Source organism: Leptosomus discolor, chromosome 9, assembly GCF_034619465.1.
Source record: "Leptosomus discolor isolate bLepDis1 chromosome 9, bLepDis1.hap2, whole genome shotgun sequence".
Classification (NCBI taxonomy): domain Eukaryota; kingdom Metazoa; phylum Chordata; class Aves; order Leptosomiformes; family Leptosomidae; genus Leptosomus; species Leptosomus discolor.
In genome coordinates this window covers 12,880,367-13,002,262 of record NC_141399.1, presented here as the reverse complement: position 1 = coordinate 13,002,262, position 121,896 = coordinate 12,880,367, and the positions used below count along the sequence as shown (strand labels likewise).

The 121,896-nt window shown below is 54.2% G+C and overlaps 1 protein-coding gene across 2 annotated transcripts; it reads left to right on the top strand.

Annotated features, from left to right (window-relative positions):
* The first annotated feature begins 441 nt into the window (after positions 1 to 441).
* Positions 442 to 105,481, top strand: PLXNA1 (plexin A1). 2 transcript variants are annotated; one of them, XM_086470401.1, is made up of 31 exons: positions 442 to 1,644; positions 8,043 to 8,225; positions 38,240 to 38,380; positions 40,517 to 40,617; positions 41,080 to 41,203; positions 43,296 to 43,449; positions 44,086 to 44,185; positions 53,110 to 53,224; positions 59,315 to 59,515; positions 68,826 to 68,922; positions 69,296 to 69,486; positions 72,923 to 73,074; positions 73,436 to 73,556; positions 73,895 to 74,031; positions 74,587 to 74,754; positions 75,648 to 75,741; positions 76,222 to 76,461; positions 76,645 to 76,788; positions 77,521 to 77,755; positions 79,119 to 79,261; positions 82,465 to 82,721; positions 87,012 to 87,078; positions 92,036 to 92,182; positions 93,022 to 93,181; positions 93,752 to 93,855; positions 94,298 to 94,394; positions 95,086 to 95,276; positions 96,151 to 96,320; positions 98,055 to 98,267; positions 101,745 to 101,895; positions 105,386 to 105,481. In XM_086470401.1, exons 1-31 carry the CDS (start codon positions 442 to 444, stop codon positions 105,479 to 105,481), a joined length of 5,697 nt encoding a protein of 1,898 aa, XP_086326527.1. The 2 variants fall into 2 exon arrangements, with proteins under 2 accessions (XP_086326527.1, XP_086326526.1); XM_086470400.1 differs by having other exon boundaries at positions 94,298 to 94,475.
* The last annotated feature ends 16,415 nt before the right edge of the window (positions 105,482 to 121,896 follow it).

The following is a 121,896-nucleotide window of genomic DNA, read 5'->3' as shown; positions in this document are numbered from 1 at the left end:
GGGCTGGTGGTTGAGGCTGGGATGGTGAGACAAAGTGCACGGCAGCTCCTTGGTTAGGACATGCTGTGCGCAGCGGTGTGCGACCAGGCGGCGTTGTCCTTGGCATCTTGCAGGATCCCTTGGTCCCTGCACCAGGGATGCGTCTTCCGCTGGGGCAGGAGTTGGTGGTGGACGTTTTGTTAGGCTGCCTGCTAGGAAAGTGTGAAGCAGCCGAGTCTCTGCTGGGTGGGGTGGAACGGGCTTGACACCACAAAGGAAAGCCTCCTAACCCTGCTCTTCTTGTCTTTCTCTCTCTAGGGCTGACTGGACTGCCTGTGCCCATGATGCCCTGAATGCCGAGCAAAGTGGAAGCAGAGGAGACTGTGTCCCGTTAGCTCCTCCTCCCTCCCTCATCCCTTTAGTTTGGGTTTGTTTCTATTTATTTTGTGGCTGGGTTTGGGCATGGCCTTGGCTGGATGTGAGGCTGCTGCAATGTGTCTCCTTTGGCTCAAGTACCACTTGTCCATCAACATTTGGACCTTGCTGCTCTTGGGGAGCACCTGGCTACCGCTGGCGGAAGGCAGCCCCAAGTCTCCCTTTAGGACTTTCCCGGTTTCAGACTGGAGCTTGACGCACTTGGTGGTCCATAACAAAACCGGGGAGGTCTATGTGGGGGCTGTCAATCGGATCTACAAGCTCTCCAATAACCTCACGCTCCTGCGGACCCACGTGACAGGGCCTGTGGAGGACAATGAGAAGTGTTACCCTCCGCCCAGCGTTCAGTCCTGCCCGCACGGGCTGGTCACCACCAACAATGTGAACAAACTGCTGCTGGTGGACTACTCGGGGAACCGGCTGATTGCCTGTGGCAGTGCCTCCCAGGGTATTTGCCAGTTCCTGCGGCTGGATGACCTCTTCAAGTTGGGTGAGCCCCACCACCGCAAGGAGCACTACCTCTCCAGCGTCAACGAGTCGGGCACCATGTCTGGGGTCATCATCGAGGTGCTGAATGGACAGAACAAGCTCTTCATTGGGACGCCCATTGATGGGAAGTCGGAGTACTTCCCCACCCTCTCCAGCCGCAAGCTGATGGCCAATGAGGAGAACGCGGAGATGTTTGGCTTTGTCTACCAGGACGAGTTTGTCTCCTCCCAGCTCAAGATCCCCTCGGATACGCTCTCCAAGTTCCCCACCTTTGACATCTACTACATCTATAGCTTCAGCAGTGAGCAGTTTGTTTACTACCTGACCCTGCAGCTGGACACCCAGCTCACCTCACCCGACTCCACTGGTGAGCAGTTTTTCACCTCCAAGATTGTCCGCCTCTGTGTGGACGACCCCAAGTTCTACTCCTATGTGGAGTTCCCCATCGGCTGTGTGCAGGACGGCATCGAGTACCGCCTGATCCAGGATGCCTACCTGACCAAGCCTGGCAAGGCTTTGGCCAAGTACCTTGGCATCTCGGAGCAGGAGGATATCCTCTTCACCATCTTCTCCCAGGGCCAGAAAAACAGAGTTAAGCCTCCCAAGGAGTCTGTGCTCTGCCTCTTCACGTTGAAGAAGATCAAGGATAAGATCAAGGAGCGTATCCAGTCGTGCTACAGAGGGGAAGGGAAACTCTCATTGCCCTGGCTCTTGAATAAGGAGCTGGGCTGCATCAACTCGGTAAGTTCTTGCTTGTCTCTACCCAAGCCAAGCTTCTGGCTCCTAGTGGTGCTCTCTGGCCAGACCCTTCCTGGTGACCTGACCTGAGTTGTGTTTTCTGGGTGGGAGGACTGGGACTGTTAGGGCTGGGTACTCGGCTTGCTCGGTAGCGTTCCTCACAGAGATCATGGCTTCATCGTGGGGTAGCTATCTGGGTTTGGGTTGTATTGGTGCCCATGGAGAGCTGCAAGCAAGGGTCCCCGTGCCAATGCAGGCACCTGCTTCTGATGCCCCTGCCCTGTGGATTTGGGGAGTTTCAGTGAGTTGGGCTGGGAAGGCAGGATGCTCAGTCCTCAGGGCATCTGCTACAGCTCTGCTGAGGAGTCCCTGGCAGATGGCATCTGTGAATTAGTGAGTGTCGTGTCACCTGTGGCTTGGCGGTGGCTGAGCAGAAGATGTTTGGGGCAGTAGGATGTGGGGAATGGGGAGCACAGACCTGATGGGGGGAGGTGGGGAGGTTGGTGGTCCCAGTAGAAGTTGGTCAGGTGCCCAGCGTGGAGGGATCACGTCCTCTTGTTGGGGTGCTGGAGAGGAGGACAGAGGGCATAAGGCTCTGTCAACAGGGTGGGTTTTGAGCGTGGCCAGTGCAAACTGTCGTCCAGAGGTGCAGGAGGCGAGTGCTGGCATCCCAGAGCAGTCAGTGATGCCCAATGAGGGGAGCGCTCCCCTCTGTCCCCAGAGATGTATCCTGCCTGGTGCTCACGTGGGTGTGTCTGTCCCCTGCTTGTGGTTCAGCTGCTCTGTGTGGAGCCTATGAGTGGTGGGGAGTCGGGGACCTCCCTGCTTGGCTCTCTGGATTTGTTTTGCTGCAGAACTATTATAATTGCTGGATTTTTTTCCAGGCAACGTTATAAACCACGAGCGGTCGCTGGGAGGCTGTGGCTCTGGGTGATGGGGAGGTCTTACAGTGGGCATAACCAAGCTGGGCTGGGTGGTCCCCAGGCAGGATCAGATACCTGGCAGAGAGTGGTTTTGATGTGCCAGTGTGTGCATTTGGGAGGATCTTGTGGGGGTCCCAACACCACTGCTATCGCCCACCTCAGCCCAGCCCTGCTTGCTGGTGCTTGGCACCCATCGCCAAGCCCCCAGCCCTGCCTGAGCAGGGTTTTGGGTGCCTGGCAGTGCAGGCAGGTGGATAGGGGGTCCCTGTGGAGCAGCCCTGCCTTCCCTCCTGCCATCTTCCCCACAGCTCTGGAGGAGACAGCTAACAGCTGCCTGACAAAGTAAAGGGTTTGCTGTCAAGAGCGCTGGGCTCACAAATCAGATTTTGGCTTTGAACTAATTCAATTTTGCTGGAAAATGATGAAATCGTTACACTGCTGCCTGTTGGGTTGTGCAGCTGCTGGCTCCAGGAGAGGAGATGCTCGCTGCTTGCTCCTGCACTCCTGGCTCGCCTCTCCCGGCACTGCACAGCAGCACCATGCCCCCCGGGTTTGGGGAGAGGGATCTGCCCCCCTGCACTTTAGGGGCAGTTTCGTGCTAGGAGGGTCCTGGGATTGCTACCTCATGGCCAGCGGGCATGAGTAGGTGGATCTCAAGGTGCTCTTTGGGTCCTGCAGACGTGGCTTTTGTGGGGTGGAAGGACGTGTGCCACGATGGGGTGGCTCCTGCTTTTGAATGGGTTGGGTTGGGGGGTGCCACCCTCCCCCAGGGGAGCCAGGTGGTGTTTTCTGTCCCTGTCCTGCTCCAGCTGCTGAGCAGAGCTGGGAAAGGCACGACTGGATTGTGAGTCAAGCCCTCAGCCCCTTGCTGTGCTGTGCTCAAGCCAAACCGGACCCTGTGGAGCATGTAACCTCTTTCTGGCAGGAATTTCTGTGCCCCTAATAAAATGCAGCCACCTCTGGGGTGGGTCGTGGCAGTGATGGATCTCTTGGTGGTGGGGGCTGGCCAGAAAATAAAGGGCACGGTTTTTTTATTTTTAAGGAGGCAGAATGTAATTTCTCAGGTCTGTAGTTGCTTAGGATTTACACTCCATCTCTATGCAAAATATCCCTGGAGCTCCCTTGCTGTGCTCTGTCACGGCAGCAAGGGGCTGAGGCTGGTCCATGCTGAAGGAGGCTTTCCGGGCACCCCACTCCCAGACCTGGAGCAGTGCAGAGCCGAGGGGTGCTCATCCCCCAGCACTGCAGGGCAGCTTCGATTCTCTGGAGCCGGTGCTGGAGCCAGGAGGAGAGGCCGCCAAGCTTGGCAGCCAGCTCAGGAGATGTTAGTGGTTCCTCCCTATGCTGGAGAACGAAGTGAGTTTCTGTCTCCTGTTTCTCTCCCCTTCTGGGATCTAACCATCCAGCAGTGGGAGGGGGAGCGGAGCTGGCTTGGGAGTGAGACCCCTCATGTTGGTGCACTCGGAGCCGAGCACAGACTCGCGCACACAGCAAAGGCGCCTTGTGGGACCATCCGGTCCATTTCCCTGTGCCATCCCCACTGCCTAAATTGCTCCTGAGCCCGTCCGGAGGTTTGCTGCTTGTGATGTTTCACTGAAGCGGGGCTCGGTGCATAGCCTGGCTCTTTGCTGCCCTTGTGTTGTGCAGGGACTGGAGGTCTGCATGCCCACAGCCAGATGTGCTCAGCGCATCTGCCCCGCACGCCCGTACCTGAAACGGGGTGATGAGGGTGTGAAACGGGGGGACGAGGGCATTGCTGGGAAAGGGCAGTGGGTTGGAGCTGGAGAGGAGGTGTTGCAGTAGGGAGCAATTCGAGATTCATGGAGTCCTTGACCCCTGGGCTGGCAGCGTGGGCAGAGCCAGTGCCCAGAGCCGGCAGGACGTGGGCAGCCGCTTTCCCTGGCCTGACCTAGGGAGAAAATGAGTTTTGAGTCCTTGGTGGGGCTTGCTGCCCAGCCTGCTGGCAGAAGGCAATGGCTGGTGACAAACTGGCCCAGGATAAGCCAAATCCTTCCTGGGGGGCAGCCAGAGAAATGCAGGTGTTTAACGAACCATACCACACTGGGATTATTCCTGGGCAGCGATTAGCGTGCAAAAAGCCTGGCATCCCAGCCTGTCATTTGGTGCCTGCCTCCTGCAGCCTCCTCCCTGGCTCTTTGTGTCCCCCACATCCTCCATCGCAGCCCCTGGCAGTGCACAGGCGGATGGGGTGAGCCTGTAATGGTGTTAACTGGTGAATTACTGGCTAATTAATAATGCTGAGTGGCACGAGCCTCGCCTCTGCTGTCTGCTCCCTCATTGCTTTTGTAAGTGGGCTTGAAGGGAGGCAATGAGACAAGGCACGTCAAGGAGAGCCTGCTCCTGCTCGCTCGGTGCTGTGGGCCTGCTTTCCCCGCTCCTGCAGGCTGCTTCACCCAGGAAATCAGAGTTTTCTGCCCCTATTTTGGAGAGGCGGGTTAGTGCTGGGAGAGAGGAGAAGGCTGCTGCACTGCGGAGGTGGGGGTCTGGGGTGTCTGGTGGCCAGAGGCAGCCAAGAGGGATGCTGAAGAAAAGCATTGAAATAAAAAGAAAAGAAAAGAAAATTTAAAAAAAACCCCAACAAAACCAAACAATAAAAACCCACAAAAAAAAAAACCCAAACAGCCCCCTCCTTGCACTCGACGCCTCCTGCAGATTCCAGCGTCTGCAAGCTGAAACGCTGCAAGGTCACTGGCCCTCGCGTGCCACGGTGCGTGTCGGTCCCTGCTGGCACTGGCCAGGGGACAGCTGTCCCTCTGTCCTTCCGTCCCTCCATCCCTCTGCCTCGCCTTTCCCTGCAGCCCGCCAGGGATGTCGGTTGGGGCCATAACCCCCATACTGCTGCCCTTGGGCCGACCTCGCCGTGCTGCCTGCCTGCCTGCGCTTCCCTAACGAGGCAGTTTGCTGTTAATGAGCTAATTGTCGGCATAATTATTTATCGAGGTGGTGTCGGCATCGGCGGCGGGCGCTCCTCGCGGTCCTGGAGCGCAGCTGTATTTGTCATTTCCCAGAGAGTTTGTTGAGACAAAGCAGAGAGGAGTAAACACCGTAAACATCTCTCCTCTTGCATATTCAGCAGACGAGGGGTTGGGGAAGCTGCAGATTGAGTGCGGAGAGAGCAGAAGCTGCCCCCAGGGGCTGCCCGGGCTTGAATACCTTCATGGCATTGCCCTTAACCCCTCTGCTACTGCTGGCAGCTGGCTGGAAGGTGCTGAGATGCTTTACTGGGGCAGAGGGGCTGTTGGCGCCAGAGGGTGTTTTTTCCCAGCAAAGTGCCTGAAGGATCCTGGCTATCCAGACTGGAGCTGGGTGCTGGCTGGAGCATTGCTCCCTTCTCTCTCTGTGGCTGGGAAGAGAATTTTCTGTCATCTGCTGTTTTAAAATGTCTAGGGTGGTGATGCAGACTCCTCTTAGTGCATGTGCCAGCTGATGGATAGGAGAGGGGCACTTGCAAGACTCGGATTCAGAGGATGGGTGGAGAGGTCCTAATTCCTCTTCACCCCTTTTCCTGTGGTTGTAGAGGCACGTGGTGCCTCGCATTCCTGTTTTGGGGATCCTCCCATCTGTCATGCCTGGCTGTAGGAGTTCCCCCAGTTCAGGGAAGGATGAACAAAGGTCAGGCAGGGAAGGGAAGTGATCTTTGCCTGTGTACTAAGTCAGACACCCAGCAAAACCAGAAGTTAGAGTAACCGAGGAGGCAGCCCAGCATCCCCAGACTGCGCGGGGAGGCCAAATGTGACTGGCTGGCATCATTCCTGGTCCTCCCTCGATGGAAGGTTGGCACGGCACTGAATCCCTACTGCAGCCAGGAGCTGGACCGCTGGCCTTGGGGCCTGTGTGATGGCATGGTGAGGAGGGCGACCAGCCTCGCCGTGGCTGCGGGAGGCTGAAGACGTTGTGGCTGCGAGTGCATTGTGCCAGGGCATAGAAGAGTGCCATGTTTTCCCTCCTCCCCATGGGTGACTGTGGGTTGCTGGTGGGACCCGGTCCGGGCTGACCCTCACTTCCCAGTCAGCGGTGAGTGGGAATCACAGAGCTGTGCACTGCCCTTGTGTACGTGGAACTTGGGAGCTCGACATTTTCCCATATGCTCTGTGCACACGCTGTATGGATTTAAAACCCCTTGGGGACTGGCATGCATTTGGAGGCTGCTGCTTGCCAAAAAACCTCTCTCCCCTTTAAATTCGAAGTTACATAAGGAACCTTGTGAAGCAGAAAAATCCCATGGCTGGAGCAGGCTGTCTCCCCATCGGCTGTGCCTGCCTTGCCACCCTCACCTCCTGCACCCAGGCTTGCTCCCACCCTTGGGGATCTGGCTGGAGCCCCTTGCTGCCTGGGGCAGGACGGGGGATGCTGAGGGTGGATTTTGCCGGTGCTGTGTGACTGCATGAGGCCATTGCCTCACATGGGACCTCTGGCAGGCCCATGTGCCCCCCAGGCTAGATACTGGTGGCCAGGGTCTGTTGTTCTGCTCAGCGGGTCAGGGCAAGGTGGTGAGGATGCTCAATGGAGGGGGAGAGTACTACAGAGCTGGTCCTGGTCCTGCATCCCAGCTTTCAGAGGGGACATCCTTCTGGCTTTGCCTTGCCTGTCGGCATGGCTGTCCTTGCTAGAGGTCCCATCTGTCACTGTCCCGAGGGTGGAGAGGGGTTGGTGCAGCCCAGCCTCTGCCTCTCCCCAGGCAGAGCTTGCAAAAGCTTCTCCCAGACCCGCAGGCGAATGCTGAACCGAGAAGGCAGCTGGCTGAGCCAGGCGCCTTGTCTGGGTCAAGGTGGCATGAAAAAAATGTGGGGATTTCCCGAAGACGTTCCTGTGGGAGGAGGAACAGGGCTGGCAGGTGGGTAGTGTGTTTGCTGCAGGCTCTGCTGTGTGAAGTAAGGCTCTTTCAGGAGCCCTGTCCCATTTGTCTTGGCATGATCTTGGCTGGGAAGTGTTTTGTCCCTGGGTGAAGGCTGATGCACAGGATTCAGCCTCTCCTGCCTTGCTGCCAAGCTGTTTTCTTTTTTGAAGCTAGCGCCGGAGTGAGGAGGAGAAGGGGGTGTGTGTATGCTGAGAGCTTTTACTGGCATCCCACGTGTCTGAGGTGGCAGCAGTGGGGATGGAGGGAGAGCAGGGATGCTGCGTTGGCTCCTGCTGAGTTTGTAAGTGCTGCTTTGTAAGACGCAGAGGACTGAGAGCCTTGGTCCTGGTCTGCAAAGCTTGTTCAGATGCAGAGGGGGGCTGCATGCCTTGGATGTGTCCCAAGTGCCTTACATTAGCATGTAGGGAATTTTAGGGCAGCTCATCCTTTTGCTCGGCTGGTGAGGTGGGATGTCCGGGACAGGAGGGGCAAGGGATGGGGCTGCTGAAGCTGCCATAGCTGACGGGGTGGGGGTGGGAGATGGCTGATGGCCGCCTGGGAGGTCTAGCATGTCGAGGCATTGGCACAAAGCTCACCTCTCCTCTGTTTTCTTCCGACAGCCGCTGCAGATCGATGACAATTTCTGTGGCCAGGATTTTAACCAGCCGCTGGGTGGGACTGTTACCATCGAGGGGACCCCGCTCTTTGTGGATAAGGAGGATGGGATGACCTCGGTGGCTGCCTATGACTACAGAGGACAAACCGTTGTCTTTGCAGGCACGCGGAGCGGGAAGATCAAAAAGGTAGGAAAGCCCTCAGTGATGCTGATAGGGAGGGATGACTGTGTGCCTTGCTGGCCCTTTGGGGGTACGAGTAGGGCTGTGCCTCTGTCATAGCATGACTCAATATATTGGGAGTAACTTGCAAACAGACAGTGGGGGGCAATTTCCCCTTGCTCCTCTCTGCCAACCAAATTTAGAAAAGCTCTGCCTTTTGCAAGGGTAATCAGAGAAGTCGAGTCCTGGCTGCTGGTGGAGCTGAGCCCATCCTGTTGTGCCTCAGGGCAGGTGAGTTTGCCTTGTAGCTGTCACAGGGTGAGCTCTGTCTGTCCAGGTCCATATGGCTTTGCTATTGACCTGGACAGGGTGAGTGGAGGTGGGTGCTGATGACTCCAGCCTGCCGTGGGGGAGGACGTGTCTCTTCCCATACTCCACCATGGTACAAAAGGCTGCTTGTTGGTGGCAATTAGCAAATAGCTCCGTGTGTGCCTTTCTCTGCCTGCATCTCCACAGGGCACGGATTTCCTGTTATCATAACATCGTGCCTATAATTACAGCTGTACATGCCCTGTATAAACACAGCTTGTATTAACTGCAGCCTTAGCCAGGGAAAGGCAGCGTGAGGGTCTTGGTATGGTCTCTGCCAGGGGCAGGAAGACCAGGGCTTGGCCAGAGTGTCCGGCCCGTTGCTCTGTGGCTTGTGAGGTGCTCCACACCCTGTCCTGGGCACAGCACTCTGCATTTTCACTGCTTTTCCTGGTCTCTGCTGGTCAGGGTGCCCTAGAGGAGGCAGGGTGGCTTCCCTGGCAGGAATCGGGATCAGGGTGCTGTTGCGAGTGGTAGTCCTCATATGTCCTGGTAGCCCTGCCTGTGTTCCCCCTGGACCCCTGACCTGCCTGTGGCCCTGCCTATTAGCAGCGCGTTAGGGACAGGGGGCAGATGGGCAGCATGTGTTGGGTGGAGGGCAGGATGCTGGTGGTCCTCTCTAGCCCCACATCCTCTGGCTTTCTGTGGTCCTCGGGGGGACATGGCGGCGCCAGGGCTGAGCAGGGCTGCGGGGAGCTGACGGAGGCAGCTCATCCTCCCTTCCGGATCGATGAGGAATCCGGAGGGACTGGTGTCGCGTTGCTGGCAGCTTCTCTTGCCACTGGGCTCCAGATGGGAGGTTTTAAATGGGGGGAGGAAGGAGCGTGTGAGAGGAGGGTTCACAAAGCCACAGGGACTGTTACACCTCTAGTTCCTTATTTATCTAGAGGGACTGGCAGTTGCTTTTTACACTGCAGATCTGTTTTTTCTTCTCACTCCTTTTTAGTTTTTCTCTGGTCTTTGCACCTTCAGAGCCACTTGCAAGCGGCTATCTAGGGTGGGTGCCTGGCCGGGGTGTGGGCTGCATGCTACAAAGTCATGGCTGAGGCCCAGACTTGGAGTCCAGGTGTGGTTCGAGCATCCTCCTGTGCTTCAGGGCTTTTCCCAGCTTCCTTTTTGCTGGTTTCTAAACTTGGTGCCCCAAAGAGCTGATCTGGCTCTCTGGCCCCTCCAGGGTATGAGGACATGGAGCAGGAGCTCCATGGGGAACAAAGAGGTGGGTGTCAGTCCTGTCTCAGCACTGGGATGCTGGGCAGGTTTTGTAGGCTCGTCCTGCCTGGAGCCTCCAAAACCTCTGGGGTCACAGAGGTCTCCTGATGGCAATGTGGGAGCACTTTACAGGCTCCGAGCCCTACACCACCAGGTCTCCCCCTTGTCCCCTGCTGTGACCTTGGGGTGGGCAGCCCAGCCTTTCTGCAGCAGGGGCTGCGTGGTTGGCCTGGCAAAGCGCTGCCTCAGCAGCTACCTGATCCTGCTGCCTGGCTGCTGGCGGGGCTAGGCGGGGAGGGAGGGGTGGGCTCCCCCCTGCCTAGGGAGTGCGACAGGGGGGCTGCTGACTTGTCCCTGAGTGGTGCCGGCATGTCCCCAACCAGGGGATGGGATGCCTGGCAGGGGTACAGCAGAGTGTGGTCAAGGTGGCTCCCCCAGGCAGAGGGTGCAGAACGGGTGCATCCCTCAGCAGCAGTTGCAATCCCTCTGCTTTTAAGCCATTGGCATTTCCCACTGTCCCCTTGGCAAGCAGCTGCATTAGGTTTGGTGCAGCCTGGCGGCTTCTCTGCCCTCCGGCTGATCCCCTCTGCCCTTGCTGGCATCTCCTTTGGGGAGGGAGGGCTGTGCTGACAGCTGGGTGCTCCCATCCCCAGGAGCCCTGTAATGGATGCTTCTCTGCTGAGGGGGCACCAATCTCACCATCTGGGCCGGGGTAAGGTCAGGGCAGAGTCATTGCTGCGTCTGGATTTTCCTTGGATGGCAGCTCCCATGCCCAGCATTTGTCCAGGCTGTTGCGTGCAGACAGAGCCTCCCTTTGTCCCCCCCCAAAAAAGCCACGCGAGCCTCTGGCTGCCCTGCAGCCTCTCGCTGGCCCGGCCGCCAACAGTTGCTGCCGCGAGGCTGGGGTGCTGGGCAGCACCTGCTGCCGCCACAGCTGCAGGGGCACCCTAATTTCGGGGGGTGTGGTCTGTGTGTGTGGAAGGATATTGCAAGCAATGTCAGATTTGCAAAACCGGCTGTGGGCTGCGATGGGGAGGCACCGGGGTGCGGGGGATGAAGATACAGGACCCCTGGGGTGCTGAGCGCATTGCAGCAGCGAAGCCCGTGGCAAGCCCACTCTCAGCTTCTCCCTGCAGGGTTACCAGGCAGGCAGTTATCTTTGGCTGGCCCCGAGTTATGCAGAGAGGCCAGGCTTGCAAAGCCCTCGGCCCTGTGTGCTCGCTGGCCTCTGTGCCAGCAGTCATGGGATTGGGGCACTGGGGGAGCTCCTGCCGCTGCCCGGGTGAGCAATGCAGGGATGACTTCTCGTGCTGCTGGGGCTGGCAGAGAGCCACTTCGTCTGCACTCCCGAGCTGGTCCGAGGGTGCTGCGGATGGGGAAGTGACATGGGGATGTGAGCCATGAGCATGCTGCAGCGGGGATGTCCAGGGGATATTTACTCAAGGGAAGAGAGGCTTGCTTCCTAATGCTTGGGTTTTTCCTGGAAACCATCTGTTCTTGCTTGACAATCTTTTCATTGGGTGGTTGTTATTTTCCTAAGTTGTCTTTCCTATTTTTCGGGTGGACAGAAAGCTGCATGTGTAATTTCAATTGGAATGTACAGTCACATGCTGGAAGGGCATATTTGACGTTGTACCCGTAGTCACCTCTTAACCTGTGTGCGCCAAGGACTCCGTTTTGGGTGTGCTTGAAATGTTGTATGGAGAGAGGGAGGAAGCATGATGCTGGGGGGGGTGTGTGCTGATGGTGCAACCTCCTCCCAGTAGCTGCACCGTGCTGGGCTGGCGGCTTGGAGCTGGGGCAGTGGGGCATCCTGGGAGGTGCAGCGCAGAGACCGGGCTGCCCTCGTTAGCTTGCCATCTGCTCCTCGTTACGCAAGCAAGGTGCTGCCTTAGGGCTCCGCTGAGCTCTGGTGTGGCCCTTGTGGGTTGACCCAGTTTTGGGTGCCGCCTGGCTATTTTTGGGGAGGTGAGCTGATCTCCTCCCTGGAAGCAGCTGCTGGCTCCCTGCCCAGTGCTGTCCCCTGGCTGCTGCAGAACAAGGAGGCTGCGAGTTGTCCCTCTTTCCACAGCCCCACAGGAGATATCCAGCATCACCTGGGATCCAGGTGCTCGAGATCCCTACGGTGGGCATGGTTGTGGGATGGTGCAGCCAGTGCAACCCAGCCAGGATGTCGTTGGACTACACATCTCTCACAGCCAGCAGAGCTCTTGTTTTTTTTGAGGATTTTCTGGCTGCCCAGTTGCTACCATAATCCCTGAAGCTCCCTGCCCTGTCCTGAAGCCAGGTGGCCTCGGGCGTGAACGCATCAGGATGTGTCTATGTTGGGAATCTGCTCCCCGCCTCGGGGCTCACACTTGCTGCAGCTTGTTTATTCTCTCCCACGGAAAGCACAGCTGAACTGGCCCCATGTCTGCCGCCTTTGGCTTCTTCACTTTAATAATAATAATAACAGTAAATAAACTCTTCACGCTAAGTGGGTCATCCTTATCCCTACCCAATGGGATGTGGTGATCCTCTCGTGTCCTGGGGAGGGTCGAGGGGTTCCCCTGCAGCCTGCTGTCCTGCCGAGGGCAGGAAGATGGGGATGTTTCAAGGGACAAGATTTGGCAGCCCATGGAGGCACCCCGTTTGAGTAGGATTCTCTTCAAGGGAACGATGCTTCGGTGCATGCATAGCCCTTGGTGTGTCTGGGCATTATGTCCCAAAAATAGGTGCTGTTGGGAGGGGGAGCTGCTGTATAGGGGCATTTCGGGAATTTCTGTGTTGCCTGCTGTCTCTCTTCTGGTCACAAAAGCCCCCATGTGTCCTCCTCTTGGATATGGTGCATGACCTGATCGTGGTCCGCGTGAGCTGGAAGGAGAAGCCGTCAGGCTCTCTGCCCGCTCTGCTGGTCCCCGTCCCCACGGGTCTTTCCGCGTTGTCCTCTGCTTAGTGCTCAGGGTAAGCGGCTCTGGCTGAAAAGGGGCCCTTTGTGTCTCGGTGCGTGAAATCCGGCTCCCGGAGTGCGCGGGAGGGCTCGGCCCCCCTCGTGACCCTGCTGCCGGCTACCCTATTTACTGCCTGTGCCTTGGCATGCTTTTTTTTTGGGGAGGGGGCCAGATTTGGGGCATGAAGCTTGCCCTGGCCCTGGCGGTGTCAGCCGGTGACCCTTGAGGACTCCCTGACCATCAACCCCGGTGCAGCCCCTGGAAATCCTCTCCTGCCTGTGTTGCTGCCTCTCCCCAGCTGGCTGCCCAGCACAAGGGCCTTTTGTTCCTCCTGCCTCTTCCCTCTGCCCTCTCCCATTCCATCCCCATCCCATCCCTTCTTCTGGGGTCCCCTTGCCCCCTCCCCAGATGCACACAGGTCCTGTGGGTGCCTGTGCTCAGCCCCGGGAGGGAGATCTGCTTCTCGGAGCATGCGTCTGTGCCTCTCCCCAATCAATGGCAATAATTTTATTGGCATGACAAGGTAGCCGACGGTTGCCAAAGTGAATCCATCAAATACCTCTCAGCGGCTCCCTACCCCCTCGAGAGCTCTCGCTGGAGTCGTTAAGCTGTTTTAATCAAGGTGGAGGCTGGAGAGCTGGCGTGTTAAGTGGATGGGGTGGTGGGGAGGGGGCGGCAGAGCCTTCCCAGTCCCCCTGCTCGTGGCAGGGAGCGCTCGGCATCGCCCCATTCCTGCTCAGCAGGAAGGGGCCCTGCTTGCCTGCGTCGGGCTTTGTTGAGCCGCTCGGCTCTGAACAGGATGTCTCATTGTTGGAGGAAACAATTAGAAATTCATCGTGAACCGTTGGCCTCTGGGACAGGCCAGGGCAGCGGGCCGGGGCTGCAGGCAGCTGCCAGCTCCGTCCTCGAGTGACTCCTGTAGGGGGATGCTGTGGGGTTTGTGCTCCTGCCTCTTGTGGGGTGGATGGGGATGAACGTTTCCATGCTCTTGGCTCTCGAGGGATGCTCCAGCATGCTCACACAGCCTTGGGGAAGGAGAGGAGGTGTTGGGGGCTCCCTCCCCCCAAACCCCACTTCCTCTACCCGCTGTGTCCCCAGGCTTTCTGACTTACAAGCCATAACCCTTTTTTTTTTCGCCCCATCTGCTCTGCTCTCCGCACAAAGCCGGCAGGTGAGCGAGGGCTGGGAGCCTGGCTCCCGGCCAGCTGGGGAGGCAGCAGCAGCAGCCAGCCCTGCTCCAACCTTCCCCGCCGAAAGCGCTGACGGTGCACGTCTCGCCTCTCCCTGGCTCCGGCGCCGGGCCGCAAGCAGCACACCGCCTCACCCCCATCCATCAGCCCTCTCCGGCTGCCACCGAGCCACCGACGGGTAAGGCAGCGTTGCTGCCAGGCTTGGCCATTGTTGGGGCAAGGTGACTTTTGGGGAGCAGCGTGTTGCAGAAGCTGAAGGAGGCTCAGGGGTGGAGGCAGATCCCGAAGACCCCCATGTCTTCAGAAGGGCTGCTGGGTGTGAACCTGGCTTCTGTAATCAGCCCGAAAAAGGGGTCTGAGGGCAAAATGCCTCTTGGCAGCCCCCTGAGCCGGCTCGGTGCTGCTCCGCAGGTTGTGCTCGGGAGCTGGCAGGTCTGTGCCAGCCAAACGCAGCAGCATTACCTTCGCAGCTGGTCCCTGCAGACCATCTTGTGCCCTGGCAGGGGCTGCCACCCTGGAAATAGGGAGGAAATAGGGCTGGGAAAGGAAGAAGCAAGAGCCCGTGGGTCTGTCCCTGCATGCTGTTGCTGGTCTTGCCCCTGTTGTTGCGGGGCTGTGTAAGGCAGTGCCTTAGCTCGGCGGTGCTGGGAGAGCAAGGTGCAAGAGTGATGCTTTGGGGTGGTTGGTGGGGATGCTGAGCCCCCATAAACCTCTGAGTGAGAGTCACTGGGGGCCTGTGTTAGGCAAAGGGGTGTGTGGACTTGCCCATTGCTGGGGATGTGCAGCGCTAGCATCAAACACTGGGGTTTACCTCCCGGCCGGTGGGGTTGATTTGGTTGGTGAAGCATGAAGCTGCTGAGCATTTTCTTCTGCATCTCTCTGCCACCGAACGCAAGACTGTGGCCCACCCCAGCGATCTCTATTCTGCTGGGAAGAGCAGGAGCATGACTCTTGCTTTGGACTTTGCGTCTTGCTGGGGACCTCTGCCGTGGCCCCGTGGGGGACAGGGCAGGGTGAAAAGCTGCCCCATTGAGATGGAAATGAGCTGGGAGGCCCCAGCTCTGTTGGGTTCCTCCTGTTGGAGCCTTTGTGCCTATTCACTGGCACAAACACTGACTAATTTTGGCTTTTTACGTGGGAGAATAGCCCCTGGCCTCCCACCAAAGGCAGTGGAGAAGAGGGAGGATGCAGGGAGCCCCACAGTTGGTGGGAAGGGGTGTTGCTGGTGTCCTGCTTCCCCTTTATGCAGCCCCATTAACCCAGATTTAATGGTGCCTGAGGAATTTGCCCTCAGCCTGTGGCTGCTGGAGCCCATCACAGAATCATAGAATGGTTTGGGTTGGAAGGGACCTTAAACATCACCTAGTTCCAACCCCCCTGCCATGGGCAGGGACACCTTCCACCAGACCAGGTTGCTCCAAGCCCCATCCAACCTGGCCTTGAACACTGCCGGGGAGGGGGCAGCCACAGCTTCTCTGGGCAACCTGTGCCAGTGCCTCACTGCCCTCACAGTAAAGAATTTCTTCCTAATAGCTAATCTAAATCTCCCCTCTTTCAGTTTAGAACCGTTACCCCTCATCCTATCACTACCCTCCCTGATGAAGAGTCCCTCCCCACCTTTCCTGCAGGCCCCCTTTAAGCACTGGCAGGCCGCTGTAAGGTCTCCCCGGAGCCTTCTCTTCTCCAGGCTGAACAACCCCAACTCTCTCAGCCTGTCCTCACAGAGGAGGCGCTCCAGCCCCCTGATTGTCTCCATGGCCTCCTCTGGACCCGCTTGAGCAGGTCCATGTCCTTCTCTGAGGGGCCCCAGAGCCAGACACAGCCCTGCAGGTGGGGTCTCACCAGAGCGGAGTAGAAAGGCAGACTCCCCTCCCTCGACCTGCTGGCCACGCTGCTTTTGATGCAGCCCAGGATGCGATGGGCTTTCTGGGCCGCGAGCGCACGTTGCTGGCTCATATTTAGTTTGTCACCCACCAGCACCCCCAAGTCCTTCTCCTCGGGGCTGCTCTCGATCCCCTCATCGCCCAGCCTGTGTCTGTGCTTGGGATTGCCCCGGCCCAGGTGCAGGACCTTGCGCTTGGCCTTGTTGAACTCCATGAGGTTTGCATGGGCCCACCTCTCCATCCTGTCAGGGTCCCTCTGGATGGCCTCCCTTCCCTCCAGCGCGGCGACCGCACCACACAGCTTGGTGTCGTCAGCAACCTCGCTGAGGGTGCACTCAGTGCCGCTGTCCATGTCACTGACAAAGATGTTAAACAGTACCGATCCCTGAGGAATGCCACTTGTCACTGGTCATCCCTCAAGTGTCGGTGTTTGGACTGGTGCCATTTACCATCGTTGTCTCCTGCCCTTTTGTGGGTCCTTGAGGTTCCTGTATGTCGCCTCTGACTGATTGGAGAAGTGATGTCGAAGGACTTTGCACTGAATAAACCTTCCTGAACCCTCCCCAGCTGCTTCCAAGCTGGGAAATTTCCCTATAACCCCCTTTTCTCCTTTAGCCATTGCAATTGGTTCAAGACTGGAGCAGGAGAGGAGGGCTGCAGTGAGGCACAGCGGGGGACATGATGGACAGGGGGAGTGCCATTGTTTGGGGTTTGGTGATGAATTTCCAGACCCCTGGGTGCTTTCCCTGGGTGGCAAATGCTGTACCAGAGCTGGTCCTGGCACCTCCCCACTCTTTGTATGCCCATGGACCAGCCACCGGCATGAAACCTCCCTGTGGCAGTGAGAGCAATTGTCTACATGGGAAGCAATAGTGGGAAAGTTTTATTTAATGGATGCTTAGTTCTTCTAATGCCATTTAGCAGCTGGAGAGAAGGAAGAGAGCCAGCGCTGTGTGACAAGCTGGCTCTCTGCAGACTGAGGACAGGCTGAGGTGGTGGGGAGCATCCCTACGTTGTGTCAGAGAAAGGCAGGATAATGTGATAGTGCTTTAATTTTGCCACGCTTCATGCTCTTGAGGGCAGCATTGGTCGGTCGCTCTGTACTGGGACAGATCTGGCATGGTCAGGGCGCTCAGCGCGGGGATGCAGGGGATGCAAGGAGGGATTGTGCCGGTAGAGCTGGTGCTGGGGAAGTATCTCCCTCCTGCCGTAAAAACCGTATGGGCGAAGGAAACGACACCGGGCTGAGAAAAGCCCGCGTGGTTTTTATTAGCTGCAACCCTAATGATGTATTTTGAATTGCTCTCCTGCGTGGATAAAAATTACCAGACCTTGAACAAAGAAAAAAAAAAAGTCTCTCTGACCTTGAAGCTGTTCGTTCACTCGTCTTCATTTCATTCCCCTCGGCTGGGGATGCGGGTCAGTTTTGGGTGCTATTTATAGTCTGCTTCGCTTGACGGTTTTCTTTACAAAGTGAAAGGTTGTCACCTTTGTTTCTGATACTGCAGAGAGGAGCTGCTCAAGGGAAAAGGAAGAATAAATGAGAATTTTTTCAGAGTGTTCCTGTATGCGGCAAGGCTTTGTAATCTGGAAAGATCAAAAAGCCCTGGACTGCCATGCTGAGCTCCTTGTGTGGATGTAGCTAGGGTCCGTGCTTCCCAGAGGGGTATGGGATGATGCTCTGCCATGCCAGCTGGTGGCTGCTGCGGCCGATTGGAGCCTTTATCCACTCCAAAACAGCGATGCTTTCCCTTTCTGGGCAGCTTGGCTCGTTTCTTCACGTCTCGCACAGTTGGCTTTGGTTGTTGAAAGAGCACGTTAGCTTAATTCTTCCCTTCTCCCTCCTCCATGAAGTGAGCCGTGGCTGTTTCCCGCCTTCACTGGAGCTGCCCACCCGCAGGAAGCCCCGCTGCTGAAGTGGCGTCACCTGCCTGCGCCTGCATCCCCTCCTCCAGCCCGTCCCTAACTGACAGACTCGTTGAAAAAAACAAATGTTGCTGTAATTTAATTTTCAGGCAAACAATAGTCCAGGGACAATGTTAAATTCATGAAACTGGCTTAATGCGACGACATTTAATGAAGCGATTTGCGCGCTAGCGTGGCTGTGCATGGCTCTGGGGTAGCGGGGATGCCGCTCCATCCTGCCGGGTGGTCCCTCTTTGGGGACGAGCTGGGGAAAGGTTGATGCTCTGGGGGAAAGCGGAGGTTGTCTTGCCGCTCCCCAGGCTGGGTGTGCTCTTGGGATGCAGCTTGCCCGTCCTGCTCCCCAGTACTGCTGTGGTGTGGGCTGAGAGACAGTGGGTCCAGGCTCCGTGGTTTGGCTGGAAGGGGAAGGGTTAATGAGAGTGTTTTGGGGCAGGAGGGGGCTTGCTCCCTGCAGGCTCTGCCTTCCCAGGTCCTTTCCTAGCTTTGCCTGGGGCCCTGGGAAGGTCACTTCACCAGAGGAGGGTTTGGCAGTGGGTGGGTCCAGTCAAAGGACTCCTGGTCATCCTGCTGCTGATCTCCAGCTGCTTCTGGAGGCATCTTATCCCTGCTGATCTCCAGGGGTGCCACTGGGCAAGGGCAGGCAGCAGGCAGTGTGCAGAGCTGGGACAGGAGCTGTTTCCTTCTGTTGGATCTGCATACTGGAGGGCTTCTCCTCAGGGGTGTGGAGACCCATGCAAACACTCTCCTCCCCCAGCCCCTGCTTTGGAGTGCCAGATGGAAGCCTCAAATGCTGTAGCACCCCATCTCCCATGCATGCAGTGCTGGCTTTTCCCAATTGGAAGCGATTGTCTCCAGGCCCACCCTGGGTTGCAATATCCACGGGGCTGTTAACTGAGGCTGTTCACTTTGTAGCAAGAGTTAGGAGCAGTGTGGCACTGGGAGAGCACAGGCTTGTCTTTGCGAGGTTACGGTTCGCAAAGCAGGTGAGAAGAGGCAGTTTGGAGGGTGAAGAGCCCGGCTGCTTCCTCCAGGGGCGGACTGGATTTGTGCCACCCTGCCAGCATCCCTCAGGCGCCCTGGCACCAGTAACGCGTAGGCTTCTGCTGTGTCCCAGAGGAGGTTTCCCTGCCGTTTCTTTCCCCTCGGTGATTGACAGAGCCGCGTAGATCTTAATTATGTGCTGGCATCCGTAGAACAAACCTGGTGCTGCCGTAGCTGGAGGCTTAATGCTGACAATGCTGCTCGCTGGGCCAGGCGGCTGATGAGGTAAGGGGCTTCCTTGCCTTTTTGGGGACAATTCGTTGTCCTTGCTGGATGCAGTGGACCTGTGAGGCCCCGTGGGTCGGAGCTGGGGCAGCGGTGGGTGAAGGGACAATGTTAAATGTACATGTGGATGATTTCGTTCTGGATGTTCTCTGGTGAAGCCTAGGGAGGAGGGAGCTGGAGACACATGGATGCTACCTCCTTCAGGAAGGGGCAGAAAGCAGCATCCATGTTTCTTCAGCAGGTATTTTCTCACCTGCAGAAGTCCTCCCCAGCCCTCTTGTATCTTCCCACTCCTCCGAGCAGCAACCCCTACCGAAACCTGGGCTCCACCAAACTTGTATCACTGGTGATGCTTTTCCCACCCAGGGCTTAAAGCTAAATTTTCATGGAAGGATGCAGCAAAATCCTTATGAGAATGGATTTTGGGCTCAGCAAGGGTACTCACCAGCAAGCGTGAGGTCTGTAGAGCAGTTTGCAGTCCTGGAAGCTGTGAAGGCAGCAGGTCTGCTGGTCTTGGAGGCTGGGTCAGCACCTGGCTGTTCCCTGGCTCCCCTGGCTTTTTGCTTTCCATTGATGGCAGTCAAAAGTTAACTAGTAGCTGTTTAGCAAAATGCAATGGAAAAAAATCACAGGGGAAAAATATGATGCAGTTTTTGATGTGCGCGTGTGTGTGTGTATATCTATATAGAGAGAGAGTATGTATTTTTCTTTAAAAGCTTCCAAAAATAGGTCTGTGTCTTGGCTGGGGTGACTATGTTTGTAATTAGCTATGGACAGTGGGTATCTTAGCAAGGCTGGTATGTATGCAGCCACACAGAAGGGCTCAGCGTCCCTGACGAGGAGGTCAGGATGTGGGGCCTTAGGGACGGCAGGCATGGCTGGGAGGTGCAGGCAGTGGGCTCCCACGGTGTGCTCTGTACTGGCAGCTCTTGCGGCAGAGGGAGGGGAGCAGCCTCTGCCCCCCTGGATCAGGATGCTGGATGGGGTTGGGATCACTGCTGTTGCGCTTGGCTTTCTGGGGGGCGTGTGTGTGTGATGCATGTGATAGTCTTTGTGAGAAATGAGGAGAATCCCTTAAAAAGACCCCAAAACTGCACCTCTCCTGCTTGGCCTGTGCCAGCTGATTCCCACCCTGCGCAAGGGATGGGAACTTCCCAAATTGAATTCTCCATTTATTTCCCCAGGGTTTCTCTGTGTTACTCTCCCTCTCTTTCTGGTAAGTTTATGAGCCTCGAGGGATCTGTTTTTACACTCAACATTTAAAATTAAAGATGTGTTTCTCTTCTAGCAGGTGAGATAAACACTCCCTGTCTCAGCTGGGGGTTTCTTTCCTTCCTCTCCTTCCCCCACCAAATCTGCCGGTGGGAAAGTGTGAGCCCACGGCTGGAGCAAATAACCTGTGAATGAGATGCCTGGGCTCTCCTCCCAGGAGGACGAGTCAGCTTCGGTGCAGGATGTGTGAGCTTTGGCTTCTTTCTCTGGTGACTTCTTGTTTTAAAAGAGGGCAAAAATTGCTACCTTCAGCATGGGGGTGGAAGAGGAGGGAAATAGAAGGGGGGAAATGTGCTTGCTTGAGCTTCAAAGTGTGGTTCATCTCTGTGACTAAGGGCACGCCCTGTGATGATGCGGTACCTCCGCTCATCTGCAGGAGGGCTTGTTAAATTGCGGTGACTCTGTTTTATGGCAGCATCAGTGTTTCTGTCTGGAGGCTGTGTGGGGGCTGGCCCAGCCTGGGGTGGCACATACCTCCCGTGGTCCCCATGGGGTGTGCTGCTCGGGGTGCCTCAAGAATGTCCCCCTGCGCCTTGTCCCCTCTTTAGCCACTGATTTCCAAGGTGGAGAGCAACTGCATCCACCTGGCATAAGGAGAGGTGGAGGGGCTTCTGCTGTGCCCCTTCATGGAGTCCAGCATCATGGCTTGCCTTCTCCTCTGCAGCCTCATCCTTCCACACCGCAGTAGGGCATGCCTTTCCGCCCGATGCCTGCTCACCTGGGCTGCTGAAACGAGACCTGGGCGTGATTTTGGAAATGGAAGCAGTTAAAGAGCATGCAACAGCTCTGGCCCTCCCTGACACCATATCCACCCAGGTGGCTGTCAGGGCCTCCCTCCTGGGATGGAAGCATCTCCACTTACCTCTGCTTGGCTTTGTTTCCCCCCGACATGTGCTCCCATACTCGTGTGAGCATCCTCACCACTGTGCTGTGAAAGCCTTGGCTATAAACCCAGCCCAAATCCCTGAGAACGTGATTTTTTTGGTGTTTCTGAGTCAGTGCTGGAGGTGGTACTGTGTACCTGCAGAGCCGGGGTATTTTTGTAAGCATCTAGTGAGCTTTGAGTCTTGCCCTCTGTGTCCCTGCCGCCGGTGGCAGCTCTCACCAGCCAAGGCTGTTGAATCAAAAGTGTTGTTCCTGACCCCCCTAACCTCCCTAATTCTGTTTATGCTCATGAGCAGAGAGAAACAGAGAGAGAGCGAGCGTTTTATTAATGGCTTGCAAGTTTCTGGTGATGTTTTTCATCAGGGAAATGATAGTTGTATAGAAGCAATTAATTGGAGGAAAAGTTTATGGTAATAAATGTCAAGAATGTTTCAAGGATGGTTTGGATGAAATACATTTTTTTTAAAAGCCTCCCAGCAAAAACAAAAACCTTGCCCTATTTTGAACCTTGCCAAAGAGAAACAACTTCAGAACTTCAATTTTCTTTTTTTTTAGTGTGTGTGTAACATTTAAGTGCGTTTTTTCCCCCCTCAGCCTGTGCTGCTTAAACAAAAGCATGTGTTTTCCTGGCGCGGCTCCCCAGAGGCAGCTCTGCTGGAGTGGAGGGCAGGGGCTGTGGAGGTGACGGCTGGACAAGTCCAGGCAAGTCCTGGTTTTTGGCAGGAGCTGGAGTCTTCCCCTTTTCTAGGGGTGGGGTGGACTATGGTCAGTTGACTTCTCCTGCCTGCGCCACCCGTTTCTTCTCCGTGCCGTCTGCGGATGGCGATGCCTGCAGCCAAAAGGAGGAGCAAGCTATGGGCATGCGTGGAGTACTTTGATATCCTGGGGCAGAAGGTGATAAAGGAAAGAATTAATGCTTCAGAGTGATGTTAGCACCTTGGCTGCCACTCCTCGCGCAGCCATCGTCTGCAGGTCAGGTCGTAGGCTGTTGGTAACCCTGCTGTGCCTCTTGCTCCCTCGAGCAAGTGAGGGCTTGGGGAGGTTGGCATGAAAAAAATGACATTTTATGAGGGAGATGATTTCCTAGGGGGGTTGTCTGTCTCCGTGCATGGTCTGAAACATCCCTGGGATGCTGAGGCTGCGTGAATCTGCCTGTGAGCTCTGCTCACCCCAGTGTGGCCAAGCCCTGCTGTGCTCTGCCTTTCCAGCCGCAGCCATACCTTCGGCCCCAGCTGTGGGGCTCAGCGCTGGTGTGTTTTTCATAAAGGCTCTTAATCACATACAGGATGTTTCTGTTTGTTCAAGCAATGAAATCACACAAACAACCCACCCCCAGTTTGGCTTTCGCAGAGCATCAGCTGCTCGACCCAAGTCCTGCGGAGAGCCGGAGCAATCCTCCCCTCGCCTCCTCCGGCTCTCGGCCCGGCAGTGCAGCGAGAGCGCGCCTTTCATGTTGCGGACATGCCCTGGAAAGCTGCCCGGCACCGGGGACGGGATTAGATTAGGGCTGGGAGCTGGGGCTGACTCATCGTTGGGGCTTGTGCTTGGCCGTGGCGGCGGCCGCATCTCGCGGGATCTTGCGCGGAGGCTCAGAGACCTTGAGCGAGGCCCAGGCATGACCAGCCCCCTATTTTGGGGGCTGGGTTGCAGGCAAGCTCTGTGCAAGCAGCGATGCCAGCTCTGACCCTCTCCGAAGAAGAGTGTGGTTGTTTTTTGGGTGGTTTGGCGGTGGGTTGCAGGTGCCGTCTTGTTCCTAGGTGCTGAGGTTGTGTGTTTTTGCATTACCTCAAGCGCCTAGCCCTGGGTGGGCATATTGCAGACCTGCCACTGCATTGTTGTCTTTTGCTTTGGGCTCCATCCTTCTGGGTATTAAGTGGAAGAAGAGCAGGAATGCGTCAGGATGGATCGAAATAAAAAAACAACCCTGACTTTTCTCGCCCCTATTGCGCGCATCGGTCCCATTGCTGCCGTTTCCATGGCAAAGCAGCGGGTCTGTAACCCAGCCCGCCCTGTGCTCCTCGCCGTTTGGAGCAGCAAAAATCCTCAGAGACGATGAGAATAATTTAACAAGCCATTAACGAGAGTGGGGGAAAACACCGGAGGAGCTGGGGCAGGGTCGGGGTGGGGGCACGGGGAAGCAGGGCTGGTTTTTGGCAGGGAGTGGGTCACGTTGGCAGCCTGCTTGCCTCGCCTTAGATGTGTTATAAAGTTTTGGAGGTTGCTTGAAAAGTGTCTGGGGAGCGATGGCGAGCCAAGCGGGCTGCGGGCCAGCTCGCAGCTAAACATGTTGTTGTGTAAAATTGCAGTCAATTAATTTAAGACCTGCCAATTTCAACTGCAGAGCGCTAGGAGGTTCTGTCAAGTTTTCAATGGGATAAAAAGGGGGAAGGGGGGATTAGTTTTCAGCACTTGGAAGGGCAAATAGTGATCCTCTGCCCAATCCTGCAAAGCACCTCCTCCCCTCTCTGCTCCTTTTGGTTGCAGTAAACTCGCCACCACTGATGTTGAAGGTCCTTCTGGTATGTGCCATCAGGGCTGGGATGGCTGAAGGATAGCAGCGAGAGCCCAGCAAGGTGCTGATGGCCATTTCAGGGCTTGGGGAGGCACTGGCTGTGGGGGAATGACCCAGTCCCCTTTGGCTCTGCAGTACTCCTACTCCATAACCCTGTGGGGAGCATCCCCTCTCCGGCATCCCAAGGTGGTCTTCCCAAACTTGTCCGATCCTGCAAGACTGGCCTGATTCTTGGCATGTTGGGCAGCATGCTGGCTGTCTGAAATAGAGGAGGAGCTGGAAAATGCTCAGGGCAAGCCCAAGAGGTGCCCCATGTCCCCTGCGTGCAGCCCTGGAGGTCAGAGCGATCATTCATCATGGGGTGCATAGGCTGCTACCTACCATGTGAGAAGACAACCTGCCTTGGAGAGCTGACACCTGGGTGGGCACGGTGCCTGAACCCCAGAAAGGCTTGTGCCCCCCTTCGGCGGTGGCAGCAGCATGGTGTGGCTCTGCACAGAGCCCCTCTCTCTGGATGTGCCCCCATGCTCGTTGTCCTCGTGTGTCACGGGAGTGTGGCACCCCCTGTAAGGAGACCCTGTCTGGAAACTCTGGCTGGTGTTTTTCTGTGTTTGCGGTGACCTTCATTAGAAACACGATTCCTGGTTTCTGGAGAGTGTGTGTTTGTATGTGCATCTGCGAGCTGGCTATTTTTTTGAGTTTTGGGTTTTTTTTCCTTGTTATTTTTTCTTGTTTTATGGCTTAATGAAACGCCTGAGAAAGTGCAGCTCTGCTGGTGAGTAAGAGTCATGAGACTGGCGGGGCAAGCTGGCTTCGGCTGTTTCCCATTGGCTACTCACAGCCTGTGGTGGGGCTGAGCTCCTTCTTGAAGCTGCTTCTGCTGGGGACTTGTGCCTCTATGGCCGTGGCTCAGATCTCCCCTGTCCTTATCCCAGCTTGCTTTTCCATCTCCGAAAACACCATAGCTTGGATTTACACATGCGTGTGCCTGCATGTGTCTGTCCTTTCTGTGGTCTCATCCCTGAACTTTCACCCTAGCATCAGCCGTCACGTCTGTATGTCCCCAGGACACCCTCTCCAGCCACTGTTGCTTTCTAACTCACCACCGAAGAGTTACAAAACCACATCCCCGTGTTTGTGCTTTTCTCTGCAAGGGCTGTGCTCTGGCTTCAGCGCTTGCGTGTGTGATGGAGCTACTGCATGGCCCTGTGGGGCTGCAGACTTGCTGCTCCTCATCGCTGAGGGGGGAAGGGATTTGAAGGTAGGTCCCCCTAGAGCCGGGCTCTGCCACGTAGGCACTGCCATCTGCGGACTTCTCCAGGATATATTAAGCGTAACTTCCTCCTGCTTTGCTGGGAGCTTGTTAATATTTCACTGGGACGTGGGGGCAGCCTGCAAAGCCCATGCTTCAAAGGAGGGCAGCTTTTAGCAGCTCTGGGGTTAGCTTTTGGTTTTCCTAGCTCTTGCTATAACTTGGTCTGTGATTTTAAAAATAGGTAAAAAACACTCAGCAGAGAAGAAAGCCTGGGCAAAGCCCACCTTGGCCATTGCCTGTGTGCCACTGCCTTGCTGAACTGGTTTGTGGCTCTAGTATCTGCTCAGCTCCACTCTTCCTGCGCTGGCATTTGGGGGGAAAAAAAAAGTCAATATAGTTAAGGGAGATGGACTAGCTGGATGCCTTGTGAGCCCACTTGGGTTTGAAATGCCTGCGAGAGACCCAGTGCAGCCTGGCTGTGTCCTACTGCTGCCAGCCCCATGCTTCGACAGGTCTTGTGAGTGGGCTGAGGTGGGTTTCCCTTCCCAGCGAGGAGCTTTTTGGGGGATTTTGGGGAATTACTTTTGCCTGATCCTGGACTCCACAAATTGGAGCAGGATTGGCCCTCCAGGAGCAATAACAGAAGAATTACTGCATTGCATGGGCGTCTTTATGTGTTTTTTAAACCGTACCTCCTAATTATAAATAATAGCTGCGATATGAGATATGATTGTGATGGATGGTGATTCTGTATTCCATGTGCATTAGCAGCTTTAACCTTGCCAGGGTAATTATGTCTCATTTCAAATTCTGATACTATTTATTTGAGGTAGGGGACTGGGAATTTAATTTCTCTTGCTTTGTCTGTTAGTATTATTATTATTTGAAAAGGATACCTTTGCAAAATTGTTTTTTAATCATTCCCTCCAGTTGGCAGCACCAGTTCATTAATATTCTTAGGGCCCATGTGGGATTGTTTTGGAGAGGTTTGTAAAGGTAGATGTTTTGGGGGTGTGTGAAGCTGAGGGCTGATGTATAGGAGAGGAGCTTCTCCTTTGAGACACCTGTGTGCATCCCACCGGCTTCGGTCTTCCCAAAGCAGCTATCTTTGGCCTTTTGCCCTAGTTGCTATTCTTGACCTTCTTGTGTCTGCCAGCCTGGGCTCTTTCCTCGCACGAGGTCTCTTGGGGGTCCAGACAGGAGCAGGGAGGGCTGATCCATCGTCCTGCCCGCCCCTCTCACCATCTTTGATGGCACGTTTAATTAAAAACCACATCAACCCGAAGATTGCACACGTGGTCCTTAATCAGTTTGAAGTCTCTGTGAGAATAAAGTAATTATACTACTCGTTTGGTTACAGTAATTAAAACTTTAATTAACATCATTTCCCACCCCTTGGCCTCCCTCTACAGATATTGAGGCATGCAATGGGTGCCTGCCAGGGTTGCATCTCGGGATAAAGCTGTTTATCCGGGGCCTGTCTGCCCATCCCCATCTACACTCTCTCCAGCATTGGGCTAGCAAGGTCTTTTGCTGGACTACTGGGTGCCAATCTGCATCTCTGGCTGGGAGGAGCTTCTTGGCCATGGTGCTGGCAAGTCATGGCAGGTGGTAGCTCTGCTTGAGGTCCCCTGGCAGTGGTGGGAGGTGGTAGGGTGTTCCTCAAAGATCTTCTGAGAACTTGGTTTTGAATGAGGCTTGTGCTCTGGTCTGGTCTTAGCAAGAGCTGAGCTTTCAGAGAGCAGCTCTGCATCCCCAAGAGTAATTTATTAAGAAGTTAGCTTGTCTCTTCATTTCCCGTTGTATGGCCCTCCAAGAGCCAAGGTGTCCTTGTTTGTCTGGGACAGAACCCCAGCCCAGCCATGCCAGGCAGGCTGTTGGCAGTTTTGGGTCAACCAGGGCAGCTGACCTGAGTGAGCTACAGGCGTAGCCCATCCCATAATGTCATGGTCATTGTAAAGGGGGAAGGTTTGCTGAGGAAGCGGAGCTCCTAGGGGGATTCCTGTTGGGGTCCCTCCTGCTCCTCCTGTGGCTTCTCCCTGCTCCCGAGGACTACTCTGTCGATTATGACAACTGGATATTCATTTGGCTCAGTATAACTCTACATGTCTCTGTTGGTATTGGTGTTATCTCATTAAATCTGTTCTCACTTCCACCCACGGGCCTGCTCTCCTTTTCCCGATCCCCCTTTCTGGCTGGTGAGGGGTTGTTGGGTCATAGAGCAGCTGTTACAGGTTAGCCCTGGGTACAGGCTAAATGCAGACATGAGGTTACAACGATTTGTGACTAAATGCTGTCACATCTTGAAAGCTCAGGGTGGGCTCCAGCCCCTCTGCACCGCAGTTTACCTCCCAGGTCGACCTGTGGTCGCCAATGGGCTCTGCATTAACCAACGGGACCCCGTGCTCCCCAACAGCCTGAAGAAGGGATTGCTGCCTGGAGAACCGGAGTGGGGAGTTCTGCATCGGTGCCAAAGGAAATCCGTGCCGTGTAAAACCTGAGCACTTAAATATCTTGAGCAGCGTCCTCAGGGAAAGCAGTCTCTATATTTAAATCTTCTCAATCTCGTCTTCGAAATTGCTCCCATCTGCAGACTGAAGAGCCTAATTTTCATCCTGGTTTTGAACAGAGAGCCCACTGCAGAGAAGTGGTTTTCATTGCTCCAGATTCTGTGTGGTGGGGAGCCGTGGCCCTGTAGCTTTCCCCTGGCTTTATGGAGACGCGGAGAAGGGTGCAGTGTAGCCAGGGATGTGGCTCTTGGGGTTGGAGAGACAGGTTTAGAGTGTGGGAACAAAGCCTTAAAATGCAAATGAAAGGTGAGAGCAGGGAATGTAGCAAACACGTCAAGAGCTCGAGGTGGAGTGAGCGAGAGGGTCTCTGTATTTGAAGCAAAATATTTGCAGGCACTCTCTGGTGCGCTCAGCCTGAAGCCAGGCTTAGCTGGCTGTTATCGCTGGGAACACTGGGCATGGAACAGTAGAAGATTTCTTCTCCAATCTTCGAGGTACTTATGTTTGGAGCAGGGACTGTTTCAGGAAGAAAGGCAGAGCCTGGAGTTTTGATTGTGGCATGTCAATAGTGGAGATGTTGATCTAAAAAAGAAGAAAAAGAAAAAGTAAAAGATAAAGTGTGATTGTAACTTTCTACCTCCTCCTGATGCCATGGGTTACATTCCCATGAAGTGCATCATGGGATGTATGATTTTGTCATTGAATTCGTAAGAGATCCTACATGTCCAGTCCTGCTGCCTGTGCTGGGTGTTAATATTTAATGTTGTCACCATGCCCTGATCATTTATTGCTTATCAGCTTCTCCTGGTCAGTCTGGTGTGATTTGTCCATGGAGATAAAACCCCAGAACAGCCCAGAGCTGTGGTAACAAGAGGCCCGATCAGTAGGAAGGGGTGAAAGTCGGTGTTAAACAGATGAAGCTGAATCCCCCCTGTGCAGTCGGTGTTGTCCTTCTCCCTGGGTGGAGGTGAACAAGCAGTGGATTTAGTTGCTATTTTATCCCCCTTGCTGCAATGTATCGCTGCAGCAAACAGTTTTCGGCTCGCATGCCGTGGAAATAACGGCTGGTGCACTTACGCGGCTGGAGCTGAATGAACGGGGAGCTGCTGAGATGGGATTGCAGAAGGCTTTAGAGTCTGATGGATGGATAAATCCAGACACCAGCCATGGTGCCCTGCACAGGCTGCCCTGCTGAAATGGGGGCTTGGCTGGTGCTGAATCTGCCTGTGGGGCTGCTGGTGTGGGTGTTGGGGTTGGAGCGGACCCGACCACGGCGGGTACCCTGAAGCAGATCCCCCCTTGGGATCTGTCTCTCCACAACCTCCACTGCATGGGCTTTTCCTGCTTCTGGCTCCTCCGTTTGCAAAACTGATGGCCCCTGCCTTGTCCTTAGGCAGCTCCTCTCTTGCTGCTGTGTTGTTTTAGGAACCAGGAAGGAAACAGCTATTTCCCTGGAGCCGAGGAGGGAGGAAGGATCCAGCTGATCTCCAGCTGTGCTGCAGCCCTGGGAGCCTGTCCTTCCTCCCCACCGCATCCCTGGCGAAGCCCTGCTGCCTCCTCCCTGCCTTTTGGAGATCTGGAAAAGGGAGCAACCCCATTGCTGCTAGCAGACAATGGGGGTTTGAGCCCCTGGCTGTAGTGATGTCCTAAGTGGCCAGGAGGGTGTTCACGTTGGGATTATCTTAGTCTAGTTGCATGGTCAGAAGTGCAGCGAGACTTGGAAAGGGGGGCTTGTGCTGCCCTGTTGAGCTAAGCAGCACTGTTAGGAGGAAAGTAATTGGTGCTTCAGAGAGCTGTGGAGGGGCTGGGGATGGTGCCTCTGTGTCTGTTCTGCTAACCAGCCAGCACGGTGGGCTGTGCATCGCAGGAGACTGGTAGCCAAAGGTCCAGGCTGGTCCCCATGGACAGAAGGATGTGATGTCCTTGGTGGAGCTGGTGCGTTTGCAGTGAAGGGGTAGCTTTTGTTCGGAACACTGATTACTAGGTCCTTCAGGTGAGAGCTTTCTTCCCAGTGACTTCTCTGGGACGTTTAGGTATTAACTCGCCCCAGGCTGGTCACATGCAGCCCAAGTCCCGTGGGAGCTGGGAGGGTGACACATTGCCACGGCTTCAGCTCGCCTGGGGCCTGCTGGGATGCTTTGGATGCCTACAGTAATTAATAAATGAAGGAAAAATTAATCCTGTATTTCTGTGATGTGGTCTGCCCTTCACTGCTGTCACCCAGGGCTTTTATCTACACTGAGGGGAACAGAGGGATGCAGTGACAAGGTCCCCATCCCATTTTGCTCTGTGCTTTTTCTTCCCTCACCTTCCATTCTGCAGGTGGAATTCCTTCCTAAAATTCCTTCCCCATCTGTTCCTGGGCTTTCCTACCTGTGCAGCTCCCTCGTCTCTTCTCATGGTTTGAGAAACAGCAGGACCCGCTTACCTGCCTGTGTTCCCCCCGCTTGAGAGGGACGTGTCTGCGGTTAGGTGCGGTGCTGGGGTCTTGCCCACATGCTTGAGAGGGCACAGCTTGGTGCAGGCACTGTGCTGCTGGAAGGGTAGTTTTGGGACACTCTATTGCTCTCGCCCCGGGGAACTGATGCCTCGACAGCCACCGTGCTATCCCCAGGGATGTCCTGGAGCTCCCATCGGTTCTCTTTAGCCATGAAGCGCCTCAGAGGTAAAGCCCTTGCATGGCATCCAGAACACATGGGGTCCGTGGCTGCGTGCACGCTCTGTGCACAGCTTGTTTTGCGTCATTGTTGCTTGGCTGAGGGTCAGCAGAGACCAAGGACTGCCACCTTACTGGGCCATGGCATTGCATGAAGGAGTCCCTGGGGTTCCTGTCCTCCGCCTGCCCTTCCTGGTGCTGCTGGCAGCTGCAAGCGCCTCCTGCCCGGTCGCTGGCAGCCCCCAGGGCAGAGGCTGCCCATCGATTTGCTTGTTGGGGGCCCCCCCCTCTGACTGTCTCAGCCCTGAGCGATGCTGATTGGGAAATAATTGCAATAATAATAGAGATATTTTGCTTCTGAGTGACTAGACAATATGAACTGGGCACTGTGCCAGGAGAGTTTTGAAGGGCAAAGCTGGGCAATCGATGGCTGGAGACTGCCGGAGCAGCCGAGGGGCTGGGACAGCCAGGACCTGGGGCTTTGGTGGGGAGGGGAGCAGGGCAAGTGCCTTTACTTGTCCCATGTCATGGTGTGTGCTTGTAATTCCTTTCCCTTATTCATTCTCTCTGTCAGTCCCCCCTGCACCCGGGTCTGACTTTGGTGAAGGTGCTGCTCCCGTGTGGTGCCCTGGCACTTGCTCCCTCTTGCCAGCAGCTTGGTTTTGGTACAGAGCGATCAAAAAGATTTTTCTGACAGTGTTTTTGTTCTGTCAAAATTGCTGGAATTGTGTGTTGGGCTGTACTTCCCTGTCCTGCGGATGGAGCAATGTGAGCAGTCCTGGTCAGGAGTAGTTTTGGGGTTGTTTGCAGATGATGGGCGCGGGGCCGGTCAGTGCTGTGCCGTGCCATGCCATGCTGCGCCACGTCGGCTGGTGCTGGTCTGGCCGGCTCTGCTGAGCCCGCTTGGCAGGGGGGCGTGCCGCTTGTGTGGGTGGCTGAACAAGAGGAAAAGATGGAAATGAGTTTGAGTGAAGGAAAAAGGCGGTTGAGGAGTTTTGAGGAAGGTGGTGCTGTGTTTCAGGGTCCTACTGGGCAGGGCCGGCCGCCTGCCTCCCCACCCCCCTCTCTCTTATCTCGTATGGCAAACCCCAGTGCCATCACGCAGTTCCCATCCCACCTCTGGAGAGAGGTGCAACGAGCGCATCTGTCCTCAGCCAGCGTGGCCGAGCTCAGGATACCGCCCGAGAACAACTCGCCGGCAATAGCGTGTGCTTCGAAAGGTTAGATGAACTGGTGTCCTATCTGTCAGTGTCAGCAAGTCGCTGGCATTTGTTGGTGTTATAAGCATTGATTTAGATTAAGTATCTCCTTGTTTTTTGCTTTATTATACTGATATAATTAAAGTCCCAGTATTCTCCAGCTCAGGGCGATGTCAGGCCCTGGATGAAACCGTTGCTTGTGTTCATCTTTATAAAGTGAGTGGGTTTTGCTGGGTGGAATTAGACAGTTCGTCTCGCCCCTTTCCCTTGGTGGGTTGGTGATGAGGCTGGAGCATCCCAGCCCCGTGTGAGGAGGGGCTGGCGAAACCTCTTACCCGCAGAAGAAGCCAGGAGGACGAAAGTGGCGGCCGCCTCTGCAGGGCCCTGGCATGCCTGGTCGGAGCAGCCGGCAGCAGGCAGCTGCCTGCCCGTCTGGAGAAGGCATGTGTCTGATCCCCACCCGGCTGGTGCATTCCTGCGCAGGCAGCTGGCGGGGCGGCCGGGGGGAGCAGAGGTAGCCGGGGTGCTGGCTGCCAGCCCGCCCTGCATAGCTGGGATGTTTCTGCGGGGCCGTCCTGTCCCCAGTCCCGGGTGTGAGCCCTTGGGAGATGCATCCCCAAAGCCCTGCCTGTGCTCCTGCCGCTGGCTGCCTGGACCCTTCTGGCTGGGTGTGTGAGATTAAAGTGTCGTGAGACACATTAGCTTTACCCTACTGATGATGTGTTGTGGCGATAGAGGACAGGGTGAGCCCTGGTAAAGCATGGCCAGGGCTCTCCTGGTGGCGATCTTCTTGCCACCTGAGCAAAACTGGAGGTGAATCCTCGTCACCCTGGATGCCAAAATTTAGTAACCTGCAATACAGTGTGGAGGGAGCAGGAGCCACTGCCCTCTTCCCCCAGATCCTCCCTGCTCTTGTTTGCTGGCACACCCTCTCCAGGAGTACCCAGCCCCTGTCCCCACCAGCTGTGCCCCCCAGCACACATGGTGCTGTAACCCCACAGCTGCTCCTGGCCCCACATTTCGCTGGGCAGCCCCTGCACCTTCCTGGGGTGGGGGGAAGAGGAGTGTGTGTTTCCCCCAGAGCAGCTGATCTGGGAACCTCATTTTAAACCCCTTGCCTTCCTTTGGAAACCAGAGAGGAGCATGCGGGCGGCAGCTGCTGGTCTCCAGGGGATAGCTGATGGGGGGAGGCATGTGGAGGGGCAGCTGGTGTCCCTGTCCCCATGCTGCCTGCTGCCTCGGGGTGAGCCCAGGCCACATGCCAGGAGGGGCTATGCAGGCTTGCACCCCAGGGGGGTCCCTGTCCCCTGCCAGCCCCTCTGGCTGGACACAGGATACTCCCTTTACGGCTGTAGGCTTGTTGGCACAGTGTTGTGTGACACTACCCAGCATCTGTACCTCTGCCCTGGAGTGGCCAGGCTGTGTGGGTCTTGTATTGCCTCTGGGAGGTAGCTCCATGGTTTGCGGGGGGGGGGGGGGTCAGCTCTGTCAGGACCTGCTCCTCACCTGGTTTTATTTGCTCTGTCCTGTGCCCTTTGCGTGAATGGTGTCAAAATCAAAGCAGAATGCTAGGGGTGTTAGCATGGCCCTGCTCCTGTGTGTGTGTGGGTACGCAACTGTTTGGATGTGGGAGCCCAGAGCTTTGGTGGTGCCTGAGCCGTGAGCACCAGTGGCATGGGGAGGGGAAGGTTTCGGTCCTGGGGCTGGGCTGTGCCTTCTGCATGTGTCAAAGCTTTTTCCTCCTCCCGACTCAAGGATGCTTTTCAGAGCTGCTCAGCGGGAAGAGGATGGGGCAGGAGAGGACCAGGACATGTGTGAGGATGGGACAGGGACTTCGATCCAGCATCCTCTCCTCACAGCCCTGTCTTGTCCCTCCCTGCTCAGTCTCTGTCCCCGATGGACATCCCTGGGGCTGGGAGACTCCCTGCTTCTGCAGCGAGTGTTGAGACAGAAGGGGGGAGGCTTTGAAATGCACTCCCGTAAATAAACCTTTCTTTTGCCTGCACGAACCCCGTGGAACTGGAAAGGGTCCCCGTGAAAAGGCTGCGGAGTGTGTTTCAGGCAGATAAGTCCCTGCCTTTGAAGTGTGGCAGGCGGGCAAAAGCGCCCTCCTCTTGTAGCTGCTGCCAGCCGCTGCGAATTAATCACAGCCCTGTACAGATAAGAGTACAAAGCCTGGCTGAGCACTTCTCCTGCCCGAAGGAGGGGTCTGCAGGGGACCGCTTGGGACTCAGGATGAGGGCTTGAGAAGCCTGGAGTAGGGGAGATGGAGGGCTGGAGTGGGAGAGACCTGTGTGGGGGACTGGCTGCGGGCTTGGGGGTGTCCCCAGTGGTGAGACTGGGTCTCTTGGGGACCCTCTGTATGTGCCCCCAAGCACATGTTTTTGGTACGATGGGAAGCTGGTGGCCCACCCAGCACCCCCCGGACCCTGGCCAGACCTCTGCTGGCACGTATTAAATCCAAAAGCAGCCTTGGCATGTCTGCAGCTGCTTTCCCTCTCCGGCTGTGCTTCCTCCATCTCCGCCTGGCATCCCTGGCCTGGCCTGAGCTGTAAAGCCCCATCCTCTGCCACTGTCCTCCTCCAGACCCTCTGCCAGTGCTGAGTGCCTGCCAGGTCACAGCTGCTGCCCTTTGTTCCTCTCATCACCCCTCTTTCCAAAAGGTGGCCCTAGGGAGATGCTCATCTCTGCCTTGTGCCCATTGCTGGTGGCCGTAAGGATGTTGAGAGGTTTTCCCCTTGGTGGTTTGGTGAGCAGCAGCTGGGCAGTGGTTATGGCAGTGGGGAGGCGCCTCCTCACCTGGACAAGCCTGGAGGGCATTTTGCCCAGGTGAACAAACATGCTGCAATGGAAGGAGCCATCTCTCCTCTGATGTTTTGACTCTGCCCTCCTGGTGCTTTTGCTTCCCCTTGCCTTTTACGTGGGTTTCAGATCCCAGCCTTGTCTTGTACAGCTCCTCAGGGCAGCAGCCCTTCTGGGGCCTGGGCCCTGCAGAAGCTTCTGGGTACTCCGCATCATGGTTTGTAAAGGAGAGCTCAGCTTTGGAGGGAACATTGGGGTCAAGGCAGCAGCAGGACTGGCTGGTGCTGTTGTCAGGCCGTGACCCTGCACCACTGCATGCTTTTTAGCAAGGTGATTTGCTCTCCTCCTCCAAAACCTGTATGTGATGGCAGGTCCATTCTCCAGCCAAGGCAAGACCATCCCTAGGAACCCTCTTTGGGCCTCCGGGGGGAGGACTTTGCCTCTACCCAGCCAGGGCATCCTGTGCGTGGTCAGTCATTACACTGGGGTGCCCGGGGGTTGAAGCATTGCATGCTGTCCTTTGCCTTGTTGTTCCTTTGCTGGGGTTCTCCATGGCTGGCCTGGGAGGTGAGGAGCCTCTTGGTAAGGTGAGACACCTTCACATCTCCTGGCCATGCGCTGCCTCCACCAGCCCAATTGGCTTCTGGGGGACGAGGTCTTAAACCCTTCCCTCTTCAGAGTGAAACGGGTCTTCTTGCTTGGATGGGGAGGGCGTGCAGGTGGGTTTCTGGCAGAGCAGCCTCTGGGCTTGCTTTGAGATGATTCACCCAAGCAGGGAGCTCGTGATTTCTTGCCTCTGGTCTCCCTCGTTTACTTAAGGAGTCGGCAGCCCAACAAGCCGACCCCTCGCTCCTACTCCTCTGCCTTGGTACGGCCCGAGGGTCCAGCCACCCCTGCCCCGGGGCTTCTGCCAGCCCCTCGCAGGAGGCAGTGCAGGAGGCAGCACTGCTGAGCTGCTGCCTTGAGCCAGCCCCGGGCAGGCAAGAGCGAGGGCAGGAATCCTGAGCGAGAAATTAGTGTGAGTAATTATTAGTATTGGGTAATTATATCAGCGTCAGGATGAGGAGAAAGGTTAATAGGTTTATTTATTTATTTATTTTTGGTAAATGTCTCTTCCCCTGGGTGGGAAGGCAGGCAGGGTGGGCAGGAAGGAGCGTGTTTCCGAGGGGGGCTGCTCTGATTAAGCTGCATCCTCTCCCCCTTCCCCTGCTCCCTGCTACCCCGCGGCTGCGGGGAGAGGGGGGGAAGTGGTCCCTCCCAGCATCTGTAAGAGATGGGAGGCACCTTGTGTGTTCCATGCGATGCCCTGCTGCGTTATGGTCCAAACAGCCCGTCCCTTTCCCACCAAGCCATGATAGGTGGGTTCCCATTGGGCTAATCCCACTGAAAAGGCCCCGATGCTGGGTTTCCGCCTCTGCCTGCATGGCAGCGGGCATTGTGGGCAGTCGGGTCCTCCTGGTGTGGGATGGTGTTGGGGTCTGCCTGCTGGTGATCTCCTCATGCTGGAGAGGAGCAGCAGGGTGGGTTTGCCTGCCATGACCTCACTCAAAAACTCCCTCTGTGCCCTGCCTTTTGGCCAACCAGAAGACAACTTGATTGCTAGGTCTTCCAAATTTTGTTTTCCTAAATCCCAAACACACCTATAGAGCGTCCTTAGTGGGAGAAGAGGTGCCAAAGAGAAGGGTTCCCACCTGTGCATGCCTGGGGTGACTCCGTGCCCCCCACCAGAGCACTCTGATATATGGCAGGCTGGGCTCCAGCCCTGTTTAACTACCGAGAGTATTTTTAGGTTCTTCCTGGAGCCTCAAATTAACTGGAAGTGCTTCACGTCTGTTGTTTTTTTTAATACATCTCTTTCTCTTTCCCAGCACTGCACAGTGCAATAATGTAATGGGGAAATTACCCCGCTAGTTAAAAATTACTGCCAGCGCGACATCCAGCCATAGATCTATTTTAGAACCAGGGTAAAACTATATTGATTCTTCTGTGCCGCAACTGCGGCCCATAAAAGGGTTGGAAAGGTGCGTTTGTCACGTTGCCATTGCAAGGCGAGGAGATGGTGACTTGCTGAGGAGGGGGGATGCTCCCTGTTACCCTGCTCTGGAGAGCTGCCTTGGACAGGGCTTTGTAGGGGAGAAGATGAGAGCCAGAAGGGGAGTGACCTGCGAGGGGATGTGGAGATGCTGGGTACCCCAAGCAAGGGGTCTGCAGGGTTGGGGGTGTGACATGGCCCTGTACCGCACGTGTCTGGAGCTTGACCTCCTCTGATATTTGGAGTAGGAGCAAATGTGATCCTGGACCTGGGCAGAAAGAACCTCCCCCCACCCCTGCAAAAGGGCAGGCAGAAGCTTTAGGATGGGCTTTCAGCATCTCTGGGTTCCCCAGCACACAGCAGTACCCAGGGTGGGGGTGATGGGGAGCAGAGTCTGTGTAGGAGTCTGGCAAAGGATGCTGAGAAGGCAGATAAGTACCAGGACCAGTCTGAGTTATGGCAAAGGCTCTTCAGTCCTGCAGTGGGACGTACAGGGGGTTTTTGGCTGTGCCATGTATTCCCAAGCGTTAACCTGGCCCTGCAAGCCTCCTTGTCGCGTCCCCTGGGGAGAGGGCGGCCCCTTTGCTCGCTGTTGTGCAGGACTCGTCACTCTCTGGTTGCTCAGGGGTCTCTTTCTTAATTAAATACATTTGTTTTGTAAAACTGCCTAAAAATAATCCGGGGCTGGTGCATGCAGGAGGCTGGCAGTGAATCAAAGGCGCCGCTCTAATTAAACGGGCCCCGGTTTGTTTGTGAGCCGCATACATTTCCATGCTAATCAGCTGCACACCGGGATCCTGCTTTCCTGGCCCCGTATCCTCCTGATTGGGAACTATGCAAATGCCAGCGGTGATTTATTGCAGGAGGGGGACGAGGTGGCCAGGGTGCTAGGGCAGCTGCTGTGGGGGGCTCAAGGGCTTGGGTATGGCTGTGTGGGGCCGAGGGAGTTGGTGCAATGATTGGGACAGGGTTTGTGGGGTGCATTTTGGGGGGTACTTCCAAGCAGTGGATTTGGCCCCATGGTATGGGGGGATCCTGAGTCCTGCTGATGGGGATGCTGGGCCAGCTCCCCTGTGTGTGCTGGCAGCAGTGTGGAGCTGATCCCAGGCAGCGTTTGCTCCATCTCACTGGGCATGCTGCTCCTCCGCCTGCCACTGCGTTTTTTGCAGAATGTGCTGCTGGTGTGGCCCCCGTCCCATCCCATGGGAGCAGACCAGACCCGCTGAGCCATTTCTGCAGCACTGTCTCCCCTGAGGCTGCTCCATGCTGGGGGATAGCCCGAATCTTCTGGGGGTATTGCAAGCAGTGGCATTAGCAGGGAGTGTCTCTTGCTCGTGGAGGTGGCAATCAGGTTACTGCAAGTAATGCAGCTGAGTTTAGCTCCTGCTTGGTGGGTGTCTCCAGCCCCGTGGTGCCTCCTGATGTGGTTATCGCCAGTACAGCCAGAAAACGGTGCACTTAGGAAGAGCTTTAACGTAATTGCGAGCTCTAAGGGGATTAAAGCCTTCGCCACGTTCCTGCTCAGGGAACAAAGGCGCTTTCTGAACCTCTGTTGACCCTCAGTTTCCTTGAGCCCCTCTTGACTTCCCCAGTCACGAGCCTGAGCATTTCCTCTGATGGATGGGGAGATGGGAGCCCTGCCTGTGTGCACTGCAGCATCCTGCCCAGCCGGGACTTGGTGCGTTGCAATGTGCAAGCTGCTTTTGGTACCACTACGGCCAGATGGGGTTTGCTGCTTTGCTGCAACCTGGGCGCTCATCTGTACCATGCTGCGAGTTGGAGGAGCTTTGGGGCTGAGCAGCAGTCGGGGAGGCAGGGCAGCACATGGAGGGGTGCAGTGTGAGAACTGTGGATGTGGCTTCCTTCCCTTGAGAGAGGTGAATGCCATCATCATAAACACGGTGCAAATGCACCAGACAAATGCAGTAAAGGGAAGAAAACATTGCAGTTTGGTCTTCTGGGAAAGGTTAGGATGTTTGGAGATCAGCTGCTACTTTGCTGTGCTGCAGTGGCCATGGCTTGGCCACGGTGGTGTGGGATGGAGGGGCAGCATCCGTAATGGGGCACATTCCCTATCCCACTCCCTGGGTGGTGGGGGCTGAGGTCCATGTGGGACTGTGCTCACTCCTGGTGTTCTCCACACAGATCCTGGTGGACTTGCCAGCTGAGAGGAAGCACCAAGCACTGCAGTACGAGAATGTTGTGGCCCACGAGGGCAGCTCCATCCTGCGAGACCTGGTGCTGAGTCCTGACCGCCAGCATATCTACGCCATGACTGAGAAACAGGTAAGGGGAGGGGATGGCAACCCCTCTGCTCTCCTGACTTGGCAGCCCCCATTGCCACCCCAGCCTGCAGTCCCATGTGTTGGGAAACCTTTCAGGCAGCTCCCTGGTGGGGTCTGCCCTTTGCTTCCTGGGGTCGGGGGTGCCCAGGGACTCCTGTCCCAGGGTATGAGGGCAGCTCCTCACTGCTTCTCTTTGCAAAAACACTGCCCTGAGGCACTGCCTCTGTGGCCCTACTGCTCCTCTCCTTGCTTGGGCCGTGCCCCAGGCATTAATTGTTAGCAGCAGCTGCTTGAAATCCCCATGGTCCCTGTGGACTGAGGGCTTCCTGACCCTTCCTTGCTCCAAGGGACTGGCCATAAACCTCTTCCATGTTCTGGCCATCCCCTCCCAAGCAGGGTTTTTGCAGGTTAGCAGAAGCTTCTTGCTCCAAACAACTTTTTCTCCTCTGGAGTGCTGCTTTTGCACCTTGGGCTAGAGAGGACATGGGGCTGGAGCACCCCTTGGTCCCTGCTGCTGCTCATGCTGAGCCAACCGGAGGTACAGACCCATCCTGGCAGCGTGATCGGGGCTCACAATACAAAGTTTTGGTTGGCTTTGTGAGCATTTGCATGATAACCTGACCAGTGGGAGAGCTTGTTGGTGTAAGTTCATCCATCCACAGGCTGCACTGGAGTGGATGAATCGGGTTCGTGCCATGATGGTGCCACTTTTTAGATCTGGTGTCAGTGAGGATGTACGCTTTGCCAGGTGGAGTGACTGTGGTGGGAGTGGGTGACTGTGCTGGGACATGGTGTGCCTGTGTCTCACAGCATCTCCACTCCTCTGCCCAGCAGAGGTGTGTGCCAGTGGGACCGTGGCAGGGCTCCAACCATAGCAGGTCTCCTGACCACCAACCTGGGGTCTTAGGAGGGGGAAGGATGCTGGAGTAGGGCTGTGGGTTTGTCTAGACAGCCCCGTGGGGACAGCAGAGCCCTTTCCCTCCTCCTCCCAGTGCCCATCTCTGCTTTCTGCTCTGCTGCAGGAAACCTGTGGCTTTCCAGGTGAGGCAGAAACTGCATTTAGGCTCCTTGGTGCAGCTGTGTTTCTGTCCCTGGTGGTGTTTCCATCCCAGGCCTGGCTCAGCTAAACCTCCCCTCTGCGGGGCCGATGTTGGAGACCTGGATGCTGGGGGGGTGTGGTTATGCTGACCTGGGCTGGGGATCTCCCCCAAGGGCCACCATGGTTGCTGGGAGCTGGCACACGCCTGTGTGGGGTTTACCTGGGGGGGTACCCACTGCCGACCCCCTTGCCACCACCTGCCTGAAGCAGTGTCAGGGACAAACAAGTGGGAACGCTACAAGTATCCTCATCAGTATGCAAACTGAAGGGTACTGGTTGGCCAGTCCTGTAGGCATCATGCTGAGCCCATGCCCCGCTGGGCTGGGAGGAGGTAGAGCACCCTGGGTTTAGCCTTCAGTAGAGAAGTTTGCAAATTTTAATTAACGAGTGAGTCCTGCCCCATGGGAGCAGTGGGGAAACTGAGGCACGAGTGCGGCAGGTGCGGGCAGTTGCTTGGTGCTGCCGGCTCCTTGCAGCAGGCGAGCAGGCAGCTCCCTGCACCCCCCCCCCCCATCCCCCCTCTTCTCCTCCCCTCTCCTTAATAAAACCCGCTCTCTTCCCTACTGCGGCTCGGTGTTATCAGAGTGCTGGTGGAAAGTAATTAAATGAACAGTTGTAACAGAGCTCGAAGGGCTCGAAGAATGAGGGGATTTTAATCAAATCTGGAGGAGCAATTAATAAAGGACTAGTAACCCTTTTGGAGCAGGGCTGCGGCAGCCGCGGGGTGCCTGGCCGGCACTGGGAGCTGGTGCGGGGCTGAGCCGTCGCAGCCCGCTCCCACAACCCTGCAGATATGCAATGGTGGGAGGAGCTTGGTTGGGGTAAAAGCCTCCCGGGGGTGGAAGTGTTGCCTGCAAATGCTGCCTTGGAGAGAAGTGGATGATGGTGGGGGCTCATCATGCTCCCCACTGCTGCCTCCTCTCTAATGCGGTGGGAGCCGCGAGCCAGGGTGAGTCCCATCTCTGTCAGGGTCGAGGCATGGACACAGTGGGGAAACACACAGCCCGTCCCCTTTCACTCCCTGCCTGTTCCCCACAGGTGACGCGGGTGCCGGTGGAGAGCTGCGAGCAGTACGAGAGCTGTGAGCTGTGCCTGGGCTCCCGGGACCCCCACTGCGGCTGGTGCGTCCTCCACAACATGTAAGTACCGCAGGCTCGGCCCCAGTGCCATGCCAGCAAACCATGGTTTGCGGACGGTGTCTGTCCCCACCACTGGTCTCCTTGAGGACATACCTCTCGGACTTCAGCCCTGAACCGTGGGGGGATGGAGTGGTCCAAGGGGCTGTCATCCCTTCCCACAGCATCCATGCTCACAAGTGCCCATGTGCGGTGCAGCCACCAGTTGGGCCCCTCTGATCCTGCCCATGGGCTTCTGGGTTCATCATCTTTGTGCCAGTAAGAAAAACTGAACATAAGACCCCCAGAAGTCCCCAGTGCTGGCACCAGGGGAAAGCAGAGCTCCTGTACAGGCCTCAGGCACCCAAGGTCCCTAGCTGCGCGTTACCTGCGTGCCGAAGGGTCTGTCTGCCATGGCGTCAGCCCAGAGCCACGCAGGACCCCAGGGGTTCTCCTCCTCACCACGGTGCTTTCATCCCCCTCCAGATGCTCGCGCAAGGACCGGTGTGAGCGGGCGGATGAGCCCCAGCGCTTCGCCTCCGACCTGCGGCAGTGTGTCCAGCTCACCGTCCAGCCGAAGAACATCTCGGTCACCATGTCGGAGGTCCCGGTAAGCCCCCCTCAGCCACCTCCTGACCCTCTGGAGGTGTTGGCTGGGGAAGCAGCGGTTAAAAATAACTAATGAGTGTGCGACAAATAGGGAGAAAGGGGAAGAAAGGTCCGAGACAAATAAAACATAGCAAAGTGCAGGGCATTGATGAGGACTGGCCTATTGATGGAGATAATAAACCAGCTGATGATTATTCAGAAAAGACATAACCAAGCAATAAATATTTCTCCATAATACAAACACCAGCATCAGAGATGCTATTCGTGGGCCAGCAATCTGTCTAGCTCAATAGCCTGTCTCTGACCCTGGCCTGCAGTGGATATATTTGGATTAGACTTCGATGCACAACTCGCTACTCTATGCAGACAGAAAGAATGATGGACTTCCCCGAAGTATTTTCCAGGCCATTAGCACTGTGAAGAGAAAATGAAACAGCGTATACTAGCAAAAAAGTTCTGAAAACTGCCGTATCTGGATATCTGACACTCAGGAGTTGTAAAAGAGTTGGCCAAGGCGTTCCGTGGCCTGCAGATATTTGTCGTAATAAGACTTTATAATAAATAAGTGAATGTTGAGAAAAGCTCTGGAAACAGAAAATAGGCTCTTTTTTTTTTTTTTTTCCCCCAAGTGTAGAAAGAACCAAATGGTCAGAGACTGCTTAGTTTGACATCAGATTTAGAAAAACTAAAGGAAAAAAAACGGTGCAGATAACAATGATAAAGATTAAAGGATGGGAATATAATTAATGCCAGTCAACATGGTTTTATGTCAAACAAACCACATTTTGTTCTTTGATGAAATTATGACTTGAATTAGAAGGGGGACTGCGGGGATGTGATGTCTTTAGGCTTCTACAAGGCATTTGACTTGGTACAACACAACATTCTGATTAAAAATTAGCATTATACAATATTGATAGAGCACGTGTTAAGTGGATTAAGAACTGGCTCTGTGACAGATCTCAAAAAGTCCTTGTCGGAGAGGAATTGTCACTGGATGAAAATGGTTTGGAAAGTGCTTCTGCAGGGGCTAATGTTCGTTGGTAACGTGGAGATAAATGTGAGGTGGCTGCAGATGGGACGTGCTAGGACTGAAGGGGTGATATGGGGTGAGATTTCCATCAGAGCAGTTGGGTTTGAGTGGGGCTGGTTTAGCAGAGAAATTGGGGTTTGATATTGCCAAGTCTAAAGTTAGACACGGAGAGAGAAGACAGGTGTTCACCCAGTGTCCTGGAAATAGGTGCCGGAGCTGAGCCCTCCCTGCGGGTCTCGATGGTCCTTGGGCGAAGCCGGGAGCTGGGCGGTGCATTCACCTCTCAGGTGGTTATCTCCCTGACCGATGGCAGGATGCTGTGCGGAGGTGTGCTGTGGTTGAGGTGGGGATGCTGTACTCAGACTGGAGTCCAGCTTTTAAAGGGAGAGGCTGAAAACCTCCTGTAAACATCATGTAAATGAGTTGAAGGCTGGAGAAAATGCCTTGCAGTGAGAGACTTCCAGAGCTCAATCTGCTTAGCTTATCAAAAAGAAGATTAAGAGGTGACTTGATTACAGAGTATAAGTGCCTTTACAAGGAGCAAATATCAGGGACTAAAGGGCTTTTTAATCTATCAAGGAAAGGCATAACAAGAACTAATGGCTGGAAGCTGTGAAAAATTCAAATTAGAAATAAGGCAAGCATTTTGTAAAGTGAGAACTGCTGACCCTGGGAATGAATTTGCAAAGGAAAAGGTGGATTCCTCCACTTCTCGGCTGTGCCGGAGTGCATGCCTTTCCGCGAAACACTCTTTAGCCCTGACGCTGTGCTTGGTCTCTGTAGAGAGGTGAGGCATAATGGCTTGTGGTATGGCGAGGGCAGAGGACAGAGGCTGTGAGTCATTCTTTTAACCCATTTAAATCGGTGCTCCTTGCTTGAGCGGGGAGGTCCATGGATGTGGCTTGCTTTAAAAGCCTGGTGCAGGTCTCCCTGCCACATGTGGGTGACAGAGGAGAGATTGCACCCTGGTCTTTTCTGTTGGCTGGAAGTATACGTAGCGGACACACAGGAGTCTTTTTCGCTAGTTCTCTGTGTTGATGCTCTTACCTCTCCTCCGCAGCTGGTCCTGCAGGCTTGGAATGTCCCAGACCTCTCAGCAGGAGTCAACTGCTCCTTTGAAGACTTCACTGAGTCAGAGAGCCGCATTGAAGATGGGAAGATCTACTGCAGCTCTCCTTCTGCCAAGGATGTCATCCCCATCACCAGGGGCCGTGGTGAGTTTATGCCCTGGGGTGGGAAGAAAGCCTGAGACAAGCCTTGTCTCACTTGTTGCCCCAAAGGCAGATGTGGAGGAGGACTGTCCTCCTGTGATAGCAATCCCAGGCCCCAAGCAAGACCTGAATTGGGTTTTCGGGGTATAGGAGGACAAGGACGTTGCTGCTCAGGGGAGACTGGTCCTTGGTCTTCTCCAAGCCATGGGCACAGCTACTTGCTGACACTGTAGTGGTGTTGACACCAGTCCTGGGCACCCTGGCCTTGTTCCTACCTATGGACCATTCCTGGGCAGATGTGCTGTAGGTGGCCATGGGCTCTAGGACATCCTGCTGACTCCAGAACTGTTAAGCTCCCCTTCAGTACCACCAGTACAACCCAAGGCACCTCCTTCATGCCAGCAGGTTGCAGCTAGCAATAGGGGCTCAGAGCTGTACATGAGTTCTGTTGGCCTGTTTGGTGGCTGAGTTGGGGTGGGTGAACACTCCCTTTTTATTGCCAGATTTGGGGGATTTTGTTAGTTAACTGGGCTGAGTGGTGATGCCCAGCTGCCTCCAGCCCATCACAAGCCTTGGGCTGAATGCTGGGCCATGCACTGTGTCATTTCTGATGCCTTTTTCTACTTGGGTCTCTCCCAGGGGACAAGCGAGTGGTGAAGCTCTACCTGAAATCTAAGGAGACAGGGAAGAAGTTTGCCTCTGTGGATTTTGTTTTCTACAACTGCAGTGTCCATCAGTCGTAAGTGGCCTGGGCTTCGCGAGAGTGATCCGGGAACAGATTGGTGGGGCAGTGTGAGACTGGGAGAGAGAGATCTCAGCTTTGTGGGTGCTGATGTTGCAGGAGGAAGGGGCAGTTGAGTATAGTGGTGTTTGCAGTGAGAAACCGCCTCCTTTTGCCCTGGCAAACTGGGACGGCGACCAGAGCACCCCCAGTTGGTTTGAGCGTGTGGGAACGTGTAGCATCAGGGCAGAACCTCACTTAAAAACAGGGTTTTGGGTTTGGCAAAGATTTGGAAGAAAAAGCAAATTAACTGCATTGCAGACTGTAGCAATCCATGTGATCGAAAATGCCAAGCATCTTGTTATTCCTGGAAACAGTTAATAGGAGTGACTTGGCGATGCAAAAGGAGAAGCCTGTGTTTTCCTGCATACCTGCTTTCCAGGCTTGCTGGAGAGAGAGCCGGAAAGTTACAGCAACATGGGATGGAACATGCTGCATGTCCTGGGGCATTTACCCAAGAATTTCCTAACTGGAAGTAATTGTGAATTTGCTTTCTTGTCAGGCTGCTGTGAAATCTACTCCATGTATGGGTTTTTAGGCAGTTTGAGATATACAATGTGATAAAATAGAGAAGGTGTGGATTACTGATGTGCTGCCTAAGCAGGGCGTCTAAAGCCTCTAACAGTGAGCTCCTGATGAGGAGCTGTGGATGGTGTGCTTGAGCAGCGGGGAGATGGCTCTGTTGTGGGAGTGCTGGAGGAGGTGCTGGGATGTGTTTGGGCAAAGAATTTGGAGCTCAAGAATGCAAGCAATTTTGTTACCCTGCTAGAAACCTCTTGTGGATGGTGGCACTCCAGCTGATCAGTAATTATAGATAAGCAAATGTGGAGTGATCTCTTTTGAATGGCTTTTTGCAAAGTGTCTAGCCTGGCCTTGGGGGGCTCTGCTGCAGGTTGCTCCTCCAAAGCCTGTTAGGATTTTCTGCTTTGATCAGGGAAAAGCAGGTGAGATGCAGGTGAGATGCAGGCGACCCGGCTGGGTACCTGCAATGAGGGGGATGCATCAGAGGAGAGTCCCTGCAAACGTTGTGCATCACAGGGATTTCTGCCCTGCCTGCTTTTTGCACAGGGAGTGGGCCTCAGCTCCTGGGGGCGCTGTGCCGGCAAGGGAGGAGAGAGTTTGCAAACTTGACTTTCTCCCTCACCTTGACTCCCGAGATGAGCTTTGTCTCCCTTCACATCGTGTGGTTTCAATAACATGAGCTCAGCTTTGGCTCGGGCTGGCTGCATGTTGTTATTTTGCAAATCAAAAAGCAGATGTGACTTTTATTTTTCTAAATGAAACAAAGAAGACTTTTAAGTACAAATGGCGTCAGATTTGGTCCAGTCGGCTCCAGCATGTTGGTCCAGCGGGAAGAGGTTGTGAGGGAATTGGCTTTTTATTTTATGTGCCTGACACAGGAGGGGGAAAAAAACCCAACCCCCCCCCCAACAAACCTACAACAAAGAGCCCTGACTGATTTATTACTACGTTGATGTTTAATTTTGGATGCATTATTTAAAAAGGCTAATTATGGATGCATTAATATTTATGGACTCCGGTTGGAGCTGATAGAACAGTCCATGTTCTAGGCTGGTGAACATTATTATTATTTTCTTTACGTCAAGAATTTTAGGGTTTGGAGGCAATTTTAACTATGTGACCTGCAGTCGAGTCATAGCCCAAGAGCTTGACAATACCTAGGATGATGCAATAGTTTTAAATACCATTTGCAGACAGACGTCTTTAATGGATCTCTTTGGAGTTAATAGCCTTTCAGATCCAGGTTTCATATTTTGTGGAGGAAAATCTATACGTCAGCTTGATAAATTCTGTATTAGGAACAATATGCTTTTCCACGAGGCTAATGTTTTTCCTGTGGAGATCTCTGATCACTCTGCATTACATTTTTGTTTTATATTTGGGAGGCTTTGCTTAGGTTGGAAGCCAGAGGCCTGCGTGTTGAATCATTTCTCAGCTGAAGATGAAACATTTAGGCGAGATTTTTCAGATGGTTGTGGAGAGATGGGAGGATTATAAGGCAACTCTCCACTGGTGTCAGTTGGGGTAGCTCCAGGGAAGCCAGTGCAGCTCCACTGTGTACACCGGGGTGAGTCTTCTTATTTTCAGCAGACATCTGGAAAGGCATCAGCAAAATGTGCCGCTAAAGCCCTTTTGCAGGCTGTGGGGCTGACCCTGCCACTGTGTGAGCATCCCAGCTCTCTTATTTCTCACTGCCTGGCGAAACTCTTATTCCCATGCATTTTCAAGGACTGCTGGAATCAGCCTGGTCCAGGGAGGGGTTGCAGACGGGAAGATACATCTAATCCCTTCTCCTGCAGGGACAGAGGGATAGATACAGAGGAGGTTGTGCTGGCTGTATGTTTGGCTTGTGGTGGTCCAGGCTGAGGGGCTGCCTTCCAGGTAGAGCTCTGTTGCTGTCTGTCCATTATTGCAGGGCTTTGTAGTGTCACTCAGTGCTATGGGACTGTCCCCATCACAGACCAGCATCACTGGCTACTTCTCCATGCAGGGCCCCTGGGAGCTTTCGTCTGGGACTTGCACCCTCTCTGGGGGTCTATTCCTTACTTCAAAATGGTCACCTGGTAAGCTTCTGAGGGTCCCAGCTTGGTGTACTGCACCCCAGCAGCCTTGGGGCTTCCATGGGGCTCAGGCAGACATTTCCAGGCAGTGGCATCTTCTGGTCCTCTTGCTTCTGAAGGCTTGTGCATCAGGCAGGGCATGTTTCTGATTGAGCTGTGAGAGATACATTGAACGGTGGAGGATGGGATGGAAAACCCTGTGGCACGGACCGGGGTGGGTTCCCTTGGGGGTTTCGCAGGGGGCACTGATCAAGCACAGGCATTTAAACACCGCTCGGTGCCTTTGATCGTGTAATGAATCAGCCCGTGTCCAGCGCGTGCGCGGGCAGATGTTGAAGTCTTCTTTGTCAGCGTTAAACTCCCTCTTCAAAGCATTCGTGGGGAAATGAGTCCCCTTTCAAGATGAAGATGTAACACCAGGCTCCCTGCCTGCCTCCAGCAGAGCCTGTGCTTGCTGGTGAGGTGGGCGAGTGGGGAATCCTCCGGGAAAGCCACTGAGCAATTCCAGGGAATATCAAGATGTATTTCTTCACACTATTTTCATGTTTGCTCTCTGGGTTTCTTCTCTGGAAACTCTGCTCGTAAATCCTTTTGCAGTTTGGCTTTTGAGAAAGCGCGGCTGCAGGGAGGGGGCTGGCAAGTGGAGGGGGACAGGGAAGAAGCTGAGAGCCTTCGGCGCTTCCTTCGTGCTATGGGTAGGTTTCGCAGCACTGCTGATTTTTCAAGCACCGGCATGCCAAATGCATCACCAGGCTCCCCACCAGCATGACCAGCCTTTGCAACATGGAAGCAAAAATCTGGGCGGTGGCACAGGGGAAGGGGGAAAATCACATATTAGAGGATTTGATGCCAAGAGGGGATCCAAGCAGCCTGGAAACCTGTGCTGGTGCATACCTGTGCTATGTCTCCTATGCAGGTCATGATGCTACCAGCCTCGTGGTTGTGCAGTGACAGTTGTGACACCTCGGTCCCGTCAGCTGAGGCTGGAGCAAGGCGCAGACATGCCAAGGGACTGTAACTCCTGGCTGGAGAGATGTGGCTGCTGTGGCCCTGTCCCACAGGGAGGGCTTTCCCTGTAAGCCTCCATTAAGTAAATGGGATTTTAAAGCATGTCCCAGGGGCTGGGAGCAGCAGGGCTGTGCCAGGAGGACAGGGCTGGGCTGCTCGGGTGGCCGAGGCACCCGTGGGCACCTGTGGAATGATGCCAGCCCTTGTGCCGCTCGGCTCCGCACCGCAGGCTTTCTGGCTGCCCGCACTGCTGAGCTGCCTGCACATGGCATGGCTGCTTCTCCGCTGGCCCAGCGCTGCTTGTTTCCAGATGCTTACAGATGCTTTCTTTTTGAAGGCATGGACAGATGGCTGCAAGCAGTTGAGTGAGTGCATCTGAGTTAGCACGGCTGAGCTGTGAGGCGGTAACAGATCCCTGTGTATTCCTAGGCTGGGGCAGGTGGAAAATCCTGTAGGATGGCCCCAGAGACCACTTGGGATAGGCTGGTTTATGTCACGTTTGTTGTGAATGAGGAGGGCTGGTGTAGCCTGGTGCTGTGTTTCAGTGAGGGGAGGCAGCTGAGGGTGTTTCAAGTGAATTGCCTTAAAAAACCAGGGTCTGATTCTGCATCCTCCAGCCAGCATGATGGTGGGTGCGCTGGACCACCTTGCAGCGGGTCTGTGTGCCCAACCCCTACCTTGTGAGTAAAGCCCTTGGCAAAACCCAGCACGGATGGAAGAGCATGGGGCTGGCATGAAAGGAGGGGCAGAAACATGGATTAAGATGGGCAGGGATGGAGGGAGGAGAGAGCTGATCTCCTACCCTGTGTCTCTCCTGGCTTAGGATCTGGGCACTGGTTGGGAAGGGCAGGGCTGCCCGTAGGTCTGTGTAGAGGCTTGGGGCACACTGGCTGTCTGTTCCCGCTGCTCTTTGGGATTTCCCCCTCTCCCTGGGGCAAAGAGATGGATATAAAGCCCAAAGCACTGCAGTTCAGCCCCTCACCCCTGACAGCTGCTGCTCCAGATGCAGGCTACACCGGAGCTGAGTATTTGCTAAGGATGCATCCTCCTGCCAAGAGGAGGTCCGAGGAGCAGTCGGGGGGCTTGCAGGCAGGCTGTGCTGTGCGTGCGCAGATGCTGTTTCCATCAACACTGTGTTTATAATTTCCCTTCTGGATGGACCTCCCCTGCTCTGCTCTCGATGCCGTTCAACTTGCCCTCATCCCTCCTCCCTGCCCTTCGCTCCATGTCCTTCCTCCAGGAATGCGCTGCTCCATGGAAATAGCCTCAGCGTGTGTTGTGTATGTGTGCACGTGCGTGTGCAGTGCTTGCACAACCTGTCCCTCTCATGTTCGCTGCTCAGGCTTAACTCACCCCTGTGGATATCTGTTTTGTTTTCTGCCTTCCCTGCTCAGCGCGCTGAAGAGCTCTGGGCTCCTTCGGGCATGTGGCACGCCTGGGGCTGGGAGCGCGGGAAGGAGGGTGAGTGTGGAGTCTGGATCCGGCACCGAAGGCTTCCCGTGCTTTCCATCAGCTGCAGTATCACTTCGGATGAGGCGTGGAGACAGCTGCGACCTTGCCGTGGCAATTGGAGGTGCCCTTTGTAGAGCTGCCCGCTTGCCCAGCGAGGAGCTGGTCCCCTGGGTCTGGGCTTGTCCCGCAGCGATGCGTGTGGCCCTGCACCCACCCTGTGGAGATGTGCCCTGCTCTGAGATGCTCCGTTGCTGTTCTGCTGCCTTCTCTGCACCACTCCTTTTCTGCAGCCATGTCAGGTGTTTCCCTAGCATGGCCTTGGCAAGTTTGGGATTGGTTATGAAAGTGGAGGGGAGCAGCACAGAGAGGTCTTGACCTAGCTGTGTAGTGAGTTGGTGGCAAGTGTGGCGGCTGTGAGGAGGCTCTGGATTTGCCCCTGTGTCACTCAGAGGTGGGCAGGGCTGCCCTGCTGCCTTGCAGGTCTGCCTCCTCTTTCTGGGGGAGGTTGCAGGCTGGCAGCGAGCCTGGACTTGTTTTGGGATGGGGCGCTTTGTACAGAGTGATCCTGAAATGCAGCTCTCAGGCTGGTGCCACTCCTCTTGCACGAGGACTTTAGGAGGCGAGGGGGGCACTGCTGCTGGGTCTGACCCCCTTCCCCCTGCTCAGCCTGGGCTTTGTCTTCACCTGGCCCCTGACAGGGCTGGGGAGGAGCAGATGGGGAGCAAGCTGTGGGTCCGTGTCTGCGCTGCACCCCCAGTGTCGGTTTTCTGCCTGGCTGAGCTTCTTGCACTCCTGGCACGCGTCGGGGAGGTGGGGGACTTCAACACATGAAGGAGAGCCTCCCTCTAATTATCAGGAGTGATGAAAGCCTCTTAGGCAAGAAGTGATGAGGGAAGAGTGCCTGACCGTGGGAAGGAGAGAGACGGCACAGATGGCATCATGCTGCTGAGCAACCTGCTCCTGCGCTGGGAACAGACAGCAGCAATGCATGGACACACCGGCGGTGTGGCCCTGGCCACACTGCCCAGCCCGGCCTGCAGCTGGGGAGCCCTGCCTCGGCTCTGGGGTGGTCAAACGGACGTGTGGAGGCCAGCAGGACCGAGACAGGCTGAAAATGGGATTTCACCGTGGTACTGGCACCCGGGCGCTGACTTGCTTGCCACTTCATAGAGTCTTTGGCCAGCCAGGGTGTGCTGACCCAGACAGGCTCTAAATGCAGCAGAGATGCTATGGAGCAAGACATGTGGTAATGAGTGCTCTTACAGCAGTGTTTGATGTCCCCATGGCAGATGGAGAACCTAGGAAGAAGGGAGAGTGTGAAAACTGTCCCTGAGGATGGGGCATTAGAAGTGGCTCGGTTAAGTTAGAAGCAGCTGGGAGGGCTGAAGTGGGAGGAGGGGAACCGTGCACCTCAGGGTGTACGTGGAGGATAACCTGAGATGCTTTAGGTCCTTTGGCAAGTGGAGACCAGGAGACTAGCTGGGGCCTGCGTAGTTAACAGGCAAAGGAGACCCTCAGGTGATGAGGGTCCTGAAATAGCCAAGATTTGCCTTTGGCTCTGAAGAAATGCAGAGCAGAGCTGCAGCTCTGGGGGCTGGGGTGCCCAGGGCAGGGCTGTGCTGGGTGCTTCAACCACCTGCGCTGAGATGCCTCGCAGGGGGGTGGAGAGGGGGCTGGGGAGTCTTTTTGGAGACCCTGAAAGACCTGGTGGCTGGAAGATCTCTCCATTGTGGAGGGCCAGTTTCACTTGTGACTGCTTCGACCATGTTCCTTTCTTACATGACCTCTCTGTGATTGCTTTACTTCCATGAGGATTAACCCCTGCTTTCCCTGCCCAGCTGCCTCCATGTCCTGGATTTGCGTGCCCACCGGTCACTGCCTGAGCCCTTTTCAGGAGGGCAGGAGCCATCCTTTCGCTTTGTTTGTGTCCCTCGCTCCCCCCACCCTCTGCACCTCCCTCCATCAAAGCAACCAGAGATAGGAGGCTATGGCTCTGCTTTTAAGTTGAATCTCTGCAGCTGAAATAAAATTGCATATATTTGCATAAGGAGCATCTCAATTAGCATATTTGTGGGTAAAGCTAAAAGGGCTGTTCATTTGGAAGTGAAAATGTGAGCGAAACATGGAAATGACTTCCAGCCCCCTTTGCAAGCAGCTTAATTAAATATTTCCTTAGTGTGTGCGCATGGATTCGGGAAGCCCTTGCTGTATATGTAATGGTGTGTGAAACCCCAGGGCGGGCAGGGAGCAGTAGCCCTGCAAAGCCCTAGGTATGCATTTGCACCCTGTGCTGCCTGCTCCTGCGGCTCCTTTGTGCCTTGTCCCCTCACCTCCAAAGTGGCAAGTCTGCTGGAGGGTGAGGGATTTGGCATGCCAAGCCCTGCCACCCGAGGATCTCCCTCTCCAGGAAGGTTTTTTTCCTGTCGCCTCACATGCTGAAACAGTGTTTTCCCTGTCTTTTCCTGGGGGTAGAGGCAGAGAGGTAGCTGTGGTTTAGGAGTGGGATCGGGCTGGGCAGGGCTGCCTGCCTCCTGCCAGAGCTGCGTTCAGGGGAAGATCCTGCCTTTGTTTAAATATAATTGCTTTGAGCCCAATCCTGTTCATGCTCGGATCAGTGAGAGCAGGTATGAGCCTTCTAGGGAGAAAAACAGTGCTGCTGCTTTTTTTTTTTAATTTTCTCTTTTTTTCTTTTTTTTTTTTCTAAAGCCAGGCTGATTGTTTTTCTTGCCTTCAACCTTATGCTTCGGCAGCTCTCCCATCTCCTCGGGAGGGCAGCTTGGGCTGCACAGGACATGCCTGGTGCAGATCTACCTGCCCCATGAAGGCTTGCTGCATTAATTCGGGACCTTGCTGCTGCCCCGGGACAGCATGGTGGGGAGGGCTCAGCCCCTTCCATCCTCACAGGGGTGAGGGCCCCGAAAGCTACCCTCCAGCCACGGGGGTCCAATGGATCCCCTGTGCTTGCAAACAGGGATGCCTTATGGTGCTGGGAGGGGGTTAGCAAGGGGACAGGCTGTTGGGCGGCTGCTTGTGTGACTGGTTGCACATTAGGGGACCCTATATGTCCCCTCCTGCATAGGGGAGAGACATCAGGTCCCTGGAGCTGGTTTCTTTGCTAAGAGGGCTTCCAGCATCCCTGTGAGCCCGAGTGCATCCCCCAGGAGAGGCAGGGAGAGGGGGACATGCATGATCCCACCGCACAAAGAGCCTGGAGAGGAGTCTGGGGAGAGAGATGGAAATGTCTCGGGCTGGAGGGAGGGGGTGGAAGCACACGCACGCGCGGTTGCGGAGGGCTGAGGATAAGGGGGGCTGAGGGAGGGGGGTCACACACAACCTATTGTGAGCGTCTGAAAGGCGCTACAGTCCCGAAATGTTAATCTGACCCAACCTTTCACCAGTTATAATTTTCCTCTCAATGAGCGTACCCTCACTAATCTGGCCCTTTTTTCCCTGTTCCCCCATGGTGCAGAGCTCTTGTTCTGCCGCCTCTTGCTAAAATTGCCTTTCAGCGAACCCAAATAAAGCTCCCCAAGTCTGTAGCTCAGCCTCTGCTTAAGTGAAGGAGGGAGTGTGGCTGCTCCCTCTGGGGCACAAACCCTGCGGTGCCGGAAGGGCTGTTTCCCCTCACCCTGACATGGGTAGAGCCCAGGGGTCCGGAGCGTGCGGGTATCTCCCCTCCCACCCTGCCAGTGCACCGCCCTCGCCCCATGCATGGGGGGTCCTTCCCACCCAGAGATACGGGATCGCCGATGGATGTTGTCTTGCTGAAGCATCCCGAGAAGTGCCCCAGTGGATCCTGCCTTGCCGTTGCTCTAATGCTGCTCACTTCTCTCTCTGCAGCTGTCTATCCTGTGTGAATGGCTCCTTCCCCTGCCACTGGTGCAAGTACCGCCACATCTGCACCCACAACGCTGCCGACTGCTCCTTCCTGGAGGGACGAGTCAAGCTCTCTGAGGTAAGGTGACGTGAGCTGGCTCCCCTCTCCTGTCCCAGTCCTGTCCTGGCCCCCTGCCCTACAGGGAAGGGTTTAGAAGAGGGCAAACCACTTTGGAAGCCTTTCCCATTGCCTTGCCTGGGGTGCTGGGGCTGCCTGGGATGCAGTGAGGGAGGAGTGGGAAGTGCCGGTAGGAAGAAGCTGTGTCGCTGCCGAGAGGCTGCCTGGGAAGCTGGGCACAGCCGAGAGTGCTTTAGGCTGAATGAAGGGAAAAACAAAGGCAGAGATGCTAAAGTATTTTCCTTTGATGTTTTTGAAGGGAGCAAGCTTGAACTGTCATTGCAAAACAACTTGTTTTCAGAAGGGGGAAGGTTGAAATCCATAAAACAAACCATTCTGCTACACCTCACGGTTTCTCCATCTCAAATGCTTGGCTAAGAAACAGGTTCTTTTGCGGGGGTTCATCCTGCGCAGCATCTGTGCCACCCACCAGGGAAACCTGTCACTGTCAGGGTGCTTGCGGGAGGTCCTGGCATCCCCAACCTGTGGTGGCATCACTGGCTGCTTGGCTTGGGTCTGGAGGTCTGGCAAGCAACCTCTGGCTTTACTGTAAATGCTGATTTGGGCTCTGGAGGGAGAGTTTTGGGAAGGAGAGTTTTTCCTCTGTTCCTGTTCTGGAAGGGGGCTTCGGTTAAACTTACCTGGGTTTCCAGTTGCTTGTGAAGGAGCCCAGCAGGAGGGGTCCTGCTGCCTGACAGTTGCTGCTGGGAGCAAAACCATAGACTGTCCTCACGAGAATGGCTCAAATGGATGTCCTGGAGAAAACATTTGCCCATGATCATCTCAGATAAAGCTTAGTCTCTAAGCTCTCGCAGAGATCGTGTCCCAGCAGCCTCCCAGGCCAGGACTGGCTCCCAGGAGGAGACTTGAACAAGAAAGGCTTGTTTCCACTTCACAGACCATGTGCGAAGGCAAGGAACCAAGATGTCCCCCAAGGTCTTTGCTGTCCTGGCTGGCACAGAGAGGAAGTCTGCCTCTGCATCTCCCCACTCGGGAGGAGCAGCGTCTCTGAGGGAAGCTCCCTCTGCTATAATTTGTGTCTTCTAAGGTTTGCCCTCATCCTCTGTGAGGACCTGTGGGCTTGTGGGTGTCCTTCTAGTTTGGGGCTGTTATCCTCCTTGTGTCCCACTGCTTCCATGTTGGGCTGGGAGCACACGTGGAGTCAGATGAATCCCTCTGCAGCTGAGATGCCCCAATTAATTTTTTCCCCTTCCTCCTCCTCTGCCTCTCTCATCACTCAAAGAGCTCTCTCACAGGAGAGAATGGGAGAGCTGGGCCTTTACTCAACTGTTGCCCAGCCACCAGTAACACCATTGCTTTTGTGCCAGGGGTGGGATGGGTGGAGAAGCTTCTTTCTATGTACTGGGTCCAAGCCCTGCATGGCTTCCCTGCTTCCTTGAGGTGGGTCAACCTTGGCTGAACATCAGGTGCCCATTGAGCCGGCTCGGTGGGCACTCTGCATCCAGCCAAGGTTGACCCACCACACCCCTGTGAAAAGCTGGAGTGCATGGTCCTGCTGTATCTCCCAGGGGAGCTGCTGTGTCTGTAGGGGAACGTTTGGGCTTTGCAGCCTGCAAAGAGAGCTGCTTGGGTGCTCCCTAGTTTGGTGCCTCCAAGGACTTAAGGAGTGGATGGACTTGCAGAAGATGTTGGTGTCCCTGCACCGAGGCCATGGTGGGCTTTCGTTGTGATGATTACTCCAAGTGTGGGGCTGAGTGGAGCTGCCTCTCAGACAAGTGCATTGGGAGAGCTGGAAAAGCCCAGCGTTCGTCATTTCTGCACGTCAACAGGAGAATGCTGGGAATGAGGCTGCACTCGTCAAACAGCCCCTCCTGCCCCTGCACTGCTGGCGAGCCTGCAGCTGCCTGGGCTGTGCCACAGCCCCTCTGCCAGCCTCTTAGATGGTGCAGCGATGGCTTTGCGCCACACCGTCCACCAAACGGCCAAACTCGGGGCTATGGCATTGACCCTCATCTCCGCGGAGGTGTCATCCAAGTGCAGGGGGGTTGCACCGTGCTCATGGTTGCTCGAGTGTGTCTGGCACAGGCCAGAACGAGCCCAGCCTGGTGGCCTCACACAAAGCGGGGGTTGATAACATGAGAAGATCAGAAAAAGCTGCTTTCTCCTAGCTTGTGCCGTGAAGATACCCAGCGAGGGACTGGGCTGTCGCAGGCACCCCAGAGGCCTGCTCCTGAGGCTGTGCTTCCAGCCAGCCCTGGTGTTGCTTCTGCAAACACAACACGTGGTGTCCAGACCACTGGAGCCTGGCAGCTCTTGTCTGCCCATTCCGTTTGCTGCGGGCATGGGGAGGCTCCTGGGCTCTTCCCCCTTCCCTGCTAGGCGAACCCAAAAGCATCTGGCTGTAACCCCCAGGGGTGTTGTCTCTGGGACACGTGCAGCTCTCCCACGGGCCAGCTGCTTGGGAACTTGTGTCGCTCCCAAGCGTGGGCAGGCTGTCCCCCAGCAGACCTTTTGGCCGCACTGGGACCTGGAGCAGCGCCTGGCTTGAGGTTTGGAGCGCCTGGCTCATCTTGTTTGCACATTGGTGTGGCCTCAGCAGTTCCTGGCTGGTATGGTGAGACATCCTCAGACTGGCTGCTGCTGTGGGCTGCGTGTCCAGGCTGGGGTGAGACATCCCATCACAATCCCCGGCTGTCCCAGTGCCCGGCTGTCCCAGTGCCCAGCTGTCCCGGTCCTCTCAGTGGGCTCGTGATACCAGCTGAGTGGGGGAACTCAGTGCCAGCCCATGGCATCACTGGACAAGTTAATGGTACATGTCCAGCTTCATCCTCTCTGTGGGAGGATGTGTAACTGGAAGGGTTATTTTAAGCAGGATTTGGTCTGTCTGCATTGTGGTGAGTGTGGTGGACACTGGTCAGGAGAGGCAGGGACAGGGGTTAACGGCAGCACTTAACTATATCTCTGCAGGTTCCCACGAGTGGTTCACCACAGTTTCCTGGGTGGGAGAGTGGCTGTTTTGTAGGAAAACGCAAAGAGTGACCCACAGCACTCTGTCCTGGGCATGCTGGGGAAGTTCGCCTGGATTTCTGGGGATGGCAGGGCAGGAACAGGGCGTGGGTAGCAGCCACCGCTCACATAAATGTGCCTGGGAACGGTGGCAGCAGCAGGAAGGATATCCCTGCCCGCTGGCTGCAGGGACTCTGAAGCCTGGGCTCTGGAGATCACCTTCCTCTGTGGCTTGCTCTCAGATGCAGGGCTGGGGAAGGAGGGATGAAGCAGCACAGGCTGCTGTTCATTTTTTCCCACTTCTGGTGGCCAGCAGTGGCTGCGGGCTGATCAGTGATGGACACTGGAGTCTCCCGTCCCAAAAAGCTGCTCTCCCATCACAGTCCCTGCTGATGCAGAGCTGCTGTGGAGGGTGAAAGGCGCCTGGCCCACAGGGACCAAGTGTGTTGGTTCAGTCTAAGCAGGTTCAGCTTGTGTTTGTTCTTCATTCCCCCACCAGTGGGAATGGCTGAGGATTTTGTGAGGGAACCCAGGGTCAAGCCCAGCCCCAGGCTGCCTTCGTCCCCATCTCTTGCAGCTGGAGCTGGGACCTGACAGAGAAACCCAAACCACAGCATTTGCAGTGTGACTTTAAAGCTCTTACCTCTCCAAGCAAACCTGCACACACTTGTCATGTTCTCATCCAGCTAGAAAAATGGTTTTAACGGAGAAAATCCAGGTTGTGAGATGTCTGGGAATGTGTGTGTGTCAGGGTCTTGCTTTTCTGCTCATCCCATCCCCTTTGTAGCTCCCTGCTTCTGGGAGCTGGGGCTCTGCTAGGGGGGGCTCTTTTTGGCAGGATGGGGAGCTCTGTTCCACTCTGCAGACTGTACCCAAGGGACATAAGTGCCGGGCAATGCTGGGGCGAGTTTTGTCAGCAGTTGGCATTACTTGTAGGGTAAATGAGTTGTCCTGGTGCCCCCACCCCTCTGGGCACCCCGAGCGCCCACCAGCACCAGGTGCATCCTGTTCGGGCGCAGGCTGACATTTTTGCTGGATGAGACACTTCTGCTGGCAGATGCGGAGCATGTGACGTCGCAGAGGGACTCAAACCACGAGTCAGCAAAACGAGCCCGCCTGCCTACGCGACGAGAGGGACACACGTGCCCGCTGTGCTCCCCGGGCACTGGTTTTGCGAGCATCTGTGGTAAGCCCAGCCGGAGAGGCATGGACTTACCCACCACCCTGGCCAGACTGGCAGCAGTAATTGCAGAAAACCGAAGAGATGCAGGTGTTGGAGGGCAAGCCAGGAGCTAGTCTTCACTGAGGGGAAGGCATGAGCCACCCGTGGGGTAGCCCTGCCATGCAGAGGGGAATCAAGCAGGCAGGGACTTTTCCCTCCATCGGCACTTCTGAGCCAGGAGCCAAAGGGAAGCAAATGCCTTGCAGCGTTGGGGGCCACTCATTATAAGTGGCAGTGGGCATGCGGGGTCTCCTTGCTGCGAGGCTTGAGGCGATTCTGAAAGGGGGAGCAACTGAAGCCCCCGTTTGCAGAGGGGCAGCCGTGATACGGAGCAGGGAGGTGGCAGAGCAGCGCTGAGGGTTCCCAGACTGCCCCAGATCTGCCACCATCTCCAGGTTGGGGCTGGCACTGTTCTTCCTCTCTGCTTTGATTTTGTTTAGCATGTTTTGGGGATAAAGTTTCTTCCCTTAAAAATTGTGCTTTTAGGGAATACAGGCTTGCGAAGAAAAGGAAACTTAAAGAGTAAGGCAAGTTGGGTTTTTCTGTCAGTATTTGCTAAATGAAACAATGTCTTTTTTATTTCTCTGCATTGTTTGAAAGTTAGATTGATCCTACCAGCTGAGATGAAGCAGAATGCTGTGCAGGGTCCGGCCTGGCTGGCTGCGGGGCTGCAAGAGGCAGCTGGGCAGCGTCGGCCACGTGTGGCTGCTGGTGGCCTTGGGGTGAGAGCTGCCCCCGCAGCCACGCTGTGGCCATCGGCAGCCTTGGGAGAGCACCGGGGCGACTGTGTCCACCCCTGGTACTGCTGCTGCCGTTTCTGTTTTTGGAGCAGCTTGTTTCAGCACACATTATTCCCCCCTGATGTTATTTCAAGCTGATACTTCCAAGAGCTGCTGCCATAGGTGCGAGACCTCCGCCCGGCTCAGCAGAGCTGGCGTGGGATTGCATCAGGCTGTTGTTGCCGAAGTGGCACCCACCAGGGCTGCGGAGCTGTTTTGCTGCCTGAGCTCATTTATTTTTGCTCCCTCCTGCTCCCCTGTGCTTTGCACACAAGGCTCACTGGCTCCCACGGAGCAGCTGGGAGCCCACGGCTATTAAAAGTTGAGTGCTTTGCCCTCCCGACAGTTCCTTCCCATGGGGGTCTGGCCGGGTGGTGGTGAGTCCTGTGCCCTTGCCTTCCTCCCTCACTTGGGCTCACCAGCATCCTCTGGCTGGAGGTGCTCTCTTCTGGTAGCCTGCAGCTGGGCTGGTTGGGGAGACACTGCTTTGCGCTGGCCACGGATAGAAGCAGCAGCAGCAAAATTCGCTGCAGAGCAGGTTCTCTGCAACGCTGCAGAAGCATGTTGCAGTGTCAAAGGGAAAAGGCTTTTCTGTCCACTTGTGATGGAAGGGGGATGGAGCCTGTAAGGGAAACAGGAAGGCTTATAGCATAACCTGACAACGCACAGCCTTGTGGGTGTTAACTCTGAAGCCTACCGACTGCAACGATGTCATTAAAGCCCATCTCATTACCAGTCATTTCACCCAAACGTGTGCTGCTGTCACAGTGCCAGGTCGCAGGTCCCATAGCTGAATCCTCTCCCCACCTCCTGCTTGGATCAACCTGAGCTCTGGAAAACACCCCACTGCCCTGCTACCAGATTCCTCTGTGATCTCCTTTTCTGTCTTCAGGCCTTTTGCCAGAGCGGCTGTGAGATGCCGGTTGGGGGTTGGCTGTGCGTAAGGATCTACTCAAGTGTGTGCTCAGGGTGGTATTTTTGTATCGCGTTGCCCGGCCTGCCAGCCAAGGGGGGTTTGCAGGGGTGCTGGGGGAGGCTTCGTGGTATTCTGCACTTATCAGCTGCTCCTTGTTCCCCTTGCAGGACTGCCCCCAGATCCTGCCCTCCACCCAGATCTACATCCCCGTGGGTGTGGTGAAACCCATCACCCTGACAGCCAAGAACCTGCCCCAGCCGCAGTCTGGCCAGCGCAACTACGAGTGCATCTTCCACATCCCCGGCAGCACCACCCGTGTCACCGCCCTGCGCTTCAACAGCACCAGCATCCAGTGCCAGAACACCTCGGTGAGTGTGTGGCTCGCCTCGGCTTGGGCTTCATTTGCCAGGCTTCTTGTTCCTGCCCTGCCCCAGGACCTTCCCGGCTCATTGCATGGTCGGGTTTGCTCTCCCACGGGCAGGTAATGGGGCTTGAGGTGTGAGGTGGGCTACCCCCCAGCTTCCCCCAGGTGCACAGGGAGGCTGCTACTCGGGGTCGTTCTGGATAGTATCAACACCAGAGCTGCCCCAGCGGAGCCGCCAGGCTTTAGGAGCACTTCCAAGGAAATTCGCTTTGGAAAGCTGAAGAAAGTTGCCTGGGACAAAGCCAGCTGGCCCGGATGTGCCGGAGCCTTGCCTCCCCCTTCTTTCTGCCTGCTCTTGCTCCCCCCTGACACTACGCCATCCCACTTTACGCCATCCCACTTTACGGGCAGGATCAAGCTAACACCTTCTCTGTCCTGCTGAGCACACGCTTCTACACGTGCAGCTGTGCCTTTCGGCCCTGTGAGCACTTCCCCTCTTTCCCTGCAGCCCCTGTTCGTCCCCGTCCATCCCCAGCTCCAACTGGCAGCTGCCTCCTCCTCCTGCCTACCCTCGTTCCTGGCTCTGCTGGTGCATTGCGCTCTGCCTCTCTGTCCTTGCTCCCTGCAGCTCTGTCACTTCAGCTCTTTCCTCCAGCTCTGCCTGCTCTGCCCTCTCTGGTTGCTTTATCCCTAAGTAAGAGGGTGTTTTGCAGCCCCTCTGTGAGCTGTGTGTGTGTTCCTTGCTGTGCAGCAATCCTATGCAGGGAGCACCAAGCCCACGAGTGAACCCACCCAGGGTGTTAATAGCCCCCTCGGGAGCTGGTGTTGCTCAGCTCCTCGGCTGCCCACTGGGCTCTGCACCGACCTGCCCTCACCCGCATGGAGCCAGCCCCTCCCTTCTTCCTCCCATTTAATCCTTTTAAAATTTGTTTTCCATCACTCACGCTGTGAAAGCTCATTTGTAGCCTAACACCAGCGCCGATCCCTGCTCCCTTTGGTGGCACGAGTGACATTTGTAGGCCATTGAAGATGAGCCATGGCTCCCTCCCTCCTCCTGCGCTCCTGGGGCTGTGGAGCCTTTGGGCAGGAGGAGCATCCCGAGTCGCTGCTTCCTGCCCTGAGTGGCAGTGCCGGGGGGATGCCGTGCTGCTGGGGCTCTTTCTCAGAGACACGCAGTTTGCGAGGAGCAGAAGCGTTCCCTGTCCTGAGCTGCCAGCTGGAAACGTTGTTGGTGGGTCTGTGCTTGGCCTGGAGGTGAATGCAGGCAGCGGCACAAAGTGCAAGCTCCAGGGAGCAGCAGGACCAGAGCGATGTCTCCAAGGCTGTGCTGCAAGAAGCCATTAGTGAGGCAGCTTAAACAGAGGTTTGTGCTCTTGCTGCTGAGTTCGGGGAATAAAAGAAGCCAGGTGGAGCGCTGCCCAATGGACCTGCCTTGGCTGCTGGTCCCTGGTGCTGATTGTGACCCTCACCAGGTCTTCGTCATGCAGATCTGCCCCCAGACTTAGTCTTGCCCATTGCCTGCACAGCTTGGTGTTAATGCTTCGAGGGGAAAGTGATGAATGTGTGTGCAAAGACACATCGCAGTGGTGAGGATCTCTTCACTGCTGTCTTGTTGCTGCTGGTAGCCAAGCTTGGCTGCTCTGTCTCCATTACAGCCACGTGGGAGGTTTCATGGGGGTCAGCTGAGCCACTCTTGTCCTGGCAGAAGGCCGGTTACATCAAGTACCTGCTTGGTCGTCTGAGGGCTGTTCTGCAATGTGTCCATGCCTGGCCCCACTGCTGGAGCGCCTGTGGCTGGAAATGAGCTGGAGGAACCTTTGCCCTGTTGCAGAGTATGGAAGAAACATAGCCTCTTTGTCTCAAAGAGAGAGCCCAGAGGACTCTGTATGGACCCTGACTGGTGCAGACCTGCGTCAACACCCAGGAGCTGAAACCGCATCTGCCGAGGGCATGGGAAGTCTGTGGGGAAGCAGATGTTGGCTTGCAGGCCGTCCCTGATGGTGAATTGGTGGTCCCCAGCTTTGCAGGGACATCTTGTGAGCCCCGTCTGGCCAAAGCCCCTCAGCCAGCCTAGCCTCCTGCCAGGTCTCCTCTGCATGCAGCTGGCAGAGCTGGCAGCTCCCACTTGCCCAATTCTTTAGCATGCGGTTTGGCTTAGTTCATTCAAAAGCAGTTTGGGATGGTGTGTGCTGCAGGATGCTCCCTATAGAGAAGCGCTGTAGCTGCATGGTGCTGGCAGCAGCAGCCTGATGGCTCTTGCAGGGTGTTGGGGGAGAGGTGCCTGCGCCAGAGCACAGCCTTTACCTAACGGAGGTGGGGCTCGGAGAGGGGTTCTGAATCATTTGGACTCATTTCTCCCCAGTAAGGTTCAATTTGCAAGGCAGGAGGGAGAGGCAGAAGCAAAAACCACTGCCTGTGTTTCCCAAGGGGTGCCGTGGCTGCCAGCACTGGTGTCACGAGCTGCACAACCTCTGCAGCTCTTCTCCAAAGCGATAGGACAGCTTGAGGTGTGCCTGCCCGCCCTATGGTCCCCACACAGTGCTGAGGTGAGCGACACCTTCTCCTGGGCTGACAGTGGTGGACATTTCACCTGAAAGTTGCCAGGGGTGCCCTGAAAACAAAGCAAATCGGCCGGAGAGCGCATGGGAGGCGTTGTGGGCTGCGTGGGCACGGGAGCGGGCAGCAGCAGTTCCGTGGGGCTGCTGTCTCAGGCAGGAGACGTGGCTTTCTGGCACAAGGTGACTTCACAGACAGAAGAAGAGAGTTTTGGCTTGAAACAAGCTGTCTTGCTTTCAGGGTCTGCTTGCCTGCTTTAAAGTTTGAGGGCATTTAGCCAGGCTGCTTTATGGTGTGGGGGATTCAGATTCACACTTCTGTGGTGCTTGTCTCCTCCCTGTCTTTTTTTGCAGTCTGTCCGGGTGCTTGATAGTACTTCAGGCTCCCATGCAGTCACCCACCCATGAGCCACTGGGTTCTTCTATTGTGATTCATCCTTTGGATTAGGGTTTTGGGTCTTGCCTGGTGTGGAGGACACTGGGGAGTGGAGAAATAGGGAAAGGATGGCATCCTCCTAGCCAGCAAGTGAGGAATGGATGTCCTCTCCTCGGGAAGGCATTTAAGCACTCTTTGTTTCCAGGAGTTCAATGGGATCTAAACAAGAGGTTAATTACTCTGTGGAATTAGGGATGCTTTCCTGAATGGTAGGTGAATGAGAGGGATAATAAGTCAAGCCCACTTAAAACTCTTTGTCTTTTGTTTAGTTCTAGTGCTTGTCAAACTCCAATGACTCATTAACACTTTGAAGAAGGGACATCTTGGTTAAATATTCACAGTCCATTCATTAAGGTTTGAGTGTCGACTATAAACATAACTTGAGACACCCAGTAGATCTTCAGCAAACTCAAGGGAGATGGGACCACACAGCCCAGGGCAAAAACCAAGCAGAAAAAACCCTTTTCTGCCTCTTCACTTTCGTCTCTCTCTGCTCTTCAAAAGGAAAGCAACCCTAAAAATTTTACACATGCATTGTAAAGGAGCAAAAAGGAAAAACAAGCCTAACTAAGAAAATTAAATTCCTTGCCAGTAAACTATTTTTTTGTTAATTGGTTACTTTTCATCTTCTGGAGGCAGAAATTTCCAGGCGTACTTCTTGCAGCAGAGGATGGAGAAATGGTCACCTGTCTTAATGTGTGCAGGTAATGCCACTGAGTTTCATTTCCCAAGCATCCCTGCCTTTGCCCCTTCTTTCCCATCTACCATCCCTCAATAGGGCTCATCCTTCTGATTGCTACAAGAAATAAACAGTTTTGCTGTTGGAAGGTACCACAGTTCCGACTCTGCACTACTGTTTATAACACTGGACTTCATCTGACTTAGTCCTGCCCTTTGCAAAATGGCTACAGGTGTTTCTCGCTGCCAAGGGTTTGGCTTTTTCACCCCGCAATGTTCCTTTTAAGGCTGAAGTAGCCCCAGAGGTGCTCTTTCCCTTTAAATGTAAAAATAGGAAGAACCCCTGATCTCCTTTCCATAAGCATTTTGAGTTTGTCATCTCAGCACTTTAAATTAAGCCTCACGCCTCAATTATTTCCCTTTCTTTTTACCCAGAGCCCTGCATGGCGAGGAGCAGCTGTCTCACCTCCCTGGCTCCCTTTTGGCTCCTTCCTCGCTGATCCCCCTAGCATGGGTAGCCCACCTTGCCCACCCTTTCCCTCTGGCCAGGCGCAGGTCAGGATGTTCACCCAGGAGAGGGTATTGCCGTGACAAAGTGATGTGGGTGCAGAGCAAGCTGGGCTGGTAGGGTGGGCGTGTGAGTGGTACCCAGCATGGATTCTGAGGCCAAGGTGCCCAGCCCCAGGTGTGGATGCTGGGAAGGCAGGCAAGACCTGGTAGATTTACGTTTTCTGGGTATTTTTTTATTGCAGTGGAGCCCAGGTGTTGCTCTTACATATTCCCAGGGTCTTGGGTTCTCACACCCTGCTGAATTTTGGGCAGGAGGAATCCAGGCAAAAAAACTGGTGTGTGATGGGGGAGGAAAGGAGGAGATTTATGTGAAAAGAGCAAAAGGAGATTCAGAATCAGAGGCCAAGCGTTACTGTCAAGTTGTGCTGTTGTGTGGATGACAGTATTTTGCTAGGCCTAGGGTGTATTTATAGAGGAACATAAATCATACACACATGCCCTGTTCTGAGCGCCGCACACCTCCAGTATATGTATCTCTAATTAACCAGCCATGGAGAGGGAAACAGGATTGGAGCCCACAACCCCAGCACCGTTTGCCAACAAAGCCATGCTCTCCGTCCTAGTGGTGCCTACATTTATCTTTCCTGCAGCAGTGTTTAAAGTGAAAAGGGAGTATCAGGAGAGTTTGATAGGATCCAATTAAATTCCAGCAGATAAAATAATGATGAATTGCAGTTGAGCCCTGGCGAGACGCGATGTACATTACTGCCGTCCCCGTAGTGCGGGGAAGGAGTTGAGGTCATCAACTACAGAAAAATAGGACACAGCTGCAGCCCAAGCGCTCCTCCAGAAATGCAGCCCAGGGGGATGGTGCATGTGGGAGGGAGGGGGGTTGCAAGGGAAATTTGGATGTGTGGGTTTGCTCACAGAGGGCAGAGGAGCAGCCTCTCTGCTGCCTTCCTCGGGGCTGGGTTGTGCCAGTTGTGGCCAGAATGGGGTGGATGCCCTGTGGCATGGGGTGTGATGGCTGTGGGGCCGCCCTGCCTCGTCTGGGCTGGGAAGGGCTAGCACCTTGTCTAGTTGGTGTGGCACTTGCAGAAGCATGCCGAAGTGCATCTCAGTGTGATCAGATTTGGGGTGCCCCCTCACTAGCTGCAGCTTTGTCCCGTGGGAGTGCAGCTCCCTGGAGGCACCTTCTCAGGCTGCTGAATCCCTCAACCCAAGGGGAGCTGGGCGGCTCTCAGTGCCCATCGCTGCTAGCTGGTGGGTGAACAGTGGGCTCGCTAGAACCAAATGTGAGACCTTCAGGGGAGGTGGCACCCACAGCCCTTGCAGTGTGCTGGGCTGGTGGGCATCCCCTGCATGGAGACAGTGCAGGTGTGAGAATTGGAGACACGAGAAGCACATGAGGTTGTCAGCTGTTACTTGGGAAGATGACTGAGCTAAGTTTTGGGTGGAGAGCCTTGAGAAAGGCTTAGTGAGGAGTCCTCTTGCCTGAACCACATCTCTGCAGAAGAAGGCCTTACTGGGAATACCCATATCCAGGTCAGCGGAGCTGGTGCATCCTCCATCAGCCCTTCCACGCTCGTCTTGTAGGCTCTTCCAGAGAGAGATGGAAGGGCTGGCGAGGTTAGGTAAGGAGCCAAGCAGCTCACATCTCTGTTGCTGAGTCACTCAGTGACATCTTTTCTCCCATCCCATTCTATGTACCGTACTGTGTGAGAATGCTTCTCTTTTGGGTGCCATTGGTTTGCTGTCAGGGCTGTGCCTGTGATTTTTTGCTCTCAGAGCAAATGTCCCTTTCCCACAATGCAGCTTCGTGGCAGCTGCCGTGCCACATCATCCTTTGGCACAGGCAGGGGGTCCTGGGCGCCTTTGTAGAGTGAAAGGCGGTCTGATAGCAGGACTGCCTGGGTAGATGCTCACACCCTCCCTGGCCTCCTTTCCTGTGGCTCATCCCAGATCGCTGCCAGCCACAGTGATTGATTAGCCGGAAAGTTAATAACAGTTAAGTGTTTAATGGATGCTTAGCACTGTTTTAGCTAGAAGCAGGGAGGAGCCAGCGAGGGACCCGCTGGGTGTCCGTGGGCTCTTGTCTGGATCCCATGGGATGGACAGATTGCTAAGTGGCCCCCTTGCCTGATCCCCACTGGTTGTGGGGCCTTCAGGACTGGAAAGTGGCCGCTGCTTTGCTCAGCTACTGCAGCCTGGATGCTGCTACCTCCACCTCCCCTGCTGTGGCTGTGCCTGTGGGTGGAGAGGGCACCTTCAAAATAGGAGGTGCTTAAGAAATTAGAGAGGGATCTGACAGATCTCAGTGTCCCAGGAGGCTGAGTCCTGAGCCTCTGGAGGCCACAGCTCCTGCCTGCAGGCAGCTGAGCCGTGACTCCAGCTCTGGCATCCTAGAAGGACCAGAAATGTCATCCAAGCCATAGATCCATTGCAGTTTCTGCAGTGCAGGTGAGAGGCTGCTGATGGACACGCAGATGCCGAGGACATTTTCATTGATAATCCACATTCCTTTGGTGATCCCGTGCCACAAACGCCAGCCGGGGCAACGACTCCTCCTCCTGCCTCCGCTTCCCTGCGCACAGTCCTATGCTCCTGGCTGCTCCCCACCATCTACTCCAGCTCCATGCCATGGCAAATTCTGCATCCTCAGCACAGTGTCCTTTCCCAGAGGGACATCATGTCTTCTGCAATTGTCCTGTCTCGGGGCTGGTGCATGAAGAGTTAATGCTCTCCCTCCCTCTCCCCCTATTCTTCTTCCTGCAGCCCACCTCCCAGAAGAACTAATTTCCAAAAGCAGCCGGGGCAGAGAGATGCAAATAAGTGTTTTGGACAGCTGCAGGCTGGATGCCTTCCCGAGATGCCAGGGCCCCAAATGAGACATGTCAGAGTACAAATTGAAAATGCCAATTTCACTTACGCTGCCACGTGGCTCGTCACAGCTAAATTCTGCTCCAGCGCCGCCACCGCCCTCCCCAGCACGTGCTCCCTCCCGTTGCCAGGCATGGTCTCTGCTCACTGCTGTGGGTCTGGCTGGCTCCTCATCATGGTCCTGTTAGGAATGTCCTTGGGTGGGGATAGGATAGGGGAAGGTGAACAGACTCCCAGCCTGGTTCTGGCTCCATCTTCCCAGTCCTGGTGATGGGAATGTTGCTAAGAGGCTCTGGTTGTAGATGATGCTTTGTGGAGATGTGGCTGAAGGTCCTCTGCGCCAACACTGTGAGAGGTGCTGTGTCTGAGAGGCTGCATGGTGGGGGCTGATGGGGCTCTTCTGTAGAGGGGAGATGGTGGTGGAGCTGCAGGGTGCTCAAGAAAGGATTGAGTCTGCAGTTGGATGTCTTCTGCCTTACAACTGCTGCATATGGTTGATCATCAGCAGTCTTCCTCCCCAGGGAGGGCTGTGTTTTGGGGTCTTCCACGCTGTGTTTGGGTGGGGTGGCCCCTGCACATAGGACCATTAGCCAAAAGCTTTGGAGGTGTACCAAGGACCAGGCTTAGCCTCTAATTTGCACCTTGTGGGGTTGAGGGAGGGGTGCGTTGCTGTAGCCGTGTCTCACATCGGGCATATGCCCTATTTTTGTGCTATGTCTGATGCTGGACTGTGGCTGGTGGTGCTGCCTGTTGGGAGAGACTTAGCACGGAAGGGACTGGCTTTGACAGTGAAGCGAGCACCCAAGCGTCTCTTGCTCCCACAGCCACCTGGGCATGCTGGCTTCTTAGGTGGGCCGTGTCCCTGCCTCCTGTGGAGGGGGCTGAGCAGAGCAGACTCGCTGAAGTGGTCCCTGGTGCTGACAGCGGACAAATGTGCTCTGTGGGGCAGTAGATGGGGCAGTGCTGGAGGAGATGCTGAGGCCACCTCCTCTTGGTACAGCATTGGGGCTGCGAAAGGTGACGTTTGGGCTGGCTGGAGGTGGTGGCAGTGCTGCAGCCAGCCCGCGGCCGGGTGAGCCACTGCTGGCATGTCCGCTGCTCCCTAACAAACTCCAGCAACCCATGAATCATTCATTTAATCTCTCCTGACACGCCTGTCATTTTCTTGGGCGAGGAGCGGGGAATCTCTTGCTGAAGGAGGTCATTAGCTGTCAGGGATGGTTCCGACTGCCTTCCTGCCTCCGTATCGATTAAACCTCTCTGCCTGCATGCAGCGGCTGTGCGGGGAATATTGATGGGGCTGCTGAGACTGAGGCTTGGGTGTCGAGGCAGGGGAGAGGGTGGAGAGGAGGCACTGGCTGAGCTGGAAGGAGCAACAGAGGTGGGTACATCCAGACAGCAGTGGGGGCTGGGGCCTGAGTTTGGGGTCCACTGGAGCTGGGGGGCAGGACCCCTGGTGTCATCTCCCTACATGGGAGCTTGGGGTTCAGGGTGGTGGTGCCAGTCCTGGAGTGGGGTACAGCTGACAGCCAAGCATGGTGCGGGGCTGGGAGCGAGGCAGCTGGGGGTGTGGTGCGGAGGTGGTGTGTGGAGGGGAGGGATGCTCTCCTCAGATCTTCCTGAGGGCTGGTGTAGCACCAGGCTGGTGCTTGGCTCTGCCCCACCCATGGCTGTGTGACTGCAGCTTTATGTTATTGTGTTATGGGCGATGGGGCTGGAGGGGACCGTGGGGGACATCCTCCCACCAGGTGTCGGGGGCAGCTCTATCGAATCCACACCTGCGATGTGCCCAGCGTGTCCTCCTATTGACAAGTGTGATCCCAAACGTGATCCCTAACATCTGACTGAGTGTCTCTGGAGTGGGGAGGACATGGGGGAGGGCTCGGGTGCCTGACAGGGAGAGGTATGTGTGTGCCGCAGAGACACCATCTGTTTCCTCATCTCCCAGCAGCAGCAGCAGCTTCAGACCTCTGGGTTAATGGGTTTTGGGTCTATTTAGAAACACTGTATTTTGCTTATTTATCTTTTTTTGCCAGACCAGCCTACTGGTTTACACGTGCTGTGTCCGATGCTTTGAGCAGTGGTGGTTAGACCTGTCTGTTACTAGCCAGCGAGTCCGAACCAGACCTCCATCCCTCTCCTCTGGGTTGATGGGAGACATCCATGTAGTGGGGTCATACACCTCTCCGTGCCCCTCACTGGAGTGTTTTACCTCGCCAATTAATGGGCTCTGTCTTCTTCTGTCCCTCCTGCAGTACTTCTATGAAGGGAATGACATCAGCGACCTGCCGGTCAACTTGTCCGTGGTCTGGAATGGGAACTTTGTCATCGACAACCCCCAGAACATCCAGGGTGAGTGAGGGATGGGACAGGGGTGGGAAAGCAGCCCAGTGCCCACTCCAGCCTCCAGCCCACCCCTTGCCTCTGTCCTGACTGCAGTTTGCACCAGTGCCTTGGGGGAGGGAGCGATGCTCCAGTTCCATCAATCAGACGGGTTTCTAAACAAGAGGCTTTTCTCCAAGAAGCTTTGGGAGAGAGCCCGAAGCTCTGCCTTGGCATTGAGTCCGGGGTGCTTGTGCCTCCTGCCCATGGGGTTTTGTCTTCCCGAGAGCTGTTGGCATGCATGCAGTGGGAGGGGGCGAAAGCAGGTGCCCTTCTCTCCAAAACGCTGTGCCCGCAGGCTGGGGGTGCCATGCTGACCCCCACACTCCTCCTCCCATTGCAGCCCACCTGTACAAGTGCTCAGCCCTGCGGGAGAGCTGCGGTCTGTGCCTCAAGGCCGACCCGCGCTTCGAGTGTGGCTGGTGCGTGGTGGAAAGACGCTGCTCGCTGCGGCAGCACTGCCTGGCCTACGAAAGCAGCTGGATGCACGCCAGCAGCGGTAACAGCCGCTGCACTGACCCCAAGATCACCAAGGTACGTGGGGATGGGTGGTGATGCCCGGTGCCAAGGGGACTGGGATGGGAGGTGGAAGGTGGGGATGGGGATGGAGATGGAGGTGGGGATGAGGCTCTCCAGTGACACCTCACAGCAGCCAAATCTACTTGGTCTTTAGGACTGAGGATCTCTTGTTGCCACTTTCATTTCTAAGGCTAGAATCCACCACCCACATGCACTGGGCTTTCTGGCCCATCTCTTGAGATTCCCCCCACTCCTGCACATGACTGGAGGATCCCAGGAAAGCTGCGGCTCCAGGTTGCTCCTCCTCATGTTTCCGTGCTCACCGGGGCCAGTAGTTCATCATCGTCCCCCTTCCCTGACAGCTTTTATGACCTTCGCTTAATAAGATTGTGTGTATTAATGTTCACATGCCTGTCGAGCCAGGCTCCAAGTGCACTAGGAGGGACTGGTGGGTATTTCTGCTGGATACCTTCTGTTTACATGTGGCTGGTGTTAATTACTGGAGTCTTAGCGCAGGATCTAATCTGTTTGGGTTTCAGTGTCTTATCTGATGGAAGCTGGAAATGAGAGTCGTGCCTTTTCCCCTGCTGCCGCTCACAGGGTACCGTGCTGCAGTGTGCTGGGTGGCAGCCATGCGGGGAGAGGGGGGTGCCCCCCCACCAGGCACATCCCTGCCTGTGAGAAGTACTGCCTGCAGAGAGTTGCCTGGGGCTGGTGGAGTGCTGGCAGGAGAAGGAATCCGTTCCTGGGGGAGCAGAGTTGAGCCCCAGAGTGTGTATCCCTACAAGGAGATCCACTGTTGTGTGCAGGGCTGCAGGGCTCCCTGAACCCAATGGCTTCCCACCATGCTCAGGCTGAACTTCCCAAAGCTGGACCCCTGGGCATGGTGGGAGTGGCTGAGTCATACCCAGGGTGGCCTTGCTGCAGGCTGTGCCCACACACCGCTCACAGCAGCTTCCCAGCAGCTAATGGTGTCCAGCCTTAGCAGCAGTTCTTCCGCCCTGAATCTTTATGAAATTTTGCAGTAATTCCAGGTGCAGCAGAAACAGATCTGCTAGCAGGTGGGCTTGACCTTGGTGCCACTCTGCATTAGTGCCCTGGGAGCTGGTGGTCAGTGTGGATGTGTGTAGCTGTTGGGTGTGATGCTCCCCTGGCAGCCTGCCTGTTGTCTGCTGCCCACAACCCCATCCCACACCCCGGGCTGTGGAAAGGCTTGGAAATGGTACAGAGGGCAGCCTGGTGCAGAGAGGGCAGCATGGGGTGGTGGGGGAAAAGAGTCTCCTACAGTGATTTCAGGAGGAGCTGGAGCCTCCTTCCTGCCCAGCCCACCATGGTGCAGGTGTCTTCATGGGTGGTGGGGCTGGGCTGGGAGATGACCTGACCGTGATTCTTCATCCTCGGAGAGCAGAATCACCCTTTGCTCGGTGGTGTGGACAAGCCCCCTCCAAACCTCTGCAGGGTCCTGCCCAGTACTGGCTATGACCCTCAGAGCAATACCCTTTCCCGTGGGAAGGGGGAACACCTCGGCCTTGGCACCTCCTGGCCTTGCTGCGGCTACCGAAGCTAGGAGCGAGCCCACCACTTGCGCCCACCGGAGCCATTTGCTTGTTGATGTAAAAGGACCCTGTGAAACCAATTAGCAGAAAAGCAGTGGTGTTTGTTGGGGCCAGGGGTTCAGAGGTGGATGGGGGAAAGGGGAGGCTTGAGTAGCCCCCACTCTCCTTGTCAGCTCCCTCCTCCCGTGCACCTTGTTCAGCTGTGACCTCCCCGTGCTGGGCGGCCAACGATGTAATTTCATTCCGGTGCTCATTTCTCCCTGAACGCGTGGCCTTTGTCAGCTTTGTCGTGGAGGAGGAGGAATCGAACATGCCGGAGCAGCTTTTAACACTCGTTTGGAAACACCAAACAAACAGCTGCTTCTTGCCAGCTGTCCCAGTGGAGCTCGATTTAAAGGGAAGACCCAACCTGATGCTGGCTGCAGCTGCCATAATGAACTCTGATCCCGGACTTGGGCAGAGGCTGAGCTGGGTTTGGGCAAACAGTGGTTCCCCACAGTCCCGGAGGGTTTTGTTGCTGTGTAAGTTGTGAGCTGTGGCTATCTCAGCAGGAGCCAGGGCCCCAGGCTCCAGTCCCAGCTCTGATACTGTCCTGGGACATGTGCCGCAAGCTGCCTGTGTGCAGGGGGGACCAGCTGCCCCCATTTGAGTGCTCTGGAGGTGATCAGTCAGGTGCGAACCCGGAGGACAGCGGTTAACCCCAGAGGCAATGGCTGCAGCGGGGCTGTGCAGAAACAGCCTCCAGCTCCATGTGGTCCATCGGGACTGGGGCTGTGGGCAGTGAGAGGAAAAGGAGGAGGAGGAGGAGGAGGCTCCAGCTGGCTCAGGCCCCAGGGTTGCAGCCGCCTGGATTTGCCAGGAATGCAAAGAGCTCACATGTGGTCACGGCGTGAGCATGGCCATAGTGTGAGCCTGTCCTGGTGCTAAAGGAGTTCTCTGCCAGTGCCACAGGAGCGCAAGCAGAGGAGGGCATCACCTGCAACAAAACTGTCCCTTTTCCTGCGTCAGGACACAGCTTTCTCTGGGACCGACCCAGCATAAATTGCTCTCTCCCTCGCCTGCTGCCTGCAGCTGCCTTTTCCCCTGCTCCGTCTTGGTGTCACCAAGGACCCAGCCCCATCCCCGGTCCCAGCTGGGGCGCACAGCCCTGCTATTCATCCTGGTTAGTGCTGCAGGTGGGCGCTGGGCCCCGGGGCTGGCGAGCGCTGATGTAAAACTGCCTGTAATTGCTTGGTTGGAGGCAGCGGTGGGCTCGCGCCTCCGTTCATCCCTCATCCCACCACCGTCTGTCAGGCCACACCTGCCCGCTTTATTGGGCATCATCCCGGTAAATGAGGCACAGCGCCGGGGTGAGGTCCCCTCCCTCCCCAGCCAGCCTCGGCACAGGGTTTTCCAGTGGAGAGAAACCCTTTTCCCCTGCTGCTTGCAATGTGCAGGGACCTGGTGGAGATGCTTTCTCCTTTGAAGACATCTTGGACATGGGGACCTCATCCCTGGGTATGTGGGACCTGGCCAAAAGCCAGGCAGATCCCCTGCTTCCTTGCTGGCTTAGCTGGAGCTGTGGCTGGCACTGCCCTGTCTCCTTCCCATCCGTGTCCTTGTTGCCTGTGAGGTGGCTTCATCTCCAGCAGGGTGTCCAAATCCCAGCCCCCTGCTTGGACACATCTGGCATCTCCTGGCTTGTTCCTGGGGGAATTTGTGAATGTGCTGTCATTCAGGAGGTCTTTCCTGCTCTGTGGGGTCCTTACAGATGTACTGGCGTTTATCATCACCTATCTGCTCCTTGCTGCTTGTAGGGCAGAAACACATCCTGCAGCTGCCCGGGCTGCAGCCTGCCCAAATGAGATGTTCCTGTGGCTCTGTTCCCTTGGCTGACAGGTCATGCTCTCTCCTAGCTGTCCCCTGAGACTGGCCCCAGGCAAGGAGGGACCCGTCTGACCATCACCGGCGAGAACTTGGGCCTGAAGTTTGACGACGTTCGCTGGGGTGTTCGAGTTGGCAAGGTGGTGTGCATCCCCATCGAGAGCGAGTACATCAGCGCTGAGCAGTAAGTGCCCAGTGAGGGGTGGGTGTGCTCCATATCACCTTGGTGGGTTGGCAGCAGGGGTGCTGGTGGTCAAATGCTGCTCACCTGCAGCTGCAGAGGACATGGAGCTGACTGGGCTGAACTGGGAGAGAAGTAGCTGCTGGTTGTGGTTGCTCTGGGAGGAGCCCTAAAGCTTTCGGGAAGCTGCCCACAGACCTGGCAGTGCCAACAGCCACCGCCTTGGTTTCCCATGAACCTGCTGGCACCTGGGACCTTTGCTTGGTGTCAGATCTGTCCCTTCCTGAAGCCAGTCTGTTGCCACCATGGCACAGGGAGTGTCTTGGCGACAGGACACTGAGGGCTCCTTCCCCGCACCCCTTAGGATCGTGTGTGAAATCGGAGATGCCAGCCTGACCAAGGTCCATGAGGCGCGGGTAGAAGTGTGCATCCGTGACTGCTTGCCCAGCTACCGGGCCACATCCCCCAAGAGCTTCACCTTCGTGGTAAGCCCCGTGCTGGGGGACAGGCCTGGCACCGTGGGAGGGAGGTGATGCTGGGTGGTTTTGGGTGATTTTCTGGGCAAGTTGGAAAATTTGCCATCATTTCCCCAAGGGACAGGCAGGGATGGTCTGGGCAGACATTGGGTCATGCTGGTTGAATTTCTCCAAGGCTGCCATTGCTCTGCCTCCCCACGGTCCTGCTGATACCGCCAGCCCTCAGCACTGTGCCCTGCCACTGTCCCACATGTCCCTCTCCTCTGTGTCCCTGTCGGAGCTGCTTGGGGACACAGCTTTCTGTTTCCAGCCCGTCTGACACCAGGGATGCTCTTTTCCTTTGACAGACACCCACTTTCTCCCGCGTGGTCCCAGCCCGGGGTCCTCTGTCTGGCGGCACCTGGATCGCCATCGAAGGCAGTCACCTCAATGCCGGCAGCAACGTCTCTGTGACCATTGGGGGACGACCCTGTGCCTTTTCATGGTGAGGGGCATAGAGGGTGGTGGAGGACAGGTGACGGGCACCTCCGGAGGCAGTGGGACCCCCAGATAGAGCAGCGGCCATGAGCCCGTGCTGGCGAGCCAGGAGGGACCCCAGGAGCTAAACCCCACGGGTGGCCAGAGGTGTCTCCCACTGAAACCTCTGTGTGTCAGAGGCTGCAGGAAGAGCAGATTTTTCTCTAAAAGCACAAAGCCCTGAGGCATGAAGTGGATAATTTTTAGATTAGGGATGATAATGGAGCGGCTCTTTAAATATTTTCCTGCGGTAATTACTGGTTATCAGCCCTAATCGCTGCTGTTTGCAGCAGCCGTGCGATGGGAACGCTCAGGAGCTGCTCAGCCTTTCCTGGCTGCCTTTTGTTTCATTTCTTGGGTGTTTTTTTTCTTTTTTTTTCTCCTTTCTCTCTTTGCCCCGCCCCGCCAGTTTCAGAAGGGGAGAGGGGCTGGGGCAGGGGCCTCACAGGCAGTAGCTGCCACCCCCGGCTGACCTCACCTCCCTCCTGCCCAGGCACTGACGGGTTGTGCATTTCTGCCCCAGGAGAAGCGCCCGTGAGATCCGGTGCAGGACCCCCCCTGGGCACACCCCCGGCGGCTCTCCCATCCTCATCAACATCAACCGGGCAGAGCTGAGCAACCCGGAGGTGAAGTACAACTACACAGAGGACCCCACCATCCAGAAGATCGATCCTGAGTGGAGCATCAACAGGTGAATTGTGGGGTGCCCACAGGGAGCTTGTGGGACGCATGGGGGGATGTTTTCAATACAGATCCCACCCTCCTGATGGGTACATCTCAGTGCTGCTGCGATAGCCGCCAGGCTGTGCTGCAGAGATGTGGTGAGAAGAGTGTGAGCAATGGCTTGGCACCAGGGGCCTGCTAACTCCTGGCCTGCAGTGCTCAGCCTGGCAGGGGGCAAGAGCAGAGAGCGATTTGGATCTGCTTAATTTCAGCTTGACATTTGGCGGCGGCAAATAAAATTAAAATATTTCCCATCGGGGGATTTTTTGAAATGTTTACATATTTTTTCTAAAAGGTTTGAATTGGCTGGAGAGGAGGCGAAGGAATCCATTAAGAGCTAGTGCCAAGGGAAACCTTCCCCAGGGTGTTGATGAAGAGTGAGCTCCCCAGGGGCATGGCCAAGCTCTCCAGGGACCGCAGGGCTTTTAACACCAAGCTGTGGAGAAAACCTGGCAGGGCTCAGCCTGCCCTGCCACCCACTGCCTGCATGGTGGAGAAAGGGGTGGCAGAGAGGACCTTCTCCTTCTTAGGATGCTTTCCCATTGTGAATGCCTGGTCTCTTTTAGCTTGGGAACTGCCTTCAGATCCCAAACCCTGACACAGGGTGGGATGTTAGTGTTAAGTAGCAGGTTTTGTATCTCTAGTTGGCCTCTGGGTCAGCTGAGATGATTTGGCAGTGGTGCATGCCAGATCCTGCCAGTCGTGGTGACATCTGGGTGGGATAAGAGGTCCCCGGGGAGTTGCGGTTCACACAGGCTGGGGCGGATGGGCATCTGGCTGGTGAGGATGGGTGCTTCCATCCCAGAAGTGGGGACCCAGTGCCACACTGCCTTTCCTAACCCATTGTCTCCATGTCTCTAGTGGTGGGACACTGCTGACAGTGACTGGCACCAACCTGGCCACCATCAAAGAGCCCAGGATCCGGGCCAAGTATTGCAGCTCTGAAAGGGAGAATGTAAGTGGTGCTGGCTGGGGTTGGGGGCAGAGCACAAGGAGGAGGGATGCCATCCCTCTGCAACGCAGGGCAGAAAGCACATCTCTTGCCCATCAGGTGTTGTGGTGTGGAAGGGCTGAGGTCCAGGGGCTGCCACCCAAAGAGAGGCACTGATCTCCCTGCCGAGCCTCTGGCTGGGTGCTGCCAGGAGAGGGTTGAGATCTGAGCTTGCAAAACTGATGGGAGGTTTGTGGGATGTCTGCAGGGTAGTGACAGAAAGAGCCCGTCCCCAGCGAGCTCCCACCTGCCACCCCTCGCACATCCAGTGCAGACAGGAGTCTTTCTCTGCCCGGGGGCAGGATGTTGATGTAACAGCACAGGACAGGAGATCCCAAGTCTAAACCCTGTTTCCAGAGCCGTTGCTTGCAGGAGATACTTATGTGGTCTGATCCTGACCTCCCTGTTGGGAGCTGGTCTGACCTCTGTCCGTGTCTCCTGCAGAATTGCACCGTCTACAACGACACCACCATGGTGTGCTATGCACCCTCCATTGACAACCCCGTGCGGAGCCCTCCAGAGGTTGGTGACCGCCCGGATGAGATTGGCTTCGTCATGGATAACGTCCAGGCCCTGCTGATCATCAACACCACCAACTTTGTCTACTACCCAGACCCTGTCTTTGAGCCGCTCAGCCCCACAGGGATGCTGGAGCTGAAGCCCAGCTCTCCCCTCATCCTCAAGGTAAGGCAGTGTGCACCTTGGGGCAGAGTGGTAGGGACATGTGCCTCTGTGGAGGTGGCTTTTTGTCTCTCCTAGGGCCAAGTCCTGCACTGCAAGAGCAGGAGTTTGCTTTATGTTGTTTTTTTTTTTAAACCGTTCCCCCTTGCATGAGAACTGACAATCTCATTCTTTGTTCCCTCAAAGGGCAGGAACCTCCTCCCACCAGCTGCTGGTAACTCCCGCCTGAACTACACGGTGCTAATCGGAGACACTCCCTGCACCCTGACAGTCTCCGAGACCCAGCTCCTCTGCGAGTCCCCCAACCTCACCGGCCAGCACAAAGTCACGGTAAATACTGACACTGGTGCCTTTGCTTCTCATGTTGCATGTGTCACGGAGGTTCAGTCTCTATCCTGGCACCAGCCCTGCTGCATGATTGTCCTCGGATGAGGACCAGGTAGTCAGTGCACATGCAAGTGCATCCTCAGGAGCCATCTTCCTGCTCCCTAGGCATTGCTCTCCCTAATTATGTGTTCAGTAGGACCAAACACTTCGTCCGCTCCCTGGCACACTCAGCCAGGCGTTCCTGTGCCCTGGGTGGTCCTGGCTGGCCTTGCCAACAACCTCCCTTCCCTGCTGGGTGCCAGGGCACAGCCTGTGCCAAGGCAGGGGGGGTTTCCACCCCTTCTCCCTGGTGCTGGCTCACACCATAAGGAAGGCTCCTTTGTTTGTGGGGTTGTAGCACAGTGGTGCTCACGCTTCAGGACCCTGCCAGGTTGAAAGGGACCCAGCATGGTCCCCCCCAGGCTCCCCACCCTTGGGGGAACTCGCTTCACATCCCATCTGTTACTGTGATGTTGTCTGAATGAGACATCAAACTCTCTGCGCGCACGTGCTGGCAGCGTGTGTCCTGCATCCCATTAAAGCGTGCCGCGCTGCTCCAAACCAGCTCCTGCGTTTTTCCTCATCCTTCCTCCCCCAGGCTGGGAGTCATCCCTCAGTTCCCAGTATGGTGGGGAGGGCTGCCCTGGGCGCGTGCCACCTGATGCCAGGTCCGATTTTTCCCCCACCACGGTGCAGATCAAGGCCGGAGGGTTTGAGTTCTCCCCGGGAACGCTGCAGATCTACTCGGACAGCTTGCTCACCCTGCCCGCCATCATTGGGATTGGCGGCGGGGGCGGTCTGCTCCTTCTCATCATCATCATCGTCCTCATCGCATACAAGCGCAAGTCCCGGGATGCCGACCGGACCCTGAAACGTCTCCAGCTGCAGATGGACAACCTGGAGTCCCGGGTGGCCCTGGAGTGCAAAGAGGGTGAGGGATCCCGGTGCCATTAATGTGGGGGTCTTGAAGGGTCTTGTACCATCCCGAGGCTCAGCGTGCTCCCACTCTTTCCCCACTGCCTTCCAGAGGGAATGGTAATGGGCAAAGCTGCTTTGTCAGGGGAAGCAAACACATTTTGAGTGGGATTTGGGGTTTTTTGTAGTTAAGAAATTCCCCTGTGTTTCTCCAAATGGGAGAAAAGAGAGCGAGGAGGGTAGCGAGGGCTGCCTGTGAGCGGGCAGTCGGTCTCTCATTATGTGACAGACGGATGCTGTGAAATTGGACAGAATTCCTTGTATGATCCTGCTGATAAAACCTAATTGCCCATTATCCCCCTGAGCTGGCTCCCAAGGCCCTGACCCTGCCAGCCACAGCTACAACCAGCCCGGGCACTGCGGATGGAGCAGGTACCGAAAGCAACATAATAAAAAGGGGAAAGAAGGAAAAAACCCTTTGCTCCCCCCAAATCCCCATCCCTACGCATGCCTGCGGATGGCACTGGTGACAGGGAGAGGGGAGGGAGCTGGTGGAGGGGCTGGTGTCTTGTCTTCCGCAGCTGGCAGATAAAAGGATCTGCTTTTAATTAAAAGGCACAATCTCTTCCCTGCCTTTTCTCTTCTCTAGTCCCACTAGTTACAGATAAGATAGCGCGCCTTTCAAGCTGACGTTTGTTTTTTCTCATCAGGCTGACGAGCCTGCATTTCTCTGCCTGGCTTTCAGCTCCCTTTAAAGTGCCGTTAATTTGATTTTTCTGAGGGGTTCCCCCCCTCCCCTCAACTCCTTTCCCTGGTGCATCTCTAGGACTCCTCTCCCGTCAGCTTTTCCCTGTAGGTGCAATTAAAGGTTCAGGACCCCCCCCCCATCACATTCCCCTGGGAGTTGCTGCTGCCTCTGCTCCGATCGGGAGGTGCTGGGGTGGGTGTGTTCAAGCTCTTCTCTTGAGTAGTATTTAGGTCAAAAAGAAATGAGGACATTCTTGTGGTTTAGGCTAACGTTTTCCCCCAGAAGCTCTGGCTTTGTTCAAGCCTTGCTGTTCCCTGCTGCCCCCAGCATCCCTGGGAGGCTGTGAGTGCTGAGCAGGGGGGATTTGAGCCCCCCGGGACCTGGCAGTCCTGTTCCCAAATCTGCCATTTGATTTATTCTGGGGAAGTCATCCCCACCCTCTGCAGCTCAGTTTTTCCATCTGTGAGATGGAGACAGTGATCACAGCCTGCTGGGGGGAAGGATGCAGAGCTGATTCATGCCTGGGGGGGGCCCACCCATGGGGTGCTGGGGGATGCAGTGGAGGCTGGGTGACGATGTTGTATGCTTGGACTGTGGGATGTGTTGCTTAATTCTCCTTTTCCCACCCTAGCCTTTGCTGAGCTGCAGACTGACATTAACGAGCTGACCAATGACCTGGACGGGGCTGGCATCCCCTTTCTGGATTACCGCACCTACGCCATGCGGGTTCTCTTCCCAGGGATAGAAGACCACCCCGTGCTGAAGGAGATGGAGGTGTGGTTCTGTCTGTCTGTCTCTGTACTGTCTCAGGCTGGGGATGTGCCACTGCATAGTCCCCTGCAGAAGTCCCTGTGCCCCAAGTGTAGAGCTGGAGAGATGCTTTGGTCGGGTGCTGGCCTGGCCTGGTGCGGCAAAGAGCATCTTGCCGCGTGGCAGCTGACACAAATGCAGACCGGCTGCTGAATGGTTACTGCACTCTCTGACATTAATATCAATATTTATATTAATATCATTGCTGCTGTCATTTTCTACAGCGCTTGCCTTATTCAGTTGGCTTTGTTTGATGCCTGACCAGCCGCTCGTTTCTAGCAGGCTCGTCCGACATCGCCTGCTGGCTTGGCTCCTTTTCCCCATGCAGAACCCATCCTTGGCATCCTTTCCCTGCTCCCCAAACCAGTTCCCTCTCCTCTCCTGGCCTCCCCATGTCTGTTTAATTTAGTCCATGCAATTGCACAGCAATTGGCTTCTTGTTTCCTGGGGTGCTGGGGCCGCTCTTGATTAGAGAAAGGGGCAGGGGGTGACCTTAGCTTCCCCTTGCTGCTGACCCAGCACAGTAATTAATGTCGACGTGGTCTTCATAATGTATTTAGGAGAAGTAATTGGCCCTGGTGCAAGATGCACGGTCACTAATTACAACACAACAAGCTCTTACCAGCTTCAAGTGCACGTGCTGCTGTTGCACGCCAGCATGGCTGCAGCGCCGGGCCCTGGCCCTCCGCCTGCTCTTTTTCCTTGGTCCCTAGTCCCAGCTCCGGAGGGCAGCGGGGACCCTGTTTCCATGGATTTCCCCTTGAAGCTCGGGTTTCCGGATGCTCGGAGCTGCAGCAGGCGTGAGCGAAGCCCTCCCTGGGGCACAGCCCTTCCTGTCTGTGTGAATGTCTGGCTCTCCTCTCACCTCTGCTCTTGCTCTTAAGGATTTTCCCTAAAGAGGGGTGGAAAGGGTATCAAAAAGGGTATCAGAAGAGGAATTTTGCATTGGCCACAGCAGGCTGGGTGGGAGTTCAACTGCATCCAGCTCCTAATTCAAAACATCCCACTTGAAAAAGCATGCCAACTCAACCTGGCCTGGAAAACAAGGAGTTAAAGGAGCTAAAGGAGCGGAAAAAAAAAATCCCCAAAAGAGATTAAATAAAGCAACTACAGTTGTGTAAGCTTCATATAATTTAATCAGGTTTGCTTTTATTTGTCTCTTTACTCAGAGTGTAACATTAGCTATTGCAAGTGACGGGAAGGAAACGGCATTTGCTCACGCACACGCTAATCCGCAGCGAGCATCAGGCTGTCGTACCAGCTCCCTTTCTCTTTAGATTTTGGGGGGGAGGTTTGCTGCTTTGTGCAAATTTAAGCCTGATTAAAAATTTAATTCAGTATTGTTCATTTATTTCTGCTAATGATCAGCAAGTTAAACACAGGGGCCAAGGGAGGCAACAGGCATGTGGGGGGCTCAGGCATTGCCATACTGCTTGTGATGGGGGTGTCTTGTCCTCCTGTGCTCCCTGACAAAGTTCTGGTGGGATGGTCACTGTTGGGCAGGGCCTGTTTCCTATCTCATCGAGATCCTGCTGCTCCACTGAAGGGAGAAAGCCTCTCGTCCTGTGGTCTGCTTTGCCTGGCGTTGGCTGTAAAACACCAGCAGCGCGCAGGGGTGGGGAGGCAGCCCATGTCCCTCTGCCCCAGGTTTACTGATGGGCCTGGTAGGTCTCCAGCAGAGCCGCTGCGCTCCAGCTGGCTCTTGGGCCTTCCCGTGCTGAGGAATCAACTGGCGTCTCTGCATCCCCATAGGGAGCAGCCGATGCTGCTGAACCTCGGGCATCTGCCTGAGTTACCAGCATCATTGCACCAAGGTCCCCACATAGTCTGGAGGGGAAACTCCGGGAAAACATAATGTAAAGCATTTCTGTTCCTAGCAGGACGTTATCCTCTGACCTGCATTAAGGGAAATTGAGCCACATGCTTGCTGGCATGGTGCCTGTGAAAGGAACCCTGAGGACACGGGCAGAGAGAGTTTGTCACTACTCCCCCATCGCCCTTCTGGGATGCTCTGGGGCAGGCATCACCACTCGCCTGACAGTGGCACCTAGGGGCTTGTATCGCAGAATTGGCAAGGACTGGGTGGGAAACAGGGTTTTTGTCCAGTGGGAAAGAGTATTTTGGATGGGAAAGTTACAAGTGTGAAGAATTTTGCTGAACTGAATAGCACAAATCCAAAGTTTTGATTGAAGTGAAATGATTTGATGTGTCAAAACCCTGTTCTTCATTTTGAGTTGGTGTTTTGAAATGAAAAGTGTTGTTTTGTCTCCAAATATCGACATGAAATGAAATTCCTCACTTATTCTCCCAATCAGGAAGATGAGGGGTGGGGGTGGGTATAAAATTAAAGTTGGTGTTTTACCACAGCAAGGCTTTTATTCAAAGGAAGCCATCTTTTCTAATGGGAAAATTTTATGTTGTAAAAATGTTCATTTCTCATAAGAAACGTGGTCAGGGCTGACCAGAGCTGGGCTGACAATGGCAGTGCAGGGATGAAAGCATCCTAGCCCAATCCCTGCTGAGTCCTACATGGCCAAGTATGGCCAGAAATACACCTTCAAATGTCTCAAGAGGAAAGGGAATATTTCAGGCTTTGTCTGAAGCAGGACAGACCCAGGTTTCTGCTATTTGCTTCGCTGTCTGAAATCCAGCCCCTGAAAACCAGGTGGGTTTGCTGCTGTCGGAGCTCAGGGTAGTGGCTTTATTTGCTTTCTGTGCAATACCCAAAGCACGTGTTGCAGTGACTTGGGTGGGAACTGAGCTGCTTGTTAAATGAAATTGAAAATTATAATTTGTGTGTGTGTCTGGGAGAGAAAGTGTTTGTTTATGGGAGGGAAGTGCATGTATGTGCCTGCACACGTGCGGAGAGAGTCTGTGTGGAAGTGTGTGTGTGTATATATATACATATACATATACACATCGATGTGCTGAGACAGTGTTAACGCTGAGATGTTACAAACTAAATAATACTTCTGGAGGGAATTGAGGCTTATCACCAAAGAGGAAGCTTGGTAGTAGGGAGAGAGCAAATCCAGGTGCTCTTTGACTCTTTTCTTCCTTTCCTCTTGGGGGATGAATGTGGATCCAGGGTCTTGTGCAGTCCAGCCACCTTCTTCTCATCGCCCTCCCCCTCATGCCCATCTCCCAGCTTTGCTTTGTTCTTGCAGGTCCAGGCGAACGTGGAGAAGTCCTTGACCCTGTTTGGGCAGCTCCTGAACAAGAAGCACTTCTTGCTGACCTTCATCCGCACTCTGGAGGCTCAGCGGAGCTTCTCCATGCGGGACCGTGGCAATGTGGCCTCCCTCATCATGACAGCGCTGCAGGGTGAGATGGAGTATGCCACAGGGGTGCTGAAGCAGCTCCTCTCTGACCTTATTGAGAAGAACCTGGAAAGTAAGAACCACCCCAAGCTGCTCTTGCGGAGGTGAGTGTCCATCCCAGAGGCTGGAGCCATGGGACAGTGCCTAGGCTCTTCTGAGCATGTCGACACCAGCTGGTGTCCTTTAGGGATGCTATCAGCGATGGTTTTGGTGTTGGCTGTGTCAGCGTTGGCACTGGGTCTGTGGTCAAGCATTTCCCTGCCCGTCTGCATGCAAGTATGAGAGGGATGTGGGACCACCGGGACCCAGCCAATTCAGGAGTCACCCGTGGGATGTTCTTGCTCTGGTTTGGCCCATGTGGGTTTATGTTGCCTGGGAAGGAGGAAGCAAGATGCTCGGCAGCTGCTGGCTGTGTAGGCTGGTGCAGGGAGGATGCACACTGGTATCAGGCACTGTTGCATGTCACTGCAGCGATGCTCCCACCTGCCTTCCCTTCTCCAGGTGACCAGGTGGTCCTACACCCCTCGGCATGTGGGGCAGCTCTCGCCTTGCCTGGAGGGTGCCTTGCCGCATGGGTGCCGCCTCGGGCTGGCAGCAGGCAGGAGTCCCCCTTTCCCCACTGCCTCCTCGGGGCTTGCCCACCTTGCCGGGCGCATGGGATTTTTCCTGGGAAAGCCAAGCAGATCTTCACAAGCTGGGAGTCTCGCCGGGGCCGGGGGGGAGCGTGAGCAGGAGGCAGCCTGCCAAGCCCTGCCGTGAGTCTGCCTGGCCCATCAATATTTAACGATAGCTCTGAGCTCTCCTTCATCACGGGCTGATGAATATTGAAAGATACACCAAGTGCAGAACAAAAACAATTAATAAGCTCCACCAGCCCAGCTCGAGGCCCTCCATGCTGTCTTCTCCCTTCGCATGCTGTACCATGCCTCCCCGTCTCCACTTCCACCGGCCCAGTGCCACCAGCCTCCAGCGGAGATGCGGGGACGGCTGAGAGTCATGGGGTTGGCATGCCACCAGAAGGGCTCAAGAAAACCAGAGCATGTTTCAAACATCAACCAATGTTCATGGCATGTCCCACCTGTTGGGTTTTGTGACTGGCCCTGGGGAGATGTCTGAAGAAGGCACAGGTGTAAGCTGGTCCCAGTTACATCCCTCCTACCTTCCCTTGGCCAGTCTCTTTAGAGACTGCTTTCTTAGTCTGCTTCATATATCACATTACAAGGGTACCCTTAATTTCTCAAAGCACCTCATTAGGAACATCCCAGAGAGGGGTGGGTCTTGGAGGTGCCCACCCCTGTCCTCTGCCCCTGTTACTCAACCATGTCTTAGCCTCTTCCCTTCTTACTGTCCTTCCACGACACCAGGCTTCACTGAAATATTTAAACTGCATTTCCAGCTTCTGGGTCTCTCAGAGCATCATGAAGCCACTGCCATCAGAGCAAAACTCCGGAATGAAGTAAATCAATAAAATATAGATAAAAGGCAGCGCAGGGAGGCCAGCAGCTGCGGTGGCTGAGCCGTGGGAGCGGCACAGGGGCAGAGCCGGTGTGGCCGGAGCCAGCAGCCCGAGGACTGTTGGTCCCCAGCAGCAGAGCTCGAGGGCCCATTGCAGGTGGAGCTGCAAGAGGCTTAGGGCAGGGACAAGGTCCCCTGGCTCTTACCTTGCTTGTGCCTCCCCGAGTGATATTTAATGAAGAGACTTTGTTCTTTCTGCAGCCACTGCACCGAGCGAGTGGTGTTGAGGGCTGTGCTTCTCTATCCTTTTGATTAGCCCTGCTGTTGGGTGTGAGAGTGTGCTTACTGCCCAGGGCAACTGGATTAACATTAATCTAGCTGGGGAAAGCTGTTATTTATTTATTTTGTTACTGGATAATCCCCGCGTTGCTGTGGCATCTGGCTTTATCGCAGATAAAGACAAACATCCGCCAGAGCCGGGTGGTGGCACTTCAGATGAGTGTTACAGGCTTGTCAGCAAAGGACCTGGTCTGGGGCTCAGGAGGATGTCTGCTGAATAGCTTCAGTCCACCCCTCCCTTGGCTTTCTTCTTACATCCCTTTCCTTCTCCCTTTTTTTCTTCCCCTTGACAAAGGAAGGCTTCCCTCCCCTGGAGGCTTGGGTGTTACGGTCCCCTAATTGTTTAAGGAGGGCTGTGCTATTCCAGGGAGGGCAAAAAGGGCTAAGCCCAGTTAGCACAAGAGAAAGCCTTGGAAGGGACCATATGACCCAGAGTCAGCTTGAATAAACTCTGGGAAAGTGGATTTCCTACCCCAGCCATCTGGCCATCGGGAACTGCTCCTGGCCCATCTGCCGAGCATGGCATTGCTGTTGGGCAGTGCATGGCATTGGGCAGTGGGACTCCTGGTGTGTCTGGGGTTCGGGTTCCTTCTGGGTTTTGTTTCTTGAGTTAACCCATTTCTGTCTGTTCCCCTAGTGCAACAGGAATGCAGCCACATCCCTGAGGTTATTAGTGTTGCTTGTGCTTTCAGGAACACCTGCGTTTGCAAGTGACTGATCTGATGATTAATGGGCGGATAAGCTGAAGAAGCCTAACCAAAGAGGGTCGAGGGGCTGGCTGGCATTTTTACTTTAAAGGGAGTGAAAGCCACTTTAAAAATAATCGGTGTGTTAAGGGGAATTTTAATTTTGACATCAGCGAGACCACGTTGTGGTGTAGAGGCAGGTGCATTAAGCTGCCCTTGTAGAGCTGCATGGTTCACCTGGGTCCTGTGTCACCCTCAGCTGCTTCCATGCCAGGATGTCCCTCTCCTCTGCTGGTATGGCATGTCCTGGCTGCAGTACCACTACACCAAGGTCCCTATGTCCTATTCGAACCCACCATGTCTCACACCCATCCTGTGGAATCCTGCTCTCCCTCTTGTGCACATGCTGCATGGTGATGGTCCCAAACAGACACAGGCGACTCTCCTGGACCTTCCTGCCATGCTGCTTTGGAGCACGATGGCATCTGGATTTCAACCGTGCTTTAGGAAACTAGGAGCAATATATAGGCTTTCTCAAGGCAGTTTTGGCTGCTTTCTTCAGCTGCATCTCCAAAAGCTGAGAGGCAAGTCTACATTTTTAAACTCCTTTTGGAGCAGGTGGTTGCAGCATTGTTCACTGCAAACGCCTATGTCACCACCCCACTTTGAGTAGACACACAGAGACCTGGGATTTCCACCATGCAGGCAGGGAAGGGTTGAATTGCAAGCCTGGCATGGTGTCTTTGCAAGTACTCCAAAGGTACTTAGAAAACAGCTTAAGCTTCCAGCCACTGCTCTTACACCTTCCTTCTTTAATCCTCTTCGTTTTGGCTGAATTAGCACTGGGGATAAGTTAGACCAAAACCATATTGGGATCAAAGTCTCCAGACCTAAATCCAGTGGTGGCTTTAATCAGGGCCATGTACCAGTGGATCAGTGCCCTCTCTGCATTGCAGGGCTCTGCATCCCTGCCCGAGAGCCACCCAGATCCAGGCCCAAGGGCAGGGGCATGGAGGGAAGTGAGGGTGCAGAGCATGGCTTCCTAAAGCTTCACTGTGGCCACTGCTGAGTGCCAACAACCAGGTGTCCTCTCCTCCAGCAGTTCTTCTGAGCAGACTTTGCACAGGCTGCTGGAGAAAACTCTCTTCATCCATCCAGTATTGGTGATGTTTGTCCTCTTGCTCTGCTGTGGGTCCTGGGTTGGGAGGCTGTAGAGGTCAAAAACTACTTTGGGGGTTGCAGGGAAGTCACCCAGTAGTGGTGGGCCTGTGTCAGGGCAATAGCGGTATTGAATGCACTGCAGGAGCAGAAGTCAGCAGCAGCTCCCAGGTGGGGAGAGGGGCTTCCAGCTAGATGAGGTATGCGATGATGTGTGGGATGAGGTGCTCCTGTGGTGGGAATATGGGTCAGGATCTGACTTTGCCTTGCAAGCTCAGCTCTTCCCTTCAGATTGTGCTTTAACTGGGGAGCTTGAGGTAGGTTTGGTGACATTTTACCTGGCTTAGGTGCCTCCTGTAGTGAGAGCTGTCAGGTTCTGATGGACATGATGGAAGAAACAAACTTCATAGAAGTAAAAGGTACCAGGGAGAAGCAGAAAGCTGGTCATGCCCTAGGTGAGACTCCCCATGGGCAAGGTCATGCTTGGCGCTCTCTGGTTCTCCAACTGTGCTGGAGACCAATTTGCTTCTTCATCCTGGGGGGCTGCTGTGGCTCAGCCTTGTGGATGGGCAGGCTTTCCACTAGGGCTTCTGCTGTCTGCTTGTGCCCCTTTGCTTCGAGGCTCCTACCTTTCCAGATGTGACCTTTTAAAGTCAAAAAGAATTTAGCCACAGTCCAAGGCTGAGGTAGCAATGAGTGAGATCAGAGACCTTTAGTATCCTCTTCTGACAGCTTTGCTCTCTGCCTTCCCTACAGAACGGAGTCGGTGGCAGAGAAGATGCTGACAAATTGGTTTACATTTCTGCTGTACAAGTTTCTGAAGGTGAGTTTGGGAAGGGATGGCAACCCTGTGTGGGCAGGGAGGTGGTTGCTGCCTCACTGGGACAGGCAGTGTGGTACCCAAAGCCTGGGCTGATGTGCTCCTGAGTGCTCCCGCTCCCTCCCGGAGCAGAGATCACTTTGCAGGCCTCTGTTTTCATCCTGAGTTTCTGAGATGTGATTAGTGATTCTGGGTCTCCTTTTGGGGAAATAGCTGATATTGAGAAAGGAAATCTAGGCTGGGATTTCTTAATGAGTAGTGGGTCTGAGATATTTTTAAAAATTGTTCCCAGAGAAAGGAAGAATCTAAAGCAACTCAGCTGAGTCTTGAATCCCTTGGGAGTGGTCCCTAGCCCTTCCTCCTTGCCTCTGCTTGTGTAACTCTGGAGGAAAAGGCCTCGGGAGTTGGTCCTTCTGTAGACATGACTGTGATCGGAGGATGTTTCTGCCTGTTTGAGTTTGATGTGCTGCACTCTCATGTAACGCCGCTGCTTTTCCTTCGTCTCTTTGACACTGAGGCTCCGCAGTAGGAGAATCATTTCCCCCAGGCATCTCCATGTCTGCTGCTGCTTCCCCTCCAAAAGGTGCCCCAGTGGGGATGGACACCCCATGGGGCCCCTTGGCAGCTGGGGACACAGCTGTCTCCACCACACGTGCACGAGGGTGCAGAGCCCGTTAGCTTGAATTTGCCTTTTCCCCAGTTTCCTGGGGGTAGCCAAAGAGGATGCCAAAGCATAAAGGCTGTTTATTTACCACTGCTTCATCCAATCCGTATCGAGAACATTTACTTCGTCAGCACTGGTGCTAGAGCCGCACCAGTGGCTGTGCGAGTTACACAGCCACAGCTCCAGCCTGTGGACCCCTGGCTCGCTCCTGCTGCTGCTTCAGGATGACACCGGCGGGGTGAACGGCACCTGCAGTCCTGCCACTGGTTTGTCAGTCAGCAGAGCCATTTCTTGGGATCCTGCCTGGCGCCAGTGCAGTGAGGCTGGGTGGCACGCAGCTGTTTTTGTGGAATTTCATCCCTCATTAAGATAAAGAGGGTTTGAACCATTTCCAGCCAAGAGATGAGAGTGAGCAGGAATCTGTGCAGAACTCAAGTGATAGTCAACGAGAGGTGATTTATAATATCACTTACATGCACTTGGCTTTTTGCCTCTGTCGAGGGATAGCCTGTATCTATAAAAATCTAGCTGTAGCATGCAGTGAAGATTGCTTTCCAGGGGTGGGAGAGGAGGAAAGCTGTGCTGTTTGCGGGGAGATGTCAAACCTCCCGACACCTCTTTGGGCGGGGGCTTTGCTCAGCGGGACCACCCTCCACCCCTGCAGTGGCAGTACCTGGTGGGGTCAGGTAGGACACCAGCAGACAGCTCTTTGGGCTCTGCAGGGTTGGTGGGACAGGCAGGAGTAGCTCTCACTGTGGATGAACTCCCTCAGGGCTCCTTGAAGTGGATAAGGTTGTCCTTTGGCCAAGCAAAGCGCAGTGCACAGCCTTCAAACGCCCACAGCGGCATCTGGGGACATTGAGTTCGTGTGCATGGCTTGAAGCCCTTTGCCTGTGCCTGGCTGGGCTGGGACATGTTCACCTTGTTCAGAAGCTACTTTGGATCAGCTCATGTGTCACCACTGTCCGGCATCGGTCCTTGTACAGCCCTGTCCCCCTTTGGAGAAGCTGCCACGTGCACTGCCAGTGTGGGGCAAGTCTGAGGATAAGGAGTAGCAAGAGAGAGACATGGGAATGGGACCAGGGCAATGCCTTTTTATGAAGTCTTTGGCTACGCCCTGGCTTTGGTGAGGGAAAACATCTCCAGTCTCTGGGTGGTAGTAGCAGGAGAGAGAAGTCTGATCTAGATGCACCATTACAGGAGGAATATATGCAGAGGGCTTGGATAAATCCACTGGCTGTGAGATTTATTATGCTGGACATCATCTTCCTGGGGAAGTGGTTGAAACTCCATTGCCTGGGTCACTTGAGTTAGACTGGAAGAGACTTGATGATGCACTCATGACCTCTACTGGGTTGGTCCTGCCAGAGGAGACCCACGGGACCGTTACCACCTGTCTTCCTGACAGTGAGGATCACAGGTGGCACCAAAAGCAGGAGGAACCGTGGAGTAGATGGAGAGGTATGACAGCAGACAGTTTGCCAGCAGGGAAACTGCACCAAACTGTGGTAATTGTGCTTGTAAATGAGGCAGGCGGACATGTGCCCAGCTGCCAGATCGGCTCTCAGCAAACCTGCCCAGAGCAGGGCTGGGCGCTTGGCATCACATGGCCATGATGTGCTGGGATGAGGGATTGGGACAGGGACAGGACAGCACCCCCAGACCAGGATCAGCAGCATGGGGAGCCAGCGAGGGCTGGCACTTTCATGGGGACCCGTAGTAGCATTTATCAGACTCTTAACGAGCCACCCTAGGGAAAGGGAGAGGGATAAATCGAGACAAGTGCTGAAAAATGCACGATATTAGGTGCCTGATGAGCTAGATCTAGTCAATAAGACAGTTTGAGCATTAGCTGGCTCTCCTCAGCCTGCTCCCAACGTACCGAAGCGTGCATGCACGGGGGGTTTTGCAGCCACCCTCCTCCAGCTCAGCTCGCACGGAGAATCCCTGACAAAGCCCCCCTCACTGGGGCCCCTAGCAGTGAGCAAACCATGTCGGGGCTGGCAGCGTGAGCATGGCCGCGTTCAGGGGGCAGGCTGCCCTCCATCAACCTGCGGGGCCGCCTGGCCCCATCTCAGTGGTCCCCTCCTGTACCTCACCTGATGGAGCTCACCTTGGGGCAACTGCCCAGCGCTGGTTTCTGTGGTCCCTGTTCATTTTGTTGGTCTCTCTCAGGGACAAGCCCTAAACCATCCTCATCTGGAGTGTCTCAGTGAGCTGTGACCCACAGCAACATCTCGGCTCTGGTCCTCAAGAGCCTGTGGTGACAGTGAGGTTGGGAGTGAGGTTTTGGATTTTAAGGGCAGGACCCACATTTGGAACAGGTGGAGAAGCCAAGCTGCGACAGGGAGGGTGCACAGAGCTAGGGGGTCAGGGCAGAGGAGCTGTTTCAGTTGACATTAGGATGCCTGACAGGTCAGAAGGAGACCAGGATCCTGGGGCATGCAGGAGCCCCCAAAAGACTGTGTGGTGCTGGAGGAGTCACATATCCATCACCAGGACCACTGATGCCTCCATCCCTCCAGGGAGACCATAGGGCCAGCTCTAACCCATGCATGCAAAAAGAGATTTATTCCCCATCAGCCTGGCTGGCGTCCAAGGAGCAGAGTTGGTGATGCTGTGATGCCTGGAGTGAAACTGGACTGCCAATGTGGGAAGGGCTGAACACAATTCTCTCAGTGGGGATCCCTAGAGGTGGGCGCAGAGCTGCAGATGCAGGGGCAGCAACCATGCCTCACTAGGGAGGGGAAATCTGTGGGCTGAGGTGAGAGCAGCTGTGTCAGATGTGAGCAGGCATCCTGCTCCAAGTTGTCCTCCATCCACACCACTTCCTCAGACTTGGGAATTTTACGAGGAATTTTTGCAAGCAACTGAAAGAAGCAAGTCCAGTCTTTCCACTGTGGCCAGAGGAGTGGGCTTGGGGTGCTATGGTTGCCCCTGGGGTCTCACTGCTCTGCGGCCAGCCTGGTGCTCCTACCTTGCCAGGCAGCCAATAATGTGCACTGTAGCACCCACCTTGGGTCTCCCGCTTTTCCAAGCTGACTTAATGAAGCCAAGTTTGCAAATGAAACATAATTTCAAAGACAGGCATGTTGTCGGAAGGTCTGGGGATGATGTATGCCTGTTCCTGCTCGTTAGCAGCTGTCTCTTTAATTACCGCAGATGCTAACGAGATGCTAACAGCATATGGTGACAGGGAAAGCAGCCGCACTTTGTACCAAAGTACAATTTATTTGTGAGGCGGCCGGGAGGGAGGGGTGAGGGCTGGTGGGGTAAAATCTTCTGGGACTTCTCCTCATCCTCTCTGCTCCCATTGTACTCTTTTTGCTCCCTTAGGACTAATGCCTGTATCTGGAAGGGCTCATTGGGATGCAGCTCAGGGGAGAGGTTTGAGCCCTGAGTGATAAAGGGGTGTCCACTTCCAGCCCGCCCTGTGCCGACTCATGGCTCCAGGCTGGTTGGTACTTCCAACCTTGGCAGGTCTTGCTGTTCCTGGGTTGCTGCAGTTCCAGCATCTTCGGAGGAAGTGTCTGGTCCAGTTTCCCTCTCCCTTCCTCCTGCCTATGAGATAGATGCTGATGTGGCTCTGGCTGGTGGCTAAAGCTGACTCTGACTATAGGGGTTTGGCAGTGGGGACACGTAGGTGGCAAATGATTTAACTGCAGGAAACCTCATTGCCTGGTCCCTTCCATCAGCTGGAGACTCAGGGTGGGGTTGTCAGTGAGTTGCTCTCTTACTTTTGCTTCCCACTGGATCTAGCTGGCTGTGCCCAGCTGTCATGTGGAGAAACCTCCTGACAGATTCCAGAACTGCATCGTGGTACCTGGGCAAGAGCTCCCAGGCTGTCGCACTGCAGCATGCCCTTTCCAGTCCTCAGGTGCTTCTCTTGGCTGGGCCAGCTCAAAAGATACGCTATATCCCATGCACAGAGTCCTCAGACCCAACCTGCTCTTCACTAGCCCTGAACCTTTTTAGCTCATTTTTGTTCTGTAGAATGAGCAGAATTCACCAGAGAGTGTCTGGGAAGCTGAGCCTAGGGGTTGGTAGACAAGGGAACAACCTCTGGTGGGCTTGGAAAGAGAGAATGAGATCCTCCACAGGATGAATTTTGCCACGTGCTGCCTTACTTGCAGTCTTGAGAAGGGGCTGGAGACTCTTCATAAGGCCACATATGGGGCTTGATGCTGCAGGGCCACAGCAGGCTCCTGACACAGTGGTGGTTCTTGAAAGGCAAAGCTGGTGCCTGGCACCTTCTCACTCCTCTCTCTTCCCTCTCCTTTATCCTCTGTCCTGCAGGAGTGTGCTGGGGAACCACTCTTCATGCTCTACTGTGCCATCAAGCAGCAGATGGAGAAGGGACCCATTGATGCCATCACAGGAGAGGCTCGCTACTCCCTCAGCGAAGACAAGCTTATCCGGCAGCAGATTGACTACAAAATGCTGGTTAGTGCAAGCGGAAGCCTCACTGGTACTGGTGCTTGCCAGGACTGCTATGTTTTTAACAAGATCTTGGAGGCACCCAGAGTACTTTGCAGAAAGTGGTTTGTCTCTTGTTCTTCTCTCCAGCATCCCTGGGGTGCCTCTTGCCCTCTCTGTGTGGTACTTATCATAGCTAGGGCCAGAAACAGGGCCTTTCTGTGGCAAGGTTTGCTCTTGCTGTGGAGCTGAGAAAGCCAGACATGAACTGAATTCCGCTCCATGCCTCTCCCAGCGAACCCCATGGCCGTGACAGGTAGGAGGCCAGAGATGCTGTTGAGCACATGCTGCCTGGAGTAGCCAGCGGCTCATGCTGGTTGGGTATCAAAGTTAGAATCTTGAGGTTACTGCAGGAGATGGAGAGATACTTCTCTTCCTCCATATGAGCTGTCTCTTCTGTCCAGCTGAATGATAAACCAGGCCCTTCCCCTGGCTGAGCCTGCTGCTGGCTCTTCACCACCTTCATCTCCACTGGGGTGGGGTTGGGAGGGAAATGGAGTGGAGTGTGCCCAGGCATCACTCAGGCTAGACAGGTTTTGGTGAGTTGGGCATGGTTTGCTGGCCCAGAATTCCTTCACTGACACTGTGCTGCCTTTCTGGGAATAGCTGGAAGTTTGAGGGTGGTGGGGAGAGGTGGGGAGAAAGGGAAAGCTGGAATGTGCCGTGTGGCTGCAACTCCACACTGGCCTGGGAGGTGAGAAGACATGGCCTGTAGACAGCTGTAGCCCCATGTTCTTGGACCTGCCTTTGCACCCAGTATGTCACAACCTCTCACTTGAGTCTTTCTGCCCCCTTGTGCTATGCAGACCCTCAACTGCGTGAACCCTGAAAACGAGAACGCCCCAGAGATCCCCGTCAAGGTGCTGAACTGCGACACCATCACTCAGGTGAAAGAGAAGCTGCTGGATGCTGTCTACAAGGGGGTTCCCTATTCCCAGCGACCCAAAGCTGGAGACATGGACCTGGGTAAGATGCCAAGCACTTCCCTGTGGGGAGCAGGATGTGGCTAAGAGCAGAAGTGCCAAAAAACCTGTTCAAGACAGGAAAATCCACATCTCCTACAGGAGAGGGGACCTGTCAGGACCAGAGCATTTGTGCTTGGCCAGTCCACTTTTGCTGTCTTGGTGGCACTGACTTTGTTTGGGGACCCCTGGCATAAGAGTGTGGGTCCTACCAGTAGAGAGAATGGGGAGTGAAGCCTCCTCCCTGGCTCTGGCTGTTGTCTGGATTGCAGGCTTGAGATCCACGGAGGCTGGCAATAGTTGAGAACAGTGTTAATAGTTCTGTTCTTAAAGGAGTGGCAGGAGAATGAAGAGGAGCAAAGGAAACAGTCCCCAGGGTCAAATCAATACTGTCTTTCCTTGAATACTTGGAAACAGCTTTTACCCGACACCATGTTGATATTCATCAGTCCTGGGGTTCAGAAGATGGTGGGAGGGCTCTTTTGTTAATGCCCAGACCGTGCTCCTACCCTCATGTCATCTTTGTGCTCCAAGCCCCCCACTAACCATGAGCCCTTTTCTCTCATGGGGACAGAGTGGCGGCAGGGCAGGATGGCCCGGATCATACTGCAGGATGAAGATGTCACCACAAAGATCGACAATGACTGGAAGAGGCTAAACACGCTGGCCCACTACCAGGTAAGGCTGTCTGTGGTGGAGAGCACTGAGCAGTCACCAGCTGCTTTGAGCCTGAGCATCTCTTCTCCCTTCTCAGCTTGGTCAGGGCCTGGGCTCAGCTCTTCAGACTGTGCTGCTCATGCTGGGGCATGGCCCAGAGGTCTGCAGTCACTTTCCTGCCTAGGCCCTGTGTTTATGTTCCTTCCGTTGAAGGAAGCACCGAATGGGGCATCTCCAGGACTCGTAGAGGCTGTTCACTGCTCTGACCTTACTTTGCCATTTTCATGCCAAGGTTTCTGGTGTGATCCTGTTCTGACCCCTTTCCCTGACCTGTCGCAGAAGTAGATGTGTAGTTCTCCTTTGCTGGAGATGGATGTCCCTGGAGTGGTTTCACCCTGGTGTGGAGCTGTTCCTCCTGTGCCTCTCTGGTATCACAGCCTGCTCATGCCATCTCTGCCCCCAGGTGACGGACGGCTCCTCGGTAGCCCTGGTGCCCAAGCAGAACTCAGCATACAACATTTCCAACTCCTCCACCTTCACCAAGTCCCTCAGCAGATACGGTGAGCATGCAGGGGCATCCTCCGCTGTGCTGGCAGGGGAGGCAGCACTGGGCTGGGCTTGCAGACCAAGGCACAGGGCAGGTGATTGCTAACTGTGGCTCATGTAAACAAGGTCTTCCAAACCCCAGCTCTCCTGCACTGTGCTTTTTATTCTAGTGTTGAAGAAGGAGCAGATGACCTCAGAGCCATCTCTCTTTGCAACATGTCAGACTCGGGGGAGAAAGACGTGTCAGGTGGCTGCTGCTAAGGGATCCCCTCCCTTTTATTCCCCTGAAATCTAATTAAAATAGGCGCAGAGGCACTTTGCACTTAAATGAGCAGAGTTGAGGACTCCAGTGAACATGCTGGAAAGTGTACTTCAGCCTTGGTTTGGAAAGGAGTAGTGTGGTCAGCTCAGACTGACGGGAGGCATCTATGATCCTGCCACCTGAATGCTGGGAGCAGGACAGACCTCTGCAGAAACCCTTCCATGATGGTCCTGGCTCCTGTACATCAGCCAGGCTTGAATGTAGCCCAGTGGCCTGTGAGGACGGTCCCAGCAGAGCTCCCAGTCCACGGTGACTGCAGAGGCTGGATCCCAAAGCTCCTGTTTCATGGTCGTGAGGTGTGGAGGGAGGAAGGGGGTGATGGGGCTGGCAGCAAAGCGGAGGTGGGCAGGCTGCAACTGTCCCCCTCTGCTCTGTGCTTGCAGAGAGCATGCTGCGGACAGCCAGCAGCCCCGACAGCCTGCGCTCGCGGACCCCCATGATCACCCCCGACCTGGAGAGTGGCACAAAGCTCTGGCACCTGGTGAAAAACCACGACCACATGGACCAGCGGGAGGGTGACCGGGGCAGCAAGATGGTCTCCGAAATCTACCTGACCCGCCTCTTAGCCACCAAGGTATGGCCCAGAGATGCAGAGCTGCTGCCTGGCTTTTTAAATCTGAGTGGGGAAGGGTAGCAATTTGGGTTGTCCAAAAGTGGTAAGCGCTGCTTTTTTATTAGCCTTCTGCTTACAACAGGAAGTGCTACTCTCATCGTCTCTTTCCTGAGCTGGAAGTAATGTTTTTGTCTGTCAAAACACTCAGTGAATATCCCTTGAGTGGATTTTCCTATTTGCTTTTTGCACCCTTTGGTGTTTTTACTGTTCCCTGAATCCTTGAGCAGCTGCTGGACTGCAAAGCAGAGATGCCCTGGGGAGAGTTCCTCATCCCCTTTGGTGTTTGGAATAAAGCTGCAAAATCAGTGATGTGGGAAGGGTAATCACTCAGGGCATTTGGCATTGCAGCAGGTTCCCCTTCCCTCAGCACATACAAAACCTTCTCTAGGGCCAAGCGGGTGCTGTGTCTCTGAGATATCTGAAAGGAGCGGAGGGCTGTGCTGAAGATACTGCCTCAGGATTACAGAGATGGCTCAGCCATCTCTCCTGTGACTTGGCTCCCTGCCTCGTGGGACAAGGGCCTGTTCAGCAATGTCTGTCATCCGGTCTTGGGTACTTTATGGGACCCAAAAAAGACCATGACATACATTCACTTGGGTTTTGCTCTTATATGGTGTTTTTCTTTGTATGCTTTTAGCATGTCAGATCATGCGATGAAGGAGATAATTCATCACTGCAGTGATGAACCAGTAGAGTTACACAGCCTGTACTGTGCTTCCTTTCCAGGTGATAGGAATAGAAGTGAAACTGGTTTAAAGGCCAGCCTTTAGTTAAAGGCTCATCCCTCTGCCTGCACAGAGCATTGCTGAGCAGCCTTTCTCTCTCTCCTCTTCAGGGCACCCTACAGAAGTTTGTGGATGACCTGTTTGAGACCATCTTCAGCACAGCACATCGTGGGAGCGCGCTGCCCCTCGCCATCAAATACATGTTTGATTTCCTGGATGAACAAGCTGATAAGCATCAGATCAATGATTATGATGTCAGGCACACCTGGAAGAGTAACTGGTAATGGAGAGGGGCAGGGGGACGGGGGATGGGCGCTAATGATATCACAGCTAACAATACTTCCAACCCCTCCCACAGGGAGCAGAAGTATGTCCCTGGAAATGATCCAGGATAAGAGAGGCCCATATCTCTGTATTTCTGGTGTGGGTAAATCCCTTGCATGCCTTCCTGCAGCAGAAAAAATCCCAGGAATGCAATGCTCCCTCAGCCCTTCCATCCCCAAATCCCAGGCACCACACTCCCCCTGATGGCTGGAGTCAGCTGAGGATCAAGCAGCTCTGTTCCCATCTCACCTTGGGCAAATGTTGCTCACACTTCTCCATCCTCCAGGCCCCTCCAGAGGTGGAAGCCCCAATGCCCATCTCGGCTGTCCTAAAGGTGTTTCCATGCTCCCTCCTGTCACTCAGCTGAGCGTGCCCTAACAAAGTCAGCGTAAAGCCGTGTCTGCATCCTCCCTAAGCTCACCTGCAGAGCCAGCCCATTGGCACTGCTAATCGCTCTCTGCAAAGCCAGGCAGAGTGGCTGATGAGACCTCCAAAAGTGCCGTGCTGGGGCCAGGGCTTGAGCAGGCGTTGGCTTCTGCTCCGCAGCCCCGCTCGGCATTTTTCTTTTCTGCTGCCTCACTGATTTCATCTCTCTGATCTTGCCGTTACTGGAGACGGGTACGTACGTTCCCGTGTCTGGCATTTGTTAAATGGCAGCCAAATTGCTTTTGTGTAGTTCAGTAACTGTTGGCAATTAGCAGGGCAGGAAAAGAAACATTTTAAAATGGAGATGTGAGAGCGCGGAAGCTCTTGGAACTGATTTATAACTCGTCTTTCTATATTAAAAGAAGGAGCGAAAGGCAAGGGAGGAAAAAAAAGCCCCGCTCCACAGGGGCTGGGCATGCAGGCTCCTGCATACTAATGCCTGTGCTTATCTCTGGGCGCTAATTCGGTATGTGGAGCTAATTTCTCGAGGCCATTCCCTTCACAAATGAAATATGTACATGCACCCGGTACCCTCATTAGGGAAGTCCTGGTGAATGAAGTGTGTTTTGTCTACGATAAAAGCATTTGCTGGGTGTTGGTGCTGAGGGATGACGGAGCGCAGAGACTTTCTGATGGAGGGAGGCCCTGAGATGCTCCTGGGAGAGAAGAGGGGCAGCAGGATTGGGAAATGGAGGCATGGAGGGTGGCACATGTGTCAGTATGCCGCAAACATCCAGTCAGTGGCTGGCCAGGAGACCTGCTGCTCTACGGCTGAGAGCTTTATTTCCAGCATCAGAGGCTGCCTAAATTCTCCTCTGGTGTTAAATGTGCTAATGAGTCCCTTGAGGAGTCCAGTTAACTCCCTTCTCCAACATGGGAGATGTGTGAAATGCCACATGGCACCTTCGAAGGGATTGTTGATGTGAGGGAAGGTGATCGTGCGTGGTTTGACCCATGGGCTCAGAGAGGGCTCTTCAGTATGAGTGAATCCTTGGAGAAACCCTAGGTCTGTGCTGCTGTAGTTTGCCTTTGGAGACGTTGGCAGGGCTGAGGAATTTCTCCACAGCAACCTGTGGCCATGTGGGGGTGGGCAGAGGGGAATGGCCATTTACCCCAGGATGCTTGTATCCCTGGGGTGCTGGGAAAAGCAGCCTGCCCAGTGCTGGGTCAGGAGCTCCTTTGCCACAACTGGAGGTGCATGTGTGTGCCAGCTGCCCTGTTGGGCTTGGTTCAGGTGCTGACTCCTGTTTCCTTCATCCCTCAGTCTACCTCTACGTTTTTGGGTGAATGTGATTAAGAACCCCCAGTTTGTGTTCGACATTCACAAGAACAGTATTACTGATGCCTGCCTATCGGTGGTGGCTCAGACATTCATGGACTCCTGCTCAACTTCTGAGCACAAGCTAGGAAAAGACTCTCCCTCCAACAAACTACTGTATGCCAAGGACATTCCCAACTACAAGAGCTGGGTAGAAAGGTGAGTAGACTTCAAAATAGCTCCTTGCTTCACCTGGAGGGCTTACAGTGGACGTATGTGGGTGTGGGGACTTGGGTCATTGGGAGGACTTCTCTTGGCAGCTGTCTGAAGAGGGACCATACTAATGCTTGTAGAAGGTGATCCTCTCACTTGGGAGGTGATACTTTCTCGTGGTTGTCTCCTGGGATGAGTTTGCAATGACTGTTTAACAGAGCCATTTATGACTTGCTTAAGGGATGCTAAAAGAAATGTTCTGTTTTAGAGCGTGTGATGTTTTCTGTTGTAAAAACTTGGTCTGTGCTGGGGAATTGCTAACACCTCCCTGGATTGCTTTCAAAGACCAGTGAGAAGTCAGCCTTGGACTAGAGAACTGCCTGTTTTGTACCGTGACAGTACATGCAAGTTTTGCTGAAATGGTTGAAAATTACCATTTCCCATCTCTCATTCATCAGTACACCTCACCTGGGATTCTGATGAGAGCACATGCTCTGAGGCAGTGCTTGGGCTGCTGTTGCTGTGCTGAGGAGCAGGTCCCCTGACTCCTTCCGACACCCTCCACCCTCACTATTAGCTGATGAGAGACATCCTTCTGCCCTGCTGAATTAACGCAGTATTAAAAGTTCAGGGTTTGAATGCTACTGATTGCAAATTGATGCGTTCGGGCATAGTGCTGTGTTTGGCTTTATCCTTTTGGGAGAGAAACCTAGGAGATGTCCTCCAAAGCCCTCCAGATAGAGCCACTGTTAAAATACTGCTGTTTTGTAAAGTGGGACTTCATCAAGCTTAAAAATTGGCAGATTTCAGGATGTTGATGCAACTTTCCCCTTTGTGGTGACATGATGTGCTATAGATCATGCTCCTTTTTTCATTTTTTAACAGAGGACCCTTCTGTTTTTCAGCATCCAAATACAGAATGAACCAAATGAAAGATGTCCAGGCAGCAATAAGTGTCATATTCTCTAGTTTGCAAGCTCTTTGTAGCCTAAATCATCCTTTGGATGCTATCTTGTACACAGTTATTTTTGTTGCACCATTGGCATGCCTGGTGCTTTGCAGGCAGGTACAAAGACAAGTTTCTTCCCTCGAGGAAGACAGGGTTTGGATCAGAAGAAAAGGTGCCCCTGAAATATGATGGCTGAGACGACAGAGAGCTGCATGGTAATAGCAGCAGGTTCTTTGCAGGGGGCTGGATGGGGCTTTGGAGTGGGGTCCCATAGGAACATCACAAACTTCATAAGGTGAATTTCTTTGACCTTGCCATCTCTGTGACAAAAATATTCAGCTCTGTGTGTGCCCAGAGAAAAAACAGTATAAAACCATTCCAGAGCTGAATGTTGGTCTAGACTTGGTGTGTCCCTGGGGAGGAGGTGGGAGATCTCATCGGTGGCACATGTTCCTGCCATCACTTACCACCGGTACGGTCCCAGAGGCAGCCAAGCAGGGGGCAGAGCTGCCCCGTGCAGGCTGTGACTCCGTCTCCTGCTGCTCCTCTGCTGCGGGGTTTTATGGCATAATCAGCGTTTCTGGCTTTTGGCACGGTTATCGTCACAAAGCTTTGCAGAGGCAGGATGGGAGTGATGTGAGGGTGGCTGAGTGGGACTGCTAGTCCCAACAGCAGGTCTGTCTGCTGCCGTGATTCAGGCACCAGCTGAAAAAAGGGCATCCTGCCAGTTGGAGGCAGGAATAGCACAGTAAAGGGCTGGGGAAGTGGGAAGCCTGGGGAAACCCAAGGGGACTGCTGCCAGGGTCATGGCTGTGGTGAAACATCTGCATGTTACCTGGACGTCTTGTGGCAGCCACAAAAGCTTTCTTCAGCAGTCTGCCTTGTACGTTCATCTCCCACGAGTCCCTCCCAACAGGGGCCTTCGCCAGGGTGGCCAGGAGGATCGCTACGGGTTTTCTTGGCTAATCAAGGCTGTCTGGAACTGAGAAGGCTGGGCATAGTGTCCCTAATATTCCTCAGCACAGGTAGAAGTAATGTCAGCTTTAGGAGACATCACTCTGGGGGGTCATCTCTCTAGCGGCGTTGCAGATCTCTTAATGCCTGGTTTAGTCAGAGGTCCTCACCTCAGGCCACTGCTCTCTTGACAGCATCCAGGAAATCTCTTGCATCATTTTCTGGGTGTGAATGAGCCTCCTCGTAAAAACTGCCCAAGTATTTTATCACTAGCTGAGTTCAGCGCCGTGGGATGGAGTGAATCCTCGTATTCATCTCCTCAAGTGGTCTTGCTGCCATCTGCTCCTATCCAAGTGCTTCAGCCGTGTTCCATCTCAGCGTTCGGCTGATGATGCTAATGATGCTAATCACTGTACCAGAAACTTCACTGAGTGAGGAGTCATGAGGAGTAAAGCAAACCGTGGAGAGACTGGCACTCTGTATTTCCAGGTGGTGGGAGCGGCCAGGGCTTGTTTGCTGTGGGTAGGGTTTCTTTTTTAATAGAGGCCTGTGGACACAACCCTGGTTTCCAAAAGGACCTCAGCAACCAGTCCATTGGTGCATCTGCTTGGTGTAACCCTCCTGCTGCGGTTTTGATGTCCCTGGGTTTTGTTGAATATCCTATTGGATATTCTGTTTTTCCACTACGATTCTGGACCGTATAAGCTGTGGCTGAATTTCCCTGTATTTGCTGAGCATATCAGTGAGGCAGCTGTGGGATAGGACTGCAAATTGTAAGGTGCCCTAGGAAATGTGAGGTGGTATCCTGCTGGTAGCAACCATCAGAGAAGCACAAGGAAGGCAGGAAAGCACCAAGTTGTCTGACCCAGGCATGCCCTAAGACATCAGCTACTTCCTCTGCTGCCCAGGGCCCTTTGAGTTCACAGACGTGTCTGCAGAACCTCGGTTTCTACTGAATACGAAAGCTCCTTGTCGCTTTTTGGTGAGCAGTAACTTCTGAGCATGGCCAGCGGCAGTCATAGGCTGTGTTGAATGCTTGTTGCGGAGAGAGACATAACCACATGGGCGTGTATCACTGCAAGGGCTGGATGTGAACCTCTCTCGTGTTCACGCACCAAGTGTTTAATTGCATGCAAAGGGGCATCGTTGGCTTTAGTGACACCGTGACCTTAGGAGAGTGGTAGCGAAGCCTTATGTGTTGCTGCAGGCATGGAGGATTCTGGTGGATGCGGTTTGGTGGAAAAACATGCCAATGGGGTGGGAAGGAGGAAAAACGTGTGGTTTAGGAGAGGGTAGGAAATCCCTCAGAGCAGTGATTTTGGGCTTCCCAGCGTGGTGTGGTGGGCTGGGCTGGGCTGGGTGCTGCTCCATCAGGAGCGTGTTTCTAATGATGCTGGCTGCTCCGCAGAGTGCTGAGAGACCTCTTGATGAGCAGCGGTGTTACAACGGGTCACAGCTCAGAGGCAAGATGCTCTTTACCTTCCCACTCCAGTGGCTGTTCTCGGCAAGCGTTGCGGCAGGGACCCATCCCAGTCTGTCTGTCCCTATTTCTGACACACTCTTCTGTTTCTCCTTTGCAGATATTATGCAGATATAGCTAAAATGCCAGCGATCAGTGACCAGGACATGAGCGCATACCTGGCAGAGCAGTCGCGGTTACACCTCAGCCAGTTCAACAGTATGAGCGCGCTGCACGAGATCTACTCCTACATCACCAAGTACAAGGATGAGGTAAGAGACAGCAGTGGAGAGTCAAGCCTGGGCTGCAAGCTGTGTCCTTTTGCCCATGTTTCTGCACTCCCCTGCTTTTTCCTGTAGAAAAACACCTCGTGAAATGCATGAGAGCAACATAGTCCATATTTGTGCTTGGACTGGCGGCAAGGAAAGGTTTGGGAGGTGTGGAGCCAGGTGCTGGTGTAGGCAGCTCTTCATTCCCTGTATTTTCTGCAGTGAGTAATGTGGGAAATAGCTATTTTTCTACATATTTGGTACATGAGCTCCACAGGGCTGTAGAGTTTGCAGCGTTATCTCAGTGTGCCTGCTCTATCTGCCGACGACGACCTAGTGCTGTGGCTGTACCAACACCGTGTGATTATACAGGCGGCGTCTGGCTCTGCTCCCTGGGGATGCTAGAGGATGTGGTGGCCTCTTCAGTGCTTGCTTTGTAAACATCAATAAGAATGGTTAAAAACCGCTATTGTAATTTATACAAATTAACTTTGTAAAGCACTGCTCAAATCCACACCCTGCATCTTTTTATTAAAGCAGTAAAATATGGATCTATACATATAACATAATAGTATAGGTTTTATTGTCTCAATAAAGGAGATTGATGACTGTGTGTGAACAGTGGCTTATTTAGGTGACAGAGTGCCAGAACATCGCCTCGCTTGGAGCAGGCCGGGAGAGCCAGCCTCTTGCCCCGCAGGGAGAGGAAATGGGGTTCCCGTCGTACCCTGCAGCAATCCTGAGAGGCCTCTCCCAGTGCTTCTTTGAGGTTCCATGGGCAGGTCGTAGCAGACCTGGCCCCTGGGTCTAAGGGCAGCACTGGGACCATGGTGATGGAAACCCTTGTGGAGCTAGGTGCTTTGCAGGAGGGAGGAAGAGGAGGGCCTGGCTTGCCTACAGGGATGGAGGGAAACCCTGGTGCTTGGGAAGGTGGTGTGTGGTAGTCATCAGGCAGATGGTGGCCATGTACTGATGACCATGCTGATGGGACTTCCATGCCACTCCCCAAACAACTAGATGGCACCCCATAACTCCGTGTGATGAGTTGGCTGTGAAGGGTTTCTGGGGTTGTACAGTTTGTACAACAGCTCTGTGGGTACCGTGAGAGTGGAAGAGGAGCAGTCTGGAGGATCTAGATCTGCTGTGGGGCAGCCACCTTCCCTCAGCCATCATCAAGTGCTTGCTTCCTCAAGGCTAAAAGTCTCCCAAACCTTAAATAAATCCTCCATGCCCTGGGTGAGGGCAGGGAGGGGACCATGTGGCATTAATGAGCTGCTCTTTAAGGACACAGGTCCTCTTCTTGCCCACTAATGGCAGCCTGACATCTGTTGAGTGTCTTGCTGTCACTCGCTCTCTGAGCATCACAAGTGTGTTCACAGCTCTCAGGAACTTCTTCTATTATTTGTAATGGGATTAATAAATCGCAGCTGTTCCCTTTGTTTGTTTTCATTCATTAAGCACAATTATATGCAGCCCGATTGCACCCTCTTTGATGCAAAATGGGAGAGAATAATTTTTCCTGTTGTTCAGTGCAATAATATGCTGTCATTGGCTGTGGATGAAAATCATAATTAATTTTCATTTGGGTACTTGCATCTTAGTAATCAGTGGTCCTGGCTCCTTACAGCAGGTGACAAACCTGGGTCTCTCTCTACACTCGGCACAGGTTTCCTTTGCCTGCATTGTTTCCTTAAGGCTGAGATAAAAGAGGAGCAAATAAATGCAGGAGCAGGTTGTGAATCTTTCGACACCTCAGCATCCCAGGGTACGCAGCTGTCTTATCAGGAGAGACAGAGGAGGTTGATGGGGGGACTAGGCTCCTCTTCCGCTTCTCAGACCAATCTCATTTGGTTCCAGCTCAGCCACCTTTCAGGCACGTGGGGTTTGGATTTCTGCGTGAGTGCTATTATAGATATTTTATTCCATGCGTAGCATGATGGCTGACAGCGGCTGTGGACATGGATGGCAGGGGAGTGTCCCTGGTAGCAGATTTGTGGCAGGGACTAGGAGCTCTCACGAGTCCAGCTGTAGCCCAGGGTGGTTGCTGCCAGGGGAGGTAAATCAGATGTGCCTGGCTTTTGCTGGTGAATTTTCCTTTCCTCGGGAGCTGATGCCAGTGTCAAGATGCACCTTTCCTCTTTCCTTTGGGAAGAGACTCTCCATTGGGCATCTCTTGACTGCCCCAGCAGAAAGGGACCAGCCTGGAGCTGTCCCAAAAAGTGTGGCGGAGAGCCAGAGCCTGATGGTGGCTGGAGGCTGCTGCATGGCAGCATGGTGGATGCTGCACAGCACGCCCCGTGTGCCGCTCCACAACCCGCCGGTGCTGCAGCAGCTCTTAATCAAAGGGAGCTGATTCCCCATTAAGAAGTTACCTGTAGGGCTCCTGATGGACTTTCCCTGCCTCCTAGTAAGTCTATTAATTATACAACAGTTTGTTTCCAATTATGCAGCCAATGAAATGGTTAATCAAGTCCCCTTTGACGGATGTCTTGATATTTAATTGCAAAAAAATTTGCTCTCTCAACTAGCTCACCCGAGGAGATGAGATTTCTGTCAGGTTTGTTTTTTTCAATCAGCCTTTCTGCTCTGCTGGCATGATGTTAGTGAGACGAGACTCCTGGCTGCTGGGAGGGCAACTGCCCCTTCATCTTATGCTTCATTACTCCGTTCTCCCCACTCTGAGCCTCGCCCTCCACTCTCCGGCTGCCGCCAGTCCTTCCCCAGCCCTGGGGGCATGGCCACATCCAGCCCAGGGCAAAGGACCGTCTCTCCACCCTGCCATCTGTCATCTCGGCCAGCAGCTTGTTTAGAGAAAAGGGGGTTTCAAAGGAGGAGAGTCTTCCTTGGGTGTCTGTGGTGCACCCCTTGCACAGGACCGAGGGCTCCCAGAGAGGCAGGCTTTGCTGGTGCATCCATCTGATGTCCCCCTCCATCACCCCAGTGTTCCCCTGTTGTCAACCTTGGGGAGAGATGAGCGGGGTTTTACAACTGGTGGCAGCTGAAGCCTCACGGATTTGGTCTTTTTGTGCTTGTGGAGCCAGTTCATGACTTGATCGTGGTCTCTGAAATGCAGCCTCTGCCTGCCTAGGACATTAGAGCTTTATTGGAGTCACGGACGTAGTGGGAAGGTGGTGTTGTCTTGGTTTTGGTGTTTACCCTCCGTTTGATGATGGGTGTTCATTTTGTTCATTTCCTCACGTGCAGGTTGGCCAATTGTTAATACCAAGCAGGTCCAGTGTTACTGCAGCCCCTTGGGGGTCCTGGGAGGCTCTGTCTGTGGGGTGGCAGCACCCAGAGCAGAGTCCTCCACTTCGCGCCTCCTTCAGCCCTTTCCTGGCCCTGTTAGGGATGGGAACAAACACGTGCCACTTCCCATGGGGCCACATCCCCATGGCCTGATGCCATCCATGAGCCAGCGCGGCCACGGGCAACAAGGAGCCACTTTGGGCAGGAGGGCATCTCCTCACCCTCTCTTCTCCTCTCTCTCCCCCAGATTTTAGCCGCGTTGGAGAAGGACGAGCAAGCCCGGAGGCAGCGGCTGAGGAGTAAGCTGGAGCAGGCGATCGACACAATGGCCTTAAGCAGCTGAGAAGGCGGCGGCGCGGTGCCAGCATCCCGGGCAGCGGAGGCGGCAGGAGGGAGGGCCGGCCAGCGGCAGCCGCGGGCAGAAGAAGACTTTGGGGCTGGGGCCGGCCAGACCCGCGGGAGCCGCCGCGCCTCTGCACGCTTCCCACGAACGAACAAGGAAACCTCGCGCTTTAGCGGAAAAAAACCCCAAATCCCGACGACAGCAGCAACATCGATAAAACCCCCCGACACACACACAACCCCCCCCAATGCAACCGGGATGCAGCAGGGACCTTGCAGAGAGGCGGTGCTGGGCGGAGGAGAAGGGGGTCGCCTGCCCCATGGACCCGCTGGGCATCCCTTGCCCAGGCAGAGCCCCTGAGCCCCAGGGGCTTTCTAGGACGGCGTTTGGATGTTGTTGTTACTTTGGTGGAGGGAGGGTGGGTGGGCTCCAATTTTTACTGTACTTGACTTGCTCTCCCCTCCTTCCCCCCAGCTGTCTGGCCCCTCTCCTCCTCCTCCTCCTCCTCCTCTCTCTTTTTCTGTCTCTTCCCCCTTCTCTTTCTCTCTGGCCTTCTGCCACTAGTGTTAACTGCTATATTTGCACAATTTACATGAGACAAACAAAATTTTTAATTTAAAGAAAAAAAATTATAACAAAAAATGGGAGGGGAAAAAAAAAGGTTCTAAATTTTTGCAACAAACTAACAAAAATGGTTTTAAAAAATAAGCTAAAGGACTGATACTGGGGAGATTTGGGGGTGGGGGCAGTAGGGGTAGGCAGGAAAGGGAGAAATCCCTGAGCTTTGATATTTCTAAAATATGTCCTGTGCCATGTTTTATTTGAATGTTGTTTAGTGCGAAAAAAAAAAAAATTGAAAAAAAAAAAAAGGTGGGAGTTCTGTTAGCTGAATAGATGCTCTTATTTAAGTGCTGCTGGAGGGTTCTGGAGGTCATGATCAGAGAGGAAGGGAGATCCCAAGGTTGTTTTTTCTTTTCCTGGGGGATCACTGAGGGATGGTCGGTATTTTGTTGAGCTTGTCCTCGTTTTCCTGGTCTGCTGGCTGCAGGGAGGTCTGGGCAGCGCCGCCCACCCCTGCCTGTCCCAGGATGGTACGGGGCAGAGGATGGCTGTGGGGGCTTGGGGGCCTTTGGGAAGGTTCATGGAGAGCCAGCCTGCGTTTTTTTGGCAGATTCCCTGGCACTGGAGCAGCCTTAACGAAGCCCCTTTATTTTTTTTTTACCCCATCGTCTTTTTGTGCTGATGCAGGGGAAGGGACCAGATCCCCTGGGAAAGGGTAGGCAGGTCCCATGCGTCTCCTGACTGGGATCCCACCCCACCCCACCCCCCCCCCCGGCAAACCCTGCTGAGTGACCAGCCCATGGAGGGACTGGGATGCTTGGCCGCCTTGGGACTGTTGCCCACTCTTCCACCCGGGAAACCCAAGTGTGTGCAGGACTTTCCACGCAAGATTGACCTTTCTTTCTCTGTCTTTTCCTTCTTTCTCCCCCTTTCTCTCCTCGCTGTCACCCCATCTCCCCTCCGCTGCCTCCGCCCTGCTGGGGGGTTCGCTGAAAGCCCGAGGTCTCTCCCTCGGCTTTGAAATGTCAGATCCTCGCGGGTTTGTGCTTTCCAGAGATTAAAAGGTGCCGAGTGCTGCCCCAAATGGCAGCAGGTGACCAAAAACTTCCAAAAAATGGGCAAACCCCTTTCCTTTTCTGTACCGAGAGCTCCCGTTGCTGCTCGGGCCACGGCAGACAGGGCCAAACTCTGCCAGGAGCGGGTGGCTGTCAAAATCCAAGTGGAAAGAAGCCCAGCTGATTTCTGTCCGTTCCCTTAAATCACAAGTTAAGGGGGGGAGAGGGAGAAATAATGAAGTTTTTAATTAAAAAAAAAAATAATAAAAGTGTGTATATATATATATGTGGTTACAATCTAATTCTCGTGCCCCAGTGGGGTGCTGTATAGTTAACTGAAGGAAAATCGAACCAATATAAATATGAAATGAATTTACACAGCCAGTTAAAACAAAACAAACAACAACTACAAAAAAAAAAAGGATACCAAATGGTCTGGAAGAAATTTCCAAGCCTTTCTCACCATGCAGAACAATCGTTTGAAGCCTGCACATCTCTCATTATGTGGTAATTTTGTTTGGTTTTGTTTGTTTTAATAAGGAGGGAAAGGAGAAGATGCTGATTTAAAAAAAAAAAAAAACCCAAACAACAACAAAACCCAACCACAGCAGCAAAACTATGTTTGAAGAAGTAATAATTGTTTCCCAAACCTACGAACCCCGAGCTGTCACTGGATTTCTGAGAGCTGTGGGCTGTTGCATGACTGTGCTAGATTTTAGTCTGAGTTGATCTTTTTAAGAAACAGAAGAAAAAAAAAAACCATAAAACAAAAAAACTGCAAGTGTTGAATATTAGAGGTTTGTTTAGACCTGTTACCTATTTTTTTTATTTGAAATTAATTTGTTCCTTTCTCGTCCAAAAGAAAAAAAAAACACAACAAAAAGCAAAAAGAAAGACTTCAGAGGTTCACGTTCGCATCTCAAATGTGATACTCGGAGAGCCTTAAAGGACAGCTGTGTGCCCGCCCACCCGCCCCACGCCAGGGCCACTGCCGGCTGCCAGCGTCTCCCTGGGTGCTCCAGGGGGGGTCCCTCGGGGGGTTTCTGCGGAACTCACTGCTGTGGGGGCAGAGGGGTGCCTGCAGCGCCCTTTGGTGCAAGGTTTGGCCCAAAGCTGCTTCCTCAAGGCGCTGCCGGCTGGGCGGCATTGGCAGAGGTCCTGGAGATCACCTGGAGGATGGTGGCCGTGCGTTGGTGGTCACTGTGATCTGGTGGAAGGGGAGCAATTCCTTTGAAGTCTCTTATCTGAAAGTGGCGTGTGTCCTGCCTGTTGCGGTGGTAAGAGCCTCTTGGGGAGCTTCGGTTGCTGTTGAGGGAGCCAAGTGCGTAGTTTTTGTGGTGATTGAGAGGGGGTGGTGGGGCCCTCCCCATTGCTGGTTGGAGGGGATGGAGATGTGTCTTGAAGAGCGTCTTCCTGAAAATTTCCTTGTTGGCGAACGAGGGCTGGAAGCACAGTTAAGAGCAAAGGGTTTGTAAGCCTGTTGCTTTCCTGGCAGCAATGCTGTGAGTGCTCCCTCAGCCAGGATGGAGGGACAGGCGAGTTTCTTGGCCATGGAGGGCCTGGGTTGTATCTGAGCAGCAGAGAGGTTACTGGGGAGGGCGGATTCTGGGCTCCCCTTGTGCTGTGGCCTGGGTCTTCCTGCCCCATGGTGATGCTGAGAGCCCACAGTGTGGTCCCAGGGATGGATTCCCTTTGGCTTCCTCCTGGGTAGCTTTGGGGTGTCTGTGGTTTGCTCCACCAAAGGATCCCCCCGCGCACCTCCCCACCCCTCCAGGGTACTCTTCCTGCCTCTAATGGGGATGGTGGCTGTCGGTGAGGTGGGCATTGCAACGCTGCCCACAGCCTCTGGCGCTTCTTGGTGCTACCTTTGCCTTTTGCGTGATGCCCAGCGTCCTTAATCGTGCCAGACAGCCTGTCCTTTCTCCCTGGCCACAGCCTGTCAGGGGGCAGAGCCGGGCTGGCCACCCCCATCTAACCCTGCCGAGGAGCGAGGAAAGGCAGGGAGAGGCTGGGAAGCACTCACGGGACTCCTCTTACCACTGGTGTCACCTGTGTCCCAAAATGAGGTGAGATGGAGAAGCATTCCTTGCCCTGAGCCTGCATTTTGGGGAGCTTCCATTCTGCCCCCTGCCATCGGAGGCAGCTGCACCCCGCGGGCTGGTCCCTAAGCACTGCAGCAAGGGGGTCCCTCCCTGCCCCCCTCTGCTCATATTGCCTTTTCTCTTCAGTTTGGGGTTAAAAAAAGAAGTGCAGTCCAGCCTCAAATTGTCCCCTGTGCCTGACCCCGATGTCCCCCTCTGGCAGGAGCCCTATGCCGCCCTGGGACTGGCCCCAGCCTGGGGACGGGGAGCAGGGGGACAGGTGGCAGGACCCGCCGCCCCCCCCCCCCCCCCCCCCCGGCTCATCTTCTCCTGACCAAAGCGCACAATGAGCTGTCCTTTAAGAAAGCAGGGGGAAATCTAACGCAGACCTGGCGAAAGGCAGAGAATTATGATAGTTTAAAAAAATTAAATGGGGGGGAAAAAAAGTAAATCCGGAGTCCTGATTACCTTTCTGTGATTGTTTCAGACTTGAAGCAACAGGCCAGTGCAGCTGGTCGAATGCCCTTTGATTGTGTAAATATCCTGCTATTTCCTATTTTAAATGTTCTTCAGATTTAGTACTTGTAAATAAACACACGCATCAAGGAGAGATTAAACATTTTTGCTAAAGCTGGTGTCTCACCTGTGTTTTTGGGGGCGATGCAGGCAAGAGGAGCAGGTGGCTTTGGGGAAGGGCTGCTCCCAGGAGCAGCAGCCAAATCCTCAGCCATGCCAGGGTGGCATGATGCAAAACAGCATCGGGATGGGCTGGCATCACCGGGGCTGCAGGGTGCATGCGTTAATATGGGGACCCTGAGCTGTGGCTGTTACACCCCCAAAGCAGCCCTGGGGGCTGCTCTGGGCACTCGGGGTGGGGGGGATTTGGGCAGTCAATATATGTGGGGTGGGAGGGGGCTTCTGCATCAGCCACTGTGCTGAATGGTTTACAGTGAATTGTTTCAAACTGATTTCACTCGTCGCCTTTTGAAGTGCTCAGAGCTGCTGATCAGATGAGGAGCTGAATCCATTACGCTGCAAGCAGGAAGAGGTAAATACCTGCCTGGCTGCATGGCCACTCGCTGGGGTCAAAAGAAGCCAACCAGGGCTGGGACAGCTTCGCTTCTGCCTCTCTGCCATCCTGGTCCTTCCTCCCGTGGGGATGTAATTGGGGTGACAGCACAAGTGCTTGGGGATGGAGGGAAGAGGTGCACGGTGGTGGGGTGATGCTGCAGTAGTGGCTGTGCAGGCTCTGCACGCTGTAAGGAATCCTGTTGTCCAGCTCCTGGTCCTTGTCTTCGAGCTTTGCAAAGCCACTTTATCACCCCATAACTCTGGGTTTCTCCAAACTGCATTATAGGGTGTGCAGGATCCTAAAGCAAAGCACCAGGAGAGGAAGCCCAGGCCAGCAGCCGGCCACTATGGCACCCTCCTCATGGTGGTGGCCTTCTCCACTGATGCTGGGTAGCCACTGCAGGCATGGGGGCACATTCCCAGGTGAGTTTGTGGGGTGCATCCCCAGGGTGTGGGGTTGGGAACAAGGCTTTGCTCAGCACACAGACCAAAATCACACAACTTAAGCTGCCTTTTTAATTTTCTTCTTTCCTTAGCATCTTACCTTTCTGTGGCCAAACTCCTGAGGGTTTGGGCTGTCAGGGCTAGCTGTGTACTGTGGATCCTAAATGCATCTTTTCTCTGCATTTAGTATATGCATAAACTGGATGTTTTTTCTGTTTTCTCCTGCAGTTTTCCTACTCTCCAGCAAGAAGACATCAGCAGCAAGTATTAAACCTCCACTATTTTAGCCATAGTGCCATTAAAACAAACATTGATCTGATCTTTTCTATCTTAAAAAAAAAAAATTCTTTTACTAACGTTTCAAATGTTTAAGAAAATCACATTTGAATGGATTTTTTTTCATGTTTCTGGAAGGACTTAACAGAGGGCAATGGGAAAAACACCCTCATCTCCCCAAATTTTGTGGCTGCAAACACCATCCTGGTGGCTGCATGGGAGCTGGTGGCAGCTGAGCATCAGGCAGGTGAGTGCCATGCTGGGTATGGAAACAGTATTTAAATAACATTTTTCAAATGTTTTCTGTCCAACATAGTGTGGCTTTCATCGCTTTTGGGGTCTTTTCAAGGCATAGGGGTGAGGGTCTTTCCCTGAAGAGTCAGGCTGGGTTTCCATGGTGGCACACACTCGTTGGATGTGTTGGAGGGGAGCCCACACTCCAGCCTGCAGCAGCCCCCCGGCAGTGCAGGAAGCCTAGCCAGCTCCTCTTGTCCCCTCAAAGACTCACCTCCTCGGGCGTTCAGTGCTGTTGGGTTCCCTGCCTTCCCTGGGGACAACAGTCATGGATTCTCTCCTGCTTTGAGTCGAAATTTCTTACTGGAGGACACCTGTGTGCCTCAACAGGGTGAAGAGAGGGGAAGGGGTGACCTCGGCACCCACGTGGGACATGCTGTTCTCCTCATAAACCCTCTTGTTGGACCTTATTGCTTTACTCTGAGTCCTTTGTAGGCAGGATTTTTTGGGTGTTTTTTTCCTCCTCCTTAATATTTGCTCTATTGTATTGCTGGGGAACAAAAGCTCAAAAACCTCCTGGTTGGCAAAATAAATAAATATCTAGTATTTCACTATTGCCAGGATGTTCTTCAATACAAATTGTGCCAGTTTTCCCAAGGAGTAAGAGCTCCTGGCATGAAGCCAGGGCCTCCAACGACAGCTACAAATGTCTTTGTTTGCCTCCTCAGTTCTAGTGCAGAGCTAAGCAGAAAAAGATTATCGAGGCCTGCAAATGATTGTGTAATCCACAAATGCACTTTATTTGATTAAATGATAAAATGTGAACCTTCCAGCAATAACACACACCGCTGCTGCCTGAGACGGCGGTAATCCAGCACATCCGCGGCAGCCGCAGCGTGCCCGGAGCCGGCTGGGGCTCGGCAGTGAAGGCAGCCTGCTCCCTGCGGCAACACGCTCCCTCTGCCCGCAGCCACCCTGGCTGACCCGGGGGTCTTGGAGGCTCCCACGCCATCATCTCACCCGAACTTGGGCTCCAGGTGAGCGGCACATCCCAGGGCACCCACGTGGGGTCTGAAGATCTTGTCTGGGGCTTTTTGCACAAGACCTCTATCCTTGCACCATCGCTGTGCTCTTGCACTTTCCCTGTGCACCTCTGTGTCCTCTCCAGCCCCGTGGAGATGCTCTCCTGCCTCTGGGTCTCTCTCTATAATCCTTCCTTTGTTTCTCTTACAAGTGCAGCGAGGGCCAGGACCTGCCCGCGGTAGCGGTGCTCCTGCAGCAAGCACTGTCTGCTCAGTGCTGTACGCCGCCGCAGGGTCAGGTGGGTGCAGGACACGGGGACCTGCGGCCTGCAGCACAGGGACACGTCATGCTCACATCCCCGGGCATGTAGTTGTGGACAGCCACGTGCCCATGGTGCAAGTATAAAAGCTCGTTCTGCCTTTGGTGAGCTTCATTCCAGAAAGACAAGTGGGTTCGACTTGGGGGTTTAACACCGCTTTTACCGACCACCTATGTCTCCCAGCGTGTGTTTTCTTCTGGTGTTGCCACTGATGTGCTCAGAGCCCCAGAGGCTGAGCCCTTGGCGGCTGACAGCTAAAGATGCTGTTAGACTCATCCTCTTCTTCAGGTAGGAAGGAACGTCTGCCTCACCCGCTGGCCCTAAGCTCCTGCACTGGGCCTGAGCAGCTGGGCTGGGAGCAGGGCTGCCTTTCCAGCTGACAACAAGTCTGTAATTCATTAACAGCCAGATCCATCCGCTTATGTGTAGAAAGCACCAGCCTGCTCCTTCCTTTCCCCTCCTGCAGCATCACCCTGGGCAGCCCTGGTCCTTCCCATGATGCTGTCGACCCATGTCGCAAGGACCTGCAAAGAAAGAGAGCAGCCAGGCTAACTGGGCTGTCCCAGGTACATCGCTGCCCCTCAAGCTCCATAATCCTGCTGGAAAGGGACCTGCCACATCTTTGGGAGACACAGAGGGCCCTCAAGCAGCTGCTTCCCGCAGGAGGGAGGCTTTTGGCTCTCACACCTAAGAGATATATAGATATATATACTACATATTTATATATATATATAAAAATATATAAAAATATATTTATAATACATATATAAAATATATCACTATTTATATTTGTACAATACAATATAATATAACATAAATTAAAGCCTAGCTAGAGTATTAACATGGGCTGTAAGCACCAGGCCATGTGCTGGGTTCAGACATTGCACGGAAAAGGCCAGAGCAGCATCACGTGGCCTTGCAAGATGAAGGATACGACGGGGGGTTTCTTCCCACTCAGAGGTGATGATTAAGTTTCTTCTGAGCTGCTGGGAAGAGAAAAAAAAGAAAATCCATAAATTGTGAAGGCAGTAAGGGCCAAGCAGAGCAACACCCCCTTACTCTCCCCGCCTGGACTAATGAAAATCGCAGCCATGCTGGGAGGTGACTGGTTTATGTTTGTTCTTTGCTTTAAATGTAGTGGTAAAAAGCCCACAGTTTTGGGCTTGGATCGGAGGTGGGATCATTAGGAGGTGGCAGGCGACGGCTGATACACATTAATGTGCCATGAGCAGTCAGAGCTTCACTGTGTTGTTTTTTTTTTTTTAACTGAGGCAAATTACTGCTTCAGGAAAACGACCGTCTCCCCTGGTGGAATTAGAGCAGGGGGAAGAGGGAAAATTGATTTATCTTGAATTTTATGGCACTAGATTGACAGCTCTGGAGATGTGAGCTACCCCCCACCCCGCCAAGCTGTGGGTCAGTGGGCAGGTGACATGATTCTGGGCATTGCCAGCTGCCCCTGTTCAGAGGCTCCCCTTTGGAGGGGCTGAGTGGGGCATGCTGGCCAGTCTGGAGACCATGACTGGGAATCTCAGACATGACTGTCAAGAGCAATTTTTCCATGGGGTGAAGTCAGTCAAGAAACACTGCTGTAGGTATCTTGCCCATCCCTCTGGTCCCCGATGACTTGGTGGCTTATCACCATGTGTCTGCCATGGGTGGTCACCCCAGGCTGGCAAACCCTTGGGTGATGCTATGGCTGGGGGAGCCCCACTTCTCTGGGGACTTTTAAGGTGGTGACTGGTCTGACTTGGCACCTCTTATTTCTGGGTGTTCTTCCCAGCATTAATACCGTTGTGATGGGCTTGAACTGGCCTTCCCCTCCCTCTGCTGGAAAAAAGTAGAAATGTCCAATGTCCGTCCTTGGGACCCAGATGGTAGCCAGGGGCGTCTTCCTGTCCCCTGGCTGCAGGCAGTGTCCATCAGCAGCCGTGGTGCCACCACCAAGGCGGCTCATGGTAAGTGATGAGGACTGGGTGGGTTATTTCAATGCTCGTCTCTCTCCCGTATCACAAGGGATCACAATGACATTCTAAAATAAGTCATTAGCTCATGGATCACCCAGATCGGTCCCAGCAGGGGAAACTGAGGCACAAGAGCAGAGCTGCTTCGCCCAAGGTCATGCAGAAGGTTGCAGCGGGGAAGAAACTGCACACGACCCATGCTGAAATCCCTAGGAAACACACTTTTGTTATGGTCCCAGATGCCTGGGCCACTTTGGCTGTAACACTATCCTGAGCTGGAGTTTTATTTCTTCCCCAAACTGATTTTTTTTTTCTTTTTTATGAACGAAATTCTCCCTTTGCAGCTCCTATTCTCTCAGGGGCTCTTCCACTCAGCGGTAGCCCAATTTCCTTTTATAGCTCGTACAATGACTGTCCTAATTACAATTAAAACTGGGAACGCTCTAATCAAATCTTTTACTATTCTAGACAAACTCAGAAAATGAGTAAAATTAGTGACACATGGTGCAAAAAAAAAAAAAAAAGGAAAAAAGTAGTGCGTGAGCTGGTGCTAATGCAGAGAGAGATTTAAAGAGGGCAGCGGGATTTCGGCTCTCATCTGCAGTAATTGGTGGTGGGGAGGAGGTATGGGCACCGCTGCTGAGCGGGACTAGAGCATCCCTGGGGGCTCCTCCATCCTGCTGACCCTGCGCTAGCTGGACACGTTGGTTTGAATAATCCCCCTCCCACGAGTTACCATGGCAACAAAGACTTTTGATGGCGAAAACCTTCAGCATCAAGAGTTAATCAGACCCTAAACCAAAATGGGGTTAAAGGCAGAGCAGGGATGTGTGAACAGTGAGGTCACTGGGGCAGAAGAAAAGCAGCGAGTGGAGAGTAAATAACAATCAAGAGAGAGGAGGGTCTGACGTCTGCTTGAGCTCGAGCGGACAGCCAGAGGGGGTTCCACTGTGATGGGAAATCACAAGGGTAAGCTCGTAGGCTGGATAATTATTTTTACTTTTCTGAAGGTCTGTCTGGGTGATTTTACCACCCTGCTCCATCACGCCTTGCAGCTCTGCGTGCTGATTTTGTAGGGGAAACACCGGGTGCTGTGATGTGGAAGGTTGGGCATGTGTTCCACCTGGATGGAAACGTGGCCCTCAGCTGGTGTGCTGCTGAGGGATGGGGCTTCAGGCCCAAGTGGGGCTTGCTAGAGCTGAAGGGCTGCGTGTGCCATGGGCTGACTCAACATGCGTTGTCAGTTTGGGTGAGTGTGCGAGCACGCTTCTCCAGACTTACCAGCTAGAAATCCATGATGTAGAGATGTAGGCTCCCATATGTGTTTGGGAGGAGGCAGAGAAGGAGGACTCATGACTCCATTTCTTGGTTTAATGCTGCTGGATCATTGCAGAGGTAGAATGGAGGCAGAGCCAAAGAGTTAAGCCCTTTCTGTAGTTTGCTGCTCATTTGGTGTTACAGATCCTATCTGTGTTATCACAGCTGATGGTTGCTCCTTACATTACCTCCTCCTTCATAGGTGTTTTGTCTTCAGTGCTAGCATGGTTTGCAAGGGGCTGATGGAGGGCAGGGAGAGAGCTGGGGTTCAGGAAAGCAAAACCCACAGCGTTGTTCCTACCATTGGGTACCGAATGATCAAAACCCATACAGTCAGTGTAAGGATGTCTTTTTATGCTAGAGAGAGACGATGCTTGCAGCCAATCCCAGTGTTACCACGGCCAGGATTGGTAGATTCCTCTAATGTAGGGTCTCATGGAAGTAGGGAGAAGGACAGCACACCATTGTGGGGAGGAACCAGTGTTCGTTTTTAATATCAGGATGTATGAGAACAGCCTGCCTGAGGTGAGGGTTAGTGTTACAGTCAGGGATGGGTTTAAAAAAGAGCTTTGGAGTGTCTGCAGAACCAAATGGAGCAGAAGAGTTCCCAAAGAGTCAAGGTTGTTGTTGTGCCTCTCATGGCCTGGTATCCCAATTTTCAAATTATTTAGTATCATGAAAGACCTCATGTTGGACCTGCCCAATGCATCAGTGTTCTTGCTGTCCCAAACTGGCAAGATATTCTGCTAACCGCTTCTTTGAAACAATTGCAGGTTTGCAGTCTCCACCAGCAGCGTGCAACAGGGCTTCCCCATGCTCACACTCAGTATGTTTTTCCTGCTGACCAGCCTAAAGCTTCCTTGATGCAATTTAATCCCCTTTCTACTGGTCCTGTTGAGCAGAGACACAAAGAGGAGATGCTCACAGATGCTGCTTTTGGAAGGGTGGCTAACTCGTATCAGGTCCCCTCCAAAGTCTCAGCTATCTCCAACTCTCCCCCAGGTCTTGTTTTTGGTGAGATCTGGAGGTTCAGCAGTGAGGTGTGTGGTCTTGGACAAAATGAGTGATCAAACAGCCTTGTATCTTAAAGTTTACCAGCTTGCCATCCACATTGTTCAGTCTCACAGCTGGATGCACCCCGGCAGCTCCCACGATGGAGAGGTACCTTGGAGCTGGGCTTTGATTGGGTTCAGTTACAACACATTAACAAGGAGCTGGTTGCTCTCCTCACTCCTTTCCCTCACTCTCCATCTTTATTACTTTGTCAAAGTACTTTCAAGCATAATACTTATATTTCATAGGACTGAAGCACAAGATTATTCAATTTGCTTTATAGGCCCAGTTTGATAAATCCACTTGGAAGCCCACACTGTGGTAATTGAAATGCACTGCCTGGGGAGAAGGGAATTTCTGCACTGGCTTCAGCCTTTGCTTCTGAGCGCTGCCGGCTGGTTGCACAGGCAGGAGTCAGTGAAACCTGATGGGATTTACAGGGCAGGAGCTGCCTGGGGGCCCAGGTGTGTCTGGATGAGATGGGAGCTGTGAAAGCTGCTGGGACAGAGCACTCTGAAAATGTTAATTCCTTGTTCCTCCTCTTGTTCTGATCTTTCTGACCCATGCAAGCCCCAAGGGCCGTTGAACTGTCGGGGCCCAAATTGAAATTACAAATTACACTGAAAGCAAGAGGATGGCCAGGAGTTCAGCATGACAGTGACTAGGACATTTTACATGCCTTCAGGAGCAGATTTGGTAATTCATCCCTGCGTGCACTGAGCCAGCAGCAGATGAATTTCTCAGCTGCCTCCAAATGAACTGGGGCTGAAAGCAGGCTGTTGGGGCAGAAAAAGCCTCTTTGGAGGAGTTTGACACCATCCCACTAGAAGGGGTGAGGCATGGGGGGAACTTTCACCTTTGCCACAGTAGCAGGAGAAGACTGCCTTGAGGAAAGTTTTGATGCTTGAGGATGGGTTTGAGGCAGGGAGGAGGTCTCAGTCATGAATCTCAGGTTCACAAGGCTTTTGGGAGCAGGTCAGTCTCTCTCATGCCTACTCCACCTTCCTTTTTGGGGGATTTGAACCAAAGCTTTGAGCTTTAAGTTTACTAAAGGGACATGCTACAGGGACCCAAGAAGTCATTCCCAGCCTCACATTACAGACGTCCTTGATGTCCAGCTCTTCATCTGAAGTTTCCTAATTGATCTTGTTTCCTGGCATCAGATGAACCTACCCATGGCAAACCAGTTTTTTTCCAATCCAGCATCAGCTCTCAGAGGGACAGCAGTCCCCAAAAGCACATGGTTTGAAAGCTGAAGTGGGTTTTCTCATTTAAAGAAAGGCTTGTCTGCTGGTAAACCTCTTGTCAGGTATTGGTCTTATGATGCAGCAATGCTTGAGGCTCCAGGGAAAGCGGTTGAAACACCACAAGTGCAGGGACCTTGCAAACCTCTGGGTCACATCTCTGAGAGTACCTTGGCTAGCGGTTGCTGTGCTGTGTGTTGAATTGAGGTCTTTAATCCAAATGTTGTTAGAAATTTCCTCTCACTGCTCAACAAAAAAATGTCAATGTTACCCTGAAAGTGATATCGACCCTATATGACACCAAATATTTTGCAAAGCCTTGGAAAATGTCGGGAATGTTGGTTATTGCTTTATTGATTGAAAGATTTGGTTTTGGGTAAAAGGATGCTAGGTTTTTTTCAAGGAAAAAGTTTGAAAAATGTCGTAGCCAGGTCTGGTACAGACCTCACTAGATGGAACCAATTGGGTGTGAAGAGGCACCAGTCTCCAGATTTCTGTCTGCCCTTAGGGCAGAAGGCTGAGTGCAGAAAGTGTATTTTGAAGGCAGTTTTTAGGAGACAGCCTTGTCTGCTTGGTCCTTCCCAAAGGCACCGATGACAATCCTTTCTGCTTTTTCCCTTCTGACAGTGATGAAGGGAGGTGGCATTAACTGTGACTGGGAGGTGCACCCCATAGTCATGCCTCCTAACTTTCCCACCATAGCTGGGCTTTGCGTGGCAGTTGGAGGAGGGACGAGACTGTCAGCTCATTGTTTCTGCTGGAGAAGTTGCCCTTCTTTTCCTCTTTTAGATTTCGTCCCCCAGGGCTGTTAATACAGCATTTCCCAGAAGGGCTAAATTTAAAGCAAATGGAAGCATGTTATATTTTTGGCTCCAGTAGGTAGAACTGTGTAACAGTCTGCCTTCATTTTTGCTTTCTCTCTCTCTGTGCAGAGTGTATATCATAGGCTGTCATTGTATTTAAATAATAAAGCAGAACCAGGATTATTTTGTACACTTTTTTTTCCTCCTCTCTGATCTCCCCATTGAAAAATGCATGGAAAGCAACAGATGTTTCGACTTTGTAGCTTGAACCTTCTCAGCTGTTTGAAGATTTGATATAAAGTTCTTTGAACATCAGTTTCAGAGGAGACTCTCTTAGTAACGGTTGCCATGCAAAATTCATAATTAATGAAGATTTCAGGGTTATGGTGAGTTTTAAAAATGTTATTTCATTATTAGTGTTATTATTTTGTACTATTCTTAATCAGCTTGGAGGAGCGGCATCACCCAACTGGAAGAAGCAGAGTCACAACTGCACTCCAGCCTGTGGCACTGAATCAGGGTGTCTTCTCCGTGTTGTGCAGCTCAGCAGTAGCCAGAAGGGCTCTCCGACTAGCCGTGGGGGGCATGAATGCTGATTTAGGCAGGGGCCGTTGAAAGGCACCTGGTAATTCGTTGCTGGGATTCAGGCACTTACCTGCTGCCCACTGTATCAAAGCAAGGAGCTGATCTAACTCGGAGGACTGGATTACCCTCTAGTGGCTGCAGCTTAAATAAGAGGAGGGAAGTGTGTTCCGTGCAGACGTGGTTGCAAAGCACTAAATGCTCCTGTCCAGGGGGGCTGACTGCAGTTTAGAGGGCAAGCCAGGAGGCCGTAGGGGAGCAGATGTCAGTGCTATAGGGAATACCAGGGCCCAGAGCCCCCTCAGGAAGCCCACCTGCTGTAGCGTGATGCAGGTGCTCAGGGTAGCTGTGGTGTGATACCCGGTGCCTGATGACCAGCACGAGGAAGGCTGTGTTTGGAAGTGCTTGCTGCTGTGGTCAGGCTGCCTGGCACAGCATCGTGCTGTTGTGGCCATCACACCAGGGTGAATTTTCAGAGTTGTCTCGGCATGTCTAAAGCAGATGGCAGCATCACTGCGGGTAGGCAAGGAAAAACGGTGGCTAGGGGATGGGCTGTGGACTTTCTCTTGGGTGTCCCAAGTTGCCACCCAACAGCTGCTCCGGATATCTCTGGCACAGGGTGATCCTGTTCTCTTGTGATGTCAGGGGATGTGGCAGGACCTTTTCTGGGCTAGCCCTGGCTGTAGCATCCTGCTTAGCAACAGCAGACACGTGCCCCGCCTGTGCCAGCCCAGATTTTGGGCAGCCTAAATGACATTTTTTCCATTGGGACCACTCACTGTTAATGCTTCAGGGAGATTTGGGCTCATGGCAAAGTGATGATCCCCTGTTTTTAAGGCAGACATGAGTGACTTTACAGTGTACTTGGCGATAAGCTAGCCGGTACGCACGCATGTGTCACACTGGTGAGACTGACCGTCCTTGGCATCCCCTGGGAGAGGCAGCAGCTCAGCAGTGTCAGCAATGACCAGTGATACTTTGCTGCCACCAGCAAGCCACCACTGGCTGCCGTGGCAGAGGCAGTCAAGTCATGCATTTAATTGGTGTCTATTGGATTTTTTTCCTGCAGCTATAGTTTGTGCTACTTATTGTGACATCCATGAGAAGTGGTGATTTGGGTTTGTTTGTGTGTCTAACTCGGAGGATTTCTCCACACTGGCATCTGACCCCTTCCCCCCATCCTGACGGCTGTTTTTCTGTGTCACTGGACTGAAATAAGAGGAGGCTTTTGGGTCGTGGGGTCGTGGGCTGGGCAGAGTCGAAGGAGCAGAAGAACGAGAGCACAGCCAGGCCAGCTGTCAGGGCAGCTGGAGGGATGTGCCACTCTCCTTGCTGCTGATGACCTGGGATGTCACAGCAAGGCTGTCCTCCAGCATGAAGCTGCAGCCAGGCCTCTGTTATGTCACCATGCACCCCAGCTGCTGGCTGAACCTCAGTGGCTGTGTGGACAGAGAGGACCGGCTGGGCAGCAGTGGAGCTGCACAGTCTCCGTGTGGCATGCGTCCATCTGAGGTTGCGCTGCGTTTTCTGCCTGCAGAGATGTAACTCCAGATCAGGTGGTGGCTTCTTCCCTTGGAGGTGAGTAGGGAGTGGGTGGAGTGTGGATTCCCCTAACCCTGTCAGACCCATCACGTCTCCAGCCTTGTTGGGGTTTCCTCTTGGATTCCACCTAGTGACTATTAGCAATGTGTCTGAGGGCAGTGACTCCAAACTGGGTGAGGCACAGAGCAAGAGAAAATGGTGGAGAGGTGCTGAAATGCACATCCTGTGAGAGACGTGCTTCTCAGCCACAGCTTACATGTTTGTAACATGTCCTTGTTGCTGGATGGGGCAAAGTCTTATAGGTTCTGAGCATGGGTAAACTATCTGGGATTTGGCAGAGCTTCTCCCCCAAGCACCGATACTTCTCCTTCTCACCAAAGAGTTCAGGGCTGGAAATGTCTGACTTGAGCACCTGAGATTTTGAGGCATTTCAGAAGCTAAATCTACATTTCCTAGCTGACCCTGGTTTGCAGAGTAAGCAGAATCCTGCCCACACCATGAACCCCATAGCTGTCAGTTATGGGCTTGGTCAGGGGCTGAATACTGCTGTTCAGCCCCAGCACTGGGCCCAGCACTCTGTTAACAAGTTGTTGTGGTGCAGGACACACTGGTGCAGTACGATAGGCTGCGACCTTCATCTCACAGTGAAGCTTCATGTACCCAGGGAGTTGACCACTGTGCAGCTGGACTTGATGATCCCTCCTGAAGCTCAGGTTTTGATGCAGTAACAAATGGCCATGATGGGTTGGGTGCTGCCAGCAGACCTGTCCTCTGACCAGGGGGAAATACTTCTGCTGGTGTTTCTAAAAGAAAGAGAGGAGAGAAGCTTGACTTGGAGAGGTGTGT

Excerpts from the sequence above, each read along its gene's own strand:
- PLXNA1 (XM_086470400.1), top strand. The coding sequence starts at position 442 with ATGGCCTTGGCTGGATGTGAGGCTGCTGCAATGTGTCTCCTTTGGCTC. Across the intron at positions 69,487-72,922 it reads CTGACCCCAAGATCACCAAG|CTGTCCCCTGAGACTGGCCC; the intron begins GTACGTGGGGAT and ends GCTCTCTCCTAG. Across the intron at positions 76,789-77,520 it reads CCGGCCAGCACAAAGTCACG|ATCAAGGCCGGAGGGTTTGA; the intron begins GTAAATACTGAC and ends ACCACGGTGCAG.